At 37.3% G+C, this 144179-nt stretch overlaps 9 protein-coding genes across 16 annotated transcripts in view; 6 read left to right on the top strand and 3 right to left on the bottom strand.

Moving 5' to 3' along the window:
* Positions 1 to 710: 710 nt before the first annotated feature.
* LOC306883616 (protein Wnt-8-like) lies at positions 711 to 2433 on the top strand (the record flags this gene model as incomplete). Its single annotated transcript, XM_079438979.1, has 5 exons — positions 711 to 740; positions 842 to 980; positions 1070 to 1195; positions 1360 to 1502; positions 1879 to 2433. 5 exons carry the CDS (start codon positions 711 to 713, stop codon positions 2431 to 2433), a joined length of 993 nt encoding a protein of 330 aa, XP_079295105.1.
* A 3232-nt stretch (positions 2434 to 5665) lies between these two features.
* On the top strand, positions 5666 to 11837 carry LOC306883662 (lymphocyte cytosolic protein 2-like). The gene is made up of 15 exons (XM_079439037.1): positions 5666 to 5925; positions 6594 to 6656; positions 7178 to 7224; positions 7719 to 7784; positions 7871 to 7899; positions 8004 to 8038; positions 8134 to 8335; positions 8444 to 8517; positions 8600 to 8663; positions 8740 to 8820; positions 8914 to 8971; positions 9059 to 9116; positions 9378 to 9452; positions 9677 to 9832; positions 11306 to 11837. The coding sequence occupies exons 1-15, from the start codon at positions 5848 to 5850 to the stop codon at positions 11429 to 11431; spliced, it is 1212 nt and encodes a 403-aa protein (XP_079295163.1). The 5' UTR covers positions 5666 to 5847; the 3' UTR covers positions 11432 to 11837.
* syce3 (synaptonemal complex central element protein 3) lies at positions 8944 to 14271 on the bottom strand. The gene is made up of 6 exons (XM_079439038.1): positions 14005 to 14271; positions 13667 to 13775; positions 13394 to 13576; positions 12793 to 12904; positions 11861 to 11989; positions 8944 to 9851 (listed from the first exon to the last, which is right to left on the bottom strand). Exons 2-4 carry the CDS (start codon positions 13773 to 13775, stop codon positions 12894 to 12896), a joined length of 303 nt encoding a protein of 100 aa, XP_079295164.1. The 5' UTR covers positions 14005 to 14271; the 3' UTR covers positions 8944 to 9851; positions 11861 to 11989; positions 12793 to 12893.
* A 557-nt stretch (positions 14272 to 14828) lies between these two features.
* LOC306883661 (forkhead box protein I3-B) lies at positions 14829 to 18462 on the top strand. Of its 2 annotated transcripts, XM_079439036.1 has the most exons (3): positions 14838 to 14926; positions 15041 to 15613; positions 15818 to 18060. In XM_079439036.1, the coding sequence occupies exons 2-3, from the start codon at positions 15235 to 15237 to the stop codon at positions 16372 to 16374; spliced, it is 936 nt and encodes a 311-aa protein (XP_079295162.1). In that variant the 5' UTR covers positions 14838 to 14926; positions 15041 to 15234; the 3' UTR covers positions 16375 to 18060. The 2 variants fall into 2 exon arrangements, with proteins under 2 accessions (XP_079295161.1, XP_079295162.1); XM_079439035.1 differs by having other exon boundaries at positions 14829 to 15613; positions 15818 to 18462.
* A 7976-nt stretch (positions 18463 to 26438) lies between these two features.
* On the top strand, positions 26439 to 35443 carry gabrp (gamma-aminobutyric acid type A receptor subunit pi). The gene is made up of 10 exons (XM_079438375.1): positions 26439 to 26549; positions 31820 to 31903; positions 31988 to 32100; positions 32197 to 32264; positions 32355 to 32572; positions 32700 to 32782; positions 32898 to 33035; positions 34106 to 34258; positions 34360 to 34553; positions 34637 to 35443. The coding sequence occupies exons 2-10, from the start codon at positions 31851 to 31853 to the stop codon at positions 34952 to 34954; spliced, it is 1338 nt and encodes a 445-aa protein (XP_079294501.1). The 5' UTR covers positions 26439 to 26549; positions 31820 to 31850; the 3' UTR covers positions 34955 to 35443.
* Positions 35444 to 35793: 350 nt separating this feature from the next.
* On the top strand, positions 35794 to 37464 carry LOC306883036 (securin-like). Its single transcript, XM_079438093.1, has 6 exons — positions 35794 to 35891; positions 36373 to 36477; positions 36561 to 36712; positions 36785 to 36857; positions 36944 to 37093; positions 37195 to 37464. Exons 2-6 carry the CDS (start codon positions 36387 to 36389, stop codon positions 37278 to 37280), a joined length of 552 nt encoding a protein of 183 aa, XP_079294219.1. The 5' UTR covers positions 35794 to 35891; positions 36373 to 36386; the 3' UTR covers positions 37281 to 37464.
* Positions 37465 to 37527: 63 nt separating this feature from the next.
* Positions 37528 to 66339, bottom strand: LOC306883297 (actin filament-associated protein 1-like 1). 6 transcript variants are annotated; one of them, XM_079438458.1, is made up of 20 exons: positions 66146 to 66249; positions 65018 to 65511; positions 48601 to 48726; positions 48001 to 48084; positions 47819 to 47907; positions 47130 to 47241; positions 46016 to 46114; positions 45726 to 45934; positions 45453 to 45632; positions 45182 to 45265; positions 44029 to 44107; positions 42460 to 42609; positions 42052 to 42263; positions 41006 to 41151; positions 40856 to 40913; positions 39909 to 40020; positions 39403 to 39570; positions 38744 to 38919; positions 38539 to 38661; positions 37676 to 38325 (listed from the first exon to the last, which is right to left on the bottom strand). In XM_079438458.1, the coding sequence occupies exons 2-20, from the start codon at positions 65091 to 65093 to the stop codon at positions 38299 to 38301; spliced, it is 2310 nt and encodes a 769-aa protein (XP_079294584.1). In that variant the 5' UTR covers positions 65094 to 65511; positions 66146 to 66249; the 3' UTR covers positions 37676 to 38298. The 6 variants fall into 6 exon arrangements, with proteins under 6 accessions (XP_079294588.1, XP_079294584.1, XP_079294586.1 ...); XM_079438462.1 differs by lacking the exon at positions 65018 to 65511 and having other exon boundaries at positions 37528 to 38325; positions 66146 to 66274; XM_079438460.1 differs by lacking the exons at positions 65018 to 65511; positions 66146 to 66249 and adding an exon at positions 53937 to 54172.
* A 38-nt stretch (positions 66340 to 66377) lies between these two features.
* ablim3 (actin binding LIM protein family, member 3) lies at positions 66378 to 133586 on the bottom strand. Of its 2 annotated transcripts, XM_079439124.1 has the most exons (23): positions 133056 to 133416; positions 119587 to 119724; positions 99982 to 100165; positions 92588 to 92703; positions 91191 to 91317; positions 90483 to 90576; positions 88064 to 88151; positions 86385 to 86443; positions 86218 to 86289; positions 84270 to 84425; positions 83690 to 83719; positions 83085 to 83214; positions 80601 to 80699; positions 80219 to 80269; positions 76088 to 76207; positions 73177 to 73247; positions 72767 to 72920; positions 70136 to 70165; positions 69610 to 69665; positions 69216 to 69276; positions 69099 to 69106; positions 68419 to 68499; positions 66384 to 67921 (listed from the first exon to the last, which is right to left on the bottom strand). In XM_079439124.1, exons 1-23 carry the CDS (start codon positions 133066 to 133068, stop codon positions 67808 to 67810), a joined length of 2052 nt encoding a protein of 683 aa, XP_079295250.1. In that variant the 5' UTR covers positions 133069 to 133416; the 3' UTR covers positions 66384 to 67807. The 2 variants fall into 2 exon arrangements, 1 of the variants encoding a protein (XP_079295250.1); XR_013785377.1 differs by lacking the exon at positions 69099 to 69106 and having other exon boundaries at positions 66378 to 67921; positions 69212 to 69276; positions 133056 to 133586.
* Positions 133587 to 139235: 5649 nt separating this feature from the next.
* LOC306883331 (SH3 domain and tetratricopeptide repeat-containing protein 2-like) overlaps positions 139236 to 144179 on the top strand; it is a 13275-nt gene continuing 8331 nt past the window's right edge. The window contains exons 1-6 of the mRNA XM_079438513.1: positions 139236 to 139406; positions 142233 to 142331; positions 142926 to 143051; positions 143407 to 143534; positions 143657 to 143762; positions 143853 to 143996. Coding sequence (XP_079294639.1) covers positions 139367 to 139406; positions 142233 to 142331; positions 142926 to 143051; positions 143407 to 143534; positions 143657 to 143762; positions 143853 to 143996 — 643 coding nt within the window. The 5' untranslated portion in view covers positions 139236 to 139366. The remainder of the gene's footprint in view (positions 139407 to 142232; positions 142332 to 142925; positions 143052 to 143406; positions 143535 to 143656; positions 143763 to 143852; positions 143997 to 144179) is intronic.

Genomic DNA, 144179 nt, shown 5'->3' with positions numbered 1-144179 from the left:
CACCATATTTTTTTTTTCTCTCGAACAGATTATTTGACAGTGTGTAATGTTTCACATGGGGCTTGAAGTGTTGTGTTTTTATGGAACTTATTTAAGGCAAATGTTTTTTAACTATCACATTGTGTTTATATATTAAATTGACTTATTTTGTCGTGGGAAGCACATTAAATATTTAAAACTGAATCACAGTCTCCAAGTGGTAAATTTTTTTTTTTTGCGCATGTTTGACATCTGGTTCAAATGTTTATTGGTGAATAAACGGTGTAAAATCACTCCCAATCACACTTGAATTATGCATCAGTTCCAACAACTTTGGGACCCTGCTGGCGGAGAGAGAGTAAGCTGTTGTGTATTGATATTCTTTGAAGTGCTATGGAGGCGTTTCCTTGACTTGGCTGGTGACTGTAGACCAATAGCTTGACAGGAATCCTGTAACAAAAGGTATTCTGGCCCCCGTTGGGAGGAGTATAAAATACGTGAAGGCACATCACTTTTTCGAAACAGTACATTGCTTGCTTTATCGCTGTGGATCTAAGCTAATGGCTTATTTCTTCCTTTGGGGTTTTTTATTCTTTATTTGCGACAAGGCTCTCCCTGGGCACACATGGTGAGGCTGCATTAGCGAATTATTACCAGTTGTTGCAATGTAAACATAATTGCTCTCGTTAACATAACGCGTATTTTATTTTGCCTTTTGTTTCCATAGGAAAATGAACAATTTGCTGATGACTGGACCAAAGGTAATCTATTTTCTTAGCTTTGAAAAAAAAGACCACAATATCATCTGGATTTGTTTTTGTTTTTTTGGTATCCCGATCTTCTTTTTTTATCTTCTTCCTAGGCTTATCTTACCTATGCAAGTAGTGTGCAGGTGGGTGCGCAAAGCGGAGTACGTGAGTGCAAACATCAGTTTGCTTGGGACAGATGGAACTGCCCAGACAGCGTGCTGCAACTTTCTACTCACAAAGGCTTCAGAAGTGGTAAGATATGTTCATAAATGTGAGCTGTTTATCTCTAAAAATGTAAAACAAAAATAAAAACTACATATTAATTCTCTCAACTTCTCTAGCAACGAGGGAGACGTCATTTGTCCACGCAATAAGCACAGCTGGTGTAATGTACACTTTAACCAGAAATTGCAGTCTTGGAGATCTGGACGACTGCGGATGTGACAGTTCGAGAAACGGCAAACTCGGTAAGAACATTACTATATATTCACATGCTAAACTAATTTTAAACAGAAAATACTACAACCTTTTTTTTATGTATTAACAATGCAATAAAAGCTTTTCTTTTTTTTTTTTGCTGTTTAGCACAGTCACGACGCGTTTATCTAATGGGTTAAACTGTTAATTTCAGGGGGTCGTGGTTGGCTTTGGGGAGGATGTAGCGACAATGTGGATTTTGGCGAGAGAATTTCAAAACAATTCGTGGATGCGCTTGAGACTGGACAAGACTCTCGAGCTGCAGTTAATCTTCATAATAATGAAGCTGGACGTTTGGTAAGTTGAGTTGAGGAATATTTTTCATATCAAAGTTTTAATACTTTTTTTGACACATCTGACACATAAACAGTATTAAATTAATCTGAAATCCAGTATTAAAAAATAAACGAAATTTGCCTATCATACAGCTCCGCTAGGGGGCACCATTTTTATTTTAATATTTTATTTATTTATTTATTAGGCTATTTATATTACGCAAGTGATATGGCAAACCATATTACGCAACTAAGCATTTATGTTACCTCTTCACAAAAAAAGGCCAACTTACTACGTTGTTTGAAAATATGTTTGACATGTTTATATGTACCTAAAATGAATAGGCTTACATGCACATAAGACCTGTAAATTAACAATAGCCTACTTCGTGTTCTAGGCTGTAAAGGAAACTATGAAGAGGATCTGTAGGTGCCATGGCATGTCAGAAAGTTGCACAATGCAAACGTGTTGGATGCAGCTTTCTGATTTCCGTGAGATTGGCAATTACCTTAAAGTGAAGCACGACCAGGCAAAGAAACTCGAAATGGACAAGAGACGAATGCGCGCGGGCAACAGCGCAGACAACCGGGTGGCTATGGCAGACGCTTTCAGCTCCATAGCCCAGTCTGAGCTCATATATCTGGAGGATTCGCCGGATTATTGTGCCAAGAACCTGAGCCTCGGGCTTCCTGGCACGGAGGGTCGGGAGTGCCTGCAACATGGGGAAAGTCTCACTCAGTGGGAAAGGAGAAGCTGTCGGAGGCTGTGCCATGATTGCGGTCTGCGGGTGGAGGAGAGGCGCACAGAGATAGTGAGTAGCTGCAACTGCAAGTTCCACTGGTGCTGCACAGTAAAGTGCGAGAACTGCTCTCAGGTCACTGTCAAACACGTTTGCGCACTGAGACACGGAGGCCAAGGACACCAAAGACGCAGACATCGAGGACCAAAATAAAACACCTCCTTAACCAACCCTTTCTCACGAGAACACCTCCACCTGCACTTTTTGTTATTATTTGCTATTTCTGTATATAATTATATATGAAAGTATTTTAATAAAACTGAGAAACTGAAATTGCTTGTCTCGTTTATGCTTAATGTTTATCAACCTAAATAAGTCCAAATTATTCAATAACCTAATTATGGACATTGGCTATTTCTGTATGTTGAACATAAACAGGAAATGTATAAATATGAAAACGCAGTTTAAATCTATTGCAAAATATAGGTAACATAAATTATGAAGAAAGAAACATGAACATATGCTAAATGTAGTTCAGATATGAATGAAAATCCCCCCCCCCCCCCCCCCCCCCCCCCCTATTGTTGCTTCTGGTGGTTTTAAACATTTCTGTTCATTCAGGATTTCTATGAAAAAGACCAATAATTTTAAAATCCAAATTTAAGAACAGGCTTAAAGTTACTTGAGCGTTTTTTTTTTTTTTTTAAAAAACACTACTTCACATTAACTCACAACAGTTAAAGTCGACTTCTCTTTTTGCTTCCGTCTTCCTAAAGATTTAAAATGTTCAGCAACCATCAATTTTACTCACATTGCCTGCGTTCAACCAAAGTGATTCACTTAGATCAAAATGACGGGGAAAGATGGCAGAGGCTTTTTGCATTAAAACAAAGTTACATTACAAACAGATACAATTATTTTCTTTGCACTGTCTGTGATTAAGCAAAGTAAACTTCCTAAATGTAATTATAGCATAGAACGGACGAAATAAGTAGCCTAATTAAATAGCCCAAGTGATTATCAATTAAGATGGTTGCTATACGTTCCTATCTATAACATTTGAGCGCTGTATCCCAGACACGCGCCGTCAGAGAGAGAGAGAGAGAAGAAAAAAAAACAAAAAACTTTGAAAAGTAATGATAGGGGTCTCAATTAGTACTACAGCAAAGAGCGTTTATTTAATGAATACTCTTTAAGGGATTAACATTGTCACACTTGGTCCTAGGCGCCTCCCTTGCCTAGACTCTCACGCACTTTGATATGCGGCCAGTGTTGACAGAACGCCACCCCGGTGACAAAAGTGTAGACAAAGCCCGTAGGAAACATGCCACCGCTGGAAGGTGTTTGGCATGTTAATCCGCGTTACCGCTGTGTTGGTGTATAATCACAGCTGCGGAAGTCACCGCGATGCATGTAAATAAATCAAAGGGAAGGATCTAAATTCCATTATAGTCACGTTACGAGGTTGAAAATACATTTAAATTGTAAAACCAGGCCTATATTAGCCTTCGTGTGTCAACATAGAGTGATTATGTTTTACCAAATTCCATGTTATGGCCTAATCATGACATTTGTTTTCATATAGTTTATCAGCAGAGTTCTCAGTTGGTTTGCCTATTACTTGATGCATAGTCAATTTACTCAGTGGGACATGCCATAAATCTGCCAAATTGTCTGGCCTGATGAATGATGGGATATTGGCTCCAGTGGGGGTCTTGACTTAGAGGACAGGGGGTGGGACTCTCAGAATATAGCATGTTACAGTGAGTTCATTTACTTCCCTTGGCTACTTCCATGTTACAAGACAAAAATGATTTCACTTGATATTTAAAAAGTAGGCTACATGATTAAATAATAGCTTTCTTTCAATAAAAAATACAAAAATTAAAATAAAAAAATACAGGAAAAGTTTACTCAAAGTACTCCAATCAACAGAAACAAACAATTCACTCACCACAGAATGCCTATTTGCCTTTCAGGATGCTATGTTTTTTTCCCAGGCCACCCTGCTGAGCTGTGATGAATAAGGAACAAAGTGGCCATCCCCTCAAATACAGTACCATGTTGTTGTCATCTCAGCCATGACCCCCGTTCCCATCCCCTCCTTGTCTCTGATTTTACAGACCTTTCATATGGATAGAATCAGGTTGTAATCTAGTGCAGCCCTTTGGTTTAGCCACTTCAAAACCCCAGCACCATCAGTGATCCCAGTCTGTTCCACTCGACAAAAGACCTATTTCCTTTTAGCTTAAAGATTCCACTTGCGCATGACAAAGACAAGGAATGCGCTGTTTCTTCATCAGAAGAACTGCCACACTCTATATTAAGCTAAGTACTGACTCCCTGACTTATTTGTCATTCATTAGAGGTTTGTGGTACTTTACTGGTTTTCTTCTACAAGACAGGTTAAGTCCTTGTGCCTCCTACACTGGAAAAAAAATTGGTGTAGAATTACTGCCACTCAGAAATTGCTAGTAAATTTCACAAATTCTTACAGAGAATCAGTAGGTAACACTGAAACAAATGTGAAATTTTGAAGTAGAAAGATTGAAATTGTATTGTCTTATAAAATTTACTCCAATTAGGCTACCTTTTATTGTTTTATTTACAACTTTGAATAATCTTTTTTTTTTTTCAGGTTTCTTAAATATCCTAAAATATGTATAACCTCAAGTTTGGAAAAATTATAAAGCACATTCTGAAAAATTTACCAAGAACAAAAAAACACCATGGCAAACTATCAAGAATTAATTTAGCTCCAATTATACGGTTGACCATAAATGGTGACAAAATTAAGTGTGGTCATCTTTAGGATATCTTTAACACCTAAAACATTTGCAACGAAAGTTCCTTCTGCTTTTTATTGTCTACAAGCTGCCAGCGCTGGGGACGCAGCTACTTCACTTTATCAGGCCTGCTGGACTGATGAGTGCCTTCAACTCTCAACTTGGTGTTAGATTGCATGCTGTTCTGTTCCTAAAAGTGATATTTCCTTTTTTTGTTCGGAAAATGCAATGCATAACAGGTGAATAGGCACGGGGGATGTGCTGATCTACAATGATGGAACGCATTGCACTATCTGCATCTTATGTCCTCTGATTGTTTATTTGTGGTCATGGCCTAGTTATCTGCTTGTGCCAAGAACATGTGAGACCATTTTCTTTTGATGTGTCCGATCTATAATGAGTGTACTTTTGTAACCCTTGCAATGCTTTTAACATGCAATTTGCTCAAAACTAAACATGCACACTAGATTTATTATGGTATTTTTCTGATGCATTTATGTTATAGGGCCTCAAAAGTGCAGTTATGTACAAAGATATAATGTACTAGTCATGCTCTGAAAGGATTGACTTTCACATCTTTGGTGATGAGGCACTTCCTCTATACAAAGTTACAGGAAACAGAGAGAGCTGAGAGCCTGCTATTCTGTGTCAACAGTATCATCACACTCAGTCTTAGACCAACTAGCCACAAGCAAGAAAAGAGCCTTGCAACTTTCAGCAAAACTTTATACTTTAATAGCCATCATCATAGATTCCAAAAAAAAACTCAACAGCAAGAAGCATCTGCAAGTGTAGAAGAGTCCATTTCCACTGTATTGGGGAAACAACCAATCCAATCACAATGAGTTTTGAAAGTGTACCGTCCAAGTCAGAGGTGATGGGCTGGAACTCTGGAGACTTGGTTGATTATCTCAAAAAAGTGAGTATGTGAAATTTATCCTATTTTTTATTTTTTTTTGACAAAAAACAAGACACATTCCATGTAAATGTCTTAAAAGCAGCGGTCAACGTTACAAAGTTTATCATGTAAACCTCATTTTGTGTTCATTTCGAAATTAAGCATACTTCTAGACTAAAACATAGTTGACTGAATAAATTATTGAGGTTTTTGTAATGATGCCTTTTAGTGGTAAAATGTCAAATGTGACTTTGAATTCTCTTTGAGAGGGTAATCTTTAGAGCTCTTTTTTTTACAGTCACGCTTTTGTTCTTCAGTTGCAGCACTTCACGCAATGTGTTTTTTTTAACTGTATATTTGAGAGTTGTGTAAAGCTTCTAATGAACCCAGTTAATTTATTTCTTTGTTTTGCAGTCATTCAATCAAATGCTCTGTTATGTCAAATCTGTCCAAAACAGATGTGATTCATAAAAAGAGAGATAGAAATGATATATTATTAAAAAAAATAGTTGAGGGTTTATATATATCAAATCCTGAACTTTTTTCTTATCTCAGATTAAAACATGCTGCTGTGTCTGTCCCTTTAACACAATATAGAGTGTTCATCAAATGTCTATGACTGAGAATACTAAATGTAAAGTGTGACTGCAGATCAGCTTTCAGCCATCACACTTTTTTTCTATTTTCAGATGAAACTGTTGGGGTGTGACAGAGTGGTAAAGAAAAGCAATATGAATGGTGCAAGATTCTTGGTAAATTTGTTTTGTCTCTATGACAAATACACTAAAACTCAGACAAATCTTACTTCCAATATAAACTGTTCTGCATGCACTACATTGTACTGTATATAACCATCAATAAACGGTATACAGTATTGTGCAAAGGTTGTAGACACATTAGATTCTTCACCAAAAAAAAGAGACTCATATTGTTTGCTTTAGTGAGCCGAAAGAAATATGTTTACATTTAAATTAATATTCTGATATTTGTGTATCACTCTATGATGGACTCAAAGATGGTGAGTCCAGATCTGTGCGTGGGCCAAACTGTCTGTTGTTGGAATCCTTGTGCATACAAATATCAATATTACTACTAATGGCAAAAAGAATGTTTGGTAATGTAAACAGATGTTCTACTTCCACTCTAAAGAAAAAAACACAACCCTCTTGAAACATTTTTGGTGAAAAATCTAACAGAGTACTGTATAAAAGTATGCTCAGACAAGCCAAATCACAATATAGAACAAATAATTCCTGTTTCTATCTTATTCTAGAACATGACTGATAAAGACCTTAAGAAGTTCCCTGCAGCACATATACCGTGAGTTTTAAGTTCAACATCAAGAACAAAAATCTCCCACATATGGTAAAAAAAAAAAAAAAAAGTAGAAACTAAACATATTGGCTGGGATAAAGAGCATGTGCCTTCTGGTTCTGCTATGTCTGCATTGGCAGATGTCTATATCTGAAGCAACTTGTATTGGCTGGAAACTGCATTAGATCATTTCATTAGTTGGGATTCAAACCCATTGTCTTGGCATTGCTTGTGCCATGCTCTATACTGTTTGGGTTACATAAACACTAATATATAATAGCAACTGTCCAATACAACACAAAAAAGAGCCTGCAGACAGAATTCTAAGTGAGTCACCTAAAAGTCACCAGTAAGACTGTTTACACAATGTATCTGCAAATTAAACTTGCCTCCAAATACTGGTTTATAATACAAATTCAAAATAGTCTGTTGAGCCAGTGATAATCTTTCTCTTGTTAAATTGCTCTATATTTATTTACTTCTTTTTTTCTATTTGGAAGATTTATCACAAAGATCTGCAGAGATATTAATCAGAATAACAAACAAAAGAAGAGTCTGTTTCATAGGTAAGCAAGATCACGCTTCTTAAACAAAGCTGAACTGTCTCTACATGCATGAGAGTTTGTCATTTTTAATCATTTGCCTCGACTAGATCAGATCATCGGATGCCTCCAAACCAAGGTAACTCTTGTGCAGCTACACAAATTACGGTTACACTACTTAACCCATTATGTGCACTTCCTAAAATGTCTCTACATTATTTTCTTTGAACGATAAAAATGCAGAACCTAATCAAGGAGGTTGGGATTCTGATGAATTTGTAAGTCCCTATGTTACACTTAAAAAAAAAAAAATCCTCTCAACATAATTTTTGGAACTTAGTATTAAATGCAAAATGTGTATTTATATTTCCAGGACCAAGAAGGAAGTGACAACGACTATGAGGAGCCAGATAATAGCAATGAGTGTGAAGACAATTACATATGTGCAGCATCATGTGATATTGAGGATGATGAGAATGCTGATGATGACTATGAACCACCTCCTACTGAAATACCTTCTGAATTACCGACTCACTTTCGTGTTGCCAAGCCTCTTGGTGATGGCGATTATATAGGTAATTCACAATACTAACACAAATCACTAATATGTACATACATGAAAGAATCTATGTATCTCAATCAGTAAAATTCACTCACCCATTCTGTCGTGTGGCGGTGTGTAGACAGCGGCCCACGTGGTTCTGCAAGACCACATCAGGACTACAAGTCAGCATCTCTTGCCAGAGGGCTTTTGAATGTAAGTAAAGATATTTTTAGTATAAATATATCTTAATGACTCTTTTTACAGTAAATGCTGTAAGATGACTTTTTGCTTTCAGACATCTAAGCCTCCATCACGACCGGATCCCTCTCCACACAGGCCTTTCATTCCCCCCAATCAATGTAAATGAGTTCAACTTCAAATCCCAAAATAATATGAAAGCATGATCTCTGAACATTCTGCAAATCATATCCACAGGCAAACCTGGTGTGCCAATGGTAGATCGGAGTAAGAAACCTGGCTCATCTACTCCGTCAAAAAAAGATACTGGCAAATCAGGTACCATTCTTTTTGTATTTGTGTTACCTTTTGTATTGTACGATCATATCACTAAACATTTGTTTTACCTTAATTTAATTATGATCCTTACAGCAATAAACCAAAACACCTTACAAATGGCTTCGAAATCAGCAACTTTACCCACACAAAGGTGCATATCTTTATTAACAACTTGCATTCATTCTTTAAAAGTCACAGAGCAGTATAGTATCTAAATATTTTTTAATCTCCAACACAGATTTAATATCCAACAGAGGGATGAGCTTCCTCCTCCACCTGTAGAAGCGATGGGGCAGGTGAATACAATCACATTACCTCTAATAAACATGACAACAACAAGCATCTCACAATCCCACAAACCTTCCAGGAATTTAAAACAGGCAGTTAGACTGGACAACCACAAGATAGCACTGTTGTTACACACGGTCCTGTTGGTTGGTGGTTTGTATAACAAAAATTTAAGCCTAGTACTGCATGCCTATAAAAAGTGTTTCCTGCTGTAATAATAAAAGCGAACACATACAATGTAAAAGCTGAATGTTTTTTAATTCACTCAGGACATGGATCCACGGTGGTATGTCGGGCAAATGTCACGAGCAGAGGCCGAAGTCTCACTCAGACAAATGAATAGAGTGAGTTCCACCACTAAAATGTTTTAAAATGATCTAAAATGTAACCCAGCCTTCAAATTATTATAAGAAAATGTGAATAAAAACCTTTATGGGAGAACTAATTTCTAATTTAAAGACAATAAAAAATCCAGGCCTTTGTATATAAAGAGAAAGACAAAATAGAGAGAGCAAAAAATAGAGAACGTGTATGAAGACACATACACACACATTATGTCTTTTTTTAGGATGGCACTTTCTTGGTGAGAGACAGTTCAAAGGGCTGTACAGAGCAGCCATACACACTCATGGTGCTGCACCAGCAAAAAGTGTTCAACGTCCAGATCCGTGTCCTTGGAAACAGCGATGGATATTCCCTGGGCACAGGCCTAAATGGTGTTGAGGTAGTGGCATCTGTTGATTCTGAAAGAAACGTCAGTCATGAATGATGTCCTCTTTAACCCTGTAAAGGATTTTTACGAAATGGAACTGTCTATCAAACATAAAAAAAAGTGTTGCATATGTGTTTATTTTGTTGAGTATCACATTTGATACATCAGGCTTTTATGGCTAGTATAGTATATGATACAAGTGATATAGGAGAATATGAAGCTTATGGTGGGAAAATGCCTTAATTTTAATCAGAGGCCCAAACAGAGTGAAAATATGCAATTTGGTGCAGTTGCTGATATTTCAATGATCAAAAAGTAGGCTAAAATTCTGATAGCTTGTAATGTAATTAAATTAGATATTTGTTGCATAACTAATATTAAAAACATTTTCATGTAAGTATTATGCTGTTATACTCTATACTCTATAATGTCTTGGTAATGACATGTTGATTAATGTTTTATGAAAGCTCATTTATATTGTAGGGGCAAAACAAATACTGCAAAGCAATACAAAAATGATTAAGAGACATACAAATAAATGTTCCTCATCATATTTGATTTACATGTTTTTTCAAAAAAATAAAAAAAGATGAACAGATAATCAAATAAACCTAAGTTGCTTCAGTATAGTAAGTGTTCATCTTGAAATACTAACAGCATAAAAGTTGCTCTTACATTTTCTTGATCAAAATCAGTAAAGATTTCACAGCAAAAAGACATGTTTACCAAAACTCTGAAGGAGATGTTTTTAGAATTAGACATACACTTGTTTAGAAGGCCTTTTGCTTGTTGAAAAAACACAAATGTGACCCTGGATCACAAAATCAGCCATAAGGGTCAATTTTTCGAAATTGAGATTTATAAATCACATGAAAGCTGAATAAATAAGCTTTCCACTGATGTATGGTTTGTTATGATAGGACAATATTTGGCCGAGATACAACTATTTGATAAATCTGTAATCTGAGGTTGCAAAACAAATCTAAATATTGAGAAAATCACCTTTAAAGTTGTCCAAATTAAGTTCTTAGCAATGCATATTACTAATCAAAAATTCAGTTTTGATATATTTACAGTAGGGAATTTACAAAATATCTTCATGGAACGTGATCTTTACTTAATGTTCTAATGATTTTTGGCATAAAAGAAAAATCAATAATTTTGACCCATACAATGTATTTTTGACTATTGCTACAAATACATCCCAGCGACTTAAGACAGGTTTTGTGCTCCAGGGTCACAAATGATCAATTAGATGACAGAAGGCATGTAGCAGATTGTGTACAACAGTTTTGATCGTGTTGATAAATTGGAGGCCTTAGGAAATTGTGTATCAAATATGATACAGTAGGCTTTTTAGGTTTAACTAGAGTTAATTTGAGTGAACTAGAGTTAATTTGAGTGAATGTTTTAGATTATCAGCAGTGGTGATTTTTATTGGTTCTGTGAGATTCCCTCAATCAATCAACTGTATGTGTGTCCCAGAATTTCTCCAGTGTCATGGACATGGTCACGCACCATATGAAGACCCCACTGATTTTGATAGACGGAATGGAGCGTGGAGCCGGACTTCATCGGCAGTGCTGCCTCATGCACCCGGCAGGTTTCTGACCCACAAAGCAGAAGAGCAATCTATATAATGCTGACTGGATTCCAGCGTCAAACAGACTGATGGAATTCAGACACTTTGTGTGGTGAAATGGCGCAATTTGCAATGTTGGCAATCAACACCAGGATATCTAAGCACTGAAAAATGAAGTGCATGACTAAATGAATAAATCATATTCAGTTTAATTTGATCAGACATGACTGTCTACACTTTTTAAATTGAAGATTAATTTTTAAACACTTTCAATGTTAAAATCAAGAGGCATTTTTAGACTTAATATTAGCCAGAGGCAATTTTACTTACTATTATCAGCTCTTAAAATGTACATTTGTCTGTTCTAAATTAAATATTCCTAATGCTTTTAGTGTTTGAACTTAATGTTTTCTAATAAATTGTGATGTTTAAGTGAAAAAGCACTTCTCTTGAGTTACGTATTTAGCCTTCCATCGTCTGTTGATGGCTTAACCATGTTGGGGTTTCCACATCAGCCTGGAGACAAGCCATGTTATCAGGGTGTGTGAAGCACAAGGTCAGGTTACACTGCAGCAGCTGGATCTTCACTGAAAACAAAGGGTGTAGTGGGTGAACATACAGCAAGAAGAACGCAAGAAGAGACCCTCTCATTCCATTCTGAGTGACTGAAACATAACCAGCACCAACAGGTTATGTTTACTGTAATCAAAGTGCATAAATAGAAGCATTCTGTTTTGTATTATGCAAAAATTACTGTTAACGTACACCCAAAAGGAAAATCTATCAGTCATTATCATTTTTCAGTAATCAATCTAAAATATGGCTATAGCAGGTTTTGATACTATAGAAGGTCTAATCCACAAATAACTGTCGAAATATTCAACAATGTTTAGTCCTACTTAACTGGATACGCAGGGCTCAGAAATAGATGTTTTCGTGCCAAATCTAATGGCTTTATGACATAATAAAACTCATTATTGACAGCCCTGGAGGATTTGCGGGATGTTCTGAGTGCTGATATGTTTGTGTTAGCATTGACCGCGGGCAGATTAATGTCTTAGCGCTGACTCCTCGTTAACTGCCACCCTTGGCAAGGGTGCCACATTTTCTTCAAAATGTGTTCATGCAATACCCATTTCAAAGCCACCAGAATTTTTGCCAACACTCAAAAAAAGGAACTATTAAACTGCCAGCACATTTCAGAATTGTCAAAACATGAGTGTGCAGAGATTACTTTTCAAACTGTATATTATTATTCTTATTACATTTCATAAGATAATTTTACAATACTGTCGAAAAAACTAAGAAAATAAGGTTGGGATTAGGTCCGACAGTCGCTAACAGTCACTGAATTGTGCTAACAAAAAAAAACTTGTAACAGCAAATTTACCTTCCAATTGGTCAATCAATTCCGACATTAAATCCAACTGCTTCAATATATAATCCAGGCCATCTGAGATACCATGTTCACTGTTCTTGGTGGAAATTCCTTCAGACTCCATCTGTAAGTCCATTACACAAAGAAGTAAGGATAATTATGCATTACCGTTTATATGGTCTCTTTTTGTCTTAAATGGATGACAGCACAATAAGATCTAAAAATGGAACAGCGTTTTAGGTAGCATTAAACACATTTTTCAATCCTCACAAAGCTCAAATAATTGTAATAGATTTGTTCAAAGGTTTAGTAACTTTTTCCAAACGTGTAAACATAATAAATCACTAAACTTATTTGGAAGAAAACAGAAATCTGCATACAAAATGATGCAATGAGAAAAACATTCAGAAGCCCCTTTTTGCATTTTAATGGCATTGGATTAATCAGATTCACATTCAGCATGTTGATATCTTTATTCATTTGTATGAGGGAATAAAACCATGTTAAATTACAAATATATGGTGGCACCAAACGAGTCTGGCAGATCTCCTTTAGCTTCAACAACATTAACATCATCCTATCAGATGCCTCTGTTCTACATTGAAACTCTAACTTTTTTCTTGGGGAATATTAGGTTCTTCAGCAGCAAGATGAGAATTTTTATCTTGTCCATCTGTGGGACCACAAATGACAGCTTTGCACTTGAGGAACTCATTCTCCAGGCTCTTGAGGGATTCAGCCAGATCTGGACTGGTTCGGAGCACAACCATATCATAGGCCATCCAAGACAACTTCACTGAGGACAAAGAACATGATTATTGACACAGTCGATTTTTTATTCACAGCATTATTATTATATTCAATGCAGTGTGTGTTTGCTATCTACCTGAAACATTCTCCATTTGTTCAGTCATCTTCTCCAAATGTTGATTCAGTTGTAATCTCTCACGACTGAAGTCCTCACATGATTGCATGCTCGAAATATCGTCCGACATCTAAAAACCAGCAAACTCCGTAACTCCCGCTGGACTATTGTTTCTTAATCACAAACGTAGTTAAATTTCGCGATTAATTAAATAAGACCAAGTTTTACACATACATAATCAGTTTTACTCGTTTTCGTTCATCCGTTTTCTGTCATTCAAATATAACGTGCTTTAAATTACGCTAATAAAATTAATATACATGTAGTGTGAATAAAAACTTATAATTTAAGCAAATTACCTTTGTGATGTAGCGAACTGCAGACAATGTTTTAATATTTCGTGTTTTATTGCGACTGCTGACAGTTATTCGAGCAAGGCACGCGGGAAGTAGATTTAACGGCTCTCACGCGTGCGCGATCAAATACTGTACAGAATCTCCTTTGAATTTCGCTTTCTTTTAAAGTATCATCTTAATTGTGGTAATGGGATGTCTGGTTTATTTACACGAATCGATTATTTAAAAGTGTTTATTTAAAAGAAAATATTAATAAAACGATTTATCGATTATTTTACGTCATGACGTCATCGCTGACGTCCCGGCGTGGCCAGCTAAATGAATGAATGAAACAATGAACACATATAAATAAATATAAATAACTGTTATACAATAATAAATGCAATACAGTTTGCACTTAAAATAAACACTATCTCTTGGCTAAAAAATTTTTTTTGCATGCTTTAATTTATTACAACCAACATTTTCGATAAGGGAAATTAATTAATACACAGAACGGTCGAATGAGAAGAATGTAAACACCATTCTACTTACAAAGAAAAGATGCAATTGAAACTTTTCCATCAATAAGTACGTGCTTGTTGTTCATAAAATATTTTTTAGATGTTAAAGTTATGAAAAAAATAAGGTTTCAAAGAATATATATATTTTCAGGAGTGGTTGTAACAGAAAATTCCAGTGTGTCAGGCTAAACCCTGTGAATGCCTTCAGGTGATGGTGGTGCTGCTGGTTTGTGGATGGTGGGTGGGTGGTTATGGGGCTGTGTCAGGAATAAGGTGGGACTTAGGCGGTGCTACATATGCATAAATAAAACAGGTGCAACAGGTGATGATTTTGACACAGCAGAAGGAAGCACAATAGCACTAAGAGAGGACACACGCAGGACAACTCCAGCTGGACCATCTAAGAGTTCCTGAACCATAAGGTAAAAAAACAAACAAAAAAAACAGGTCATTAGAGAGTAAGAGAAGGAGAGAGAAAGACTTTCCAAGTGGAACACATCAGGATCTCTAAACAATGACATCCTATGAATCTCAAGGTCAGTCTCCGACGAGATGTGGCCCTCAGTTCCCAAGCTTGGGACAGGAACCTCCAGAATTGAGTCTGTACAGCGAAAGCTACTATCCACCACCATCACTGCCGAGTCCACAGCGAACAAATCCTTCCTCGTACGAACTCGGAGACTACGCCGCCTCATCGCCTAACCCCTACCTGTGGTTCAACAGCCCAGGGATGAACAGCACTCCTTATCTGGGTGGACCGCCTGGCCCTGCAGGACCTCCTTTTGTCCCCCAGCACTATGGCATGCAAAGGCCCTTTTTGGGACCTGGGGGACCAGGTGGTCCTGGTGGTGAACTGAGCTGGTTCTCCATGCCTTCTCAGGAGGATCTTATGAAGCTGGTCAGGCCACCGTATTCATACTCAGCTCTTATTGCGATGGCCATACATGGTGCACCAGATCGCCGCCTTACTCTAAGCCAGATTTATCAATACGTTGCAGACAACTTCCCTTTTTATAACAAGAGCAAAGCGGGATGGCAAAACTCTATTCGTCACAACCTCTCACTAAACGACTGCTTCAAAAAGGTTCCACGAGATGAAGATGATCCGGGTGAGTGTTTGTGTCTCTTTGATTCTTATAAAAAAAAATTCTAAAATGTAGTATTTCTCAGTTAAATATTATTTCTATTAATATTAATATATATAATTTTAATAAATAATTAATAACACTATATAATAACTTATATATATATATATATATTTTTTTTTTTTTTTTTTTTTTTTTTTAATGTGCTATTTATCTCTCACTTTAAAGGTAAGGGTAATTACTGGACCTTAGATCCGAATTGTGAAAAAATGTTTGACAACGGCAACTTCAGACGCAAGAGGAAGAGAAAGTCTGACAGTCTCCCAGAGAAGAGCAGTTCTGGAGGGAATCTGAGCTCTGAGTCAGGAGACAGTAATGGCAGGGGCAGCCCAAAAAATCAAGCTGTTGACATTTCCACTTCACCTGAAAAGGGCCCTTCACCCATATCCACGGGACCGTCACCATGCTTGAGCAATTTCCTGACTGAGATGTCTGGTGTAGCAGGTTCTCTTGACATGGAAGGAGATCCCCTGAGTCGTCCCTTTGCACTCAGTCTGCCGGTGGACGTAGCACAGAGAGCTTCGCAACCTGCAGGGTTTGGCACTTACTCCCCCAGCTCCACGGTGTCCGAGTGGGCGTCACCTCTGCCCCAACCCATTTCCCCATCACCCTCCCACTCTGCTTTAGGCTACAGCGGGCCTGCTCTCAGTCAGTTTAATGGGCATTTCTACCCTGGTTTGAGCTCGACAGGCATTCTTTACCCTCGGGAAGGCACAGAGGTGTAGAAAGGGAAGCAGGTGACAGCCAAAACAGAAAAAACGGAATGCTCAATTCATGCCACAAACTCTGGGGGCAAGAAAAAAAACTGTTGTTTTCCTGAAATATACACTGCTTTTGGCCTAACTGAACTCCTTTGAGTTCTGTGGGCACAAAATACAAATGAATTCCCACAGGAATGGCCCAGTCAGCATGAGATATAACAAGCTGACTCTAGCAAAGGTCCCTGTTACCAGCAGCTCTGACCTGGGGTCAGCTGCTGACACCAAGCCATTTTACGCACCTATCTAATTCTTACGTAGCTCATATTACTGACACTGAATTCAAGCACCTGTAATGAAACAGAACAGATGAATCACTTCTTATGTCGGCAGAGAATCTCCAGTGAAAATACACACGGTGAAGCAGATTTTCTTCTGCTGCATGCTGATATTGTCATGTGATACTGTCAGTCTTTGTATTTTATGTGTTTTATGTATAGTTGTAAAGTTGGGTGTGTGTGAATGTTGGAGTGTACTTTATTTTATTATTTAATTTTATTTTACAATGAGGTCTTTAAGGGTGTATATTTCTTTATTTAAAATAAAATTGACATGTTATTCAGTGGAATAATGTTATTAAAAAAAAAGAAGAAATTCTGTTTGTATTTTATTAAAAACAAATGCCTTTTAATTTGACAGAAATCACATTTTAACTCAGCTTAAGAGTGTCCATGAATAAAAAAAACAAAGAGATGACCTTGAAATAACTATAGAACTAGTTTCACCCGGTCACTCTAACTGTCATTCCTCCTCCCTTTTTTCTCTTGAGACTTTCACTTCATATTATGTAGGCTACTGCTGAGCCCACGTTTTCTGGCAGTGCTTCAATTATACTTCAAATTTGTCAGCATTTGTATTCATGTGATGATGACATGAGATATAATATGTTGTAAGACAGAGCAGTAGATGCTCGAGATAAGAGCTTGATATTTTTGTTTAGTTAACAGAAAATGTGATACAGCCAGATGGGGACTGATAGTAAACAGATTCCTTCATGTTCTGCAATATGATTTCCATTCCATTTATGTGTGGACACTGAGATGATAGAAATGTCATTATTCATAAATATAGTGTCTTCCAGAAGCATTTGGAAATATAAAACGATTCATAAATTTGTAGGTTTAAAATTCTAAAACAATAAATATACTGCTTATATGTAATATAAACGTTCTGGTTGTCAAATGTATCATACTGAGATTCACTACAGCTCTACAAAGGTCTTTCCCAGATTATAAAAAAAAAAATTCTGTATATATCCTATTCATGATTTGTATAAATGTTTTGTTTTCCATGCTGTTAAAAGGACCAGCAGCCAACTTACACACTGCCAAGTGTTGCATGACAACTGCATTTTAACACTGGAGTGAATCTGCTCTTTCCGTGAATCATGTAATTCACGAAATTGCGATGATTGTCATATAGTGATAACCATTATTGTAGAGATCGCAACGGATGGGACAAAAAAAATCGAAATAGATTTGTGCATTTTATTACTTCATTAATGACTTTTCACTTGACCTTTTTAAAACAATGTATGAAGTGTTGAGATACAAAAGGCTCTAAGTGCCATCTGAAATTTTAATCTAAAATTATCATTTTTATCATGCTCCTATGTTTGAGTTCAGTAAGTTTTTATAATAAATAAAAAGAGCGAAAAATATTAGAGATGTGTTAGAGGGTAATTTTTTTTATAAATAAAAAGAAAACAAGTCAAAATAATAGAAAAAGAATAAAGATTATTAGTGTTAGAGGGTCATTTTAAAAAATAAAGAAAGAAATAAAGAATAAATAAATAAGTAAAATAAAAAAATAGAATAGAGAGTGCTAGTGTTTGAGGATCAAGTGTAAATGGAAGAGATGTATTTTAGCTAGTTCTTGAATATATAATTAAAAAATGAAATTAGGCAAAGAAATTGAAAACCAAGGGTTTAATACAATTTAGGTGTTTTTTTAATGTTGCTTTTTTAAAGTGTACAAATAATCTCTTTGTAGGTGATTGCATTGCATATTTAACACAAGAAACCATGAAAGATATATATAAAATGATTAAAAAATAAAACTGAACAGTTTCCACAGCCCGGAGTAGTTTCTAGAGCAGCAGTGGTGTGTGTGTGCATGTGTGTGTTTGTACTGTCGAAGTTGTTTGGCAACTTTCACCAAGTTGTTAAGGTCACCAACAGCATGTTGTATCAGTAAATCAGTTATCCTGTCAGAAATGAATTCATTTGGTTGTTTCTGACAGTCTTTACTGACTTAAGGGAACCTTTAAGCAGGTAGAAGTTTACCATGAAGACCTCAGCTCAGATCATATAACAACTGTTTTGCATAACAGCTCATAACACACCCCAGGAGATCACGGAGTTCCATTTTTTAAGAATTAATCAAATCTGGGTTTCACAATTTTCGTTCCTACATTCTGTTTCATGTGTGCGAGCAGAAGCTTCAATTCACAGAGAATGAGCCCTCAAGCAAATTCTTGCCCAAGGGAATTTCCTCTTCAGATGGGGAAATTGATATTGTATGGAATCTGTAGATTTATTATAAGAAAATTCCTTAGTTAATGTAAACTGCAAAACACGTCATTATTCAGCACAACAAAGAATAATTTGCACTATTGCATTAATCTGTGAGATGAGTTATGATTGTTGGCCTGTTGGAAAATGATTGTTTTTCTAGGAAAAACGAGAAAGATAAACATTATTCACATGCATATAAACAGCAGAAATGGAAAGTTATTATAACAGAAAGGTATATTCTGCATTTGCATATGTCAAATATCTTTGCTTATTTGGCTACTGTTTTTATGCAGCAGTGCAGATTCCATGGCATATTGTATATATTTCCATGCCATTCGAGCACCAGTTGTGGCAGGTGAAAGTAGGGAAGCAGAACTTGTTCTACTTTGTACTGTCTGCTTCAAATGTGCCAAAAGAAACACAAGGAACACTCAGTCATACAGAACAGTAAAGCAAATTTAAGGAAAGCTGGCTTTTGATTGAAAACTCTACACCCTCTCACTGATGTAATGATGCAAATTACCAACTGCTTATTTTACCATTTGGAAATGCTCTGAGGTTTCTTTTCGGCCTATCTATATGGAGATTTTGTGACTGCTTTTCACCCAGACAGCAATTTACAATTACTGACCACTCCCTGGAAATTGAAATACACCTTAAAATATCCATTAATTCATCTGTATAATATCATTCTGTTTAAGCTTTTATATAAAAAAAAGCTCTTCTGAGGTTGCAATCACTATAGCTGTCTGCATTTATATTTGTTAGTTTAGCAGATGCAAATCAATTTATAATTGAAAAATATCTGTCCCGTGCATGCACCTCTGATATGAATATTATTTACAGCCATACATAAAAAAAGGATGTAGGCAAACAGATGAGACCACAATTAAGGGAAAAAAAATTCTGTTGACTTATTTTGCTAGATCTACACTCAATTTCCACTCATCAATCACACTCTTTCCTGTAGCCTTGGGGCAGAATTATTTCTCAACAGCATAATGTGATTAAAATCTATAAATCTTCTGTTACACCTGCTGCCTGTTGTGTGGCACACACCTGTCCTTCAAACGGAATCTGACAAAACAATGTGTTCGAGACGCTGCTGACTACCAGCCAATAACAGTCAGTCCCGGGGCCCTTTACTGACTTCCAAGAATATTACAAGTCATAGTACTAACTTGTCTTTTTACTTATCTTAGATAAATAATAATTAAAAAAAAAAAGAAAAGAAAAGGAAAGGAAAGAAAGAAAGAAACACACACAACAGTCCTGTTCATGTTCAGCATCACATTTTTTGAGGTCTGCAACTAGTCCAAAAGTGTTAGTGCAGAGGGTCCAACATTTATTAAAATGTAAAATATTGAACACATTTTTGTAAAGGTAAAAAGACAAAATTCTGAGTGTTCCTCCCACATTTAAATGTATAAAATATTTAAATTTTACAGTACATAATACAAGTATCACTCATCATATTTGTACATCAGTAGTGATTCTTATTTAAATACTGCTCAAAAGTTTGGGTTCAGTAAGAAATCCATACTTTTATTCAGAGACACTGAAACTTTAAAAAATAGATTTTTATTTCAAATGAATTAGGTTATTTTTAACTAAATATATCACAGTTTCCACAACAACATTAAGCAGAACAACTGTTTGATAATATTAAGAAATGTTCCTTTAACAGCAAATCAGCATATTAGAATGATTTCTGAAGGATTATGCGACAGTGAAGATATTAAAATTGAATTGAAAACAGTTATTTCAAATTGTAATAACAATCTACAATATTGTTATTTTACTGTATGCTTTGTATTTTTGATTTTTAAATGCAGTTTTATTAAAAAAAATAAAAAAAATAAAGGAAACGGGGGCCCTTGTTTTATCTCTCTTTCCAAATGTTGAAAATGTTGAAGACCCCTGCGGTGTCCATTCAGTTTTATGGTATAAACTAAAATACCATGTTTATTTATTCCATCTGTCACTATCAATTTATCATGCTATCACTCTTAGCCGTAGGATTTAGATCAACCCTGATATCAAATATGCTTATTCATTCTTAAAAGCCATCCTTAGAACAACCAAAAATAGGCTAAAATTCATAGTATTACTTTGCAGTGTTAGTGTGGGAGAGGGTTATGACAAGGATGAGATTAAGTCGGGTGCATTCCAGCTGGTTCTGTTCAGTGTTGATAGAGTAAACTCTAAACAGACATGAACAAATCCATCAAGACCCTGACATGTTTTTCGGGGGAAGGGGTAGATGAGCTGAAATTGAACTGTTAAAAGATGATGACAGAACCGATAAGCTTCAAGCTTTAAGGCTGTTGATTTTTCTGTGTTAATACATTGTATTTTAAACGGGGAACACTGGATGAGACTAACCCCCCACCCCCCTAAAGGGCAATGCACCCTGCTGCCAACTTCTACAACGCCAAAACCAAAACAGCAACCACGCGTTGCATTGTTATTAGCTAAACAGTATTGACTGATTAGCAATGTTTAGTAAACTAAATGCCAAGATGTCAGGCAGAGAGATGAAACTCTGATTCACTGAATTGGGCAGAAGAAAGACCATCCAGTTCTAGGTTATTGTTGTGTGTAAATAGTCTCACACACTTCAGACGCATGCTATGAGGAGGCAAAGGATAAAGAGACTGTCCTTCAATTATTGGCACACATAAGCACAACTAACCTTCTCCTACAAAGTCACATTAACGTACTTTTGACCTGATTCAATTTGAATGCCACTTAAATACTCATTTCTACTTCTCTCTCACACACATTCACACAACTCTATTTAAAATAGTACAGCATCTAAAGATTGGAACATGCAAAATCTTTTTAAAACACATAGGACAAGTATTTTAATCATGTATTTAATAAAAATAGAAGAGACTAAATTCGGAAACATTTACCATTATAGACAGTAGACATCAATATAATTATATAACAATTCAGTTTAATTTGTATATTCGATACAATTCAACTACTTTGATTCAAACTGAATCGTTGTTCCTTGAATTTACCAAGACAATCATTATAAGAAAGGAAATCAGGAAGGAACAATAGCCTTTTAAAACACACATGCCATGAAATGGTACCATTTTTATCTTCTTGGTCCTTAAAGGAAAAGAAGTCCATATTATGACAGGAGAAACAAGCCAACAAGATGTTCATCGAGAGGAGGAAAAATATAAACAGAAGATAACAATTATTCCATGTCCATCTATGGTCCAAAGTCCAATCCATCCCAACATGACAGCGTTCATCCTTTTGGATTGTTCCAGATGATACTAGCCCTCTGTATATCTGGGGAGCACAGCGCACTAAATGAACTGACATGTGCCACGGCTTATATAGAATATTTAGTGAAAATAGTGTTGAGAGACAACAAACACTTTAGTGTAATGGACTGTTCTGTGTTATTTCCCCCTAAAATATTTGACATGTCAACATGACAAAAACAAAACTTCTTGAGTGTTAAGAGGCATTTGGCCCCAACTCTGCTGGCTGCTGGTTTCAAACATCATGGCTGTTTATTAGTTTCAACAGCTAACAGCTGAGATGTTTCGTAAGCAAATACAATGTCCCACAGATGCCTTGACCACATCCTTGAGTATCAGGCTTATTGTTGATGTTGGGACTTCAAACCCTGATATTCATCTAATCATCTGATCTGATCAATGCAGCTGGTTTGAAGTGAGACATACAGCAGTCAGTGTGATATACTGGTTTTATGTCTATCACTCCCCCTAGTGGTTAAAAGACTGCAGTGTAATTCACCAATATTGCTCAAAGTGAAGTGAAGTGAAGTGACGTGACATACGGCCAAGTATGGTGACCCATACTCGGAATTCGTGCTCTGCATTTAACTCATCCATTTGCACACACACAGCAGTGAACACACACACACCGTGAACACACACCCGGAGCAGTGGGCAGCCATTTATGCTGCGGCGCCCGGGGAGCAGTTTGGGGTTCGGTGCCTTGCTCAAGGGCACCTCAGTCGTGGTATTGAGGGTGGAGAGAGCGCTGGACATTCACTCCCCCCACCTACAAACCTTTGGATTACGAGTCCGACTCTCTAACCATTAGGCCACTACTTCCCCTCAGAAGAGAATGGGGTCAAATAAAATGTGGGAAACAAGGGTTATAAGTATTCCCTGACTAAATTATTATTATTATTGTTATTATTTTGTCTCTGTGAATATCTGAATAAATGGTGCATAAACAATGTGTGTCAGCTAAATTCTCATTTGCATTCTCATACTGTTGGATGCCTCAGAGAAATCTTCCTAGCACTAGCTAAACAGTAATACACACTCATTATTGCGCTGCATTATGGGATTGAATAAGTGCACTCGATAATGTCCACCATGGTTTCAGACATCAAAACAAATGGCTGTTGCCTCAAACAATAGGTATGGAGGCGTTTTCGGACACAGTGCTTGATTCTTGGCTCTGACAAGCATAATAAAATCAAAATGCTAAAGAAATCACAGAATGATTTTTGTGGAATCAATAGGTCTATTCTCTGGTAAATAAAATCAATGATATTAGGATTCACTGGACCATAATGTGTTTGTAAATATGTGATTTAAACCCCTTTGCATGAATTTGAATTAAATTAACCCATCAAGCCAGCAGGAGACAGTCTAATGTATTGATTAAGAGAGATCAACTTAAGCCAGCTAAATTTTAGAAACACAACTCTTATTCTAATTTGCTATTTAACAAAGTATTGTGTGTGAAAACCATCTGAATGGGAAAATACTAACCATTTATTGCTTTTACTACATACAATAATAATAATAAAAAAGTAGAACATATTGATGTAAATATAATTTTTCACCTAATAAAGACACCTTCTTACACATTATGTCTTTACCCATGCCCGTTGACCTTTAAATTATCTAACAACGTAATGAGTCCAGAAGCATGTATGCACTGATGCATGCTGATCAGGCTGGTATCCTCACTCTAGTGCACTTATTTAGCCTAAGGTAAGATGTGGCCCCCATATAGCATTCATCAACATATACCAACATGCCTCCACAGTGGGGCTGAAAAGGACTTTCCTATGAAAATAAATGGTGTGCTTCTCAAACTGGAGATGTCAAACAAAGTCATACTGTTGGGCTGTCTCTGAGCCCTCTTCCCTCATTACACTCATGATGATGATTTACATTAGATATGCAACACAACTGACAATAAGATAAATTAACTTCCTGGAAAAAAAAGAAGAAGTGATTTTCATACACGGCAACTAAAATTATTGTTTATTATTTGCATTATTACTTTATAATTTTTCATAAAGTAGCTGATACAGATAAAACAAAAGTAAAAAATGCATCAGTATTTAAAGTTTTAGAATGATTAATGACAACAAATGTGAACATCTAATACAAATGTGAGTGTTATTGGTTTTTAACAAGAGCAAGGTTGCAAATTCCAGGTGTTAAATACACTGTATAATTGAATAACATAGCTAAGCCAAAAATAGGGGGTCTTAACAGACCCAAGACCACACTACTAGTGCTAGGGAAGCAGTACACTGCCTCATTATACTGCTATTGAGTTTTGCAGCATTAGTCATTAGTCATGGGTAATGCAACATAAACCATTACAAATGGAAAGGATTTGCTAGGAACTGAAACAGCGCAAGAGAGAGACCCAGAGAATTACAGTATTCCACCAGGGAGAAAATAATATGTTAAACTGTCAACAAAATGGACGAGATTATGTTCTTTTAACCTTGACTTGTGGTTGCCAGGCTACTGTCTTTTACTCCAGTGACCTGGCCTGTAGCTTACAGCTTAAGAGATAGAAAACAGCTATATGTGGAGAATACAGATGTGTAGTACAGGGCAGAAAAAAAAGTAAATGAAGCTGGTGTGCTTGATAGCGAGGGAAGGGGGGGAGGTGCATTAGTATGCAGGTGGTGCACTGCATTAAAAAAAAAAAACAGATTATAAACAAATTGAGTTGATGAGTAATTAATTAATAAGAAATTTAGAAAATGATTACAAGGAAAAACAAAGGACACCCATTATAAAGTATATAAATAAAATATATACAAAGGGCATCATTAATTTGTTTTATACATACACGTTTTGTTGTTATTTTGTGGTATATGTTTTTTATGTAATATATTTCTTTATAATGGGCTTCCTATGCATGTGTATATTTATCTCTTTCTATATTAAAATCATATTGCTAATTGAAGAAAAAATTGCAGTTCACTTGCATGTTCTGAAATTTAAGCTTTTTTCTGTCGGTCAATTAAATTGTTCACTGGAGAGAGAAAAAACGAGGCATACTGTGCATGCATCTCCTATACAGTACTAATGAATGTGTCAATAGTGTGCCCAAGGTAGAGCTCTGCTGCACTCATCCTGTTCCAGCTGCTTAACATCACACACTTCCAGCGCACTGGTACTGAATTCCCACAGTCCTCATTTCCTCACCTCTTTATTTACCGATGTTTTGTTAATTTCATTCTCTCCATAAGCAAATTCCTTTTCCTTTGGCATTACTTGCTGTCAAAGGAACTATAACATTGCCAGTCTTTCAGCACATGCCTCAGTCAACTGTCTGCTCTAAAGGCAAGTCATATGTCTGAAGAGGTTTTAAGTGTTTAGAGTGTGTGCATTTGCAATCTTCTGCATACTACGCTTAAATTGATTTGGTTTAAATTGTATCCTTTTAGGTTACATATTAAGGTACATGACAAAAAAAAAAAAAAATGATATGATATGAGTACAGAGAAGGAAAGGATAATGGAGAAAACCATCTCTGGGAAAATGAGTCAAATAAACATGTCCAGAGATTAATATTGAAAAAGAAACTAGGTTATTTGTGTACACCGATGCAAAATCCCACTTGCCTCTTGTCACTGAAGGTGGATGTGGGAGTGGTTTCTTCATCATCTTCCCTGATGAATCCTGATTGGCCAGTTCAGTTCTTTGGTCACCCTGAGAGCTGCTGATTCCGGTTTATTGTTTATTTATTCAGGATGTGTGTGTTTTCTTATAAAAGGAAAGAAAAGAGTCAGGTACATAATTGAAATTGACATCTAAATATAAAATATTTACTAAATAGCTCACCCTTTCCTCGCCATTTTAGCAGCCATCTCTCAGCAGTCTGTTTTTACAAAATTCCAGTGGATATAAGCGGATTACTAACCTCTAGATTATCATATTTTATTTATTTTTTTCCTTTGAAACACTGCAGATCATAAGATAAAATGGGCAAAAAGTCACAAAGCTGATGATCTGACTGTTTTTAATATGAGAAATATCCTATAAACCATTTTTGGTTCAGTGCCCACAAGGTCGAGTGTGGCATAGACCAAGCTGTGCTAATGCCATGTGCTCATCCACATCATCCCTACGGTTGGCATACAGACAAGAAATGCTCTCTTTCCTCACTGAAAACAGAACACTGGAGTACATCCTGCCCGTGAGAGGGTAAATGAGAGCGACAGAGTAATAAAAAATAGAGAAAGAGAGAGAGTGAGAACATAGAGAGAGGAAGACAGGCACAGAATCTGCACATCCTCACAACCAGCACACCTTTACCGTTCACAACCGGACTCAAGACTGAATTGAGAAACTAAAGAAGGTGAGTACAGCAAATTTTGCATGAGTGAGTGAGAATTTAAAGTCTGTTAAATGGAAAAGGACAGAAAGATACAATAATGGTTCTTAGGATTTTTAATAAGAACTATTTCACATGGTACGTGAGCTGGCTATAAGGTTTTTTGAAGATGTAATGTTTTTTTTACAGGTTATTAAGATCAGATTATTGATTTCTTGGTTCTTTAAAAAGCATCAGTACATATTGTACACGATTTTTCTAAAGAACTATAAAACGAAAATGTATTTGTCTCATCATTATATATCAAAAATATTCTCTTTTGTGTTTTGAAGAAGAAAGTAAGTAATGCAGATTTGGACAAAATAATGTCAGATTTTTGAGTGAACTGTCCCTTTAAAAAAATCTTCTATGACATCAGGCTGTAACCTTTTGAGTCTAAGATCAGTGTAGGGCAGTATAAAGTATGAATATAGAAAGAACTGTGCAAGTACTCAGACTGGCTGAGCTGATATATAACAGTAACCTGCATGTAATTGGCGAGCCGGTGCATTTATCTGAATGAAAGTCATGTGATGACAAATGAGGTCATGAGGCACATATGAAGTCATTTCAATGTAGGAGTTGCATTGCCACACAGATCTGTAATTATAAAACTGTCTGAGTGATCTACTACAGCGGATAGAGAGGAGACAAGTACAAGACCGGGCAGCATGTGAAGGTCTTTGAAAAAATGGAAAGAGGACAGATGAAGGTAACATGAATTAAAGACAACCTGAAATGAGTGGCGGAGGAGGGAAAAAAGGAAGCAGGAGTGTTGATAATCTATCAAGTGGATTGTGATGGGAACGAAGGATGGAGGAAATAACTATTCACATGCTGAGATGATTGGTGGAGGTCATCTGATTTTCTCCCATAAACCTCTCAGACTCTCGGTTCGATTCAGGCATAAGTCACTGGCTCAGACAACTAGCTGGTCTAAGCTTTTCTGCTGGCACTCAGTAGATCACCAGCCAGAACCTGATGTCTACGGGTCTAAAGGGGAGGATGACCGGCCATTCCTTTATCTAGGGCGCACCTGGTGACTCGGAGCTGACCGCTATTATCCTTGCAAATAAACTAGAAGAGGCTCGGAGCTTTGTAAACAGGCCTCACAAAAACAATGGCATCGGTGTAGGTTTTGAAGCTGTGGAGGCGTCATTTGAAAAAGTATTCCTTCTGATTTGCACCAGAAGATAAACATTAATCCAAGAAGGAAACAAGGCTTTCCTGGAGCCAGAGACTACCAGAGGTTATATAATTGAGCTTACTGAGGCGTCACCTGTGCGTCTCTGTGCTGTCAAACATTCATTTAGCAGTCGGTTTGAATCCAGAGCCTGTGTTTACAATGTTGTGTGGGCTTAGAGCCTGAGGACACTGAGAGGAGTCCGCTTCAATTATGGAGAGCCAGTCAATCCGCAGGGGTATGATTAAAGCAGGTCCACTGTCCCTCTCCGGCAGCTTTCCATCTGACAAAAATATAAATGGAAGCTTGCAGAACAAAAAGCGATAAGACATGGATGGACACAGAAAAAAAAGACTGCTGTCAAATTGATATGTTACTTGAGTTGTAAAGAAATGTAGCCTGGGAAGTAACCCAAGGTTTGTTTTTTACATACTGTAGGTCATAGCGCTAAATAATGAATCCATGACCAAGCCCAGATAGAATCTGTTGATTTCCTTGTTCTCTTTTTTTTTATATTCTTTTTTAAAGGTATAAAGCTGCATATGAATATGCATACTTCCCTACTATATAGTAGGTGAAAAACAGCATGTGAAAATATTGGTGTCTCTGAATTTATGGTTTTCATAAAACAGTACGCAAAACAATGTGATTATTTATTTCTGAAGTGTGCACCCAATGGCCAAGTTACTATTTCATGAGGCCGCAGAAGAGGATTTTTGAATGATATTGAAGCAACGCAACTCACAGCTCACATAGCAGTGACAATATGACGAATGCAATATGTCCAAATTAGGACTACAGTCATACTTAACATAATATCGTTCTATATACAAAGCAAATACCCATTCAAAGTCCACATGTTGCACAGGCCAATATAAAAACAGTTTTGGACTGATACAGACACCTAGTTTTGTGGATGTAGCATTACTGAAAAGCTCAAGTTTTTAGTTAACGATTCTACTGAATAACAATCAGCTTTGATTCATTTATGGCAGAAACTTACTCTGGGTGTAAATAGTGGCATAGTAGATACAGCCTACTGTTTGTACCAAGTATTAATAACAATAAATAACATTGTTTTCACTAAATGCAAACAGTGGTAGTTGCTATTCACACAGAGTATAATGTCCAAAATAAATTGCATTTACCCAAATTGTATTTTATGATTGTAAATGGACGTTCTTGCCCCCTGAAATACATTTTGTAATTTATTTTGGCATTTGAAATTTAAACAATTTGAAATTTGAAAGTAAGTTTATTGTCAATTTTTAAATTATATTTCATTAAGCAAACACTGTTTACAAAATAAATTTAGCATATATTTAAAATATTCTGGAGAGATAAAATATATATTTTGTGGTGTGGGCAATGAAAATCTAATTAGCCAATGCACAACCAAGGTTTAAAATCTGTGGAACTTTTTTCTATTGCACAAATTCCATGTGGTCCAGGCTTTGTCCTTTAGTAATGAGTTAGCCAGAGGAAGAGTTGGCAATCAAAAAAGCCCAGAAAATCCCTGCAGTGGAATGACAAACACTCTCCCCCGAGGAATCCTAAAAGAACGTAAGCAGGATGAAAAGGTGGGGAGAAAATAGCGTGACAAGAGACAGACATAGAAAGGAGAAACTGGGAAATAATGACATAGAACGTCTCACAGAAACTTCAAAAGTAACAGGTGTGACAAAAATGATCGGTATATGGGAAACAATAGAGAAGAAAGACACTGATGCAAAATGTGATGTGAATTTACAACAAGGAACAAAGCAGCATTGAGATTGAAACTGGAAGGGGGGGGGCAGTTGAGTGAAGAGAAGAGAGATTGGAAGAATGCAGCATGTCACAAGCCACATTGTTAATGACATTGATTTATAGGGAGCCGAGCAATGAGAGGGCTTCATCTATAAAACTACAGGTGCCATGAGAGGCAACTAACAAAGCTGTGCACATATACAAGAGAGAAAGAGGGAGAGGGAGACACTGGGGGAATGGGGACGCAGAGAGGGGCTATTCTCTGAGCCAGTCAAGTGATGAGTGTGAGGGAAGCCATGCTTGGACGGAGAAAACACACTGTGTGCTGAGAAACAATAACATATTTAAATAGGATATAGAAGAGCCAAGAAAAACAGGAGACAAAGAAAAGGATTGAGAACACCTGGATACATTTTGCTGGAACACTAAGAGAAAAAGAGACCAAGAAGAAGAGTGAAGGGTAAAGCCACAATGATCTGCATCTCAGATCTCCACAGGTAACTGCTTTCATTGTGATGTTCATGCGGCATGACAGAGATGAGGACAGCTGATGGATGGAGGGAGGAGGTGGAGGAGGAGAGGAATAATTAAAGAATGGGAAGATGGAAATGAGAAAGAAAATGTAGTAGGAATGATGAGATGAGTGGCATGCCTACAAGAAGATGGAACACTGTTTACATTCTGGAGAATATATGTGATAGATTTTGTATTGATAATTCAATATGTGATTTTAGATTACTGCAATAGTAATCTATATGTATTTTTAAAAAATATTTAAAAATACATATATTTTAAAAAATGTATGTGAAATTGCTGACACATAATAATCTCAAGGTTTTACTCTGTAACACCTAGGGTGCAAAAGGTCTATGTGACTAATTTAGAAATAGAAGTGCATTGGCATTTTGAAAGATTGCTCTAATCTACAAGAATCCATTGAGAAAAATAGAGGGGGAGAGAGAGACTTAGAATAAAGGGAAACAGAGTGAAACAGAGAGAGAAATGGTTGGTGGGGGCTGATCTGTGGTAAAATGGTCCAGCGCCTTTCATTACGGACTGCTTCTTGTTCAGGTCCCATGACAATAACTGCAGTGGTAATTGCTGGTGTGTCTTGAGGCAAAGCAATCAGCTTCATAAGCTTAAAGTAAAGAGAAAGAGTGACCAGGAAGTTGTGCATTAAATAAAATGGTACATTAATGAAAAGCTGTTGGTGGTGCAGTTGTGTGTGGGCAGAGAGGACTGCTGCCATCTAGTGGTAAAGTTCTGGGACATAACGTTTGCATGATTTATGGGTACTTAGGAGGGTCAAGAAGGACCACTGCCCCAAGAGCTTGAGCTGAGAGACACCTGGAAACAATGCAATTAATATCAGATAATTAACTAATTATAATGGCATTTAACAGTGTATTAATAGAATTAACAATGATATATTATTGTACTGATACTGCAAAAAGATATTGCAGGGTTTCCACGATCTCTGAAAATCTGGTAATATCAAGGAATTTTAAAATTGTGTTTACCAGGCCTAGAAAAGTCATGAAAATTCCATAATAGATTTTTTTTTTCATTGAAATATTTGTTTAATTAGCAAATTGTTCTGTTGAGTTATTTGAAAAATGTTATTTCATTAACTATTGCTGAATAATTAATTATCAATTTGCTAATTACTAAAATTTTTATATAATCAAAAATGACCAAAAAGGTAATAGAAAAGAGATTTAATCATCAAAAACAGCATGAACCCAGTATAGAACCCTGCATCAATTTGTGTTATCACTGTTTTATCATCAGCCATTTAAAGGGATAGTTCACCCAAAAATGATTATTCTGTCATTATTTACTCACCCTCAAATTGTTCCAAACCTGTTTGACTTTCCTTTCTTCTGCTGAACATAAAAGAAGATATTTTGAAGAATGTGGGAAACCAACCAACCAACAATCTTCTTTTATGTTCAATAGAAGAAAAAAAAATTATACAGGTTTGAGTAACATGAAACAACATTCTTTTTTGGGTGAACTATCACTGAAAATAAATGAGAATTAAAGCTACAGTTCTTAGTTTTACAAGCATAATTTTGATTAAAAATAAATAAATTAAAGAAATAAGTTCATAAGTCTAAGACATTTCAACAGGCAAATGTAGAGTACAAAGGTGAAATTACAAAAACGTATTCTCTAATTAGTATAATCCCTCTGAAAAAACAATGTGTGGGTGCCAAGATTGGACCATCAGACCAGCTGGTGCCCGGGGTGTCGTAGGACCGTAATCTGTCCTTGATGGGGACGATTTTAACTAAATGTTTTTCTTAAATCCTCTTCACAGCCACTGCTCATCTGTATCACATTATCACAGAATGCTGCTCTATCTTCTGTTCTGGATGAGTCTATTTCTGTTGATTACAAACGGGTGAGTAAAGAGATAAACATCTGATGCACTGAGGCTAAGAATCACCGGACATCCACATTGTTACCATTTCTCCCTGTCTCCCAGTGAAAGAGGGTTTTATGGGAATCATTACGCCGAGTGGAATGATTCGCAACTGCAGCCAACCATACAGAGGCTGATGAAAGGCTACAATCGATACCTAAGGCCAAACTTTAACCGTGAGGCTAATTAAATATAGATGGAGAATTAAAACACATACACTTATTTAAATAATTAAAACCTAATAAGAAAAACACATTTCTTTGTTTCCACAGATGGGCCTGTTGAAATTGGAATGAGTTTGGATATTGCCAGCATTGATGCCATCTCTGAGATTAACATGGTGCTATTTACGTTTATAAACATTCTTTGATAAGAGGCTTCAGGTAACAGATTAATAAGATTCTGATCAATTTTGTTCATGCACTTTCAGGACTACACAGCCACTATCTTCCTAAGACAACGATGGCGAGATTCCCGCCTGGTATTCCCTGGAAATGAAAGTCTGAGTCTGGATGGGCGTCTGGTTTCTTTGCTGTGGATCCCCGATACGTTCATCCCTGATTCTAAACGTTCTTTCCTCCATGATGTAACTGTGGAGAACCGTTTGATCCGCATCTTCAGCAACGGCACTGTGCTCTACGCTCTTCGGTAAACACGGACTCTGAATTTACAACTTCTTACCAAAGGCTGAACAGCTGCTCTAGGCAGATGTATGTGCATCTGAGGAACCTTCCCACTGAAATGGTTCAATCAATATTCCTCCTTTTCTTCACAGCATAACAGCAACCATCGCCTGCAACATGGACCTCACCAAGTATCCTATGGATAGACAAGAGTGTACTTTGCAATTAGAAAGCTGTAAGTGTTGTCACTCAAACAAAACAAATGCATATGGTTTTTACTTATTTTATTGATTATTAAATAGCAGGCTGTACAGACCCTTAAACCTGTATGTGTTTGCATGCATGTTCAGGGGGCTATAATTTACAGGATGTGGTGTTTTACTGGACCCGAGGGAATGACTCAGTGAAGGGGTTAGATACACTGCGTCTGGCCCAGTACAGTGTGGAGAGCTACTACACAACCGTATCTGAAGCTGTGTATGAAACAGGTAAAAACATTGAATTTTATTGTGAATATCTTGGTCACTTTTACATTTTATCTTAATAAAAAATACCAGTCGGTCTTCGTCCTTCAGCCACAATCTACATTGATATTTATGAATTTGTCAGACGTCTTCCTTCTAAGCGGCTTACAGCGCAATCGTGGTTTACAAAATCCCCAAAAAAAGAATTTGGACACTTAAGCCAGACTTAAAGATGTATGAATGTCATTGCATTAGATAACAAAAGATCATCCAAATGACATTTCAAAGAAAATAGCACAAGCACCACAAGCACAACTATTCCACAAAAAGAGATTTAAGGTTTAGAATTATAAAACAAACAATTGCATTGCATATTTTTTTTCTGCAGATGCCACTTGGTTTAATCAACTGTGTGTGTGTGTTTTCTTTTAACACACTGAAATTCATACATTAAAATTTTGGTCCCACTGTACATTTATTCATTGCATATATTTCCTAGTAATCAAATGTTTAACTTTTGTATTGCTAGTGCTGCTGTCTACAGTGTAAAAAAAAAAGAAAAAAGAAAATCAGTTAAATTAACAGTAAAAAACTAAAAACACAAAAGCAAAAAACATATGCTGACAATTTATCAGCTAATATAAGATGGCATGTTGGTGCCTGAATATTTGACAACTTATTATCACAAATATTTAAGTGATATAATGTTAATACTATAATTTACTACAATAACCAAAATTTGAATTTTACATTAAAATGTAGCTACCGAAAAACCACATGATAATACAGGAGTAAAACAGAAAGCAGACAAAACATAACAACAAATACCTTAATGTACATTACTGATAACAAAATGAGAAGAACTATTTAAAAAATATGTCATTCAGGGGCTATATATATATATATATATATATATATATATATATATATATATACACACACACACACACACTGTATATATTATATGATAAGATATCTTACACTTAATCAAACTATTTTTATTGTAGCATTCTTATAATACTTTTTTGTGAAAATTGCACACATTTTTTTTTTTTTTACATTGAATCACCTACAATATTTTGGATCTGTTGCAGGTTTTTACCCGAAGCTAGTTCTGCACTTCTCTTTACGTAGAAATGTACTGTTCTTCATTTTGGAGACGTATGTGCCCTCAACATTGCTGGTGGTTCTGTCATGGGTGTCTTTCTGGATCAGTCAATCCTCCGTTCCAGCTCGCACCTGCATCGGCCAGTGATTCTAAGAGCTTATTACTCTACAGACATATGCAACAAAACATTTCTAGATTAAACAAACTGAATATTCTCTGTCAAATCTATTTATTTGACAGGAGTGACCACTGTTCTTACCATGACCACACTGATGATGGGTGCCAGAACCTCACTTCCCAATGCCAACTGCTTCATTAAAGCTATCGACGTCTATCTCGGCATCTGTTTCACCTTCATATTTGGTGCTCTGCTGGAATATGCCTGCGCTCATTTCTGCACCATGCAGCACCAAACCATTGTAGATGTGCAAAGGGTGAGAAACCTCTGGAAAGTGGTTAAAATTACACATTTTTACAACCTATTATATTTTTTCATTTTTACATTAAATTTTCACAGGAACTACTCAAAGAATTCGAGGAGTCAAATGGTATGACTCACTTGGCAAATTCAACGTCCCCCAAAAAGATGCAGACAGAAGAATCCACTCAGCAGGAGACGCCTGAGCAATCTGTGACATGCGAAGGAAATGAAGCCCCAGACAAGAAGAAAGAGAAGGGGTGCGGTTTGTCCTCCGTAAAGCAAATGTCTCGCCGAGCAGCATCCATGATGAGTGTCGAGAATCCTAACAACATTGACAGACATGCACGTGTATTTTTCCCCATGGTTTTTCTCCTCGTCAATATTTTCTACTGGCTCTACTACCTTTTATTCTAATGGATGAACAACTCTACCTCCAATCTCCATTAATGAACAATGTATCGCAGAAATGACTGTAAAAGTGAAAAGACTGTTGGCTACCCATCAATTACAGTCCCCCTATAACAATAGCTGGACTTGATTCATTGTTGCATTGAAGCAAGTGTTTCTGAACAACAATGAAGGTAAAGATTATATGGACACACATAAATCACCATACAGACTCATTTGCAGCAGGACACAAAGAAGGACGCTGTTCGCAGTTGCCTTCACATTACTGATTTATTTAAGGGTTCAATGCTTTACCTGTTTTTCTTCTTGCTTTGTTTTGCTAGGTAAACGTAATGTGCTGTAGGGATGCTGTAAACTTCATAAGCACTGACCATAATAATTGGCATTAAAAAAGTGTATGCATGTATAACTGTATAGTGGGGTCCCCAGTCTGATTCCACATTGTCAAAATGAGAATCAAATGTAATTTTAACCTGTAAATAAAGTTTTAATATTAAAAAAAAAAAAAATGCATGAAAAACAACATCAAAGAAACGTATGCTATTATGCAATATTTCTAGGTCACTAACAATCAACTAAGCTGATTTGTGAAACATCTGACTACTTAATCACCCACTCATAATCACCCAACCTGTTCATCAATGGATCCATCCAGCCATATTAAAAGATACATTTGGAGATTTCACCTTCTTATTCGGGTTTACTATCAGACTGAACGCCATTCGTGCATCACTGCCAACATAAATCTATGATCCATTGCTTTACTCACTCTGGCCATAAGGTGGCACTGTCGCATTTACTCAATGAACATCGCCTGGTCAAAGAGGAAACTCCATCAGCCAATCAGGAAGCAGGATGCCTTTTAAAACTCAGCCGGGAAACGCGAAACCAAAACAAACGACATTGCTTGAGTAGAGAAGGAAAGATTAATCACAGATAAACGGTAAGATTTAACTTAAAAAGACTAAACCCCGGTTTCACAGACGAGGCTTAATCCTAGTCCTAGACTAAAATGTAAATCTTAGCTGTTTCAACTGAAAGAAACTTGCACTGATTGATCTTAAAATATATCAGTGGCTTTGTTTGTTTTGTCTCAAGATGCACCCCAGTAATGTTTTTTTTTGTAAGCATGTTTATTAAAATTACTTAAATTTCCTAATTGAACTATGGCCTAATGCTGGTTTAGTCTAAATCCTGCTTGTGAAACCGGGCCTAAATTACGTGTAAATTAACCAGACTGTATGTAAATTAATGGTAAAACTCACGTAAGTTAATATACCGCGAGTCACTTTTATTGTTTAGTGTAAAACTGGCAAACTGAATGAACTAAAGCGGGACGAATTTGCTTCATTTACAAATCACGAATGGCATTATTTGATACAAGCAAGTTAAATTTCACTGTTGCTTGTCAACGCTTCTCAAAGCTAACGTTACAGACATGGACGCCATGATTTACCTGGATCAGGAGAACGGCAGACTGACCACTCCAGCCATCAAATCTCGCCAGAACAGACTGCACTCTGCTCCAGGTCAGAGACCAACATAGGTTTTGTTTCATAACCAAAACGGGACTATTCACGAAGTCCTTAACTTCCGTCTGTCACATTTCCAGATCAGTGCTTGAGAACACCTCTGACAGGAAAGGCACGTCTTGGCGCTCCTCTGCAGTCCAGCCGAAAAGCTTTGGGTGTCATAAATAAGGTTGTTGCCACTCCAGCAGCATCTCATAAAGCAGAGGAGAAGACTAAACCTGCTGAAGCCAAGGTTTGTTCTTGATGTGTAGAGAGAACCGTATGAAAGTTGTTTGTAGGTTGATTAAATGTTTTGTTCCATCAGTGTAAGGCCCCTGCTCAGCCAGCTAGTGAGGAGTTGCCAGAGATTGAGAAGTGTTTCCCATACAATCCAAGCAGTAAGACCGACCTGCTGTTTTATGGTTTTAAAACTAAACTTTTGACTTCAGCTCTTGATAATGCTGTCCCTTGTTAAATTTTGTAGAGTTTGAGTCCTACGGTGTTCCAGATGAAGTCTACCTCAGTCGTTTCTCTCTGGCTGGTCTGAGAAAACCGATGTGGCCGACAGCTTCAGCTGTGGACGAGCTGCTTCTGGACCCATGTTTGCCACTCTCACCTTTAAAGATGCCCAGAGGTAATGGATGTATTTAGAAATGTAGCTTAAAGTTGTCAATGAAGTCTTTATGCCCCGTTAAGCTTTTTATTTATTTTTCCCCTTCCCTCTCTCTCATGCAGCAGTGGAATATGTTGATGAAATGGAGGAATTCCTGCAGACGATCAGTGAGCTGACTGTTGACTTGCCCCCTGAGTGTGAACTCTAAACTTTCATGTGGATTATGAACTCTGTACTTTTAAAATTGTTTTTTTTTTTATTAATTTAAACGTTTTATGAAACTTCTGTTTGAATGTTAATCTGACACCAAGCGGTCTTTGTTTGACCTTAACTGGGTCAGTTCCTAAGCAGTGTTATAACCAATGGTGTTGTATTTCATTAAACATTTAACTAACAATCTTCTAGTCCTCTTTCTGTAAATCCAGTTTCTTAGGAATTTTTTTTTTTTTTTTTTTGTGGCATAGGGTTATTTTTTTCTGTTCTGGAAAATGACTGTGATCACTTTGTTTGGGTTAGGGGCATTACGGAGATCTTATTAAAAACCAGACTCTGTTATGTTGCCCTATGCTAATGCAAGTCTATAACTTTTTTTTTTTTTTTTTTTAATAGAATATTCCCATCTCCAAGTCTAAAGACACTTTAAAGTGCAAATGTTACTCACATTAAAAGGTGGTAAAGAAAAGGTTACAAACAGAAGGATCCGTTAAAAACATTGAGGCTAGTTTAAAAAAAGGAATGTTAAAATTTACAATTGTCATATGTACACCGTTATTAGCACCACTTTGTTAAGAGCAGGAGTTACCCCAGAAGTACTGAATAAGCAATGTAAAAAAAAAAAAAGACTGAACAAATCAATCACCAAGTCTCTTAAAATACTATTCTAAAGTAGATTGTCTCAAACATGCGTTCCCATCTTTCTTTATAACCTGCCCACAACTTTCTTGCACTTTCAATGGACAAACTAATATTCCTCATACTGCCTAATTCCTTCAATATTTTGCACCAGTAATGTAGAACTTCACAAGATATAGGACGTCATCATTTGACTGCAAAGTATTAATAGAGATGCTTTGTCATTGTAGCCCCATTATAAAGTTACAAAAGTGTCAGCCGTCGTAGTCAAAAGATTTGCATATACAGCAGTCTGTCTTGGGGGAAGTTGGTAGAAAAGTCCTCATGTTATCCTTGACATGGCACAAAGTCTGTAGGTCTTCCTGATCAGCAGTTTAAGTCCCCTTCTTGGATTCCCATTCCTGGGTAAAAACAAAGCATTAAAGTTTAAGTTACACACACAAACAGGCCTATTCTGCAACATAAAATCTTAATAGCAGGGACCCAAACTGATCAATGAAACTCATTAGAGACTGAATGTTTTAATATGATCTCTATTGATGCAGCAAACTGTTCTGTTTGCATTATCTCTCTTTTGATGCATTGCATAATGTTGTGAACACGGATGTGTTTACCTTAGCTTTCTGCATAACATTTCCCTTAGTGGATGCATAGATGGAGGGGGGCCGCTTATGAATTTCAGAGGCGCAGTTGACAGGAAGAAACGACTCAATATACCGAGTCTCCGTCCTTTGAGTCTATCAGGAAAACAAGCAGCATATTTAACAATTTTAATCAAACTAATAATTCTAATATTTGCTTTTTAGGTCCAGTCAGTACCTTGTTTGTAGGTTTAGACTCTGTCGGTGCCCCCAGTTCTCCACCAGCCAAAGATTTCTTCAGGTTCTCCTTCACCTGCGTGAGCTTGAGCTCTAGGTCCACACGCTCTCCTTCTTTCACCCGACAGCTGTCCTCCAGCTGGGCTACACACTCCTCTAAAGCCAACTTCTGCTTATCTGCACAACATGTACATAGTTCAATTTACATATGAATTTCTGGCAGATCCATTATGACCACATAAACAAAGAAATTACATCAATATGAGTTTAAGAACAGTAGTTTTTTTTCAATGTAAAATAAAAAAAAAGTATTCAAGAAAACATTTAATCATTTTACAGTACTATAAAATACTGTTCTAATATTTATAGCTGTCTTAATTTTTTAAGCCATATTGCAATTTAAAAGTTTTCTGTGTTATGATAATATGGAAGGTACCCTCTCAAGAGAATAATTTTGAACACCATGTATCATAAACATGGATATAAAAGAGAAACGAGGACATACGTTTATGTGACAATTAAAATTTACAATATGCTAAAAGAAAAAAACGCAATAAAAAGCTATTTTGCTAGTAAAAGTGGGGGAAAGTCACTTTTTAAACTATTTTGAAAGAGTCCCCGAGTATCTCATTAAATAGGCAGGAAAGCTTGCTTTCTCACCCGTTGCACCCTTCATCTTCTTTTTTGCATCTCGTTTCTTATTCCGCAGTGAGACTAGTGCACTTCTGATACTCTCTATTTCTTTCTCCAGGTCTTCTTTTTCTTTCAAGTATCGGCGTGCGTCCTCTTGTGCCCGCGTTTTCCCATACCTCCCGTATTGATTTGCGTCTGCAATGTCAAGTAAAGGTCAAAGATCAGAACCTAGAAGTCTGTGGGAAGGTGGCAAAGCTCTTAGCACTTATCTGGTGGGAGAATGAGTGTGAAAATGCAGAAAGCTGTTGATCAAACCAAAAGGTCTTGTTAAGCTCAGGCTACATTATTCTGACTGCTTTTGATGTGACAATGCAAGAACTCTGCAGCCATTTTTAAAATTGCCAAAATAAGGCAAAGCAGTAAGCAGAAACCATCTTTAAACCATCATACTCTATATTAAAGTCTATGCTGAATCCAACAGCTGTGTTTGTTATAAGCACAACCAGCACAGTGCAGAGTGTGATGGGACTCACTGGAGCCGTGGCGCTTTAGGGTGATTTGTGGGCTGGGCTTTCCTGTGTCACTGCTGGAGAAAGATGAACGACGTTTCGTTTGTGCTCCTCCCTTAAACCTCTCATTTTTCTGCTGAAAGTAAAAAGTGTACCAGGTCAGATACTGTCTATATATATATATATATATATATATATATATATATATATATATATATATATATATATATATATATATATATATATAGGGCCTCAGCAAACTTCCAAGAATGCTGAGGATGTCCAAAAATGATTAAACATAATTATTAATACAATTCATGTTTATATTATTTAATAATAATTTAATTAAAAACTCAATCAATGACTATTGTGTGTGTTAGTTTTTTTTCACCAAAAAAGACAAACAAGCAGTTCTGTCATAAGGAATGCATTTAATATTTTGTGTGTGCATTATTCTAATATACAAGTTAACAAATCAAACTATTTTTCCACTACTTCAATTTGAAAAAAAAAAAAAAAAGATTTTTTTTGTGTATTGTGTAACCTGATCACATGATTTGAGGCACGCACAGATGTAGAACAGAAGCTTCTGTGCAGGTATCTGAAGGTTCAGCATGGGTTTAACAAGCCACTCAGAGGCCAGAGGCCACGACGACTGAACCTGCTCTAACCCCTGATTACTGCACTAGTCATCACACACTTCTCATCTTTCATTAAAGTCCAGTCCAGGCACATGCACAGAGGCACAAGGATACATCTGATCTCTTCTTAAAGGTTAACAGAATTGCCATGTTGTCTATGATGCATGTACATGTTGTGTATTTCTCTCTATATGCTTTGCATTTAAGTCTGTGCACATCAAATTTTCTTTTGGAGGGAGGGTTGTGAAGCATATGGCTTGTAAAAAGTGTCCTCTGAGAAAAAGACTGGAAACCACTGTCTTAGAGTGTAACCTGACCATGACCACAAACCTCTATGGCTTCGAAAGGGACCTCATCATACGTTCTCGAATCTGTGGAGGTTGCCCATCTAAATAAACAGGAATAGAAACAAGGTGGTCAAAATCAACAAGATGACCCAATGTAAAACTCCAGCCCTCTTCTCCTTCACCCTCAACTCACAGGAAAGAGTGACGGGCAGCTGTACGGATGTTGGCAATAGTTTCCACATCTACGTAGTCATAATGAAGGGACTCGGGGTCAGCAGAGGAACCGGTTTCTGCCAACAGGACTCCCAGCCAGCGGCCCATGTCCTCTGAGCAACTCGCCTAACACAACACACACAACACACACACACACACACACACACACACACAGAGGGACAAACATGAGCTACAAGCACAAACAGAGCCAGAGACAAAATATATATTACACACAGACATAAAGATTTGGACGGAATTTATTGTTTTAATTTCGTCACAGGATAAATGAGTATTAAAGAATTACAAAACATTTTTTTTTTTTTAGCTATTTTATTGATAATATGATAGGAATGCACAATACATCCGTTTTATTGTTAACAAACTATAAGTAACACTTAAAAATTTAAAATGTAAACTAAAATGTAATCTAAATAAAATAAAATGTATATAAAAATAGTTTAAAAAGTTATAAAAACAATTGACAATTACTAAATGACTAAAATGTAATCTAAAATAAAACTGAACACATAAATTCTAAAATTAAAAAATGTCAATGAATACTATAATAGTATATAAATAATCCTAAAATAACACTCAGTTATCAGCCAAAATTATGGATTTTTACATTTATCAGTATCAGTCAAAATTGGATATTTCATTATGCATATTTATTTCCTTTGTTTTTACATTTAGGTAACATTTGCTGTCATGTAACATTCACTTAAAGTTAATATTTAAAAACACTAATAACTAACAACGTTAACACTGTTCAATGTAATATTTAAGTAATTTCAGAATGAATATCCATTTTTCATAATGCATATTATAATGACGTGATGTAAATATTTTTAAATGCTGCAGGTGAATACATATGAGTGTTTCATTTTTATATATTTAGACAAAATATTAAATAATTTTAATATCCATAAAAACTTTTGGCTTGTCTTCATCAGCTAGAATTTTCATATTGCTAACTACTAGAATACATCTCTATGAAGCATTGCTGTGAAAAGTCACACAAGATACCTCTAAAGCTGCCAGCTCTGCACCTCCTTTCAGTATCCTCAGGGCGAAAGGGTGTTTGGGCCCGAGGCCTGGGACGACCTCGCATCCCTTCAGAGCCACAGTAGTGTGGGGGACCCGCTGCTCTCCTTTCTCATGGTAAAGGTAAAGAGATCCGGCCCGCACACGACCCCAGTGTTCCTTCCAGCACTGATTCAACAGCACTCCTACATAACCTGACACACACACACAAAGAATTACAGCAATTATTACAGTACTCCCACCTCTGTTTCATGGTGTAGATTTATTCTGCTTCACTGTCTGACATCAAAGGCTAAGAAAGAGAAGTTGAAAATAACAGGTGGAGAGAGTCATGGGTATTGTAATCTGAGAAAGAGAAAGGGAGACGAGAGAGAAAGATGCGTGTCCTACCACACCGAGGATCCTGGTCGAGTGACGTGCGGGCGTCTCCTGGCAGTGGAGGCTTTCTTTTGGAGAAACTGATAATTCTTGTGATCTTTCTTCCTGCAGCTCGGCTTACGGTGCCCGTTAGCTCTGACAGTGCACCTCGCTTGGGTTTACCTGTAAACACGCGTTTGATGGTTCAGTGAAACAATGTAAAGATATGCGTGGTCTACAGACACACAATCAGTAGGAGTTAGGCCAAAGCTAATAAAGATTTCACTGATCCAAACAATGATAATCACAAACAATCCACATCCTGTATAAAAAATGCCTGCTTGTTAATAGAGCACTTGTGACAATGCTCAGGGGAAAAAAGGATGAATAAAGTGTGTGTGTGAGAGAGAGAGAGCGAGAGAGAGGGAGGGAAAGAGAGAAACAAGATGTTTACTTTAAGAAATTTTGAGTGCTCCTTGCCATGATAATCTTTCCAAAGCAATGATATTGATGTTTTGAGTGGTTGCTGCTATGTAGTTTTTAAGGAGTTATGGGTGTTTTTTCTCTCACAGTGAGGGGAATTGCTGGGGTGTCTAAGGCTTTCTGAGTTGTTGTGTTGTTGATGAGATGTTCTGACTGGTTTTTAATATGTTGCCAGAGCTATATAGTAACTGATTACATGAAATCTGAATTACGTAATCAAATAAGTACTTGTAATTAGATTAAATTACATTTTAAAATACTCATAATCAGACTAGTTACTTTTTTATTGATTACTTAAATGCATATTCACACAATAGCAACAAATTATTCATCATTCATTGATTCATTTTTTTTTCTTTCTAAAATGCCTACATGACATGCAGGTAAACAAAATATTTCATTTTTATTAAGCGTTTTATTTTGATTTGAAGTTATTTTAAAATGATTTATTTTAATGTTTATGACATTTTTATGACTTAATTATTAGCTTTTCATTAAACTCACAAACTCCCTGCAGTTCCTTCACGAACCCCAGTTTGACACAATGTTTAATTCACTTTATGTTGTATAAACAACAGATGAAATGTATTTTCTTTGCATTTTTAATAGCAGTTTGGCACAATATTATCCTATTTAAATCAATCTGATAAATGGAGGTAACGTTAAAAGTAATCTAAAAGTAATCAGAAAGTACTCTGATTATATCACCTAAAATGTGTAATGTAATGGATTACGTTACTAAAATTTTTGTCATGTAATCTGGAATCAGTAACAGACTACAATTTATCAGTAATATACCCAGCTCTGTATGTTGCTATGTGGTCACTAGGGTGTTTTGGGTGGTTTTTCACATTGTTATGTGGTTGCTAGGGTGGTTTAGGTGGTATCCAGGGTCCTGCTAGGCAGTTCATATGCAAAACAAAAATTCTGCAGGTTTAATTACTTTCACTTTATTTTACATTATACTTTGGATTTTTAAAAAATCCCTTGAATATGAGCAATAGTAACGCTTGCCTTAGAAAACATCACAAATAAAGAGAAAGGCAGAAGAGTTGTAAATCAGATTATAAAAAGAAAAGTGAAAGGTGTAATCAGAGAAGAATAAACTGAAGATCTCACCATGTTCCCAACCATCGCGAGCACTTTCAACACTTGGCATACTGTCAGAATCTGAGGTTTGCTTCTCTGAAGAACAGCACTACAGGGACAACAGCACAGCCAAATTAATCTGAACATGCCAAATTTTGAAAAGTACACATCTATAACAATTATATGACTAATAATGTATGAATATGCAGATTATTGGTGCTGTTGTGGCCAGACAGAGTTCAGACAGGAAACACACTCCCAGCACAGTCTACCTTTCACAACTGACTGCTGAATTCAGATAAAATGTGTTTCCTGACATACAAACACACACACATCATAACATTCCCCATGATTTTGCCTCTTACAACAGGTCCCTGAAATTTAACACATTATTTACAGCTGCTCTGACAGAATTTACCACCCTGAGCTTGACACCTTTTAATTAAAACATATGGAGAGTGAGCCCTGAACATTTAAATGCTGTCAGTCTGTTTACACACACGCACACACACACACACACACACACACACACACACAGACTGGCATTCACAGCAGCACTGGGGATGTAATTACACTCAATGACAGAGGACAGACTCTCATCCATTTAGAACATGCACTACTGTTCAAAAGCTTGAGGTCGGTAAGATTTTTTAATGTTGTAAACAAAGTCTCTTGTGCGCATCAATGTTGCATTTTGCATTTATTTGATCAGAACAGCAGTAAAAACAGTAATATTGTGAAATAGTACTACAATTTAAAATAACTTTTATATTTGAATATATTTTAAAATGTAATTCATTCATGTGATGGCAAAGCTAAATTACTCTAGTCTTCAGTGTCACACGATCCTTCAGAAATCATTCTATGTTGATTTAGTGTTCAAGAAACATTTCTTATTATTATCAATAAGAAGTCGTGGGGAAGTTGTGGCCTAATGGTTAGAGAATTGGACTCGTAATCATAAGGTTGCGGGTTCGAGTCTCGGGCCGGCAGGGATTGTAGGTGGGGGGAGTGAATGTCCAGCGCTCTCTCCTCTCCTAACCAACTCACAGTGAGACCACCATTTACAGAAAGTGAATCCCCCAAAGTTCCTCCAATCCATCACTGGTAAGCTTTTTATGTCAGTAATGAAGATGAGATGCACAGGAATCATGAATGAGACAAATGTGTGCTGGAATCCTACCTTATCCAGTTCAATCTTCCTAGGAATCATAGGTGATGATGGGCAGTCCAACCCATTCCCCTGACCTGTAACGTCACGCACCACCTGTAATCACACCAAGATACAAACACATCAGTGGTTCCCAACAAGTGTAAACATAGTCCTTCACACAGGGGGTCCCTTTTACAAAAGCAATTTTCCTCTTGTGCAATATTATTTCTGGCAGCAGGATACATCTATTGTGTATATGTATAATGGACTGATATCCAAGCGTGCGAGCGAGTGTGTTTACTTGGAGCCATTTCTCGGCTTGCTCCTTGCTCTGCACAGCCAACACCAGCGCCTCTCCACCGGGAAGAGAGAATCGGAGCTCGTGCTTCTTCCTCCGGCCGTCTTTGGGCACGTAGATGACGTTGCACAGGCTGAGCGGTATGTCCGTGTAGGGTGACTGGTCTTTAGAGCTTTTATAGCACTATAAAACAAGATTCAGAGGTGTCCATGTATCATAATAGTACCAAGAAATATCAAGGCTCATTTCTATCCCTCAGGGCTGTTGGCAGCTCACCTGGAGTCTGTTCTCGCGGATGACAGTGAGCTGTTTGGCCCACTGGCCGAAGCGTTTCTTCCTCAGCAGGAAGGCACAGATATGGCAGTCTCTCACAGGGGCCATGGAGTTCTCCTCTGAGGGCCACTGGTGCGTCAAACGCTGGCCTTTCTCTTCCTCTTCCTCATCATATGACTCATAAGAACTGCTTAAGGCATCCGAGTCATTATCTGCAGGAGAAGTAATGCCATACTAATACTACTAATAAGAAATGACATTGCTATTTATAGCATCAGGGTTCCCCCCCTTACAGGAGTTTTTGCGTCGTCCGTTCACTTGCGTTGTTGGGTAGCTGTTCTCAGCATCTTCGTAATATCCGTCTTCAATAGAATTAGGAGGACTGGAGCTGCCTGTAGATATATAAGAGATGCATAATGGCACATATTTTGTGACATAAAATCTCATATTTGTCATATCTGATGAGCTCTTTTGACCTGCAGTGCAAAGAGAAAAATCTGGCTTTGTGGAAGGAGTAAATAAAAGTCTTTACCAAAAGGTTGCATGGCAATGTGCATGAAATAATTGGTAAACCTTTGTGAAGTGAAATTTAGATGTGTGATTTCACTGACATCTCTTATCATCTTCTCACTGAATTGCTTGAATGCACAACAGTTTTCTTTTAGCATCACTATTAAACTTCTATTGTTTTATTTGAAGCATAAAAACACTCAACTTTTAGTGAGGGCATTTTCTTTTTTTCAAAGAGCCAAAATTTGGATATTTCTATTATTTAAATTGAAATAAAGGGGTAACTATTAGTGTTGTAGTACCCGAGACCGGACTCTGTCTTAAAGACACACAAAACTAGCATTTCATGGAGTTGGTCTTGACTTGGACAAATTTATTATTTGAAACGATTCATTGTGCAGCTTATTCCAGATAGAAAAACTCTTTATCTATGCAATTTGTAATTAAAATATAGCCATTTGCTCTGAAACAGCCTTTTAAGATGATGCCACTTTGTAAGCTCTTGGATAATGTCAACCAATAGCTATTTAAACATTGTTTTTTTTGTTTTTTTTCACAATCAATACAGCTCCATTCTGGTATGTAACATTCACATTTTCAAAATCCAGTCAATTCTTAGGGAATAAAATCCAATAGGAATTGACTTCTTGATTAGGATATTTCCTTCTTGAATAGACTATTTCATATGAAAATGTGTCCCATTATGGAAGCAAATGGGTTTAAATCTGCTATCCACTTTGAATTCAAGTGGTTCACGAAGAAAGAACTGTCATCAATGCTCTGAATCTTGCAAGAACACAAAGTTGTAACATCACGCTCAAAGTTATTTTATCTGTAGGAATTTATAAAGACCATGCCATGTTTTCCAAGCAACGGAAATACAGCAACAAGACTCACTGCGGCTGGTGATATATTCTGGCATCTTTCCAGGGCTGAGTGGCACAGCCTCTTCATAGTAATCCTCTGGAGGTGGTGTGTTGGGCAGGGGGGGAGGCGAGTCCGCTGTACTCTGGTCCAAAAAAATGTGGCAAACAATGACTTATTCGATCTGTCTGCCCCATCACATTAATACACACCATCTTTAACATCTGCTTTTCAGCGAGTTCTCAAAATATCGTAAAGCTATGTGGCTCAATTCCACCACTCGGCAAGTTACCCTAATAACAAATGATATGTGACCGCTGCATCCAATCAAAAGCCAAACCCACACGCCACATGGATGACGGCTGAGAAATACATCAGATACTGGCCACCGAGAACTATTGTACTGCTAATGGCACACAAACACACTGACACACACAATGAAAAATCTGACTGCTGGAAGACTGCGGATAGAATCTATGGGGACCTTGTGAAAGGCTGATGGTGACGTGACTTTAAGATAACAATCTGGCTCTGAACGTGCAATGCAGTTGGAAAGAGAAGTGCAGGTCTCACTACAGCATGATTAATCTTCCTGGCGTATCTCACGTTGCAGAGCAAGCCCTTATTACACACTGACATCAGGGTTAATGATGCACTATATATTAGTGTTGGGTCTAAGGAGCAGAGCATTATGGGTAATCCTCTGAGAGAAGATTTCTTACTGGTTTGGGGACAGTGTGGTTGGTGTGTTTTGTCTCTGACTCCTTCTTCTGATCCTCCATTTCAACTTTCAGCTCCCCGAGGTCACAATCTGTAAAAATGTGAAAACACATTTATGAGTGTAATATTCCAAAACATTGGAGGATGTTGAGAGAAACAAGTCTCATAGATACTCTCCACTTACCGAATGTATCAAAAAGGGATTCCACAAAGCTGGTTCCATTTCTGTATGCTGAGGTGTTCATGTATTTATAGTCTTTTCCAGTGACTGCAAAGAACGAGTAAGAGAAGAGAAAGAACACATGTATGTAGGACAACTGCCAAAAGCTTTTTCAGTGTCATTTATGAGAACAAAAAGGCCTCATCAAGCTGATGTTTTCCCTTAGGTCTTGTCACTTTCTGGCCCAAAGGGGTTTTTCTGTCTAAATTGTCTCAAGCATATTTTTCTATTAGTTCTCTGTCAGACTGATGTTTAATTCGCCATTTTTGTGCAGTTCTCTCCTGGAACAGTTCATAGCTCAATGTCGTCAATCAGATGAGACCACAGGGCCTAATAGGCTTATCCATGGTGGTCTACCAAATCTAACTAAGCTGACCAAAATGTTTTACAATCCTTCTCTTGGAGGAAGGAAGGGGTGTTTGATTAGGTTTAGAGTTAAACTCTGCAAAAGGGTGACTTTCCAGGAACATGACTGGACATACACAATCTACCAAATGGTGGTCCAACCACTAAACCCAACTTGGACCAGAAAATAACCATCAGACACTGATATTAGGTATTTACCTGAGGGCTGAAATTGTCTGAGAAGGTTCTTCACGGCTGTTTTCTTCTCTTCTGTAGTACAACTCAGGGTCTCATGGTCCAACAGCTTCAACAGCACATTCAACTCCGTCACCAAGAGCTCCATCGCTGAAGGTCAAAGCTTAGGGTTAGAGGCTGATAGAGACCAGACTATACAACTGTCAGTGCTTGTCAAAACAGATTAATTAGACCAATCATCAACCCGTCAGCATGAAGGCGTGAAACTAGTGAAGTGAAGTGAAGTGACATTCAGCCAAGTATGGTGACCCATACTCGGAATTCGTGCTCTGCATTTAACCCATCCAACGTGCACACACACAGCAGTGAACACACACACACACACCGTGAACACACACCCGGAGCAGTGGGCAGCCATTTTATGCTGCAGCGCCCGGGGAGCAGTTGGGGGTTCGGTGCCTTGCTCAAGGGCACCTCAGTCATGGTATTGAGGGTGGAGAGAGCGCTGGACATTCACTCCCCCCACCTACAATTCCTGCCGGCCGGAGACTCGAACCCGCAACCTTCGGATTACAAGTCTGACTCTCTAACCATTAGACCACGACTTCCCATGAACGAGCAAATGAAAACAAGTGTCAGTTGTAGAGGTTTTTTGGTCAATGATTTATTATGTATTCATAAATATATAAAATGTCACACATACAATGACTTTACTACATATTGTTTAATATAACCATGTTTCGAGTTCATCGAGTTCAAATTCAAGCCATCAAGTTCAAATTCATTGCATATGCAACCCTAAGAACTATGAACTTTGCGACCCTAACCCTAGAATTTCAATAGATTTTTCTGTTTCTTGATCGTGGGCACTCATTGATACTTTTGAGGAGAGGGGATAGCGGGCTTGAGATCAACTCGGGTCTTCATCATTAATCAGCCGTCTCTGACTTTCAAAAGCTTGTAAACCTGGGATGACTAAATCAGAATGGATCTAGATGCATGGTTCTTTGTAACATTATATTCCACAGAGTGTCTTCAGTATGGACACACATGTCAGCAGACAATATGAGTTATGGGCAGGGGGGACGATGACGGGTCAGCAGAATTATAAATTGGAACAGGTTTGGAGCTCAAAACTTCATGCTGGGACTCTCAAGCTCTCTTCCAAGTCTCTGTGGGACGAAACCGCCCTGCTGAAGAAACCAAAAACCCCTGTGCAGAGTCAAAGACGTACCCTCTGATCTGTGGCGAATTTCCCCTCCCACCTAGCAAGCTCACAGAGAGCATCAGGGGAGGGTCCAAGCCCAATAAATACATTCAAAATCTGACATCTAAGCTCTCTCAAGACAAGTTAAGACAGTGGGTTAACCTCTGGTCTCTTATGTCTAGATTATGCAGAGAAGGACTTAATAACATTGCTGTGCAGGAGTTTTATTCTGAAGGAGGCGGGCTGAAATCCCTAGGAATATCTCAACAGATACTGCCTCCCACACACTGAAGCTCACACAGTGTTACACACCAGCTAAGCCACATTTTCTCTCCCAAACCCATTACTAATGACCCGTTACTACTAACGATGAGTGTTTGAGTTAGAGCAAATGCACTGTCAGCAAATTAGTAAAAACATGTAACCAAAAACCTGGACTGCAAGGATGAAAAGACAGCATGAAACAATAAAAAGCAGATTTGTCAGCGACCCTAGGCAGTGTGTGCCCTGGCAGAAGGTATGCTGATTTGGAAGGAATCTGACTGTTTTGTTCAAGGAGAGTAATCAAGCCATGTGAACACCTCCTGTCCCAGTGGATATGAGCTCATGGTCAACACTGCGACCACATTGATCACAAGCAGAAGGCTGGAGGGAGAGGGAGTGTGAAGAGGGCTGATCATCCATGTCCATCACACAGCTGGACAATCTGGCTTGGACAGAGGGTCAGCTGAGCCAAAGCATCCACCTCAGGGCCTCTGAGCTCAATACTGATATTAACAGGTGTGGTGGGTCAAGACTCAGATCAACCTCAGCTGTCAGATAATCCACGAGTAATGTATTCAAATATGGAATTCCTTCAAAAGCAGAGAGAGAAAATGCTGAAGTGACAAAAAAAGATATGATTGGATGGATGGAAATTAAACTAAAATGCAATCTTAACATGAGCTACTGATATTATGTATACTCTCGTTTAAAAGTTCAGGGTCTCAAGGTTGCATTCATTTGATCAGAAATACAGAAAAACAGTAACATTGTGAAATATTATAACAGTTAAAATACCTTTTTCTATCTTAATTTATTTTAAAATGTAATTTACTCCAGTGATGCAGAGCTGAATTTTCAGCAGCCATTACGTCAGTCTTGTGTCACATGATCCTTCAGAAATCATTCTAATATGTTCAATCGTTGCTGAGAAACATTCCACACATTGTATCATACCACAATCATTGTATCATAGTTTTGAATAATTATACACTAAATTAATGCAATATTACTGTATCGTGAGACAAAAATAGATCTTATATTGTATGGTCTGATTCTCACCCCTGTTCAAACCATCTGTTTTCCAGTAATAGATATATCTGTTTTCAGCACATTTATGCTGGTTTACCATGGCAACACTCCAATTTCAACAATTACCAGCATATTCCAGTAACAGACCTGCAATGGCCATCTTGGAAGCTGGTCCAAGTAAGATATCGTGACATAAACACATTCAGGATTTTTCAAGTATAGAAAAACGTCTCAGCTCTCTGTATTTTGCATGCTTCACTCAAGTTCTACATAAACGGCCACCACCCTCTTCCACATCCCCATGAGAAACCTAATGAATGATGTGCTTCTAGTCAGATTGTGCTGTGGTCCAGAAAATGTCAAGACGCTTCAGCATCACATCTCTCCATGGGGAAGGTGAGGAGTTTAAAAGCCACAAAGAAACACAAATACTCTAATTCACACAAACACATTCTTTCACCCACATGTACAGAAATTACTCATCTGAAATTTGGGTCAGCGTACTGCTGCTTTGACAAGAGTGTTTTTTCTTCTTCTTTGATTCACCACAGTTGCAGAACCTTTGTTAGTGACTAATGTACTGCAAAACATCTCACTTCCTTTCATCGTGTCCCCAGCTGCCTTACAGGCACTCCCACCGGTGTGTAAGTCTGAGTGTTTCTCTATTCAGACTTGTTAACACAAGGCCCTTGTGATCACAAAAAGCCTGAGTTTAACTTTGCGTGTTGCCCTCAACATGACCTTCTCCAGGAGACTCGGTTGGATAGCAACTCAAGTGGCACAATGTTTGCTAGTGCCAAATATACGCTACATGTGCCCACTTGGCAAATTATTTGAAGAATTTAGTGTTAAAACCAACAAGCCATTCAGTGTGAAGTGTCAGCATAGTAAATGTGTTAAGCATATGAAGCTCTTGTGTAAGCCAAGCCGATGATCTAATAGTAACTAAAGTGACACAACGATTTACAGAATATATTTCTTTAACCCGGAGAAAAACTTGTTTATGGGTAAAACTGCATGGTTTAGGCAGTTTGATGCTAGTTAGATGCTGGTTTACCTGAAGATGTTCATCAGTCGGTGAAGGCTTACTAGCATGATCTTTTGGTATCGTTCTCAGAAAAAAGGTACAAAAGCTGTCACTAGGGAGGTACCCTTTCAAAAGGTAAACCTTTGTACCTTACTTACCCCTAAAGGGTGCATTTTAAGTACTTTAAAGGTACATAGTTGTACCTTTTGAAAAGTTACTGTACTATCCCAGTACCAGCTTTTGTACCTTTTTTCTGACAGTGACACTATTTTACAATAAGATTCAATTTTTTTATATTAATTCAATAGCTTTGAACTAACAATGAATAATACTTTTACAGCATTTATTAATAATGCTAATTTATACTAATACATTTTCAAAAAATAAACAACTTTTACAGCACTTAATAATAAATTTTAATTTGTACATATACTAATACATATTAGTTATAAAATGAACAAACATGAATTAACAATGAACAATAGTATATTTATAAATTAACATTAAACAAGATGAACAAATGTTAACACATTTTTTTTACTGATATTTCTGATGAAGCTTGTTAAGCAATGTAGTTTTGCTAATTAAGTCAATTATAGACACGAGCACAATAGGATCACATGCAGTGGACCAGCTTCCAAAACATAATATATGCTGCTAGTCAAGTTAGGAAAAGTGGTAAACCAGGCTGAAAACCAAATTCAGTTTCATTCAGCAAAAATACCATCGTTAAAACGCAGCATTTACTTTGTTTTGGTGTATTTCCCATATAGATCACAAGAGTCAGGTGAATCATAATGAACAAAAAGTATTCTGAGGGCAGTTAGGACCAGCTTAAACCAACATGAGCTCAGTGAAGCATATATGATTCCTACAGAGATACGCTCTTACATGAGATCAAACACATTTGCTCTTCTTTATCTTGAGCTGCACCTGCGGCGGGTCATTTCCAAAGCAAAGCACAACACAGGGTTACGTGCCCACTCCCCTCCAGAGAGCCGCACATGTGGCCCTCTCTGATAATACCACATCAAAACAGCATAATGGGAACACAGAAATCTACACCGGCGCTCAAAGCCGGATCCAGTTAACCTGCAGGTTCTCCTGATGGCAGGGGTGTTTTTTGCTTTCTTTTGGATCGACCCCTTACAAGATGTTTTCATCTTTGTTGCAGGCAAATCAGAGTTGATGGTTCTCGCACACTTGAAAGCACTTTACTGACAGTCATATTGTTTCAGCATAAGCTAAAAGCCATGTTGAGGAATGTAAAGTTGGCGTTGAAAGCTGTGTTTTTAGAGGACAATGGGGCGTTTTCCCAGAACTGCACCAGTGCTTTAGCACTCAGCACCTCACACATTGCTGCAAAGCGAGGAAACATTCCTCACCTCATTAAAAGTGCAGCCAAAGAGCTGTAAGATGCCTACCAGAGATAGAAATGTATCCTCTGTTGTGAAAACCAAAGCACTCCTCAAGAAAGCTCTAAACACCTTGGTGAGATCTTATTTTACAAGCATATTTTGCTTAGACAACAAAAACAACACCTGTTTAAACTTGTATAGTTAGGATTTTATGAGTGTGATGCTACTATATAGATTTACTCATAAAGCAATGCACAACCTCAACAACTAAAACAACTGGCTAAATACAGCTACAAATACTAATACATTTTTTATGCTTAATTCAAGTTGGAACAACTAGATTTACTAAAACTAATCAATACGTTTCTCTTCAGCCTCTACGGAAACCATTCAGACAAATGCGAGAACTGTTCGATAACACAATTATCTAGTTCCCAAGGAAAAAAGCCAAATATGCGAGTAATAAAACACCTACCAGAAACAGCTGCTGAGGAGACAGCCAGACCCACCATCTCTTTCCTAGATGTAAGTCATGCAGTTGTTCCTGAACAAGTCACAGCAGTCCAGAATGGTGAAATCAGATGATGAACTGACAAATTCATAGGTGCATTTCCTTCAAATTTATCATTTTCTTTCCTTTGTCCAGATTAAAAGTGACTGAGGGATAGCAGGGGAATTTATCCTCCCTGTCTGGTCAGTTGGATTGTGTCTGGGGGTGGGGTGCTCACTGATGACTGTGTGTGTCAAGTAAGGGGAGGCACCCAGTCCTGATCTAATCCGGAGGGGTTCTATAGCACCTGGGACAGGCCCTGAGTAAATACACACAACCCTCCCCCACAGGGGAGAGTATGGAGATCAACAGCCCTCACTGGCTCTTATTTTTTTCCATGCCAGTTTATACATATGAATGTCAGCCCTGTAAAATGTCACCTAAACCAAAGAAGACTTTTTAGGGGACAGTTTTGAAAAATGTATGTGCAGTATACTGCCAAATCTGACCAATTAGAAACATGTAAATTAAGGTTCTTCCTTAGGATAAAAAAAAAACCGAAAAGCATTTGCCATTTAATTTCATAGCATTTTCTTTAGTAAACACAAAGTTGAAGGGTTACCTTTTGTATCACTAATTAACAGTAACAGTGACCATTTACGAAGCAGGTTTCCCATCTGAGACTGCTCAAAATTAGACTGGCCTAGTGCTGCACAAAACTCACATATACATACATATATATATATATATATATATGTGTGTGTGTGTGTGTGTGTGTGTGTGTGTGTGTGTGTGTGTGTGTGTTACTAAAATGATCATTTGATTTTTTTACAATAAGAAAAGTATTTAATGATGAGTTAATTATATATTATTTTCAAGATGAATTAAACACTTTTTAATGTCTAAATATTTACATGTCCATTTGTATTTTTAATCACATTAAACTGAGATAGAGAAAGGATTTTAACATAAAAAATGAACATGTCACCTTCTCATTTGTAATTTTTCTTTCCTATGGGCAAACCTGCCTTACGTAACCCCTGAGGCAATTTCGGATTTGTATCAGTTGATTTGCGCTGTCTGCCCGCAGTCTCTTCTAAGTGTACAGACTGTATCTACATCCTATGTTACAGTGCCCCTAGAGACTGTAGTTGCGCAAAAAAGAGCCATTCTGCCAGTGTGCTCAAGTGAAGAGGTGGGGGTCTAGTTCTCTTCATTGTGTTCACCCATCCAGAGAGCAGTCGGATGCCGACAAGCACAGACTCACATCAGCACATGTTCACAGTGACATTTTTCTAAGCTACAGGCAAACCTAGGACCATTCGGCAGGATCCGACATGCTGAATATCTCAAAATCCACTCTCCCTCTCTCACTCTCTCTCTCACACACACACACACACACACACACACACACACACACACACACACACACACACACACACACACACACACACACACGTATGTTTCAAACACACACACTTCTGTGCAGATAAGCTGCTCATATCAGCAGTTCCATCTCCTCACCACTGAAAGCGGACACTTTTTTGTCCATTTCCCAGTTGAAGGTTCCTGAGGGCATGTTACATCTTGCGAGACAGATGAGATGCTAAAGGTTTGTGTAGTTAAACTTTGCAGGCCTGTTGCTAGACAGCCTGGAACTGAAGATAAGAGACAGTCGAGACAAGAGAAGTCATTCATCTGCGCTTTAAGTGATCAGATACATTCAAAATGATCCTTCTCAGTATTATGCAAGACTTCAGATAATTTCTTCAGTATAACTTTAGTTAATATATTTACTGCACTAAAATAACTAGAATTTAGTTTGAAACATCACATTTGGCTGCTGAAAAATTAGCTCTGCCATCAAAGGAATAAATTACACTTTAAAGTATATATTTAAATATATTAAAATAGAAAAGAGCTATTTTAAATGTTAATAATATTTCACAATATTACTGTTTTTAATGTATTATTGATCAAATAAATGCAGCCTTGGTGAGCAAAAGCGACATCTTTTAAAAACATTAAAATCTTTCTGACCTCACACTTTTGTGTTTATTTGGAAAAACTAAATTTTTCCACTTTATCTTTTGGGTGTTTTATCAACATAACATAGTAACACAATCCCCTATATGGATCTCAATAGCAGGCATAAATACGATCACATTCTTTGAACAATTATTAATCAAACTTTTAATTTTTGTGCAAAACCTGTTACCAAAATGAATTATAACGAATGATACTGAATAAGCAAAACCTTAGCAGCCAGCCATCCTTTTTCAATTTTCTTCAGAAAATCTAGTTATGAATTTTACTTAACTGACATGAAGTCTTTAGCAGAGTAATGTGGGTTCATTGTGTTCTGTATATCACAAAAACATACAGTCAACATTTTTCACTTTTAAACTTTTTTTAAAGTGACTTTTCACTTTTGCTAAATCACTGCCAAAAACGATCAGATCATTGCTCACACCAAGTGACACGGTCTGACTGAACTCTGACACTCGTCTGGCTGAGATACAAGCGACAAAAATAGTGACGGAGCACTCTGACCTTTCCAAAGACACACACATGGAGCCCTTACGGTCAACACTGAAAACAAACCTGGTTGTAAATACATTAGCCAACATACACAGTACATGCAGGAATACAACAACAAAACTCCAAGAGCTACAATTCTTCCATAATAAATAACACAAGCTGGAGGGCAATACGAGAAGGCCTCACATTCACTCTCAAATAGAGCATAACCTCATATCAGTTTTGTGAGCAGACACAGAGGCAAAATGCTCCCAAAGTCAATAGCAAGAGAGGCCCTTCCAACATAAACCACCCAACTGTCATCAGATATGAATATCCCGTGGTGCAACAGATGTTTGCGCTGTTTCCGGATGTTTTATTTATCACACCAATCTTACGTGCCGCCCGGTGTGACTCAAAGGAGATATGTACTGTGATGTCTCAAATCTAAATCATCAAATCTATCAATTCTTGTTCATAATGTAAGAATTCATACCAGGAGACAGGTTGTCACTGGAATGTGAAGGACATCATGAACATCGCTGAGACTCATAAAGGTGAAGGAGTGAACAATCTTATCTTGATATGATTGAACTGATACTAACATGAGGGTGCCTGGATGGAGTGACGACTCAGCGATCCTCTTCCAGCAATGAAAATCTCCCTCAGAATTCCAGGCCTACTCAGATCATCAGCGTTCAAAGCTCCACAGGGGAAAGGAGCGAGTTTGTGCACACATACACTGATGATGTCACACTAGAATTCCCACAATGAGAGATAACAAACACAAAACCTCATTTATTTGGACACCTTGGAATATTGATGTTTGCACGAGATGCCGCTGGTCTGATGGGACGCCGTGGTGGGAAGTACATATTTGGGTGCATGCCACAAATTACAGAGTCTAATAACTACAGTTACAGTGCTTGTCAAATGTTACAGTCAAGCATATGTTAACACATTCTAACATGTTTCTGTCATATTCAGTCAAAAGAAAACAAATCATAAAGAATGAAAACAAATCATACGAATTAGAAGAATGTGGAAGGGGTTATACTGATGATAATCATTGTGGATTGGATGATTGGAGCAAATTCCAATAAGACTACAGAGTGAGATGTGATATTAAAACAAACACAGAGACAGTATTTTGCTCATCACTATTTGCATTTATATTAAAAATGGATAATTATACTGTACTCACACCCTCATGTTGTTCCAAATCAGTATGACTTTCTTTGCTCTGTGAAACACAAAACATGATATTCTGAAGACTGATCAAGCCGCCCTTTTCCAAGCAATTACAATAAATGGGGACTGAAGCTTTCAGAGCTCCAAAAACCATAAAACTATCATAAATAGTATATAACTTTAGCACTATATTCCATCTCTTCTGAAGCCACACACTCATGGATGAATAGTTTACAATAACATCAGTAACATAAGAAAACAGACAGGAATTTTCTACTTTTAATTTAGTGTAATCATGCTAGAAACATGCTAGCAACATGCTAATAATGCTTGATCAGTTCGATTAATCAAAACTCATTCAGATTGGTTCATTAATGTTTCATTAAAAAGACCTGACTCCAAAAATTATTTGTGGATGAATCAGTCATCATTTTTTCTTTTACAAACAAGCCATTGTTCACAAAATAGGAAGTCCAGCCCTAAGAGCAGTCTTGAGCAGATTGCTCAAACAAACAGATTCACATAGTTTACACTATGGGACATCAACCAAATGACTTACTTCTAGTTGTCTCTTCAAATTAAGTTGAGACAGGAAAAAGCGAGTTAACATGAAAAAAAAAAAAATATTGTTAAATCTCACAGGGATACTTAACCCTGACATAAAAACTCTGTCATCATTTACTCAACCTCCAAACCTGTGTGACTTTCTGTCTTCTATGTAACACAGGCAGAGATATTTTGAAGAATGTTGGTAACCAAACATTTTGTCGACCACTGACTACCAATATTTAGACAAAAAAAAAAAAACCCCCAGAGAGATTTCTCAAAATCTTCTTTTATGTTCTACCAAAGAAAGTAAGTCAAATAGGTTTGGAACTGAAAGAAAATTTAAAGAATTCTGCCAGAATTAACCCTTGAACTACCTATATCTGAAACTACTATATCTACAATATAGATCTAAATAAGAACATCCTGCACTACCCCTTATCACTGCATCTTAAACCACAAATACAGAGAGAGAGAGAGAGAGAGGCTGCAGAGAGGTAGCAGGTGAACATGTGGAACAGCTTAGCCTATAATTCTCTCAGAGATCTGACTCATATACAGTATTAAAGCCTGAGCACATTTGTGTGGAAAAAGGGAAATTACATGTCACTCCTGCTGCTTTATGATAGATGAGAACATGCTTTAGGTTATCATAAAATGCAGCAACACACACACACAGTCATAAAGCTTATTTCCAGTTGAAGGAAAAGCTGCGCTCACTTACTCGCAGTCTCTCGTTTTGAAAGCTTTCAGCAATTCTTTAATGCATTCTTCTATCTAGAAACCTCAAATATGAACTCTTCCGTTTTGTTCACAGACCAGCTGTCAAAATGCAATTATTGCTTATCATATACAGAAACTTTAACAGCAGACCCCCCTGGCCAGTTCACATTAAAGAACATCCAAACATGGATAAATAGCTTCAAGAAAAACAATCTTGCACACTCCAGAGCCTTCAGAACACTCACTGAGGACACCAAGTAAAACAAATAGAGAGAGGCAAAACACGAGAGCCCATCTTTAATGCTGCAGTGCTGTGTAGGGGGAGCCACTGTGGTTAATGACCCCTGCTCCAGTGATGGGGTTTGGCTGCTGCCTGAAGGAAGCAGGGGGGAGTTGGCCATTAGGCCGGGGCCTCCCTCTGGTCACAGTGCTCCTTGTGTCTACACACTGCGGCAGAGTTATGGACCCTGAAACTCCCACTCACCTGTTTAAGCATTAACTAGCTTTGAAGGCAAGATTTTGGCTCGGTGGGGAGCAGGATGCTTTTATGTCAACACTCCTCTTCCCTCCTCTTTATAAACCCCTTTGCCTGGGGGTCCTCAGTGCCAGGCGTCTGTTTGTGTACATTTTATACGGTGTAAGCATTTACAGGCTGTATATCATGGAAAATAGGAAGTGTCATTGTTTTATTGTAGCAAAAGTGTTTGATATACCATATAAACCTACTCTGATGTTCACTATGCCAGTTCACCCAAACCGTATACAGTATAAATGATTAAACAGCAAAAAGAGTCATTTAAAGCAGTGGTTTTTAACCAGAGCCTACTAGGAGCACTCATTTAAATGCCCAAGGGGGCGACGGATGACTTACAAATATTAAAATAAACACATTAATTCACATAAATTCAAGTCCTTTGAGTATTGTGTTGGACAGTGAGGGGCCTTTAAGTCAAAAGGTTGAGAACCACTGATCTTACATCAACAATAACTAAGGAAATTTCTTTTAATGAATAAATAAACAAATGAATGAAATAATAAAAAAACAACAACACCCATCTGACCTCATGATGTACAGTGAAAAATTATAATAGTTTAACATATGTTTTTAGCTAGAATAATACAAATGTAACCATAAATGGTCCTATAATTAATAATTGACAATGTAAATAATTTATGGTAAATAAATGCATCTGCTTTTTTTTTTTTTTTTTTTTAAACGGCAGAACGTATTGTATTATTTATTGCTGAATTGCATTATTAAAATTATGTATTAAGACTATAAGATTGTATAATTGAGAAATTTTATAATTTAAATGGTAATTCAATTAATCCATTATAATTTATTTAAAATGTATGTATATATTTATATAAATATATATGATATTAATATGTTTTTATTTAAAAAGGTCATGTAAAGATGAAGCCTTGACTAACATTATTACTGGACTTTGGGTGCAAAATTAAAAAAACAACAACATTCTGTTGAAAACAACCCCTTTGAAACTATGCTCTCTGATTCTAAACTGGAGGAGTGAAGGCAGGAGAGGTGAATCAAGTAGAGACTGATATCAAATCACTCACCACTTTCTAATATATGATTTGAGATTAAGTGAGGGCTGAAACAAGAGCAGATGTAAGGTCATGATGGAAAAGTGGAGTCAAGATAACAATCCTGAAGCCTCTGCATCTTCCATGTTTCCACATAAAGGCTTAACAGGCTCTGTTACACTGTCGCCAACAAGTAGCAGCAACCCTTGAGGTTTGAAATCTGGTCCCATTTGTGGTCACAGTGTCTAATTCTCTTTTATTATGGTCTGTGCCTCTGTTTAATATCAGCCAGAGAAAAAGAGCAGTGGGAATTCCCCCAACAGCCCATCATCTGAGGTCATCTGAGCCATGGAGACCTGGCACAAACAGTGGAAGCAGCAAGTAAATGGGTAAGGCAGGTGCTGGAACTCAGAGCACCCTAGAGCAGTGGGGTGAGCTGCAGGGGTCAAGAGTGGATAGGATGTGGAAATAAAAGCTGCTCACTTTAATACAGCCTGCTCGTGAAAGTCAGCGCAACAGAAAAAAAAAAAAAGAAAAAACCCGGACACCAAACCCCTGCCATATGGCACGAAGAGGGTGAGTCAGCCCATCTCCTATACAAAGAATGCCTTCAGTCTTGCCAGCTTAATTCATATTGCTTATCACCCGAAAACCCCCATGATTTCACTCTGCAGCTATGCCTTCCTTCAGCCCTCTTTTTTTTTTCCACGGTAAAGAGATGCAGTGTTTCACTGACACTATTAAGACTGTGCAGGCCTCTACACTATTGTGGCTGCTGAATAACTGGATGCTTTGTCTGGGAATCCTCATGGAAGGGATATTAACTGGAGTGTGTGTCTCTGGGTATGTAGAAAAATGGAAGACTTCCAAGAGCTAGGGCAAAACCCTGACCTCTGACCTCTGCCTATCCGTCAACAGGCAGACACAGAGTTGAGAAGCTTGGGTGGAGCACTGACACCACTGCTCTGCTTCAAAGTCTAATCTGCTAATAGAGGCAGCATTTTAATATGCAATTTTTATATTAAATGCACGCTCCTTGACTTGAAGAATGTTTCAAAAGGTAGATGACGGTAATAGTAATGTAATGTAAATGAGAAATGCACAACTAAATATCCAATATCGCTCAAGAAAGACCAATAAATAAATAAAATCTGTAATCTGTAAAAACTTAAAAAATTATTACTTTTATTCAGTAATTTCAAAAAGTTCTGCTCTTGTAAACTTTATATTAATTAAAAAACCCTTTAAAAATGTTCATGGTTTCCACAAAAATATTAATAAGCATAACCGTTTTGATTGATAATACAAATAAATATTTCTTGAGCATCAAATCAGCATATTAGAATGATTTCTGAAGGATCATGTGACACAAAGAATGTATAAAATTTCAGCTTCGCCCTCATAGGAATAAATTACATTATAAAACAGATAGTTCTGGTCCTTGATTTTGATTGGTTGAGCCAAGTTCGAAGCTGTTGTAAATTACTCTACAAACACACACCTTTGTTTACATTTGTGGGTTGCTTGGCATCCACTTTGTTGGAATCACATCCGTTTCTGAGGAACTACATTGTTTGGCGGAAGAATAATGTTTTTATTAATATCATTACACTTTATTTTCTGTTTTATTTTGTGAAACCTTACTACGTATATGGAAGAGCTGTTTTATAAAAGCAATAAGCCCCGTGAAGCTGTGGTTTACAGTGAATTTATAATGCAGCTTTAGTGAGCATAAGATATTTCTTTTAAAAACTTTTGAACAGTAGTGTAAGCTGATAACCAATATGATACCATCTGCATCTCTAATGATTATAGACTAATGTTATATTGCATTTGATTCTTAAAACTACCAATATACCATTAGCATAGCAACATGCTAAGATTTCTCTGTTACATTCAATTACATGCCAAGTCTCCATGTGCTTCAAGTGATGAGCATTATTTCTGTGGCAAGCGGATTTGTCGCCTATTTAGAGCATTCATAAATCACTTATGAGGTTCTGTGACTTAAAAGGCAGTTGCCTATGTAGGCAGTACAGAACTGCAGCTCACTTAGTTTTGGAACAGAGCTCATGTGTACCAAAGCGAATTCCTGAGTAAGCACAAAGCGAATCCATAAAACAGCGATAAATGTACTGTAACAGTCAGCAAGATTTAGCTTTAGATATACAACCTACAAATCAGGTTTTGTAGGTCGCTACCGTGTCAACGCTACAAACTCTGCTTTGATTAACAGTCATTCCATCAGAACCATGTAGATAAATCAAGCTTGTCACGCCAACACCATCTGCACCTGTAGGGTTAACAAATGCAGTCTGAGCTGATAACTTAAAGTGCATTGCCTACTTTCACAGTACATTTAGTACTTAAGTCAGTGGTCATTTGGCAGATGCTTTTATACAGAGTAACCTGCCCTACACACATTACATTGACAGACCACCCTAAACAACCTGAGGTTAGCCACTTTGCTCAAAGGCACAACTGTGTGCCTGGCAGAGCTCAAACCCACAACCTTTATAACCGCTATGCCCCACAAATCATATTTAAAGCTCATTTCACTCTACACATCTCTTCATTGCCAGAAGAACTTGTGCATATGGCACACAGAAGGTTTTCTAACGCTGCCAAATGGTGTCTCAGAACTCCACAAATTCATCAGTGAGCGCAGCCTGCACTATGATTCACCAGCGACTTGTTAAAGGCCTTAAATACCGACACACACCTTGTGAAACGCTTCCATTATCATGCATGAGAGTCTGGTGGGTGTGCACTGTCTAGTCCATTTCAGCTGGTTGAGTTGTCATTGGCAAGAAGGCAGATGATGCTCATAGAGATTGAATGGGTGGTCCAAGACGTAAAATGGTCAAAGCAAACGAAGATGTTTCTAAGCCAAGTCAACTCTAATCACAAAAGCATTCATGCCGTGCATTTCCCTTGTCAGGGCTCAAGTCGACGGCTGACGGGCGGTCGCATTATTGCACTAAATCCTGCTTACCCATATCCATGTATTTATACAAAAGTGGAATTCCCGTAAGCCGGAGGGAACAGGTTGCTTTGTACCGACTTGCAACCGTGACATACAACAATCAAGGCCAGACCAGGCTTGCAGATTCTGCACCAACAAGAAAACACTGTTGCAATTCATTTTGCTGATCTCAAGAACTCTGGATGAGAGCAGTAGTGCAAATTCATGTTTCATTATAAGATTTACAAGACAAATGATCTTTGTTCCTGACACTCCTAAGCTCTTCCACATGCTCACAGTCTGAAGGAAACAATAATCATGATTCAGTGCAGAGTCTTACATGAAGAGACAATCCCACATACTCAACGAGTCAGTGGGGAGAGGTAGAGTCCCCTTCACGCCTACCTGATTCTCTGGCTTCAAGCATCATTTCTCTGCCTGCTCTCAAATCCGTCCGAAGTTTAATGATTCACATTAGAGCAAATAGCTTAAGCCTTCAAAAATGCCCACAATCTAATCAGTAAACTACAAACCACATCAATACATTGTGAAAACTGGGAGCTTTCGAAAAGTCAACATTTGACCATGAAAGTGACCAGCTGATCACAAAAGATGATATACTGAATAATGTTTTGACTGTTTTTGTTCATACATTAAAGCCCAGTGTTGTTTTGGTCCACACTGACTTCCATTGTATGGTAGAAAAAGGTTTGGATCAACATGAGGACAGAATTATCTTTTGAACTGTCCCTAATCACTATACCCATATGTACCTAATAACTGATTGAAACAACAACAGCAACATGATAGTCTTCACATTCCCATACACCAAGGAGACATTAAGCAGCATGATAAAAATAGTGACAGAAACAACATGCTTGCTCCGAAGGGGATGTCTGCTGGATGTATTTTTTTCCGTCCTTCATCCCTTGTGTTTGTGTAAACACTCAGATCAGGAATTTGTCAGGGTGCGAGGAAGAACTTTGCTGTATCTTGTAAACAGTAACAGTAACTGATGACACGGCCTTCGCCTTCTGCAAACAGATGAGGCAGGTGGTTCAGAAATACACCTGTGGAAACCTAATAACAGAGTGTCAAACAGAAATACTGCTGGATTTAGTGATGGACTGAATGTCTTAGGAGAAAGTGGAAGAGAACATGTTGTTCGAACGTAAACTGAGATGCTCCGCTCTGTAATTACTTGCATGTGTCTACCTGGTTGTTGTCTCTGTTTTGTGAAGTTGTGCATTTTATGATGCTATACACAATCCTAGATGGCAAAGGAATTGTGTCATGAGTTAAGAGAGCTTTTCATTCATTGGCATGCCAATGAATGGAAACCACAGACAGTGGCATGCAAAAACTAAAGGTACACACAAAGTGTGTCATGCTCAGTTAAATATATTTGCTCATAGCTTCCCCTTATAAAGGTAATAGTAACACTTCTATTTCTCCAAAAAATAACTAATGATGTCTTACGGTTAATCTTTTTAGGAATCATTAGCTTTGGGTTTAGACTAGGCTAAAACCTACTAATCTTTCCTTTTATCTTTGATATGTTGTGTAAACTCACTCAGTCTTTTAGAGGTGAATGACCGGGGTTTAACTTTACTGGGAGCAGCATTTGGGGGAGGAACTGTACAAAACATGTACAGCAATCTGTGTTTCTGGACCAATGCCTGACCAGACACAGCTGGTTTGTTCTGAGAGAGCCAGCAGGATTCATCTCATTGTCTCTGAGGGAGAGAAAAATACAACAGCCAATACCACAAGCAAGAAGCAGCGCTCTCATTCCTGCACCATGCCAAAACAGCAACTATCAAAACAGTAGGACTTTCAGGAGATCAAGAGAAGTACTACCGCCTCACCATAGGGGTCCTGTTAGAACTCAGCTCCTTATAAAGAGAGACTTCACTTATTATAAACAAAGAAGCACAAGAGTAAGAAAGATCTGAGAGTCTAGGTCCAAGATAAATTGAAAACTAAACCTTGCTACAAGCCTCTGAATCACTATGCCACCCACAGCAGGCTTATGTTCCAGGTGTAGTTTCTCCTGAAGTTGAGGGTCTGTATGAAACAGATCAATATTAAGTTGAAAACAGAAAATTCTTGTTGAAAATGACGAAACATCACACGAGAGAAACAGTTGAGTCAGAGAAGGCTACAGCAGATCTCTGTGTAAAAGATAATTATAATTAAAGCACTGCAGGAGAGCTGATGGGAAGAGTAAAGGAAATCCGACTGATAAACACGAAACGGTTCTTTAGTACAATGCGTTGCAATGCATCGTTTGGAAACCGATTCAGTAATTCAGGTTTCTTGACAGTCCGTTGTTGAATCAAGAACCGTTCGAACCGATTCAGTTCGATTAACGAATGAATCGTTCAGTATGGTTTAGTGAACTGGTTCAATTGATTCAACAGATCCGACTCAAAAGAACGATTCGTTCATGATTCGAACATCGCTAATATGGAAACAGGGACGCGTTTAGTGCAGTGCACCTTCAATAACAAATAAAAAAGTGGACTTAACTATTTATCTGCTCTTTCAAATCCTTGTTACATAGAGCAGTCGGCTATGCATAAGATGTCAAGACGAGTAAACAAATGTATCGAAAACTAACAGTCAAGCTTATCTAGCGTCAGGTTTATGTTAGTTTAGATAAACTTTTCATGCAATTATTTGTTGTCATTTTACTCACGTTTGCTGTTTATTTCCATATCAGAAGAATCATGCAAAACTCCTCGGCTTGTTGGAAACACACATTGCAGCCCGTGCGCCCATCGATGTCATGCACTTAGTGACAGACACTATCTGCATTGAAAGATTCTAAATGAAGTTACAGAGACCGACTTCCCTCCATTATCCTGCTGGGTCCTAATGACAGACTGCCCCACATATCAACTGATACCATTCATCACACAAAAAGTTTTACAGAAGAAAACAAACTTTTATTGCAATATAAGATGTACATAGTCTGTTGAAACTGACAGATAAATAAAGTTAGGAAGGTAGCAGTAGTGATTAAAAAAGAGAGAATCAAAAATATGGTTATACTCTAGCTCTCTTCCTTCACTATGAAATTAATAGAACACTTCATAACAATCTATTGGGCAAACAGGTTGTAAACACTACACACAAAGGCAGAAAACATGATGGTTTCACCTGTTTGTCAGTGAGGTACAAAAACTACTGTCAGTATCCCTTGGCATGAAAGACCCCATGGTAACTGTTAGGTCCTAATCAAGGTTACAGCTTCTTATGTCACTTGCTTCAATGGTGTGATAATGTTTTTTTTTTTTGATCAAGTAGTATGTGAGTGTGTTATCCCTGTCATTGGGCTTACAATCCATGTTTACTTCCTCTGCATTCAATTTATTACCAAATCAGGTGACATAATCACCCTGGCAAAGACCCAAAAATTTAATTAACCTACTTAGGTATCGCATCATTTCCTGATCCATCCTAACAGGAGTGATGAAAGTAAATTGCACTAGCCTAACCAACAGATCTCTTTTTTAAAGAGCATAACATTTCAAAAAAGAGAAAAAAAGGGAAAAAAACAAACATTGCACCTTAATTCTTATCTGTTTTGTCTTCATCATCAGACACAAGCCATATGTATTTCTACCATCACAATATACAATGTATGTTTCATCAATATTAGTCTAATAATCCTAAAGTCTTCTTGTGAGAAATGTGTACATTCAGTATTCGTTACTCCTTGGAAATGTCCTGAACAAAGTACAGCACTGTAGTGCTCAATTTCATCTGCTAACTTCACAAATAACAGTCAGACTTTGGTATTCATTGTCAAGCAAATCATCGCTTATTTCAGCCCATCTAAGCTTATGTAGTCCTTGTGAAATAAAAGGACTGAAAAATATAATTTTATAACCTTTAAAGTTAAATATTACTTAATAATGTACTTGATGGATGACATCAGATGATTCATCCACTCTCATTAAAGTTGTATTAATCATATTTACATTCTGTTCACTTACTTTGCTGGTGCATAAATTAATAGAAAACAAGGCAAAATTCAAAATCCTTACAATTCCTGATTCCTTAGTTTTGTCATTCAGAAACAAAATAAAATGTGTTCTTTACACTCAAGTAAAAACTAAAATGTTCCCATCATTCTGTGTATTATATTATTTATTTATGTCTTTCTTTATCAGGTATTCTAGCCTGTCTGATCATTTATATGCCTCTGTCACAATGAATGGTTGCACAATTTCTAGGTACAGTCCAGGCATGACTGTGTCTGAGACACAGGATGTGTTTGTTTAGTTAGACTGGAACAGGTATTCAGGTCTCTCTCTGTGTGTGTGTGTGTGTGTGTGTGTGTGGGACAGGAACACTAGAACAGCCGGGCTTGTTTCTTCATCTCGTTCCTCTTCCACAGTGCCAGACGGTCAAACTCTACCATCGTCATCCCAAACACCTCATAGAACTCCTCAGGGGAAAGATGCCGCTAAAATGTCAACGAAACATACTACTCAGTATATCCATCAATTCATCTGTTTTCATTTTTTTGCAAGCAATTATTAAATATTGAGAGAGAGAGAGAGAGAGAGAGAGAGAGAGAGGGATAGATAGATAGATAGATAGATAGATAGATAGATAGATAGATAGATAGATAGATAGATAGATAGATAGATAGACTGTCTTATGCTCAACAAAGCTACAATTATTTAATAAAAAAAATAGTAAAACAGTAATACTGAGAAATATGATGATGTGAAATAATCGTTTTCTGTTTTAATATATATTTTAAAATGTAATTTATTTCTGTGAAAGATTTGTTTGAAATAGAAATCTTTTTGTAACATTGTCACTTTTGATCAAGTTAATGCACCCTTGCTGAATAGTATTAGTTTATTAGGTAGTAAGTATATTAAGTGTTATTTTCCTTCAAACTAAAATCTTACTGACCCCAAACATATTGTAATAATATCATAAACATCTTACCTCCAATCTAGCCCGGTCTACATCCTTTGGCAACCTGTTACGCCCCCTAGTGGTCACAATAAGTGCTTCATATGGGTAGATCTGTAACAAAAGTTAGAAGTGCATTTCATTGTAAACTTTAAACTACATAAACACTGAAACTCATATTTCTTGATTTACAAGTAATTGTCCTGACTGAAACTTTCCTTCATAGACTGGTAATGGAAAGCTAAGCATTGTTCTCAGAGCAGACTGTGCACTGGTGGACCTCCTTTTCCTCTCACTTACAGAAGTGAAAGGAAATCACAGAGCCTCTGGCACAGCAGTTTTAATCGAGACAGGAAGCGGCACCAAGCAGAACAATATAGTTCTTGACCAACCAGGAGCAAAGGGGTCAGACAAACCCCTACCCTCTCCATGGCCCCTGCAGTCTCCAACTCTCTAAGGGCCAGCTGGGGAAGGACAGAGTGGCCTTATGACCTGGAAGCACTAATTTCTCCATCCTCTAGTTTCCATAAGCTTTGACCAGCAGGACGTTGCTTTGACCCATCAGGGTTCATTAGACTGACATACTGTAAATCTGGGCTTTCCTCTGGAGAAGACAGAGGGCTAATGTTTCAGAGGTGCCTCTGTATCAGGATGTTTTAGTGTCTCTCTGGGCCCCCTTTAATCCTATGGTAATGCTAAACCTTCGTCCTTACCTTGTACTCTGTTGGGAAAGAAAAAAAAAAGCTTTTAAAGTCAGAACAAATTTTTGTACAAATAATTTAACTCCTAAACATGCTCCTTAAAAAAAAAAAAAAAAAAACTTTACGTACCTCTGATTCCCCAGTTGACTTCACTGCCACTGTCATACTGATAGTAGTCTGCACTTTGTGGCTGGAAAACAAATAAATAAGCAAATAAATAGTGGATAAAGTTTTAATTGACATTTCCAATTCATCTGCTTTTACTGTTCTGTCTGTCCAGTTACTGAACATTAAAGCAAATATAAAAAAACAAACAAGCAATAAACAAGATATTTAGGACATACTATTTGTAGTTACAAAAATGCAGGTGTGCTTTACAAAAATGGAAGTTGTAAATAAAACAGTTATTATTGGAGGTCATTTCATGTTTAATTCAGTGTGTTACTTGTCATTTCTTTGTAACGATTCATACATTTATTAGCAATTAATGAAAGAAAATTGTTTTACTTTCAGTGAAACTTACCCTGTGCAATCCATTCCTGCCATATCCGGGCAAAGAGGCTGACTTGGATATGTAGTCTTCAAGTAACAAGAAAGAACAATAAACATGAATGTCTGAAACAAACTCAGTATTTGAGAATACGTTTGTTAAATTTTGACTGTCGATGAATGCACAGAAGAGGGCGCTAATGACCAAGCTTGAATCTGTGTTGACAGCACTGCAAATATGTATCTGTTCTTTTATTTATGCAGAACATTTATCCAAAACAAATTAACTACAGACAACACACACAGTCTCCCTGGGGTTAAAAGCCTTGCCAAAAAATTATGAGAATTATATATCTTGCCAAAAACATATGAGCACCCAGAAGTTCTCAGGAGTTTATGGTTTTCTCTAGGATCTTCAGGTTCCAAAAAGCTTAGGAGCTTCCAAAAGTATATAATATAACTTAATACTACAACAGCTTTCAAATTTCAATTTCAAACTTCCGTCTATAAAACCTACATTTTTTTTTTTTTGACAAAGAAAGGTCTTAAGAGTCACTCACCATTCTCCGCTGCAAAGTTTGTCCGAGGAGCTGAAGGAAAGAAAAAGGAACATTATAATTTCTTCAGTAATCTTAAAATGAATTATTTGTAAATAATAAATAAATGCAAATCACAAATTTGGGTAAAATAAAGCAATAGCAATACACTATAAGAAACATTTCCCCTTAAACTAACTGTCATGCGCATAGTGAGGAATGAGCTAAATATGCAGTTACTGGTAAATGGTTTAGCTCCTGCGTACCTAACTTGTCTTCTACCACGCTACAATCCAATCCGCTCCCTAAGGTCGCAAAACTCTGGACTTTTGGTAGTACATAGGATAGCAAAGTCCACTAAAGGAGGTAGAGCTTTTTCGCATTTGGCTCCCAAACTCTGGAATAGCCTTCCTGATAAGGTTCGGGGTTCAGACACACACTCTCTCTGTTTAAATCTAGATTAAAGACACATCTCTTTAGCCAAGCATTCACATAATGCATCTTATAATCTTGTACTGCAGTTATATCTGATCAAATGTACATTATTATTATTCTTTAGCTTGGGTTGAACAAATAATTTTTGCTTAGATGGAACAGCAGCTACGCTAATTATGTCTCTATTTGTTTCTCTGTTTCTGCCACAGGATTAACATCCCGTGGTAACTAGGAATGATAGAAGCTTCAGTCTGGATCCAACCCTTAAATGATCTGAGATGACCGAACACCTGAGAAAAGATAATGCCAACCCCTCAGAGGATGCCAAAGCTCAGACAACATACAGAATTACCAAATTTTGCCACAAGTTAAATATATTAAGGTTCTGCAATATATAAATATATTGTGGAAACTGAATTTCCCGTAGAGCTGCTTTGCAACGATTTGTATCGTAAAAAGCGCTATACAAATAAACTTGAATTGAACTCGAATTGAATTAAATAACAAATTGCAGTTTACTGAGGCTTCTTACTGTATGTCTGTCTACAATGTCACTCCCAGACTTCCCCTTGATCTATTTCATGTGCTGTGCAGTAAATACCACCCATTTCTATTCATTAATAAAAGAAGACATGGGACACCAGCATGGGCTGCACCAAGCATTGTGAAGAGTAGCGATGAATATGGGGGCGGGCAAAGCAGGAATAGCGAAGCCAGATCCATGTAACGAAAGGGGAGGAAAACAGGGAACTAAAGAGAGGGAGGGGATGAAGGGAAAATGCCAGATGCTTCATGCACTTCCCCATGAGATACACAGAAATAGAATTAAGGAGAGCAGCCTGCTCACATGCACAGGAGGAGGGATGGAGAAAGAGGAAAAGGAAAAATGAGAGAAAAAAAAGAGTAGGAGTGTAAGGTGGGTTGTAAAGTAGGAAAGTTATTAAGTGAAGACAGAGACGGTTTATCAAATAAATATAGAAAATATTTCACTACGACGCAATGAAAATGTATACATTATTTACTAATATATATATAGTACATATTGAGTTAAATAATAGCTGCACTGATATAAAAATTTTGCCCAATACAGATAAATGAATGATATATATATTTATAAGTAGATGTGCTATACTTTTATTATTTAGAAAGAGACCAATAATTTATGACCAATATTTTATGTAGGTTGTTTTCTCAATTGCGTTCTCTCATCACCACTGCTGCTACGTGAATATGACGTATCACAACACTACAGAGACTGAGGCGTTAGAAGTCAGAAGGTTCATTTAAGTTAATTTATAATTTGCTGTCTGTCTGAACCAAAGAAATAAAAGCAAACTATTTGTACTATATTGAATTGCATAGCATCATATTTTTTTTCCATCGCATCATATTGCATTGAATCGCATTCTGCTGAATCGAACCAAAATCAGATCTCATTGCATCATAATAAGGGTGAATCATATAGCATTGCATTGGTAGCTGCTTCATATGTACCTTTAATGTATAGTAGGCTATGCATCGAGATGGGTATCGCATCGGCCTACATACATACACACACCATGCATATACTAAAATATTATGGTGTCAGATTTACAAAGGTCACAAGGTTACAAAGGTTTACAAAATTTACAAAGGTTGAGTGTTAATATAAGGAAAGCAGCAACAGAGAGAAGTCTGTGTGTTTGTGAAAAAAGAGCGAGAGAAAGAACAAGAACAGGTGCGTGGCACTGCATCGCTGTAGTGTTGTAATAGATTTTTTTTTTTTTTGCTGTGTCTGCACTATCCCTGAAAACCCTCAGAATTCCCTCTCTCAGCATGACAGTCCTGTATCAACATATGCTGGCTCTGCCACCGTTGACTCAAGCCTGCCTTCACTCTAAAGCGTTCTTAATCAGATGGCTCGGTGCCACATCTTCATTGACCACACCACCCTACACTGAATAATGACAGTCATACTGAAGGCAGGAAAAGCAACTCCCATACTGCATGCAGTCAAAACCACACCACACCTGTTGCCGTCATGCATTTCCCCCAGAGGAGATTGTGGGAAGGGAAAAGGTGGTCTTAGACAAACACAAACAGTAGGTTTGGCTTTGAAGGATCAAATGCAGTGACCAATGCGATATGCAACACTCTGTTTTTGATGACCCTACAGCAACCCCCTCCGAACACACATCTCTGTAATCTGCCATCATACAGCAGCTCTAGTGGAGCACTTACAGCCGTTAACTGTGTTGTTGTGGCCCATGCTGTGCAACATCTCCCTGCTCCCACTGCGGGAGTTCCGCGCGCTGCCCCAGGGGTCGTTGTCATAGGAACCGGAGCGGGCTTTCATCTCCTCCTTCAGGATCATCCTACCGATACCACCCTGAATCTGAGACACAGAGAAATGGGAGGACAGAAACAAAAGAAATAATGAGTGAGCATCCTGCCATAGAAATCACTTATTGGCTAGATTTAAAAAAATGGTTAAATGTGAATCTCTGAGCAGACAGATGGGCTGTAACTTGATGACTGATCGCTGATAATCAAAACCAGGCAAGTTTTATATCATTATCTAATTAACACAAGTTTAATTAATGGTTAGAGGTATTGTGGATATAAAGAGACAGGGTGCTTTATTGGCTTACTCTTTGAAGGCCGTGACTCCAGCCATCCTCTTCTCCACCTGATGAGTACCTTCTTCGAGGAGCACGTAAAGCTGAGAGGGAAATAAATTGAGAGAGAAAGCGAGAGTGAAAAAGAGGGAATAATGAGTCTTGATGAAACAAAAAACAGAATAGCATCTAAAAGGGATAAATGTTGATTGGGAGCAAAAATATGCTATGAAATATAGAGTCATGGCCAAAAATATCGGCACCCTTGGTAAATATGATCAAAGAAGTCTGTAAAAATTAATCTGCATTGTTAATCCTTTTGATCTTTTATTTAAAACATTCCCAAATATCTAACCTTTCATTGGATAATAAGAATTTAAAATAGGGGGAAATATCATAATGAAATAAATGTTTTTCTAAAATACACGTAGGACACAATTATTGGCACCCCTAGAAATTTTTATGAGTAAAATATCTCTGAAGTATATTCCCATTCATATTCACAATTTTGAGCACTCCAGGGTGATTATGAACATGAAATTATCCAGCCATGGCTTCTTGTTTAACAGAAATATAAATAGGAGGGAAAACAAAGCCCAAATTCCCTTAATCATCCATCACAATGAGAAAAACCAAAGAATATATTTCTGATGTGCAGCAAAAGATAATTGAGCTTCACAAATTAGTGAAGTGGCTTTAAGAAAAGAGCTAGAGCAGTGAAAATTCCCATTTTGTGTTTTGGGCAATAATTAAGAATTTCCAATCAACATAAAATGTTACAAAACTGCCTGGAAACTGCGTGTGTCTGTATCGTCCTAATGCACGGTGAGAAGGAGAGTTTGAGTGGCTAAAGACTCTCCAAGGACCACAGCTGGAGAATTGCAGAAAATAGTCGTGTTTCGGGGTCAGAAAACCTTAAGAAAAAATTGTCAAACAGTACCTACATCACCACATGTTGTTTGGGAGGGTTTCAAGAAGCTCATCCAAAAACAAACTCCAGCATATTCAGTTATCAGACACGACTGGAACTTCAAATGGGACTGGCTTCTATGGTCAGATGAAACTAAAAAAATTAGCTTTTTAGCAGCAAACATTCAAGATGGGTTTGGTGAACACAGGGATGAAAAGTTCCCCATGTGTACAATGAAATATACTGCTGTATTTTTTATGTTGTGGGCCTATATTTCTGCTGGAGGTCCTGGACATCTTGTTTAGACACATGGCATCATGGATTCTATCAAAGACCAATAGATAAAAAATCAATAAGTGACTAACTGTGTTAGAAATCTTATAATGGGCCATGTTTGGATCTTCCAACCGTACAATAATCCAAACACAAACCTCAAAAACAACACAAAAATGGGTCACTGGGCACAAAACCAAGCTTCTGCTATGGCCATTCCAGTCCTCTGTCCTGAACCCTGTAGAAAATGAGTGAGGTGAACTGAAGAGAAGCACCGCCATCATGGAGCTGGGAATCTAAAGGGTCTGGAGTGATTCTGGATGAAGGAATGGTCTCTGATCTCTTGTCAGGTGTTCTGTAACCTCATCAAGTATTATAGGAGAAAATTTAGAGCTGTTAAACTGGCAAATGGAGGTTTCAAAAAATATTGAATAAAAGGGTGCCGTTAATTGTGGCCAATGTGTATTAGAGAAAAACATATATTTCAGAATGATATCCCTCCCATTTTAAATTCTTATTATCCAATGAAAGGTTAGGATTTTTGTGAATTTTATAAATAAAAGATCAAAAGGATTAACAATGCAGATTAAATTTCACAGCCTTCTTTCATCATATTTACCAAGGGTGCCGATATTTTTGGCCATGACTGTATATATGCAGTCTCTTATTAAATTTTATCCTTGCACACTTCTAATCTGCAAATCATTTTTGGCTCAGATTTAGTCTGGGATTCCAAATAAACAAGAAAACAGAAAAAAAAGCCCAAAAACCTGAAGGAATTAAGGTGCCTTTTGATCTAAGAAACTGCACCCACCTGTCATCCTTTGGTTAAACACACTGATGGGATACAACACAGCTAATAAAAATACAGCTCCTGTCCCAATTGGAATATGTAATTGAATATTGATAATGTAATGTGTGCAAAAATTAAATATAAAAGAACTCTGGGACACAACAAAATCCAAAACCGCCTTCTTCCCTAGTTAATATTAATCACTTTAAGCATATTAGACTATCTCATACATTTCATGACAGCTTCTGTATTATTCTGCTTTTAGTAAATGAATGGTGTTTAGTTTGTCTTCAGATTTAGTACAGTAGATGTTCTTGTCAAATTTGATTCACTTGTTACCTAAATCAGATTAAAGTGGCTATTTCTATAAAGCAATTTATTAAGAAAAGAAAATTAGTTTGTTTGTTTAAATGTTCTTGACAATTATTGCAAATTATGGGTATTTATAAAGCATAATTACAACAAAATTAAGATATTTTGCATTAAATCACTACAATGCATTAGGGACCGCTCAATAGGAAAATGAACTGCACTGCAATATAATTCTCTTACTGTCCCTGTTTAGTTTCTTCGTTTTTTGGTTTTCCTTGTTCCCGTTTGGCTCTGTTACTTAGTTTTTTGTTTGTAGGTTGTTAATTAGTTCTCCACACCTGTTCTGTGTGTTGCATTTGCTCCTACGATCTCCAGAGCTTTCTTGTTGGAAAAATATATTAAAGACTGTGTGTTGGCATTCTCCTGTGTTGTGCGCTTGATTATCCGCAACATGTAACAAATACTTTATTTTTATGACATGCTAAATATATTCTAGTCACATTGACTGTTTCCACATTCAGAAACTATACGATCTTTACTGGCATCCCTGTATGTGGAAACGTTCGGAATGATTGTGGCTGGTGTGAAGGACAGGAAAGTGCTGTGATGCCAGTGAACTGAACGCACAGGACATTATGAATACATTCATCACTTACATTTAGGAGAGCTGGTGTAATGGTAGTAATCAGACTCTGAGTGCTGGTAGTGTTCAGGCGAGTAGGCTGATGGGAACTTGGAAGATTGGACAATGTCCTCACTGGTCTTGCTCTTAGTTGCTGGATTGCAGTGATTGTCTGTGGGGAAAGAATTTCAGGATCACATCTTTGGAAAAAGCACATAACAGCACATAACGGTACAATCAGGCCCCCTTTACATCTGACATTAGTATGCATTTTCAGTGATCGCACAATCCACATCAAAAACCAGCTGTAAGTGCTGTAAGTAAAAATGACTTTAACACAATCCACAACACTCAATATAAAGCATCTATATTCATGTAAATGAGATATTGAATAAGCACAGAAAACACTTTAAAACTCTTTGTATTAGAAACGACACAGATATTGATAAACTGCCTTCAATTCTAAAGCAAAACCAGTCAAAAACAGCACTGAACTCCCATTCATATAAAACTTACACACACACACACACACACACACGCACACACACACACAAGATACAACACAAATACAGAAGCGCAGGCCTCACAGAATATTAACAGACCCTAATGGAAAACACTTCACAGGGATGAAAGATGGAATGCAAGTGAGGAACTACAGATCAATCGAACAAACACACAACCAAAAACGCAGACAGACAGATGTGCACGGGGAGAGAAAATACTTACAGAGTGAATGGTGACCGAGGAAAGTAGAGGTGGAGGGAATTTTGTATTTAAGGTGGTGAGGGGGAAAAAACAGGGAAAAAAAGAATAAGGGAAGAAATATTTTCATCCCATAGAGTCTTCAGTGAGATTTTAAGTTTGGTACCCATATGGCAGAGAAGAAAATCATCTGCGTTACAATAGTACGAGTCTTTTGCACAAACACAGCTAGACATCTACAACAATATAACACTTTTTACTTACATATGCAGATCCACCATATGGGTAGCAAAATATTCATTGTAAAGTGCTCGTTACAGGCTTGTGACACGAGGATAAACACAAACACACACTTGACTACACACAAAATGTAAACTGAGCCAACAAGCTCACAGAGATGGTTCTGACCTTTCTTAGACAGAACTTGATGGACTGTGCAAGCATCTGAACTGGCCAGTAAGTAAATCTGCAGCATTAGTGCAGCTCTGTGCAAAACTCTAAAACTAATTAATCTCCCTTATGCACTCTAGATCTCTATTGTTGTGTACTGTCCATGCTAATTGGCAGGCCTACACAGAATCTCTGCCAGAAGCTTTGAAGGACTCAAACAGCCATCCTTCACAAAGTTCTATAATCCCCTGCACCAGGTGTGCTTGTCTTTTAAACATTTTAGCTAATTTAATGCTGTAAGCAACCAATAAATGTCTAGTGTGCTCCATTCCATTTAACAACATTTAGTATACTTAGATTCATTCCACAGATTCTATCCCTCAAACAAGGTCAGAACTGCACAGAAAATGTCTGAAGTATTGATTATTCACACAATTTCGCACATCCATACCATGTGTAAAGCCATTTCACAATTTCTCCTAAAGAAAATGTGGACAAATATTATATCTGGGCATATAGATATGTATTACAGGACTCAATAGAAGATGTTTCAAGCCAGCTGATTGCTATGAAAATTTGTCTTTTGATATTTGCCAACATAAAACATTTATTATAATTATTATTATCAGTGTTGGAGAAAATCACTTTTAAAAGTAATGCAACTTTAATTTTATGGAGAGTAATGCATTATGTTGCTTTTGCGTTACTTTTTGTCATATGGGCTAGGCATGCTTATTTGTTTTTTTAATAACAACAATAACAAAAAAAAGCCTAAAGTTATGTTTTTGGCAATTGTAAAGGCCATTTCACACCAAAAGTGAAATTAATAAGGTGTCAATAAATAAATGGGATGAATAACTTGCATTACTTTTTTGAAAAAGTAACTCAAACATTTCATTGTAAATTTAAAAGTAATGTGTTACTTTACTAGTTACATGATAAAAGTAATCTGATTATGTAACTTGTGTTATTTGTAATTCCTCCAAAACTGATTATTATTATCATTAATTTTTTGTTCCTGAAAAAAAGATATAAAATATATTTCCATATTACATTAAAATACATCACTTTTTTGGTGGGGTGAAAACACTGGCATGGCAAAAAATCCTTAATGTTGAGCCCAGATAAAATCCTTAATGTTGAGCCACTTAGTACCCAAAACCCCACTTTATTATGGTTATAATATATCAGATATAATTGTATTATTTATCACTTTGTTATAAAACAAGGATCATAATTCATCCTACGGAAAATGGCACAAGCCTGTAGTGCGCACACACACACACACACAAATACACGTATATATATATATATATATATATATATATATATATATATATATACTGTATATATATATACAGTATATACTAGGGATGCACGATATTATTGGATTGATATCGGAATCGGCCGATAATGGCTTTAAATGTAAATATCGGCATTGGCCCGATGTGAAAAATGATGCCGATAAGAGGAATACGTTAACTCACATATGCTCAGGGTGTGCCGTTCATTAGATAATGTCAGCAGTGTGACTCATTCTTGAAGCAAAGTTTTGTCTGAATGACGATTAGATTGAGTGTTTTGGATCCTGCATTTAATCTGTGAAAGCACGTACAGAATGACTCCTTGGTGTGTGATAGAGTCAACAGTAATAGCACGTGCAGCGGTAGCAGTGACAGCCTCCCCCGGGTCCTAACGCCCGTTCGGTAAGGAGTTTTAATCTGTAGGGGATACTGTTGGCCTACTTCTAATTAAATTAAAAGTAAAATAGCCTACACAAATAACATTTCAACAGTGTTTCTGATTAAATAAAGCAGTAATTGATGTCATAAAATTATGAGCATGTTTTGATTTAAAGGTTAGAAGCTATAGCTTACATGAACAAAATCACAAACATGACACTTGTAAATTAAATAATTTTATATATACTGATTTATTCATTAACGTGTAATATGTTTTATTTTTTAAACAAATCATAAGCTCTACAACTCCTTTGCTTTAGACCATCAACAAATGTTAAATCTTAAAATAAAATGTTAGGGTTAACACCATTTTTCTGGGGGGAAAATTGCAGCGATTGATATAGTTTATTTATAGTTATTTTCAAAGCTTCAATGTACTGTCAAAAAACCTTCATTATTGTTTATTTAATTCTAACAAAAAAGTTCTTGTTGACTTGGTGTTGTTTCCAAACAAAAGGAAATATATCGGTATCGGACAAAATGACTTGAAAAAATATCGGCATATCGGCAAAAATCCAATATCGTGCATCCCTAGTATATACACATATAAGTACACACACAGAGACATGCAGTTAAGGGAAAGATGTACTATTGTTATTGTTGAGTTAAAGGGGTTAGAGTTCATGGCATTTTGAAGACATTCTAACCAATGTACTTGATTTTATGAATGAACAGACAGAGATATCCACATAAACAACCATCTATCAATGATCCACCACCAATAACTAACAGAAGTAGTCTAGGGACTACCTACATACATAGACAGTACATAAAATGCAACATTTAATATATTATTAGCTGTCAGAGAAACAATATGGCTGTCATTTGAACCATGTGAACCGCTGTAGGATGTTGAGACTTTCACGCTTGCTCATTTCATGCTTAAACAAGTTTGCCTTCCTAACAGCGGTTTCTCAACAGGGTTGAGCTTAATTTAGTGTTCAGTGGAGCTTCTCTGTGGCATCGAATGTGGCCACTTCCCAGTCAATCTAAAGCAGAGGGGGGACATGACAAGCTTTAATCATGCCTCAGCAAGCTTCATCCTTTTTTTATCACCCTCCTGTAAGAAGCAAGGATGCGCTCGTGCCAGTTCTACATTCTTCTGTCATGCAAGGAACAGAAAGCAGGAGGCACTTTGTATTTTAATACGATGTGTTTTTCTTCCTCATTTGCTCACTAATTCTTCTAAAGGCTTTTAGACTAAAGGGTTTTTCTGGAGGACAGTTATGGAGGACACTAACACTAATCAGACACATCTTTCCCGTGAGCCCACACAGCCTCAGGACTGAGCGTGAGGAAAGACAGGCCAGGGCAGGCCGAGCACACTATACCATGTCTCTTATAGATGGGAGGCTTCCGGTAGATATTGGGCTCCCCTGTGGCTGAGAAGAAAAGGAGAGATTAGAAATAAAACATGGAGGAGATGTAAGTGACAGGCAGAAAAAAGCAAAGTAAACGGGGCAGGAAATGCTTTTTTGTTCTTCCTTTATAGGCTTCCAGGGACCTTTAGGGTAAGGTGGGGGAGAGTGGAACGATTGAAGAGAACACAAAAATGGAATAGAGCCATACTATAGATGTATAGTATAGACAGAGTCAACAGTTACTGAGACTTTGATTCATTAAAAATACTTTAATTTATAGTCAAATATACTGCTGGATGAACATGAAAGTGATGACAGCAGCCGATGAGGTGAATGACGAGGCCTGGCCTACCTGGCACATGGAAATGCTTGGGAGCTTGGTTTGTGGTGGGCGTGCTGGACCGGGCATCTAGCTGATTGTAATAGGGTGAACTTCTGCCACTCTCAGTGCCTGCAGCAAGCCCCAAGCCAATGACAGTAACAGAACCAGAGCATGAGTGCACACGTCCTGTGCGCCCTAACTACACACACTCAATCATCACACCGGCGATCATCAGATCAATGATCCAAGATTAGCCAGGCAGGGACAGTATGCATTTCAAAACAGAAGAAAAGACATACTGTGCCAGACAGAGGGGTGCATAGGATGTGGGTGGAATGGCAAGACATGCTCCCAAATAACATATCCCACATGAAAAGCCTACAGTGGTGTGAAAAAGTGTTGGCCCCTTCCTGATTTTTTATTTTTTGGCATGTTTGTCACACTTTAATGTTTCAGATCATCAAACAAATTTAAATATTAATCAAAGATAACAAGTAAACACAACATGTAGTTTTTTATTATGAAGGGAAAACAAAATCCAAACCCACTTGGCCCGTTGTGAAAAAGTGCTTGCCCCCTAAACCTAATAACTGGTTGGGCCACCCTTAGCAGCAACAACTGCAATCAAGCGTATGCGATAACTTGCAATGAGTCTCTTACAGCACTGTGGAGGAATTTTGGCCCACTCATCTTGACAGAATTGTTGTAATTCAGCCACATTGGAGGGTTTTCGAGCAAGAACCGCCTTTTTAAGGTCATGCCACAGCATCTCAATAGGATTCAGGTCAAGACTTTGACTAGGCCACTCCAAAGTCTTTATTTTGTTTTTCTTCAGCTATTCAGAGGTGGATTTGCTGGTGTGTTTTGGATCATTGTCCTGCTGCAGAACCCAAGGTCGCTTCAGCTTGAGGTCACGAACAGATGGCCGGACATTGTCCTTCAGGATTTTTTGGTAGACAGCTGAATTCATGGTTCCATTTATCACAGCAAGTCTTCCAGGTCCTGAAGCAGCAAAACAGCCCCAGACCATCACACTACCACCACCATATTTTACTGTTGGTATGATGTTCTTTTTCTGAAATGCTGTGTTACTTTTACGCCAGATGTAATGGGACACACACCTTCCAAAAAGTTCAACTTTTGTCTCGTCAGTCCACAGAGTATTTTCCCAAAAGTCTTGGGGATCATCAAGATGTTTCCTGGCAAAACTGAGACGGGTCTTTATGTTCTTTTTGCTCAGCAGCGGTTTTCGTCTTGGAACTCTGCCATGCAGGCCATTTTTGCCCAGTCTCTTTCTTATGGTGGAGTCATTGGATTTTGTTTTCCCTTCATAAAAAAACCCTTCATTTAAAAACTGCATGTTGTGTTTACTTGTGTTATCTTTGATTAATATTTAAATTTGTTTGATGATCTGAAACATTAAAGTGTGACAAACATGCAAAAAAATAAAAAATCAGGAAGGGGGCCAACACTTTTTCACACCACTGTATATAACTAATTTTGGTTAAAGTCAACATGAAATCTCTTATTATGGTCTTACTGTAAATAATTAATCACATTCTCATCATTTAAAAAATGTATTTAATAAAAATTTAATAAGTTTTGGTTGACATAACAACTTGAAGATCCAATCATTTCCAGATTGATAAAGTCCTGTCTTCCCCAGTGTTGGTGCTGTTAACTAAATCTATTAAAAACTGTTTCATTAATTTAAATAAAACAAAAATAAAGAAACAAATGAAAACTGAACATACTGAAATAAAATAAGTACAAAAAAGTACTCAAAATAACAATAATAATAAAATGAAAAGAAAAAAAACATGACAAATTTATTAAAACTAAAATAAAAATAAAAACTGAAAATATAAAAATAAAAGCTACTTCAAAAATATTAATTAATACTTTAATAGTATGCAAATAATACTAAAATAATACCTTGGGGTCCTTTCTCTTTTATTTACTGAATGTCCCATTTTACTTAAATGTCACACTTCATGTTGACTTTAAATTCATTATCAGTCACTACACTCTACAAAGGGTACAAAAGCTGTCACTGGGGTGTTACCGTTTCAAAATTCCTTTTTACCTTATTTACCCCTAAAGGCTGCATGGCAATACCTTAAATGTACATAATAGTATCTAAAATGTACAGTTTGCAAGAGTACTGTCCCCGTGAAAGCTTTTGTACCTTTTTTTCTGAGTGTTTGCTATGTAACTGCAAACCACACTTTATAAAAATGTATAAAGAATGCAAAGCAAGAAATATATAGTATATTTTCCAATATACTGCATATTCAGTATAATTCTGAAGCCATTTCTGCTGAAAAGACCAGCTTAGACCAGTATGCTGGTTTAAGCTGGCTAGTGCTGGTCCACTATCCATGTTGTTTACCAGCAACAAATGCTGGTCAACTTGCATAGTCTTCTGATGAAGCTGGTTATACCAGCATCCCATATCTCTGGGATAAGAGTGTATTTTTTGTTATTGTACTGCTTAGCAAAAGTACTACTTACCATATCTGTAGTAGTGCTGTGGAGAGCGGGGCATGATGGGAGACATGCCCTGTCTGCTGAAGGTGGGGGAGTCTATGTACCCCGGACTGGAGGATCTTCTCATCCTCATGTCCATATTGTCATACATGTCCTAATCACATAAAATGTCATTATTCATAAATATGAAAAAAAATTTATTTACTCATTTACTGACTAAAATGATTCACAGAGCAACAACTGTCAATTTAATCACACACCTATGAGCTACTTTAGGCAGATTGATAACTTGATTGAAAATATATTGCTGTTGACTGCTGACTTATCTTGGAGTTGACCGATATGTGTTTTTCAGAGCCGATGTTGATTATTACAGATCAAGTAGACCGATAACCGATATATTTTGAGCCGATGCTGTATGTATATATAAAATTCATGTCAACATTAAGAATAACAAGGGCTCTGACAAAAAATTTATTTAAATGCTTTTAAATTATTTTATCGGCAAACCATTTTGAAAATGACCGATACCGATAACCATAAAAATGCTTAATATTGGTGCTGATAATCGGCCAGATGATAATCATTCGACCCCTAGACTTAAAGTAAATTCAAGTCAAAACTTTTACCTGAGAATAAGGGGAGAGCGTGCCCAAGGACTGTGGAGACAAAAAAGGAGAAAGAGTCAGTACAACAGTAACACATTCAGTCTCTTCCTGCATGACATCTGAAGTGTAAGGGAAGTGAAAAGAACAAAGGGACGGAGGTGAAGGAGCCACTGTGATCAGACTAACCTACTTTGTATCTCCTGCAGAATTATAGAACTCAACATTATCTGCTCAGAAAGCATAAATTCAAGAGATCTCCTTTTGTGTTTAACAAACATCATACGGTTTTGGAACAACATTAGGGTAAGTAAATCATAGAATTGTCATTTTTTAGGTGATCTATTCCTTTAAGCAACATTACATAAATCGCTAACATCAGAGAGCTTTCCAAAAGGAAACTAAAGCAAGGTGGCTAAACCAAATTCACTATCAATAGTGGGAGAAAGGCACAAACAAAAGCATACAGCCAGCCAACGGATGCAACACAAATGAGAAACTCAAAGCTAAGCTCGGCTAGGACCAGGCCAGTAGATCCGGCGACAGGGGAGACATGCTAAAAGTAGACCCAGAGTGGCTCTAGTGGTCCTCTAGGGCAGTATACCTCCCCATAGCTGAGACGCTCTAGTCTGTCATCGGAGCAGTATCTGTGACTGGGCTCAAAGGACCAGAAGTCTGGCCTCTGCACTTCATAAATGGCTTTAACATTAGGCAGCGCTGCCAAGTCTTTGTAATCAAGGATCTCGTTCTCCATTTTTGCCTGAGGAGAGGGACACATGACAGATACACACACTCACACGTCAAACGCAATGAGCAGGCCTGCAAAAAACAGCAATGATGACAGGCGACGACAACATCAACAACACAATTAAGTGTGGGAATAAGCCTGCGGCACAGTTGGCACACTTTAAAGCAAGTGCTGTTAGAATACAATTGAGCTCATGATTGAAACTGTAATAGAGCATATAAATGCTACAAAAATGTCATATTGGATTTGATAAGACTGCTTATGACTTTTTGTTTGAGTGAGTATAAAGTCCTTTCTTATTTCAAGGGATAGTGCAACCAAAAAATGAAAATCATTATCATTTACCCACACTCATGTCATTTCAAACCAGTATGACTTGCTTTGTTCTGTAAAACTGAAGATATTTAGAAAAATGTTATTTCCCAAAGCTTCTTATTTTGTGTTCGGCAGGATAAAGAAAGTCATACTGATTTGTAACGACATGAGGGTGAGTAAATAATGACACTTTTCATATCTGGGTGAACAATCCCTTTAACATTGTTAGGTTAGTGCCTTGCTTTACAAGTAATCCCAGATAGTATTTTAAGGTTTTCGCTTCTATTTGAATCTCATACATGTAGAGTCTCACGCTTGACCTTCAGCAGAGTATGGACCTGCTGGGCTTGACAGCACATATGCTTACACTGCGTTACGCATACATCAATCACACACACAGCACAAAGGTTACACACTCGGGCTGGCCTTTACTTCCACATGTGATGTTAATGACTGCACCACTGCAGAATGCACACACACACATTATGAACAAGCCAATAAACTCAAGCACGAGAGTCATCTGTCTTGGGATGACCAATAATACTTACATTTATGCATTTGACAGATGCTTTTATCCAAAGAAACCTTCAGTGCATCAAGCTACACATTTAATCAGTTCATGCATTCTCAGGCAATCAAACCTGTATTTTTTGTGCCATGATGTACTAGCTGAGAAAATACAGAATTCTTCATGGCACTTTACACTATATTGCAGCATTTGGGTTCCATAATATTTTTAATGCCTTTAAAAGAGGCCTCTTACGCTCGCCAAGGCTGGAATTATTTAATCAAATATACAGAAAAAACTGTAATATTGTGAAATATTTTTATAATATAAAATAACTGTTTTCAATTTGAATATATTTTAAAATTGAATGTATTCCTGTGAAGACAAAGCTGAATTTTCAGCAGCCATTACTGTAGTCTTCAGCGTTACAGAATCCTTCAGAAATCATTCTAATATGCTGATTTGCTGCTCAAGAAACATTTCATATTATTATCAACTTTGAAAAGTTGTGCTGATCAGTATTTTTGCGGTTTTTAGAATTATCTGATGAATAAAAAGAATAGAAAGAAATAGAACAGCATTTATTTGAAATATAAATCTTTTGTAACATTATAAAAGCCTGTCACTTTTAATCTGTTTAACCTTACTGACCCCAAACTTTTAATGGTAGCGCAAGTCAAACATTGTAACAATAAAAGAACAGTTCATTCAAAAATGGATGTTGTATCACTATTTATATAATCAATTTTAGTAAATTGGTGTTTTTGTGTTCCTTGAAAGAAATTCAGTCATACAGGTTTGGATCAACATGACAGAATTTTCATTTTTGTGTGAACTGTCCCTTTAACTTGTACCTAACATTAACACATTATGTCAAAATAATGACTAAAATGATCATAATTTCAAAATCAAATGTTCTGATTTTGTATCATTTACAGCTCTGTTGTCTTCATTCAGGCTGGACAGCAATTGGTTACTTACACAGATGACTCTGCTGGGTGAACTAATGCTGGAGCCTGGCGGAGAGATGGAGGTTTCTGATGTGCGCCTGAGCTGTAAAATGAAAAAAAGGAGGAGAACAGAAGAGCTTCAGAGTGAGATATGAAGGCATTTTGAAATTCATATAACTGTTAAAAAAAGACATTTACTCTCAGTTTCCTCTCTGCTCGAGATGCTTGTTTACACACAGGATGCCACACCTCAGAACCTGAGAAAGAGGCAAACAAAGAAGAGGAGAATGTTAGATACAACGCACAAAACTTCTAATCCAGCCATGTGTTCATTCAAGACACTTTAAGATGACATGAATTAAGACATGAAAAGAATGAATTATAAAATTAAGCCACATGGATTTTTTAAAGAAATACTTTTATTTAGCAGACTTAGTGAGAATAAGAGACTTTTTTGAAAAATGTGAAAAGATCTGACTGAACCCAAACGTTTATTGGAACTAAATTTAAATCATATTTCTACATTCGTAATCTGATTTATATTATAAACTGAAATCATTTTTTTAGTAGGCACTGGCGCCATGGCTTTTTTGAAGAAAATGTGGACCTAATGGACTTGCACTGAGATATTTATTGTACAATTTATTCAGTTTGACATCTTAGACCTGCCTGCCAATCACATTCCTCCTGACCTCAGTGGTAAGTTTGAGATTTGGAAGCAGATGGATAACTCAAGCTAAGGCAAATACATTTAACGTAATCACTCTATGAGAAGAAAGGCCAGAGTGCATTCATTCAACTGTAGTATTTTCAATTTCAGATTGATGGGTTTTTTAATCCGATGCTCTGTCTCTGCCTGGCTCATTCTCTCCCTTTCTCGTTCCCAACATACCTCTCTTTTTTTTGCATGATAGTAATGTGCTGACAGCCGGCTCTGCTGACTTTTAAATGCATTTACCTCGAGGCGTGTTCGCTAGCCTGTAACACACTTACACATCTCAGCGCTGAATGTGAAACAGAACAGACAAACACAGAAAAAGACCTGCGGTGCATTCTAATGTCCACCAGCCGCTGGCACTGGAAGTCATATGAGCGATCACACAGTTTGACAGAGGAAATCTACTGAATGGGGCATTAAGATCAAAATGAGTCTCTGTGACTCTTTTGGGAATAACATCAGTTTCTTCAATAAAGTCTTCTCACTACAGCCTTTATCTCCCACATGAATCTTGCTCATGATGTTCTGGAAATTAAGCTAATGTTGAAAGATTGTAATATTGAGCTCTTTTATTAGCAAAGTGCTCATCTGCTCTGTCACAAGGATGAACTTGAATGAACTTGTGAATGAATATCTCAATTTTTTTTTTTTACACATATATATGATTAAATTAAGTGTAGTTTGAGAATTTTGTTAGAGTATCTTACTTCAGATTTTTAAAGAACCTTTTAATCACTTACATGTGAAAACAATGTTCACAAATAACATTAATGTCTTAGCTGTATTACTTCACTGTATGTCAGTGAATGTATAGTATATAATCTCAATTAATTTTGAAGTTCTCATTCCATAAAGTTTATTTGTTAATTTTATAAAAGCTGGTCTCATTTTATTTAATTTTTAAATATATAAAAAAAAGTTTTTAACAATAGTTAGACATGTTCCCACATTTTGGTAATTACAAAGCTCATAGAAAATGTATAGAAAATAAAACTCCTGAGGTTGACAATCACCATTTTCTGAAAGTTAAGCAACTTTCACTGACCAGTTGTTGTAAAAGAAAAACAAAATCACTTCCTTATTTGGAAGAGTTTTAGGCCCTGTTCTGCACCCTATTCATGGAAAGTGCCAGCTGTTGGCCTCTGTAACCTCTCCTCACCTGTGAGATACATCTCTTCTCCTTCTGTAAACATCATCTGACACCGGGCACAGCGAGCACAAGTGGGGTGGTGGTGCTTCCCTCCAGCCTGGACAGAGAAACACAGGGACAAACAGAATGATAAGAAAATGTTGTAGGTTGCTCTAAAAGATTCTAAAACAACACGTACAGCACATAAATGCTCCACCTGTTAAACCCATTATCATGAGTGCAGTAAAACACAGTCAACATATACTTGTCTCTAACAGTGCCCTCTATATTAAGCAACAGAGCACTTCGTCTTTATTGCTGTTTTAATACTGCTCAAGACTCATTTGAGCTCTACAGATGTTTAATGACTCTCTTGCTCACCGTACACACATTTAAAGCTTACACAGATTCTTCAGTGCCAAGAATCAGTAATTGAGAGAATTGTTCCCCTGGGACAGTTAAAAAAAATATGAGCTCGTTGATGGAATTGGAAAGAATGAACACCTTTTAAAAACATTTTCACTGTTTGTTTAGAGTTCTAGTTGAGGAAAGGGGACAAATTAGATTAGAGATGTCCCCCACATGAATGGTGTAAAAATGCATTTATGTATTGTAATTAAAATTATAAAACAGTTAATACTGGCCCTTCAATCTAGTGTAACAGTCCAACAGTACTGGCACTGTTCACAGTTTGTATTCATGTTGTTATACCAGTAGTTGGCAACAAGTGACTCTCTTTATAAGTGAGTCATTGGAATCGATCACTCAGTTGATTCGTTCAAAAATACAGATTCATTCTGGAACTAAACTAAATGTGTTGATGAATGATTTTTTTCAATTATTTAATCATTCATTCAACAGGTTTAACAAAACAAGTGACTGTCTTTATCAGTAAGTCATTTGAATCATTCACTCAAATGAATTGTTCAAAAACTTGTTGTACTATTTACATCAGAAGAACAAAGACAAACAAAATAACTGGCCATTATGTATCGAAAATGTAAGTTCTTAGACTAGTATGACAGTTGCTATTTATAGACAAACATCATGACACCAAATGTTGTCTCATTAGGAAGCCCTGAGAAGAAAAGGGCATATTGGAGAGCAGGTGGCAAAAGAAGGCCAGTTTATGAGCTAGAGACATAGTGTATGCTGTCATTGCTCCAGGAATCAGCGAGCTGTCAGTTTCTAAGTGCTCAGAGGCATGTGGTATTACTAGGTGTCTCCCAGGGGGAATGAGTGCAAATCAAACAGGCAGATAAAGATAAATCAGCCTGTGTCCCACTAGCTATAAATAACCTGACTTGATCTCTCGGTGGAACACGGAGCACTTCACACTAGCCACTCAGAATGATAAGAGCAAACAGAACAACAGGAATGAGTAAGTGTGTGAGTACACAATCTTACTCAAATGTTTTTTCAAATGTGTGTGTATTAGCATTAAGCTTCATCAGCTTTGGAACTCTCGCCTGGCAAATTATCTCCTTTCTTATTTGTATGTAAACTACCTCATCATGTTTCACTTCCCCTGCGACCGTCACATTACTCAAAGCCCCTCACGTCCTCTGTTTCTCTCTCCAACTCCATGACTCCACAACCCTACTCAGGAGTGTCAGAAAATAGCAAGTCAACAAAAGAAAGGGTGTCAGGGGTACCTGCTAAAATAACCATTCTTGCTTATGAAGCGTCAAAGGCCAGAATATTAGCCATTCCTATGAAGGACGAGCGTTATGCAATCTCATGAATAATTGTAACCACAGTAAATACATAATGACACTTATCAATTCATAGTTACACTATGCATTTTAAATTAATTTATAAATATATACGACAATATAATTTACATTTTACATTTATTCATTTAGCTGACGCTTTTATCCAAAGCGACTTACAATTGCTATATATGTCAGAGGTCGCACGCCTCTGGAGCAACTAGGGGGTTAAGTGTCTTGCTCAGGGACACATTGGTGTCTCACAGTGGATTCGAACCCGGGTCTCTCACACCAAAGGCATATGTCTTATCCACTGCGCCATCACCACCCCTGTGGTGTAATAATGTATAACAACGCACATTATGAATAATTATAATGCATTATACCCTCTATTAACCCTTTATAATGCATTATAAACAAAGGCTTTAAGTAAATTGTTACTGATTTTTTTAATGCTTTTGAAAGTCGTGCTGCTTAATATTTCTGTGAAAACCCTGATAGGTTTTTTTCAGTACTCTATTGAATAGAAGTTAAAAGGAACAGCAAGAATGACATTATAAAAGACTTTACTATCATTTTGATCAATTTAATGCATCCTTGCTAATTAAAAGTATTTATTTCTTAAATTGCATTGTAAGGTATAATATCTAACTTTTCTGTATTGGGAGTTCCTGGCTGAGAATCTGGGTTGGGGGGGGTCCATTGGACATTGGTCCTGTGGTGGAATGTAGACTCACCTCCAGCACACGTCCACTGATGTATCTGTTGCATGTTTCACACTTTATCCCAAACTGGGCATGGTAGTCTGACTCACAGTAAGGAATGCCATCTCTGTATGCAAATTAAGACTCACATGAATAAACACATTCTTATACTGTTACTAAAACTAAAATACAGGTGCATAGGTTTTGCAAAACCAGAAAAACCATGACCTTTGTGACTCTATTATTGTTATTATTGGCACAAAAGTTCACAACAGGAGCACCTGCTTATCAGTAAATCAAGTTTATATGCATATACAGTATATTACCGTTCAAAAACTTTTTAATGTCTTTGAAAGAAGTCTCTTATGGTCATCAAGCCTGCATTTATTTGATCAAAAACACAATTAAAAACAGTAATATTGTGAACTCTTATCACAATTTAAATAAACAATTTTAACTAGTTTAATATTTACATTTGTTTAGCACCACTACTCAAAGTCTTTAGTGCCACAACAATTTCAGAATTTTATATTTATCCACATATTTTATATCCACGTATACAAATGATAAAAAGGCCTATTACTGGAAGTGAATGTGTAAGATATTAGAGAAATTGTGATTAAATATTTATTAAATAAACAAAGTCAATCTGGTTTCAAACACAAGAAAGAGGCTGCTTTGTGCAACACAATGTGTGGCTGAAAGAAAGCCAGCAGGTCAACAGAAGGAGTGTTCACTCACTTGCTAATGTACTCTCCCGTCAGGACCAGGCCGCAGGTCTGACACCTGAAGCAGCTGACGTGCCACTGTTTCTCTAACGCCAGCAGAGATTGACCCTGTTTGATCTCCTCCTTACAACCTGCACATTCTAAAAAGAGCCATAAGGAAGAGAAGAGAGGTTATATAATGGACTTAAGGTTCAGAAGTCTTTCCTGTGTCCTGTCAGCCTTGACAGGTTAATAAAACAACACATGAAATACAATTCAATAAATCGGTTAGCAGAAATACACACACACTTTATTGAGCTGTGCAGGCAGGGTAGGCCAGCATATGATATATGGCTGTAACAGGATTTTGAGCACAGAAAGGTCAGTGCATCATTTGTTTTTATTTGGAGGATGGTCAGCTATGTTTAGAGTATTTGCACCGTGACATAGAGCTCGGCTTTCTTCAGTTCACCTTCACGATCAGTCAGGTCAATCTTTACACAGCGAAAGATGTTCATTCTTATATTCCAACAATTTCTTTCCTCCGTTTCCCTGTAGAAGCTGTGATTACAAGTAACTTGAAAAAAAAAGAATGTGATTTTGTTGTTATGTAAACAGGTTTTTCTATAAAAGGGTTTGCCAGACTTTCAGAAACCTAATCTGGTCAAACTCAGGCACTTAAATTTGATTATTAACACAATGGCAAGACTATTAAGAGGATTTCAAACAGGATGGTACTTAACAGGATGGAAATCAAAAGCTAAAGTTAGCTATTGCTCAGAGAGGGATTGCGCATTTCATATTAAATCAGTTTTTGAAATTATGAAATTATTTACTAGTCTATTATGTTGAATTAATTGTAATTAAAAGAAAACTAATATAATTTCCATCTTTAAAAAAACTTTCAAATATATATTTTATATATAATGGGAAAGACTGCATAGCAAAAATGACCCAGACATATTCAGACTCCCTACATTTGTTCAAACAAAGAGCAAACATAGACACAGAGCTCAGATGCTCTTCACCTCTGGCCTTTATAAAAACATCACAGCATTTTGCCTCTGTTTACCCATAAGCTACACACACTCTAATCTGTTGAACAGGGGTCTGTCCTCTCCCCTCAGAGACATGCAAGTCAATACAGCCATATGGAGGGTTTTAGCTCCCAAGCCTTTGAAAAAATATATACTGTATATATATATATATATATATACACAACAGACTACTGAAAACACCCAAGAGATGGAGAAATACGAATGAGAACACCCAAACACACACACACACAGAAAAAAAACACTTTTGAGTGGTAGATTTGGCGAAATACTTACATATGATTTACTATCTAGCCTCTACACAAAGACACACACATGTGGACCACATGTTATGCAAACGAATAGGAAAATGTTTAAATTGAAGAATGGGACTTACGACTGGGCCCGTGGATTTTGATTGGCTCATTGGAATTAACCAGCTTGAGGGAACACTGCTGACAGACACATTCTTTACCACTGAACGTCACTCTGTCCCCAATTGGAAAAGGTTTCCTAGAGAGGGAAAGACAGACAGACAGATAGACAACATGTTATTAAACTTAGCACACATGCATAAGTAAACCAAAGCCTGAAATTAGCCCAAATAAAAAATGATCTACTCAAATAAATAATAATGCTTAGAGAGAAGACTAAATTACATGGTAGAGAAAACTGTTGGCAGGTCCTCACAATGAAAGCAATCCTGACCTATACACAAACTCAACCAATTCTCTAATACTATTGAGGTTTCTGTATTTTAAATTGTATTATTACTGTTTTTACTGTATTTTGATCAAATTAATTCAGCTATGGTGAGCATAAAATATTTTTTGAAAAACGTTTACAAAATCTTACTGACCCCAAATGTTTGTACTGTAACATAAATGTCTTGTAGTGAAAAATCTGTATGTTCACTGACAAGTATGGTAATAGGAGCCAAACGTATAAGGATTTAACGCAAGGCACAACAGCAGGAGTTCTGTGAGAGGAGGCCCGACAGGGTTCAATTAACATTTAACTCCAAATAGAGTTGAGGAAGGCCGCATTGCCCACAATCATTAAACACAGACCAGAGCCATCCTATAATGATGTCCCAGCTCTATCTAAGCAGAGCTTCCTTTCAGACACACTGACAATAAAGACACAAACACCACTGAAATAACGGGACAAAGTGACTCACATCACAAAATAACTTGACATTTTTGATTGATGTGGATAATAAGGGCCAAGGTGGGATCTCTCCTCACATTAGCATAGTTGTGCTGGAACAACATAGCTTTTCAACCTGGACCTGCATGGACATTTATTGTAGCTGGTCTTTTGGCTGTTCCTCACCATTATTGTCAAATCCTGTACCAGAGGCCATGTTTTTTATGTAGATAAATGCATGTGTCTCTTTAGCACACATGCCTACATGTCTCATGACAGCGCGCATAATCCATTGTGTCCACAGCACTGCTTTATCTTCTAAGTAATCAGCATGACTGGAAGCTTCTACACCAGGAGACAAATCCTATTACAGTAGTCTATTCCTCTACTAATGCAGCAATTATAAAACAATCCATTTACACTGAACCATGACCTTAGAGGAGCACCAGCTCTGCTACTTTACAAGATTACAGAACAGGTCCTTTAAAAACAGATCATGCATTATTTCTGTCACTGTTAATATTGATCAGTTTTAACTTAGAAAGGACATTTATAGAGAAATTTCACACTTTTGCACATAAACACACACACACACCAACACACCATTCACTGGGCTATGTGAAGTATGGCATGACAAACTCCTCCACAATTGAGACCACACACAAAGATGTTTTTGAAATCGAGAGTGAAGGATGACAGGGTAAGTGGGCAGACAACAGAAGCACTTACAAAGCCTGTGTCAGACACATGGGTGGAATAATTCCTTTAGTTTCTCCAGTGTTTCAGTATAGCTGGTGCCAATGAGAGCAGGATCTCTGGATCTAATCTTTCTTTCTCATATCCTTTATTCTCTTTTTCTCTGTGGGTTTTATTCCTCCTCTTTCACACAACCTACTTTATACTATATTTATATGTGAAAACTGTGTGGGCTCCCTCATGAGGCTCTGTGCGTGTCTTTCCATGCAGTCTTTGCGTGACCTTGGCATTACCGCCACATCACACTCCCTCCAGACACACACAACATTGTCAGCTTTTCCTGCTCTTTAAACATTTACAGTTTTCTTGTTTTGCTGTGTTTATTTTGTCCACGAACACAATCTTGCAACTCTTTCAGGACATCAAAATTAGCCTGTGCCAACTACTTTAAGAAATTTCTTTAAAACAAAATTGCACAAAATAGTGTCTTAATATTTTTTGTACTGATAACAAGAAAAAAACTATAAAAAATAAATAACAAATAAGACACATTTACAAACCCGATTCCAAAAAAGTTGGTACACTGTACAAATTACGAATAAAAAAGGAATGCAATAATTTACAAATCTCATAAACTTATATTTTATTCACAATAGAATATAGATAACATATCAAATGTTGAAAGTGAGACATTTTGAAATGTCATGCCAAATATTGGCTCATTTTGGATTTCATGAGAGCTACACATTCCAAAAAAGTTGGGACAGGTAGCAATAAGAGGCCGGAAAAGTTAAATGTACATATAAGGAACAGCTGGAGGACCAATTTGCAACTTATTAGGTCAATTGGCAACATGATTGGGTATAAAAAGAGCCTCTCAGAGTGGCAGTGTCTCTCAGAAGTCAAGATGGCAAGAGGACCAATTCCCCCAATGCTGCGGCGAAAAATTGTGGAGCAATATCAGAAAGGAGTTTCTCAGAGAAAAATTGCAAAGAGTTTGAAGTTATCATCATCTACAGTGCATAATATCATCCAAAGATTCAGAGAATCTGGAACAATCTCTGTGCGTAAGGGTCAAGGCCGGAAAACCATACTGGATGCCCGTGATCTTCGGCACTGCATCACATACAGGAATGCTACTGTAATGGAAATCACAACATGGGCTCAGGAATACTTCCAGAAAACATTGTCGGTGAACACAATCCACCGTGCCATTCGCCATTGCCGGCTAAAACTCTATAGGTCAAAAAAGAAGCCATATCTAAACATGATCCAGAAGCGCAGGCGTTTTCTCTGGGCCAAGGCTTATTTAAAATGGACTGTGGCAAAGTGGAAAACTGTTCTGTGGTCAGACGAATCAAAATTTGAAGTTCTTTTTGGAAAATTGGGATGCCATGTCATCCGGACTAAAGAGGACAAGGACAACCCAAGTTGTTATCAGCGCTCAGTTCAGAAGCCTGCATCTCTGATGGTATGAGGTTGCATGAGTGCGTGTGGCATGGGCAGCTTACACATCTGGAAAGGCACCATCAATGCTGAAAGATATATCCAAGTTCTAGAACAACATATGCTCCCATCCAGACGTTGCCTCTTTCAGGGAAGACCTTGCATTTTTCAACATGACAATGCCAGACCACATACTGCATCAATTACAACATCATGGCTGCGTAGAAGGAGGATCCGGGTACTGAGATGGCCAGCCTGCAGTCCAGATCTTTCACCCATAGAAAACATTTGGTGCATCATAAAGAGGAAGATGCGACAAAGAAGACCCAAGACAGTTGAGCAACTAGAAGCCTGTATTAGACAAGAATGGGACAACATTCCTATTCGTAAACTTGAGCAACTTGTCTCCTCAGTCCCCAGACGTTTGCAGACTGTTATAAAAAAAAGAGGGGATGCCACACAGTGGTAAACATGGCCTTGTCCCAACTTTTTTGAGATGTGTTGATGCCATGAAATTTAAAATAAACATATTTTTCCCTTAAAATGATACATTTTCTCAGTTTAAACATTTGATATGTCATCTATGTTGTATTCTGAATAAAATATTGAAATTTGAAACTTCCACATCATTGCATTCTGTTTTTCACAATTTGTACAGTGTCCCAACTTTTTTGGAATCGGGTTTGTATATAAGGAAGACAATTGTTTAGGATAATATATATTTTTTTATTATCAGACAACATATATTGAATTGTCAGCTTACCATTTTATGTTTGTATATATATGTACACACACACACACACAGGCACACACACATTTAGACTGGTAATATACTACACTTATACATATTTAATACATATAACTTTATTTATACAACATATATATTTTTTACATTTTGACAATTAAATATATCATAATATAAAATAACTGCATCTTGAATTTTTTTGCAGCCTAAATAAATAAAGCTCTTTATCTCAGTGAATTGCAACAGTTCCTCAAAATATCAATTAAAGGTCCAGAATGCTGTATAAAAATATGAGTTTTACCATCATCAAAGTATACAATATATTCCTAAGAGCTGTAACGTGACTTATGAATAATCACTGACAGTGCTACTGGGATGATAGCCCACTAAAACTAGAGCTTGGTCTCCACACAGATGGTCTAAATATTAAATGTAACATAATCTAGCTCTCCTGTTGACTGTTTTCTTCTTGGTCAGGCCGATAAATGTTTATGTTACTCCTGCCAAGAGCATCCCATTGGGCCATTTAGTAGCCCAACTGGCAATGCAGTCCTACAAAGCAATCCCAGTCCTCCATGAAAATGCCTTTTCCTACCCACATAAATGCATCAAGCGCTAACTCTCTTTTGGAGTAGTAATGAACTAAAGGAGGAGGGGCAAGTTATTTAGTGGAACTAATTTCCTTTAGATCAGAGCAGAGCAACCACACTGTAATTACAAATGGGCTATAACAGAGACACATTTGCAGCTAAACTCCCAGCACCACACAAGCTTAACAAAAAGAGAGAAAAGCATATAAGAAAGAAGAGAGTGCAGAGGTAATGTAAAAAAAGAAAAAAAAGTAGCCTGCCAATATGAATACTAAAGTAGTAAATGTAGAAAATATCCAGTTGCATTAAACACATTTTTTACTACAAAATGAAATGGGATTCAAATACAGTTTTTCAGTGTTGGGCAGACAGATAATGTGTCCCTGCAGGGATGTCTTACAGTACCTCTCATTTTCTTGCTGAGAATAAGCCACATATAAAAGACAAGAGATGGTGTTTTCCACCTCTGCCTTTAACTTCTTCATTTGCTCCTTTCAGTCTGAGGCAGATATTCACCTCTAGCCTCAGCAGCTTCTCCATTTACACTTTTCTTCCCTTCTCTGCTTACTTTCTGGGTATTATTGCATATTTTGAGCTCCAAACCTCAGCTTTCTTCCGCCTTGACTCATGTTACAATATCCTGCTCAGTTCTGCATTGATTGCTCCTTCTCTACTTGTGGTCGGCAATTCAGTCAAGACAAGACAAGACAAGAGAAGAGAAGAGAAGAGAAGAGAAGAGAAGAGAAGAGAAGAGAAGAGAAGAGAAGAGAAGAGAAGAGAAGAGAAGAGAAGAGAAGAGAAGAGAAGAGAAGAAAAGAAAAGAAAAGAAAAGAAAAGAAAAGAAAAGAAAAGAGAAGAGAAGAGAAGAGAAGAGAAGAGAAGAGAAGAGAAGAGAAGAGAAGAAAAGAAAAGAAAAGAAAAGAAAAGAAAAGAAAAGAAAAGAGAAGAGAAGAGAAGAGAAGAGAAGAGAAGCCTACACACAGTGTCCAAAATAAACACCCGTCAAGCGGCAAATTCAAGTAAAAATTGGTTTTGACGAGTACATTAAAGTTATTAAATGAAACTGTGTGCACTAAATCACAAGAACTATAGTTTACACTTCTTGCTGTTTTAATATCTGAACTAAACAACACGAGGGAATCAAATTAAAGACATAAAAATGATCTGCTAAAGATAAAACATCAATAGAAATGCATCATATGCATAAAAGCATATCAATAAATTATATCTTTGTTGGACAACAGGGGCCGGATTCACGAAACATTCTTAAGAAGAAATTTCTTCTTAACTGCCATTTTCTTCTTATTTTTTTACTTAAGAAAAAAGTTAAGAATATTTTGTATTCCCAAACATTCTTCTTAAGAATATTCTTATATTGTTTCTTAAGATTGTTCTTAAGACAAAAATGAAGAAGAATTCAAATTCTTGAAAAGAAAAATCTTAAAAATCATCGTACATAACATCTTAAATTTAGGACAGCCCAAGACTTGTCTTAAATCCAAAACAGTAAGAATTATTTAATGAATTTATTGGGTTATTTCAAATTAATTGTTATATTTAAGCATTACAACAACGTTAGCTACATATAGCCTAATGCATAGTATGACTATTAATAGCGATGTGCGCGAGTTTTCTGAAGCGACAGCGATGACTGATAATATAAACAATGATCGGTCATGATTAGCCTGTGTGTGACACTACTTTTTGCTAACTTCAAAACTCAGTAGCAACTCTACAAAAACGAGTAAGATAAGTAACTTTAACTGGACGCTATTATTTTAGCTTATAAATACGACAATCTTTGGCAGTATGCAGCACATATGACTGTGTAACGCGGACACACATACCGGAAGCGTTCACTCCGATGAGAGCGCAAAAAACACAGCACTACAAAACTGAATCAAACAGATCGCTGCGGCTTGAGACAGGCTGTTCAAAAACATGCCGCATTAAAAATGTAAAAGCTGAGCGCCAGTCAAAATCGCGACAAAAAGAGTGTGCGTGCTTGCTATGATTATTAGGGTAATCTGCAGGAAGCGCAAAAAGACAATAAAGAGTTTAGACTGTCATTTTCTTCTTAAGAAAAAAATTAAGATGTTCTTAAGAATATATTTGAGAACTTATTAAGAATTTTTCAAGAATTGCACTTAAGAACATTCTTACGAACTTCGTATAATTTATCTTAAGAAATTTCTTAACTTATTTCTTAAGAAGATTTTCATGAATCCGGCCCCAGGTTTGTAAACAGGCTCATACGCATGCAAAACTGCATTACACATGTACTACTGTAGTACATTTATTGAAGGCTCAGACCGTTTTTGTCAGACCAGTTCCAGATTGTAAAAGGACCTCGAGCTCCTCATTTAGCGATAAACTCCTCCTCAATTCCACGTCATCCTTCCGCGATGTCGCTCCGCACTGTTGCACACTGAAATATGTCAACAACTAGACTTTATCGTTATTATCGCGGGAAGACTAATTCTTATCGTGGGGAGAAGTTTTACCGGTATATCACAAACGATAAGATATCGCCCATCCCTAGATGTAGCCTATACCAATTTAAGGCTGGTAAGACTTTATGGTAAGTCAATTTTCTCTCAATATTTTCTCTCAATAATTACTTTTTTATAAGTAATTTGTTTAAAAACAGAAGTTAATTTTAGGCATATGGGTGGACATCAACCCTAACAGTGTATGTCTGCAGAATATTTTATTTATAAAACACTGCCCTACTTGCCCTGCTTTAAGGTCAGGACTGATAAGAGAGAATATGGCACAAGAAGTCAGAGTTTACTTTTGTCTTCCCATTTTCTACATGTGGTCCATCAAATCCTTTAAATTCAGTTAAACTTAAGATATTCCTTAAGCCAAAACCTTTTCATATATCACAGACAGTGAATTTCTTTCAAAGAAAATGATATAAATATCAGCGATCTTGGAACGATCAAATTAGAAGACTGGAACTAATTGTAGCATAATTGCTTAGTATATAGATGAGTGGGGGAGCATATAACTGTCAGGAAGTGAATTAATGAGATTCAGTCATCAGCACGTTAGTAAATGAGCATCATTTACCAGCATCCCACCAGCACTCCCTCACGTTTAATCTGTCTGATGGGTTTATTTACATAATGACACTTTAGTAGTTTTGTATAGAGGGCTCACCTGCACACACTGCACACGAAACACTGTGGATGATATGTGCGGCCCAGTGCAGAGACCACCTCCCCAGAGATAAAGCTCCCACAGCTGTCACACTTTGTGCCATACAGGCGCTGGTAGTCTGCTGTGCAGATGTACTCGCCACTCTTCTGGAAGAATCCGGAATGTGCCAAATCACAGCCACACACTGGCAGAAATACACAGAGAGACAGGAAGAGAAATCAACATGAGATCATTTTGCCATTTTATTTATAGTACAGGAAATGACAGGGAGGAAGAAAAAGAAAGATCAAGAAATGTTGCAAGCCAGGATTGAACTAGTGATAGTCTATTTGAGCACCATGACTCAACATGTAGTAATAAGGCTTGCATTCAAGATGAGATTTCAAGATGACTACTTTCAAACAGATGCAACAATAAGCAGCTACAGACACTTTCAGTTTGAAATGTCTTTGTTATGCTGATCATAAACTTGGAATTACAAGTGACACATAAACAGACATTTTTAAATGGCAGTGTTTGTTGAGGGTAATACAGAGCAATGTTATGATAGTTAACTAAAACTAAAACCATAAAAGAGTTTTTGTTAATTTAAATAAAATAAACTTTAACTGAAATTAAATAAATGATTTGAATAAAAATAAGCTTATTTTATTTAAGCTACAGTAGTTACACACAATTTGACAAAACAAAATTGGTCATTTTTATTTAGTTTACCTTGATGTACTAAAATAACTAAATCTGAAACTGAAATAAAATGTTAACGAAATCTATATATATTTTAAAAAGTATTTCTAAAAACACTTAAAAAATTAAAAAACATTTTCAAAAGGAAAAGAATTGTTGAGTCTATAAAGCAAACAACCACTTAAAACACCCCACATAAATTAGATCCAGCAAGATGGTCAAGGTATGAGGATCTGCTTGACTTCCTGCAGTATTTACAAGTAATCTGAGGATGATTCTATTAGAACAAAAGAGGAAAAGCACTGCCTGAGCATTTTATTTCAGCTGGGCCTATAAAGTGTCACAGCAACAAACATCAAACACACCACAAAGCAATATGTGACCCTGGACCACAAAACCAGTCATAAGAATCAGAATGAGCTTTATTTATTAAGGGTACATGTAAAAAAAATATGGAGATTCATATATCATCTGAAAGCTGAATAAATAAGCTTTCCATTGATGTATGGTTAGGATTGGACAATATTTGGCTGAGATACAACTATTTGAAAATCTGAAATCTGAGGCTGCAAAAAAACAAATCTAAATATTGAGAAAATAGCCTTTAAAGTTGTCCAAATGAAGTTCTTAGAAATGCATTTAACTAATCAAAAATTAAGTTTTTATATATTTACAGTAGGAAATTTACAAAATATCTTCATGGAACATGATCTTTACTTAATGTCCTAATGATTTTTGGCAATATACCCCAGCGACTTAAGACTGGTTTTGTGGTCCAGGGTCACATATGTCAAAGCTTTCTCAGATTCATGGCCACACTGGAAATCTGGGATTTGAAAATCTAAGTAAATTTTAAAAAAGAACAAAAAAGCCATGATATAAAACAAACCAGAAAAAAATACAAGATTCTATTTTTAGCTTTCTAATCAAATAAGCAGATTTGTGATGCTGATCACGTGACCATTGTACAGATGGTCAGATGTTCTTACTTCCACTGAAGATCAAGACGCTGAGTTGAACATGATCATCAGGTTTTACACTAACTTCTGGAGTTCATGCAGCTCAAGTTAAGTGGTAAAGTCGTAACGTATTATCAAGTATGGTGACCCATACTCGAATGGTGCTCTGCGTTTAACCCATCCAAGTGCACACACACAGCAGTGAGTAGTGAACAAATGCACACACACACACACCGTGAACACACACCCGGAGCAGTGGGCAGCCATGCTGCAGCACCCGGGGAGCAGTTGGGGGTTCGGTGCCTTGCTCAAGGGCACCTCAGTCATGGTATTGAGGGTGGAGAGAGCGCTATACATTCACTCCCCCCACCTACAATCCCTGCCGGCCGGGGACTCGAACCCGCAACCATTCGATTACGAGTCCGACTCTCTAACCATTAGGCCACAACTTCCCCAAGTTGCTGTCATTAAGGCAAATGGAGGATAAAGTACTGCATTCTGAAATATATGTGCATTTTAGTTGAAGTTTCAATCCAATTGTTGTTTGATTGCTGATTATATCATTTGTAATGAAAAAAAAGGAAAAAAAACAAAAACAAAACAATTGGTCCCTCATTGTATATCAGGCACAAATGTGGAGATGACACAAAGCACAAAGTGAGAGAGAGGATCGATTGCATAATCTGAACTAAAGATGGCTTGGGTGCTTGCTGACGTACTCACTTACATGAAGTGCTTCATTAAGAGGAGCAGTGTTAAAATTATGAGACAACAGCCACACAGGTTCTCCAACCTAATTACCAACTATAGACTGCACATGTACTGTAATGTCTTCCATGGGGTAGCATGGACTAATTAACAGGCATCATGACAGTAAAAACACATGGATTATGTTATGCAGTAGGACAGTAAACGTTCTGCGGTAAACAAAAAAAGGTGCTGGCATCATTATTACAACAAATTTAACTCAAACTGAAGCTATACATTTTTTACAATGTAGGGATTTTCATGCCTCCCAGAGGCTTCCTTTTAGGTTTTCCTAACAATTAGACGGTAATGGGAAATGGATCGTACTTTGAAGAACATCTTCCTGAGAAAACATGCGTGAAAACACTTACACATACATGCAAACTAACAACATAAAAACATGCAACAGTAAGTGAACAGGCACAAAATGATGCTGGCTTGTGAGAAACTTGATAACTGATTTGTATTTAAAACAAATTTTTTAAAGCAAGTAAATATTGCTGATACTGTTATATTGGTGCATACAAAATAAAATGTTTAAATATTCTTGTATTTACTTAAAAATAATGTGAAATATAAGTGAAAAACTGCTGTTTTTGAGGTTTTTAAATGCTATAAGGGCTGTTAGAATGATGGTTTCTCCTACTGAAAATAAAAATAAAATCCAATATATAATAGAAATATTATGTGAGAAACTTGTTTAAAATGAAGACCACTTATTAAAAGTACCACAGTGGTAACATGGTACAGTGACAATATAAGATGACAATACTGAATGATTAAGTAAGATTAAGTAAGTGAAGTGACATTCAGCCAAGTATGGTGACCCATACTCGGAATTCGTGCTCTGCATTTAACCCATCCAACATGCACACACACAGCAGTGAACACACACACACCGTGAACACACACCCGGAGCAGTGGGCAGCCATTTATGCTGTAGCACCCGGGGAGCAGTTGGGGGTTCGGTGCCTTGCTCAAGGGCACCTCAGTCGTGGTATTGAGGGTGGAGAGAGCGCTGGACATTCACTCCCCCACCTACAATCCCTGCTGGCCTGAGACTCGAACTCACAACCTTTGGATTACGAGTCCGACTCTCTAACCATTAGGCCACGACTTCCCAATGCCATGATATATTATTCATATATCATGGCATTTACGTGATACTTCCAAAAAAAAAAAAAAGTATGAAATTATGGTACATGTTCAAAACACTATGACAATACAATTTTGTACTTACTGACACATATTAGGTGAGATTACCTTTGGTTTTAAGCCTCTTATATTGCGACAGATATATGTAACTCTTTAACAAACTGAACCTCGGGTAAGATGTGACACTGCTGCATGCAGCATGACCGTTTCAGCATGCATGCCGGAGATCTCCCTGTTCTCAGCAGGAATCATATGGCATACTGTTACTACATTATAAACACACGTGCGCACACACACACACACACACATGCACACAGTCTTCCCAGCCCTTAGCATCCATCATCCTTGCAATGACAGCTGTTATTGGCTCGTGGAATTGGCAATGATTGCCTTTTGCAAAATGCGTCACTGTATTGTAAATCATTAATTCAAAGTCAAGCATCCTCCTAAGTCATTCGCATGTCCTGAGTCACTAAGGAGAAAGGAAAGAAATAAGTGCTTCTGCAGAGAAACTCAGAAAGGCCATTAGGAGAAATTAGGGGATGCAATCTGATGCTCGCTGATTATGATAACATCTCTGTGATTCTCATTGGTTGGCTTCTGACTGATAGAAACCATAAGAATGCAGGACTGAAAAGACTTTCAGTGTCAGTGAAAAGCGCTCATCTGTCCTGATGCTATCACAATGTCATTGAACTGCTGCTGTGACTATGAATAGCTGCTCTGGGCATTACAAATAAAAAATTCACAATATTTTTGCACTGATTTTGCTGGTAATATACAATTTTAATGCATTTTCCACATGGACATTAATTTTCCTAAAAACCATGTCATTAAACCCTTCATGACCCTTCCTTTGTCATGTGAGTATGTCAGAATTAAGACATCTTAATGTCTCTGATTTAAACTTAAGTGACAAAAAGAGTTTTAGATTTGGTCATTGATTCAGTTCAAAGAATCAATTAAATGACTTTTTTTACCTAAAAATATTCACAGAAATCCATGAAAAACAGCTGGAAACACCTTTTCATAATTTATTAAACCTTTATTTTATTAATATGGTTGGCTATATATATATATATATATATATATATATATATATAATAGCAAATATTATTTCCCAAGATAGAACCAAGATCTTAAGAAATAGCAGAGATCACTCACATATTTCTGTTGGCAGAAATCTTTATGGTTAACCAATAGTGGTGCACTGGCAATGCAGGCAGCAAACTGAAGACAAGTCTGTCTAAACACTTGAAAAGTTCAATGGTTTAATGATCACAGATGAAAATATAATGCTATTATAATGTTAAATTATAGATTGCCATATACTGTGATTAGGTGTATATTTTAGGTCATAATATATACAGAAATGGAATGACAACCTTAACTCTATAAAGGAATATGGGAATCAAGGCCAAGAGACTTATCAGAAAAGTTGTATTGCCAGTAGGCACTAAGACTGCTGTGAAATCTTCACTGTGGGCCAGCAGCTTCAACAGAACTGGGATTTCTACAGAAATCTGGAGTCTTTGGCAGTGTAACCACATGTGCAGGGAAATTATAGCCCTGTTGTGATTGTCTCTCTCTGTGTGTGTGTGTGTGTGTGTGTGTGTGTGTGCGTGTAACATAGACACTATGCCAGGCAGCTGCATTTCAGACAACCACAAAACAATGGCATGTTGCTTCAAATGACCCAACTGGATTGAAACCCTGCAATAAAAGAGAAAACTCTAGAGCACATGACATTTGAAGCTTAATGGAAAAAAAAATCTCTCAAGGCCTTTTCAATTCAAATAACTTCCTGAGACAGACAACATTAACATTTCTGCGTCAAAAACACAAAAAAGCAGGAACTGTAATACCAAATCCATGACACATGAAACAAATACTAGGCCTATAAAGCAGTCAGAAACAAACAAATAAGAGACAGCAGAAACACAAAGTGCTTTCTCATTTGGCAAGTCGCTATGTCAAGCTATAGTTAAAGGTGCCATAGAATGCAATGATAAAATATTTTAAATTGTTCTCTGATATCTACATAGAAGGTATGTGGCTTAGGTAAGGGCAAAAATTCTCCAGAAACGGTTTTACATGTGCATTAACAACCCTAGGATTTCTCCCTAGAATGAAATGGTCTGTTATTGGCTGATTTGGAAGGGTCATGAATAATAATGTTGAGCTCTGCTCTAATTGGCTGTTTCACAGTGTGGCTCATTTCAGTAGCTCACACAGCAGGAAGGAAACACAGGGAGGAAAATATATATTTCAATACTTTCTCCCGCAGTTATATCATCAGGTAATTATACTGTATATAAAATGCGGGCATCAGGGAGCCGCTATTAATATGCGGGGCACTGAAACTGCTTTCAAATGTACTATCGCATTTTATTTTCACTTTCGCTTTCGAGATTCACAATCGCACAAACTCTGTTTATACTATGGAGCGGCAGTGCTTACCACACATTTTACAAGATCAGATGCTTGTCAGTGTTGCTCAGGATCTGTAAATCATTCACCATCATCCTCAGTCATCTCTCCTTACTCTGTTTATGTGGTAAGTGAAATCTTATGTACTGTAATGTAACAGGTTACCGCTAGCAAGGAGCTAACCATGTCCCTAGTGGCTCGCGTTATTTTATTAGAAAGCGTTATTTGCTAAACGTGCCTTTCTGAATGCAGACACCAACCCATCCCTGCACTTCACATCCCCTGCACAGTCTGGAACATAATATTTATTTCCATGATCTGCCATTTTCGCTGTTGTCCTTGCTTGTTTCTTCACAATACCTGCAGAACTTCTGATGGTTCGGCTGGCGGCTGGCCTAGAACATGGGCGGGTATATGAAAATGTTTGGGGAGTAACAATTAGTGATCTCGACTGTAACGTCACAGTCGGTGTTATGTTCCGATTCGCCCATTTTTCAGTGGTCTTTTTTTATTCACGAGATTCACATAAGGAAGGAAACAATGGTGTTTGATGCTCACTGTATGTCATTTCCACGTACAGAACTGTTATTATTCAACTATGCCAAGGTAAATACAGTTTTCCATTCCATGGCACCTTTAAATCTTTGAAATAGTTCACTACAAGCAACTCACAAAAAGTACCTAACTACACTGAAGCTACTAAGGACGATATGTCTTTAACCTTTGCGCTGTGCTGAAAATCCTTAACCTAAGTTGGTCAAAAATGACCAGCCTTTTAAAACTAGCTTGAAAGATTTTCTTTCAATTAGTACAGATTTTTTGGTGGAACTGATTCCTCACTGATCTGAGTTTATGCACCTCAGTTTTTAGTAAAAAAAAAAAAAACATTATTTATAAATAATTTTGGCAAAAACTGAGGTGCTTAAGCTCAGATCAACAAGGCCTACGATCAATCAATTCCAGGAACGCCACAAGAACTGCAACAAGGCCAAAAATTTGGGGGGAGGTTGTTATACCCTGTTACCCCTTTTCCACCTAAGCAGTTCCAGTGCTGGTTCGGAGCCAGAGCCTAGTTTCGAACCGGTTCTTTGTTTTTCGACATCCAAAGAACCAGCTCCGAACCAGTAAAAGCGGTTCGTAAGTAGCACCAAAACATTGCTGGGCTAGAAGGAAGAACCGCTTGCGTCAGGAGCTGGGGGCGGGGTTACCGTGACCAACAAGACGAACAGAAACTTGGACCGCCATATTTGAAATAGCAGCTAAACGCTAACACGTTTGATTCGCCGTGTTTGGATGCCGATGTAGGTTCGCAAAGCCATGAACATCAAATAGCACCGCAACTTCCGCCATTGCTGATAGTTTGTTTAGGCTTGTCCGGGATAGATCGGCGCTGCGCGGACCGTTCGGTGCGAGGCATATCGGGGTGCTGCGGGAGCGACTGGAAAGCAGACGGCTCTTTATGCTTTTGGATCGCTCTCACCGTGCTTTAGTGTGTTGTGTGCCGATCGATCGATCTGCGTGGCGCTGATGTACAACGAACAAGCCTGTTGTGCTGCGCTAGTGAACCGAAACATGAAACGTATTCAGTGACGTAAGAGCTGGCTCTGTATTGGCTCTCTAGCATGTGGAAAAGCAACCGGTTCTTAAAGGGTTCGCCAGTCGAACTAACTAAGAACCAGCTATAGCACTGGCTCTGAACTAGCACCTGGAACTGCTTAGGTGGAAAAGGGGTACCAGTGAACAAAGTAACTAACTTTAAATCCAATGGGATAACATTAACTAGCAAAAAGAGAATCCTCTCTGTATAAAAATGGCCAGAACACAATTTGATTTATATCACAATTCATTTATAAATTAAACTCCACTAAAACAAAAAAGATGTTTACAAGAATGAACATTGCTCTCACTTAGAACGACAGCCTCAAACTTGAACAGGTATTTTTTTTAAATATAAAAATATAAACACAGAATAAAACAGTTAAGTTAGAAGAGTACCAATGGTACTTTTCTCTAATTGTCTCCATTTCAAGCACAATATGTGCTACTTCTGACCTGAATGTCAGAGAATAGCTGCTATTTAGTGAAACGAGGACACATTATCCCATCTATGATGCTGTTGGCTCATGGAGTTCCCAAACTGACAGCTCTTCACTGAGATATAGCAAACAGACATGCATATGACGTGGGTAAGACAGCACGAATGGAGACCCAGAGGGCCCGTGCTTTGTTCTGGAGCCGTGCCTACTTCCTGTATCCCTGACCACAAGGCAATAATCCTGATCTCAACTGGAAGGATGAAGACGATGGAACTACTCAAGGCTCAGCATGAACAATATAACCAGAGGCCTTTTAGAAAGAGATGAACCGGTCACTGCTGATCCCTGCAGAGGCGCTGAAAGGCCAGATAGAGTAATGACGTTTTTGTCAATATTCGTATTGCACTATGATAGCACATTATAATATAATTATAATATGAGACCTTTATTAAATATATTTCTGTATCAATGGATTGATTCACTGGTGGAATGCAAGAACAAAGCATCTAAGCCAGTTATATAAAAAGGAGAAATTAAAAATACAGAAGTGAAGATTTTTTTATTATCTCACAATGAAAGAATGAGATAAAAAAAACACAAAACTATAATTAAGCTAATGCATTTATGATTGACTGAAATGGATTGATCAGATGAATCTAAATGCTTTTTAAATAGACTGGCCGAGCAATTAGTGAAGAACATTTCAGTTCGGATAAAAGGCACTCAGAACAGCAATTCATTGGCTGAGAGATTGTTGGGAGGGACGTCCTCTTTCACAGTTGCCATAGGAAACCTAAACCTTCCACGGTTGCCCTAGAGACAGCAGGGTCCCATACAAAATGCCCGAGGTGTGAGACTGCTTATTTGTGTGGCTGTCCGAGTCACTTTTTTTGACAACACGTAAAGAGCATCTTCCTGTCATGTGGAAGGCATGACTGATGTTGATTTTAATAGTAAAGTCTATATCAACTTGGTGTCGTGTGGTTTCCTTCAAGTTGTCTTCAGGATCCTGTTCTGAGGTAGGGTGTGTCTGTTCAGGCTGGTGGAAATTCACTAAGGGTTTTGATGGCTTGGAGGAACTTCTGTACATGTTTAAATTAGGAGCACATGGCCCTCCTAAATACCAGCTTTACTTAAAACTGTGTGTTACTGAATGTTCACTTATTCAGATGATATTTGAGAGTTAAAAATTAATATAAAGTAAAGTAGTTCAATTTCAAAAAATTTAAGATAGGGTCTGTGAAAAAAAAAAAATTTGAGTGCGAAAAAAAGTTTTATCTTTTTAGGGAGTTATGACAAACGCAATATAAATAAGTGTGAGTTTAATTGAAAGTAATTGATTATGTTTCCCTTCCATATTATATCTCTATCAGAACAGATCTTTTTCAAATAATATTTCAATAATTTTATAAGGCAAAATGTTTATCTTCACATAAAGTGTACTTCACATCAAAAACCCCAGCTTTAAATCACAATGTATTAAAATAAAAGGAAAATTCCTCAGCAGAACTGGCACATTTGCTTGTCATTCATATAGAAGCTGTTTCTGAGTCTCATCCTCTCTCTCTATCTTTTATTCTCTGTGTTGAGGCATTTGCCGCTCAGAACTGTGGTCATTAAAACAGAACTGATTAAGGACCAGCGGGAGGGATGGCTGATTATGTATTTATCAGCAGCCAACAGATGCAATTAAAATTCCCTTCTTCAGGACTTTCCAGTAGCCCGGAACCTTCAATACACTCCTATTGCCCCTTCTCCTTATGCTTCATCCCTCCACACTTTTGTTCCTAAGATTTTATTTTTATCGCATCAAGTGTTACAATTACATTTTTATCATCTTTGTTTCCTCAGCTAGAGAGACAGGTAGATGTCTCTTTCTCTGTCTCACTCTTACTGTCACTGTTGTCCTTCTCTTTTACAGAAAGAAAAAAATAAGTAAACTTTCTAAAAATATTGATACTCATAAAGTGGTGTTTAAAAGTCTGAGACTATCAGGAAATATCAATGGGAAAGTACATTCAAACCTGGCAATACACGCTAAAGAGAAAAATACAAATAATGTTTTGTATTAAAAAAACAAAAAAAAACAAAGGTGCATTAAGATATAAAATAAAAAAATAATCATGCAGCTATAAAAAATGCTGTTGTCATTAAATAGCATTTTTCTATTCAACTTGTTTTCTCAAATTGTTATGCTGATAAATAATTTTAAAATAAAAAATGATAAAATTAGATAAATGGTCTCAGACCGTTGGACCATGTGAGTATTTAAATTTACATATAAAACAGTGATCTATACTGTACTATTATACTACATTGTCATCAGCTATTTTAACATCAATTGTGCCAGTAATGGCTTTGGAGATGATGCTCTATGATTCACAGCACAGCATGTGGCTCTGTATGACAACGGTTCCCTTGTCTTCCTGCCCACACCTGTCTGTGCCTCTTTCTACCTACCGCGTCACTTCTCTTCTACCTTGCTGGTGCTAATAGGAAACTCATCAACTGTAATTAATGTGCTATTTTGACTGAATGAAAGATGAAGTGAGAGTTTAGTGAGAGAAGAGGAAGCGATTAGTCCCTACACGGCCCTCCACTGAGCAACCAGATGGTCTTTTGTGGAGTCAGTGAGTAACAGCAAGAAATCAAGGGAATGACAACAAAGAAATTATGCATATGTTGAGACAGATAAATAAATCTAAGGGACTGAGGTTTCTTAGGCATTTCCCCTTAAGTACTTATCCTCTGTAGTCTATCTAGGGCATTATTTTATATTCCCAAGCATAAGTAAAAATACAGTAACAAATGACAACACTGCACCCACAAAGACTCCAACTTTTTGTTATTTACATATTATCTAAATATTTTTTATTCTGCTCATAAAGAATCTGTCATACACACACAAAAAAATGATCACTGCTATTAAAATATGTATATTAAAATATATACATTTTAATATTTTTTTTATTCTAATTTAAATCATATTAAATATAAAAAAAAATTATATTTCATATAAATGTTAAAAAATACATAAGAAAAAATTATATTATGTTTATAGTATTATATACTGTATAGTATAGAACAGTATATAGTATAGTATTATACAGTCTTATATTATTCTACATAATTTCTAGTAATATATAAATATTATATAAAAAGGGCTTTGCTATTTTAACTTAAAAAGAAAATTTTACTCCACAAAAAACAAAGGCTATCGTATACTACCAAATGTTAAAAATCCACATCACTGCAATTAGTGTAGTATCTCTGCACTCACATTTTGTGATTTCCTGCTTCCTGTTAAATCTCTAAACTTGATTTAAACAGACAGATATAATGTTTTTAGCAGGTCTCGCTCTGTTTCTTTCTCGCTCCAAGGCTGTGCCTCTCCTTCAGCTGCTTTCATTAATCTACTAACCTCTCTGAAAAATGCCTAATGATGCAGGAATCCTTCAGGTATAAGACGGGCAATATTCATTCCTTCAATCAAAGATTAACCTCTCTGGTTTGAGCTCTTTTAATCTACACTGCTTTAGACTACATTTTTCTCTGACATGAGCAATTTACCAGTTACAAAGTCAAATCTATATTATTCACCGTTTGTAGAATAAATGCATTATCATTTATTCAAAATCAATATAGATGGCCAAATTTTCAGTCTGGTGTTTTCACACGCGGCTAATCCATGACACCTTATCTACATCCTCATAGGGAATTCGGTCTCTAATACTGCCACTGTCCTTTCATCTGTGGGAGAATGTCTCCCCAGCAACTATAGCATGGGCTTACTGATTGGACGGGCATATATGTTGCCATAGTTACGAGAAGCTCCCATCCTGCTCTGTCTTCCTCCTCTAGCAGCTGACAACTGCTTTACACAACACATACAGCAACTGACCCTTTTATTGACTCCATCACAGCCGCTTTATAAAGTAGTCTGATGTTCAGAGCACCTGACATTTGATTGTCAAATTGTTTGTTACAAAGAGTTCAAAAATTTCTAGTTTTATGGATCAACAGCCAAAGAATATGAATAAATCTATTTGCAAAACACCCATTGTTAGAGTTTGGTTTATTTTGCCAAACAATTAAAAGTTGTATTTATCTCTCTCTGTGTGTGTGTGTGTGTGTGTGTATATATATATATATACAAAATGTTTTTTTTTCTCATTTTAATAAACTGATGAGACTAGCATGTCATTATGAGAATCTGCATATGCCTGGAGAAAAAAAAAAAAAACATTTTACACAGCCAATTAACTCTCAGCTTTTAAAAGGGATCTGTTTTGTTAGACATCTTAATGACCTGCCAGTCCTGTTCAGAAGAAGCAGTGCTGAACAGCATTATTTGATTTGCACTGTAAACTAACTGCTCATGACTTACAGCTTTGAGAAGAATTTGTTGACTATGACAAAACTGTAAACGTCTATGTTTACTCAGTGGTAAAATGCCATTAATTTGACCCTGAAATTAAATTTGCAGATGGCGATTTGCTTAGGAATTTATTAGGCATACACCAATGCACCAATGAAAACTATTTTCATGTTTATAATATCCTGTAAACTATCAATATTAAAATTCTAATCTATTTTGTCTAAATAAATAAACAATTTCAAATCAATCATTTTAAATGCTAAAAATTAATTTAGCCATCCCAAAACTATATGAAAAATACAGATTTTTTTAAAAGATTTACTTTAAGGGAGCATATAATTTAAAAGGCACACACAATAAATATCCAATATTGAACAATACATATAAAAAAATAATAATACAATTGTAATGTAATAAACATTACCTCAATATATCAGGTTTGAAAATCTATACCGTAAGCTGGCAAATGCTTATTGCAATCATCACTAGTAACTGTCCATAAAAACATTGGCTGCTTCAGACAAACTTCCTCCCTCTTGGAATTCTAGGCACTACTTCACTAATTTGCTCAGAACAATGTCTTTATCACACTGTGATGGCCGACGAAGTGGCCACACAGTAAACCGGTATTTGACACGCACCTACACTCTTAAAAATAAAAGTGCTTCACGATGCCATAGTAGAACCTTTTTGTCTAAATGGTTCCATAAAGAACCTTTAACATCTGAAGAACCTTTCTGTTTCACAAAAGATTCTTTGTGGTGAAAGAAGGTTCTTCAGATTATAAATAGATAAGAAAGAGATGGTTCTTTAAAGAACCTTTGACTGAATGGTTCTTTGTGGAACCAAAAATGGTTCTTCTATAGCATCGCTTGAAGAACCTTTTGAAGCACCTTTATTTTTAAGAGTGTATGCACAAATATGTATAATACTTGTTCTCTTTGTAGGACTATTTGTTTATTTACCCATTTTCGTTTACTATAATAATTTGTGTATGTTACTTTGCTGTTTATGATCTAGTTTTTTAAGTTAACTATTTGATGGTGTTTAGTGATGTTGGTAATATCCTTTGTGTATGTATGAGTGTGTGTGTGTGTGTGTGTAATGGACTAGTCCTTTGTGTATAAAAGTTCCCTCCTTGTGTCGCTTGAGAGGTCACGTTTCTTTGGTTACCTTTTGATCATTAAGTTTGGTTTTGTTCAGTTGACCACTTTTATGGACCCAGACCTGTCTTTATTTTCTTGATTTCTATTTAGTTTCTAAGTGATTTAATTTGTGACTTTGTTTGTATTTAATAAATTATTTTTTTTTGGAAATCCTGCGTTTCTTGCCTTGGAATCCTTACACACACACAAAAGCAATGGTGAGAGAAAAGATGTCAAGTGGAACTGTAACTTAAAGGGAACTCATCATTTTATAAATTTTGAAAAATGCTGGTAACCAGACAGTTTTGGTAACAAGCACGTCCAATGTATGGATAAAAACACTCAAAATATTTACTTTTATGTTCCTCTGAAGAAGGAAAGCAATATGGGGGTGAGTAAATGATGACAAAATATTCGTTTTTCTGTGAACTAACCTGTCTGACAGTATATGGGTGGTGCTCATACCTGTGAATCACCCACTAGAGGCTGAAGTGTGAGCTGGTCTGGATATTTATTGTCCCATGACGTTTCACTCAGACATACTGTCAAGCTTACAGCTCAAATGCCACACACTTCTAGTGAAAAAGCAGCAGATTTGCTTAAAGAAAGGCCAGAAAATGTATTTCTGAGAGAAGATAAGATTATTCAAACATATTCTCTCTTAAAGTATTTATATTTGCAATTGTCATGCTGTCTACTCAATTAATTAGCTGTTTTAATGGATTTAAATAGAAAGTGGCCACTAACTGAAAATTATTCATTTAAACCAATGAAAATTCATTTATAGCCCTCAAATATATTTAAATCCCTCAGTCTGCTGCATATATGGATTTATGAACTGCTTTAAAGTATACTTGTGCTACCCATTTTTATAAGTATCACTTATTTTGATATTATGTTATGTAATGCACTGGCATTCATACGTTTATAAATCCTGTCCAAATACATTTTGGGGCCACTGTATGTCTCTAATATATCAATAGTTGCACAGCTGTGTTCATTATCTCTTTGCATTCATGTAAAAGAGAGAAGAGCCAACTAGAAAGCTAGAAAGGAGTCAGGAGGTCAGGACAAGTGAGTGACTTCCATTCCCCGCTGAGAGCTGTTAAGACTCCAATCTGACTTTTATTTGAATAGGGAAAATAAATGCACAACCAAATAGAGATTTAATGAGTTTTCTGTGCCTGCACATCTAACGAGATGCCCACAATAGTAGTGCAGAAACAAATAAAATTTGCCCTTGCATGAATGTGTGTGCATGCATAAATGTGCATGTGTGTGTTTGAGAGGGGGTGTGTACGCATTAGGATGAACTAAAGCAAAAGAATAAACCTCCAGAATTGTTGCAAAAGCTGCGTCACTGTCTACATAGGCAGAATAGGCAGTTTTAGGTGGCATCCTAACAAAACTTAATTTAAAACACTATATGGCAGCAACTCACCACAAACACTACTCCACGTAGGAGACTAAACACACAATCAAATCCAAGAGTTAGCATATTGCTAAGCTAATGGTGCAGCACTGTAGTATGAAAATGCAAAACATACATAAATAATTGGCAAAAATATCCATTCAATGACACTGACTTATTTTTATCAGTGTTTTTCTTTAATTTCTCCCACTCTGTCCACCATATTGGAATTATTTTTCACCGATTACCTTCTCTACCTGGGATTCTGCCTTAATATTAGGTCAAAAAGATTATAATATTTAAAGCAGTCTTTGCATCAGTAGCATGTCCAAAATAGCTTAAAATGCTCTCTATGCAGGCAGCTCACTAGGTTTGTTTGAATGGAGCTTATGACCGTTTATGTTTGACTGTGGACATGTGCATGCATACACAGGAAGTGAGTACTGCTAATACACCTGGCTGCCTCCCCTTTACACAAACTAACCATGAGTGTGTCCTTGGAAACAGCTGGTTCTCTCATACCTGTGTGTACAGCATCCGCCTCTTTTCATGGCCAAAGCCTGTGTAAACTCCCCCTGAAATTGTCTCCACTGCCTCAGCTTCAGCTGTATCTACATGACCTTGGCCCACATGTTTCTTCCTGTGTGCTCGAGTGCTTGCTGTTTCAATTAACTAGACTATAATTCCAAAGGCATATCCTATTCTTCATCTCCTCCTGTTTGTAAAGGCACGTCGTCAAGTAAAGCCAACCAATGTAATCTACTTGATCGTAGCCCAAACCAAACAGTTCCATTACAAACTATTGATTTTACATCGGTTTCCAAGTCAGTCATGGATTCCAACAGCCAAAGCATACATCTTGCATGCCTTCTGAAATGAAAGCACAACTCAGATCAATAAACCAAGAGTCCTTTTTTGTAAAACAACCAAACAAACAAAAAGTACCTGTAGCCTAAATACTGAAATGAACACTAGTGATACTAAAACACCAGCAACTTCTACTTCTTCCCACACAAAGTATGATTACAGAGGCCGATTATCGATTAATAAAGACATGTTTTGTGTAGTTTCTTGCACAATACTATTTTATGACCTCAAACCACTTTTAACATTGCAAGATTTGTAAACTAATACATTACATATATAGTGTAGGCTAGGCGGTACAGTATGTTTTCAAACACAATAGTGCATTAACCTGTTAGAGCCTGTCACCAGACATGGTGTTTTACCAATGTAAAACATTTTCAGATTCACTTTCATCTGTTTTGGATTAAACTAAACATGCTTTTAGTGCCACAGACACAGTGCTGATAAAATATCTTCTTGAAATATCTTTAAAAGGAGGTTAATATTTAATAATTTAACAACACATTTACATGTTTACAGTTCTCTGATGTCAATTAATGGTTACATTGACAAGTAAAATATGTATAATTTTAGTGTTCAAGTGTTTAAATTGTTTTTATTTTACATTTTTATGATTTAATTAATTAGTAGGTTTTTATCAACTCACTATTCAATCTCTGTCAACTCACTAATGTAATGTTTAATGCATTTTATGATGTTGATCTCAATATGGTACGTTTAATGGTAAATTTAAAACAAGTTTGATGAAAAAAGTAATCTAAAAAGTAGTCGGATCACATTACCTAAAATTAGCAACCTAGAATTCGTTACTAACAACAGTTTTTCTTATGTAATCTGTAATCAGTAATAGACCACAATTTGTAAGTAATCTACCCAGCTCTGCACACACTAGACATTTCACTTTGAAAGTGTCACGAAACAACTTTATAGGCTTGATCATTTTACAAAAATGTCACCATCAGCACATTTTTCCAATGAACCTATATTGAATAAAATGCAAACTCTGTAAAGAAACATTAACATTATTACGGCCACACAAATCAGCCACGTTTGATTTTTAGCTAGTTACGTGTTTACGAACACCGGCAACTGCGAATCCAATGTGGCCCCTCTGACCTGTGACAGCACATGCTGAGTGAGCTGGGATTCCTGTGAAACACCCCACAAATGTGGCCACTTTATCCAATTAACTGGGCCTCAAAGCCCCATTGCTCATCAGCACACTCGGTTCTCCCATCCAAACAAAACTCACAGCACGCACAGAAGCAGAGCCGTCAGTCACAGAACTGTAAACAAACCACCGCGCAACAATCAAGTCAAGTCAAGTCTGCTTTATTGTCATTTCTTCCACATACATACAGAGAATTGAAATTCCGTTACTCTCAGACCCTTGGTGCATACAGTTAACATTTAAGACACTGACAGTAGACGTTCAAATACGGATAAATACAGTATAAACATATGTACATACAACTGTACAGATATACAAATGAGGACATTTGTAGAAAAATAAAGAAAGAGATAGATAAAGTGGCATAAGGCACATGGCAGATAGAGTGCAAACCAGTTAAATAAAACAAAACTGTGCAGATATATGTGTAGTGCAAGAAGAGCTTATCAGTCTGTTAAAGTGACAAGAGAACAGTCTTTTATCAGACTATCCGAAGAGGTAGTTTGCAGTCAATGCTCGATGAGGTAGTGATCAGTCCAATGCTGCACAAGTGACAGGTGCTGGTCACAGTTTTTAAGTGTGTGTGTGTGGGGGGGGGGGGGGTCGCAGTATCAGTGTTCAGTGTTGCATGGGGTAAAAGAGGGGAGGGGGGGCAAGGACGGGAGGGAGTTCAGCTTCCTGACAGCCTGATGTATGAAGCTGTCCTTCAGTCTGCTGGTCCTCGCCTGGAGACTCCGCAGTCTCCTCCCTGATGGCAGCAGACTGAAGAAGCTGTGTGTCGGGTGGGTGGGATCGCCTGCAATGCGGAGGGCTTTGCGGGTGAGACGGGTGCTGTAGATGTCCTGGAGGGAGGTGAGAGAGACACCAACGATCTTCTCAGCTGCTCTCACTATGCGCTGAAGTGACTTGCGGCAGGATGCGTTGCAAGCGCCATACCACACAGTGATGCAGCTAGTCAGGATGCTCTCGATGGTGCCTCTGTAGAAGGTGCACATAATGGGGGTCGGGGCTCTGGCTCTTCTCAATTTGCGGAGGAAGTAGAGACGCTGCTGTGCTTTCTTGGCCAGTGCTACAGTGTTGTTAGTCCAGGAGAGGTCCTCTGTGATGTGCACACCCAGGAACTTGGTGCTGCTCACTCTCTCCACAGTCGCACCGTTGATGGTCAGAGGGGCATGCTGAGTGTGTACTCTCCTGAAGTCAACAACAATCTCCTTCGTCTTCTCCACATTCAGAGAGAGATTGTTGTCACTGCACCACCCGGCCAGGCGGCTCACCTCGCTCCTGTAGTTTGTCTCATCTCTGTTGCTAATGAGACCCACCACAGTCGTGTCATCCGCAAACTTAATGAAGAGGTTGGAGTTGTGTGACGGTGTGCAGTCATGGGTCAGCAGAGTGAAGAGGAGGGGGCTCAGCACACATCCTTGGGGGGACCCAGTGTTCAGTGTGATGGTGCTGGATGTGTTAATGCCGACCCGTACTGCCTGAAGTCTCCCGGTCAGGAAGTCCAACAGCCAGTTGCACAGAGAGGTGTTGAGCCACAGCTGGACCAGTTTGTGAGTTTGTGAGTGAGCTCATTATACACAATGAGACAGCTACGATGCTGGAGATACAAGCTGTCGAAGCACGTTTGGACTTCCTACACATATAGCGCACGGCTTACACACACACAATAATATATAGTGCAAATTGTGAGATAAGGCGTTGGGTTGAGTTAGAGGTGAAATACATTATTGCTCAAGGCAATTTTTATGGAAGATAAGGGCAGCACTAGCAGAGTGGGCGAATTTGATAGAGGGAGGAAGCAAAGGGGAAAAGGACTGTTATTGTTGAGTAACTTCATGTGCTCCAAGGCGACTAGCGATGTCATAACGGAGGGAGGGAAACTGCCATTCTCTTTCAATCGCTCCCGTCTCGTCTTTCCATCTATGGGCCCCCCTCATCCCCCCAACTATGCCCTAGGGTTTGCTAGCGGGGCTGCTATTGGCTGTCGGTTTGATAGTGAAGCTGAGAATAACCACCAACCAGACACAGGGTGCCCCTCCACACGGTTTCCACAGCAACCCCTTAAATGCAACGCAGGGACCATGTGGCAACACCAGTTTGAGTGTAAGCAGGGAAAAGTAGCACAAATGCAACCTTCATTAAACCGCAAATGAGCCCATCTCTCAAGGGGTTTACTTCCACATTTTTAATCTAACATAATCTAAAGGTGACTGTACCTGGTCACATCATGTTGAAATTCGTTTAACATTTGAATTGCTTGATGTCACTGATAATTGAGGGCAGTGCCATGGGGCATCACTGAACTACCATCTTGACAATGTGAGGCCAGAGGATCTCATTACGCAACAGGTCCCTACTGCAGACAGCCCCAGGAGCACAGCCAGCATCATTAAATCAGATATCCACTGCTTCTAACCACTCATGCCAAACTGCTATTAGGTCAGAGGCAGAGAGCTCTGCTTTAGTTCTTAATGAAGTGCCATTACTGAATGGAATCTATTGGAAATTGTATATCTGACACAAATCCAAGGCAGTATGCAAGCTTTTCCTATAATTAAAAGATGGTTCTGAGAGGTCCCAGAGTTTACAATGCATTGCATATGGGCAAAAGACGCTTACCTTGGCAGGTGAAGCATTTGATGTGGAAGTGGACGTGCTGCACTCGTACCACCTCTCCTTTGCACACCTCCCGGCAGCGAAAGCAGTGGATTGGTCCGGAGCTCCGTTCACTGCTGCATGAGCTTTGCTGATAGGGTACTAATAGGAAAAAGACAAAAAGACACTAAGTAACAAACATTACATGATATATCGGCAGTGTTGGTCTCATTACTCAACTGAATTTATTACTCATTACTAGTTAATCCTTTTAAATATTATTACTTTACTTATTACTACCAGTCAACAGTAATTAGTTACAGTACACTACTAGTTACCAGGGAAAGTAGTATTATTACTGTAATGCATTATTAGTAAATAGTTACTGCCAAACACTGTTTATTGGAACCTTATTGTTGGCAACTATTAGATTTTACTTTTATTTTTTTTATGAATCATTATTTATTAGTATCGGCACTGACACTGAATGAATGTTGTTATTGTTAACTAAAACTAAAGCTATTTTAAAAAATGATTTTCGTTAATTGAAATAAAGCTGAAATAAAATACAAATATTAGATTTAGAGAAAAAGAAAGACAAATTTAACTTAAAGCAATCAAATGTTACAAATGTTTCCCAACCAACTAACTGAAAATAAGTTTGGTGAAGTATTGAAAATTCCTAAAACTGAAATGAAAGTAGTGTAAAGCTAAATAATTAAAATTATAAAAGTGATAAAGCTCAAACTAAAATTAAACTGAATAAATAAAAACTGAAAATATAAACAAAATGCTGTTCAAATTATAATTAATAACAATTAATAATAGCAATAATTAATATTATTGTTATTAACATTATAATAATTAATAAAAGTACACAAATAATACTAATAATGAATATATACCTTATCTGCAGATATTCAGATATTTAATTGTCCATGTTCATTTCCATTTTTTAATTCTCCCCTGTATACTTACCTCTGAAATCATCTAATGTTCACTTTATCTTTAAAAAAACCTGAGTTTTAATTTAGAGAAAAATATGTATGTCTTATTTTTAAATCGTCTCTAAAAAAAAATTATAATTTCGCTAAAACAAAGTAGTCATCTTTTAATAACACATAACACAAAAATAATTATAGTCTTATCTGTATCAGCCAGAACTTCAATATTGGTCATGGGTTTGTCTAGAGTACAGTGTGTTAGGGCAAAAGTGATGTCTTTTGCTCTCTACACTGTATTTGTTGTCCCTGTACTACAGCTGTGAGTTCTGAGTTTGTCATTATAATGGGCCTGAGGGTTACCTAGTGTATTGATGGCTGGAGGTTTTGTGCTGATTGCCCTCCTATTAAAGATGCATAACAGGCGTTCAAACACTCAGCCAGTGAATAAATCAATTACTGTGCAATCACTGTAGCAAGTGTTGCTCTCGCTTTAGTCTAAACGGATTTAACTGGGGGAAAATGTTGAAAACAGCAAGGGCACATGCCCTACCCTGATCTCCGTTGTTTCAGCTACAATGCTGGCAGCAAGGCAGAACTGCCGGGCCTGCGATCAGATTCATCAGCACCATGTTCCCACAGCTCCCTGAGAAACAGAGCCCGGCGACAGCCAGGAGCACACATTAAAATATTGACAGGCCTGGTAGAGCATACTGGGAACTAGGTTTTAATGAGGGTTTTGTGTGCATGTTGGAAAAGACAAATGTAATCAGCGAGCACAGCGAGTCAAGTCAGGAAGTGATACTGATCAGTGCAGGAAATTTCCTTATTTTTCAACAATAAATCATTATTATCAAATGCGGTCACCTGAGCCTGAATTTTTAGGGATCCACCAATATTAAAATTCTGCCCAACACATATAATCCAGTGAATATTTTTCTGTTATAGCAGATAACCAATAAGTTGCTAAGCGTTTAAATAGTAAATAATACTGTAAAAAATATTATTGAAATATCTACACAATAAACACTTACATACTGATGTATCGGTCAAGTATCTGAGGGTGGAAAATAGATATTTTTTACTGCAACAAACAAACAATGTCTTGTACTAAAAGATAATGAATTTTGAACTGCATTTATTATTGTGTCAAAATAACTGAAAAACAAAACTATGCTGGGAGTGAAATTAGACATTAAAACATTATAATGAACAGAATACAATGTTACATTTATTTTGAGATTTCCTAAAGATTACATTTAACTGTTTCAATAAAAATAAAAAATATGGTACAAAAGGGATCTAAATATCTGTGCAATGAATACAAGCATATTGGTAAGCTGAAGAACAATGATCCATTAATGCTGTTAACCACAGTGAGAGCCATTATCCACAAATGGCAAAAACATGGAACAGTGGTGAACCTTCCCTGTAGCAGGACAATGATCCAAAACACACCAGCAAATCCACCTCTGAATAGCTGAAGAAAAACAAAATGAAGACTTTGGAGTGGCCTAGTCAAAGTCCTGACCTGAAACCTATTGAGATGCTGTGGCATGACCTTAAAAAGGCGGTTCATGCTCGAAAACCCTCCAATGTGGCTGAATTACAACAATTCTGCCAAGATGAGTGGGCCAAAATTCCTCCACAGCGCTGTAACAGACTCATTGCAAGTTATCGCAAACGCTTGATTGCAGTTGTTGCTCCTAAGGGTGGCCCAACCAGTTATTAGGTTTAGGGGGCAAGCACTTTTTCACACAGGGCTATGTGGGTTTGGATTTTGTTTTCCCTTCATAATAAAAAAACTTCATTCAAAAACTGCATGTTGTGTTTACTTGTGTTATCTTTGATTAATATTTAAATTTGTTTGATGATTTGAAACATTAAAGTGTGACAAGCATGCAAAAAAATTAAAAATCAGGAAGGGGGCCAACACTTTTTCACACCACTGTATGTCTTTCAGGTGTCACTCCTCTGTCATTTATGGGTGTCACTGTACTAAAGGAGGGTGGGTGTAAACAGGCTGTGTAATCCCTGCTATGCACAGAGATCCTGGGAGGACATGCACACAGGATTAAAGTTTTTAATGGCACCTACATTAGATACCTAATGAGATCACTCATGTTTTAGTGGAAAGTATTACTATAATGGATGCTAAAATCCAGATTTAAATTCATTTTAAAAAGAAAATGTCTATTATTAATGAAGAACTGACAGTCTTCACAGTTCAAATAAAAACAACAAGATCCCCAAACCCCAAAATAGGTCACTCTGAATTTTCTTACATTTTCAACAGTTTAAACATGTGTTGCCATAAATTCCTCTTGGTTTGCACACACACACACACACACACACACACACACAAACACATACACACACACAAAAACCTCAGTTGAACGGAAAAAATGAATTAAATTAAATGCTTGATATATAAAAAATGAGATTCAGAGAGGTCTAGTTCTTCTGGGAAACCCTTCAGAGCACTAACGTTAAGCAATATATAGCAAAGGACCGGTAACATCCAGCCCAAGGTGTAAGGTGATAACCACATGACCTAAGGGGCCGCTGCTATTTCTGTCCTCAGCGGAGGAGCCTCCTGCGGATTATAGTCACACAGGATTGTGGGAGAGTGGAGGTGACAAGGCTGCTCTCAATTCCTCCATAGCCAGGTAGAAGAGAGGTGTAAACAAGAGCTTGTGGCCAGACAGAGTCCACTTATCCTTCACAGTAGTGAAGACCTTTAAATCCAGTGCTAGAATTAATAACTAAGTAACACTCCTGCTTCCATAAGAGAGTCAGGACACTTACCTCCGACAAGAATAATACTGACCAGTACTAGAAAAATATGTTTTTGGTGGTTGTTAAGAGCATGGTACTTGAATGTTTAAATAATGTGTGTCATTACTTGCTCAGTACAATCAAATTTAGCATATCTAAAACCGTATATAAAATAGGATCATCTGTATTTACTTTAAACTTGTGGCTGAAATATCTCATCAGTATATTTAATCAATGTTTAAAACATGCTGTTTAATATTTTGGTGGAAACTATGATTATTATTATTTTTTTCAGTGTTATTTGTTGAACAGAAAGTTCAAAGGACTAATTTCTTCTTTTTTTTTGGATAAATGTAAAAATCTTTGATTTAATTAATAAAATAATTAAATTATTTTAAAAATATATAAACTTATGAATGGTAATAGACAAATATGTTAAGTTATTAATTGTTAGTGACTTTTGATTACTTTTAATTAGGGATGCACCGAAATAAAAATTCTGGGCTGAAACCCAAAACTAAAAACTGAAAACTAAACTGAAAATGCTTTTTAATAATTATTTATTATTTTAATTATTTTTAATAATATTTTTATATAAATGAACTTTTAATGATTTAATGATGCTGAATTAAAAAAACACAAGCCGGTAAAATAGTCAGACTTTTATGGAAAGTAAAACAATAAAATTGGAGAGAAAAAACATTAATATTAATATCAATCTATTATTTTTATTCAGTTTGAAACAACAATTAAATTTAAAGCTGCAGTCCAGCTGCAGAGGGGGGGTGGGTGCTCTGGAGGTCTCCGGGGATAGGGTGACCGGATGGAAGGCCTCCAGGGCGGTGCCCGTTCCGGGAGCCACGGAGGAGCAGGGAGCTCGGGGAGCCATGGCAGAGCAGGGAGCTCGGGAGGCCATGGCGGGTCAGGGGACTCGGGCGACTATGGCGGGTCAGGAGACTCGGGAGGCCATGGCGGATCCGGGGATTCAGGAGGCCATGGCCCCGGTCCCCAGCCCCCACCCCGGCCTCTACGGCTGGAGCCATACTACCCCCCAAAAAAAAAATCCTTGGAGAAAGTAGAGGACTCCAAGCACTGGGGCTGGAGCCGACACTGGAGCGCACTCTGGGGCTGGAGCCGACACTGGAGGGCTTGACTTCCCCGTGGACAGTGGGCTTGACTTCCCCGTGGACAGTGGGCTTGACTTCCCCGCGGACGGCATTTCTAGGCTGAGGACAGAGACGGTGCTGGGAGGAGATGGGTAGTCGGAACATTTGGCTGGGTATATGGAGGGTCCTGACGAAGGGTGAGCTGGCGAGGCCCGGTGGTTTTCGGGAGGGACTGGATGATGATCGCTCTGAATCTCTATTACTTCGAGACTGACACCATTTAAATAGAAGACATGATTAACCAACTCGATCAGGCCGGGCTTCGGGCCAATATTCACGTCATATTTCAGATGCGGGCAAGTCCTCTGGCCTGTTTTAGGCTTCTCCTTATCTTTATATTTTAGACATCCATCAATTATTGATGAAAAAAAATTGCCGCGCTGGTGGAAATAATATGAGTCAACTGTCAAGAGCGGCTCGATGGTGTTTAGTGTCCCGCAGCAGCAGCGAGCCGTCAGCGCAGCTGAAGAGTTCTGCGTTCAGATACACTAGGGGTGTGCGATATGACGATTTTTGATCGTGGACGATAAAAATGTCTCCACGATCTGCTTTTGAAGAAATATCGTAGTATCGCGCTACCGCGCACATTGTCAAATACAGTTCTGGCGCCGCCGTCTCTATATACTGTACAACACGACATACAGCAGTAGAGTTACTCTGACAGGACACTGCACTTATTCGCGATCGCAAAAGTACATTATTTGCATACAAGCCTTGCTGGTTAAATGTTTAATTCGCGCGCTGGTCTGACGTGCGCTTGTTCTGAGCGCATACACCTGAAGCACGCGCACTAAAACGCCTGTCTAACAGCGCCTGATTACTCAACTAACTTATCTTTTGCGCTAATACTGTCAAAACACACAAGGTTTACATACAGACTGAGTTGGTTATCTCTAAAATGAAAGTAAATAGTTAAGAGAGAAACGGATGCGTGCCTGTACTGTATATTAGATGCGTGCAGCTCTTAAAGAGACAGGACACTAAACATGCTGTCGACTGTCATTAAAGGGATAGTTCACCCTAAAATTTAATTTCTGTCATTATTTACTCAGTGGAAAACCAAACAGTTGCTGGTCCACATTGACTTTGATAGTAGGAAAGAAAAATCCTATGGAAGTCACTGAGGACCAGCAACTGTTTGCTTTTCCACCTTCTTCAAAATATCATTTATAAATGTTCAGCACAAGAAAGAAACTCATTCCGGTTTAAAACAACTTTTGAGTAAATGATGATATAAAAATACAACATTATGACAGAATTGACAGACAGATGACAGAATATTAATTTGTGGGGGAACTATTCATTTAACGTTAAAAAAAAAAAAAAACGCAAAAGAGAAAAATCACTCACTATTCTTGACTGAAAAACTTTAATACAGTTGCTTTAGGAATCAGTCTATCTAGTGTTTTATTTTTATATTTGTTCATTCAATTTCATTGAATGCTCTGCTAAATACACCTATTGTACCTGGAAATAAAGCACTGTTTGTTTTATTTGTATATTATGTGTATTTGTAATGTGTATCTTTGTTCTTATTTTTTAATAAGAAAAATAAAATTATGACAAAGATTTTTTATCTTCGCCCACTTTGGCCTAAATATCTGCCATGCATCTTTGTCTTTCTAGTTTGGCTGTAATGCTCAGACAACTTGTAAAACCAAAATAGTAAAACTAACAAAGAATCGTGATAAAAATCGTGAATCGTGATATTTCTATAAAAAATCGTGATATGATATTTTTCCCATATCGCCCACCCCTAAGATACACACAATAAAGTAAAAGCCAAAGCAAAAGTAATTACCATGAATGTGTCCGGGGGAAATAGTAAGATTCGCCATCTCCTCGTTAGACGCGCCTTTAGAGAGAAGTGCATCTTCACAGATAACGATTATATTAAATAGTTTTTGTTTTTATTTGTTTCGTTAAGTAGTAATTTAAAGCTTTCTATAGATATATTTATCATGTCTGTGAGACATGTATTCACTCCTGTTCAAGATAAAAGCACGTTTTGTTGACATTGTGAGTGCACACAAATAAAAGTAGACCCTTTACAGTTATGAATGATGTATTACTCTTACCTTTATGAGCAAAAATTATAGTGTAAGTTGTTTCCATTGAAAAAAAAAATGCAATTGATTGTGCTGGTGCCTCCATGTCCTGCGCTTTAGCTTCCACTCTCCGCACAAACTAGATGCAGCGCACATTTATCTAGGTTTAACGTTTACACATTGTTATATGCTTGAACTGTTTTAGTATATCTATAGATTTATTTTAGGCAAGTCGTGATGATTTGAGAAGGCTAAATTGATCAAACATAAGCTATGATCAGCCTGCCGGTCTGCCGCTGGCCGCTTCGTCGTTACTTTAAGAAAGAAAAAACTTATTTAATGAACAAAAAATGCTCCAAACCTTTTTTTCTAAATTAACTTAATAAAAAGCCAGAACGAAATATAAACACTTTCCCATTAGGGCAAGGCTCTAGTACATTTGGTCATTTTAGAATGTTAAGTTCTACTTCTGTAGATATTTTGGTGAAAATAACTCAAAATTAATGTAGGAGTCATGTAACGCATTACAATTCGGAGACAGTAATATTGTAAGGAAATGAATTACTTTTAAATAACAGTAACAAGTAATCTGTAATGTATTACAGTTTGGAAGTAACTTGCACAACACTGATGGTGACTATGGGGGTCATGTAAATTATTATTATTATTTTTTATTATTTTTGCAATTTACTAGATTTATCATTTGTCTTTTTATTTTCTTGATAAAATCGGTAATCGTCTTTTACCTGACTGTTGACTAGGGCTGTATACCTTGGAGAACCTGGCGATACGATACATACCTCGATACACAGGTCACGATTCGATACGTACCTCGATACAGAGCTGTCTCGATACGATTTGATACAATGTGACACGATTCGATACGATTCAATAAAAATACATGGGCCAGAGCCAATTAGTTAATGCTGAACACATTTACTCAACAAACAGAACTCTGCATTTTTCTTCAATTTATTGAAGACAAAAGTGCATTATAACAAAGTGCATTTTGCTTAAATATTTGCAACTTTAAGTGCTCTGATTAATTGTACACAAATTGTATTAATCTGGAAATTACCACAAGTCAACATTTAACTTTCCAAGGGTACAGGTTCCAAGGTACGTTTTTTTTTTTTTTTTTTTTTGAGGGGGCAGGAAATATAAGATATTATTCATCCTGCCTCCTTTTCATCATGGTTTTATAAATTATATGAATGAGGATGATGAAGTAAGTTTTGTGGGAAAAAAAAATATCCATGAATGAAATAAACATAAACATTACATTACATTACATTACAGTCTGAGCTCACACAAGCACAAAATCTTCTTCTTATTATTCTTAACGTCTTATTAAATCTTCTTATAATTCTTTTTTGTGACACCATGTACTGCCATAACATATTTCACTATGAAATCACTTAAATGCTACATCTTGCTTTAACATTTTCCATGAGTTTTTTGAAACTCGCGGGCGCCGCTGCGCCCCCTAATGGCTGGGCGGAGTATCGATACTAAGGGCTAGAATATCGATACTGTATCTTTTTTTATTATATCGGTATGTATCTAAGAATCGATATTTTGAGCACACCCCTACTGTTGACATCGACATCGCGATACCTACAATCGTCATATCGCCCAGCCCTAGTTCGAAGGGAGCATAATTTGCTTTTTGGGTTAAAAGAATTTCTTAATATGAAATTCGAATGGCATGACAATTAGATTAGACTGTACAGAAATTGAAATCTACATGCTAATACACACTTTAATCATAGTCACGCAATGCTCATGTTGTTAACATTAATAATTTGAGAATAAAGTATAACAATAATAACAATTTGCACGGTTTGATGTGATATGAGCTAACCGATCATTAGATTTAATCACCATTGGTAGCGCGATTTATTGTAATGCTTTTTTCCCCAGTTGGTCAGAACAGACATGGCAGACTTGTTACTTATTTGTTCAGATGACAATATCCGGTGAAAGTTCTTATTTGGGTCATATATTCCAAGACATAGGCTAGAATCTGTGATTGCGAAGTACAGTAAACATCCACACCGGTGCATGACTGCCACACATTCACCTCAAAACATTAGATCCATCCACGCAAGGAAGATAATTCCGCAAGCAGCTGCAATTTCAGGTTTTCAAACAGAGATGGCGACAAAGAGGCAAAACTTACAGACTGCAGCTTTAACTGTTTTTTTTTTTTGTTTGTTTTTTTGCTTTTCTGGTGAGCATGTTTTTTTTTTGGGCTGTTTTTCTGTTTCAGCCAAAAAACGAAAATGCTATTTTTGGCTTGATAGTGATCATTTCTCTTTTATACTTTTAAAAAGACAAAAATCTTTCCCCCTGAAACCTGCTTAAGAAAAGTGGGGGTGTTGGGTGTTCAAAGACCTGTTTGCAGTACATGGGCCTACGGAGAACCTGACAAAATATGATTTATGACTACTGTTACAATCAAGCCAACATTGCTGTAGTGACAGGAGCTAACTGACCCTGTCAGACAAATGATCACTCAAATAAGACAAACCCAAGGTCAGACAGAATGAGCTCTGAGGGCCTCAAGGACTTGCTCCGGGCTTCCATCTGCTCTCAGGGTTACTAATGATTTGGGATTTCAGCAAAGTTTAGAGAAATGTGTTGGGTCAGGGTCATCTGTTGAACATCCCTAGTGTCACTCTATGAATTATCTACCTTTATATCTTCAACAGGAGACGATTCCTTGGATTCTTTAATGGAAAGTATCCTTTGGAAGCTAGACTGCAAACATCTACAATAACTGAGAATCAGCTGGATTTTAGCATTGCTCATTGAGCTGGAAGACAGTACTAAGATGTTGTGCCAAAGAAATAAGCTTAGCCCACTAACAGAGTCTGCCAAAATCACTCTGATATATAGGAAACAGCAGACTATATAAAGAGATAAGTAACACAGAGGAGTACAAAAAATCTACTCAAGAAAATGCCATCCTTACCAGTTTAGAAAATAAAAATGCTTAGTAATGATCAAGAGATCATGCCGAAGTAGTTATTAAAACTATTCCCCTCTATGCAAATATGTTTGTCAAAGCTAACTTAATTAAGTAGCAGTTTCTTGTACGTTGTTCTAATAGCAAGGAGCCACAATCCAATTAGCACATCTAGACACTACAAGTAGTACTATTTCTTTGTAAAACATTTTCTATAGCACATGCCTTGCAGTTATAGTACTGGAATGAGAGTGGTCCTACAGAAAGAGCTTCATCAAAGATATTACCCGTATATGCAATCCAGGGGAAATGCATGGAGAATTAAATCTTTAGAAAGATCTGTAGGAAATTTAACACTGACAAGTGTTAGCATGCTGGTGCTTCTCTTTTGTTCCCAGTGCTGCTAAATCATACTGGTGGGTTACAGGAATGACAAATGGGTGCTGACACTGGGCCGGACTGTGCTCCAGATGGGATGAGAGTGTGTTTACGGTGCCATAGTGGGTCTACGTCTGCTGACACACTAGCTCAGATCAAATCAACTCCCAGGTAGAGCTTATGCAGATAGATGCTACAGAGTAACATCAAGGCAGATGTATAGTGCATAATATTTAATCCGGGAAGCCACCATTATAACTTGAGGGGGGCCGTTTTTACACTACTACTTTTTGGGAAATAATCATTAAATTATAAAAGTCTTGGCCACCATGCAAAACCAAAATTGAATCGAATGACCTCTATCAACCTATTATTATGTCTTTAACACCCAGTTGTGAAAATCAAGTTTTTAATGGTGTCTAACTGTCTATGTAATTGAAAAGTTCCATGGAGGGATAGTTCACACAAAAATGAAAATTCTGCCATTATTTACTCACCCTCATGTTGTTCCAAGCACGTACGACCTTCTTTGGAACACAAATTAAGATATTTATTGATGAAATCCGAGAGCTTTCTGACCCTGCAAGTACAGTAACACAACTACCACATTCGTGTTACTGTCGTGAACACACGTCAAATTCTGACATAGAAGAGAAGAAATTGTTGAATAAAGTCATTATTTTAGTTTGCTTTGCACACAAAAAGTATTCTCGTAGCTTCATAAAATGAAGGTTGAACAACTGATATCACATGGACTATTTTAACGATGTCCTTACAGCCTTTCTGGGCCTTGAACGTGGTAGTTCCCTTGCTGTCTATGCAGGGTCAGAAAGCTCTCGGATTTCATCAAAAATAACTTAATTTGTGATCAGAACAAAGGTCTTACAGGTTTGGAACGACATGAGGGTGAGTAATTATTGACAGAATTGTTATTTTTAGGTCAACTATCCCTTTAAAGATTCTTCATGGAACAATAGGTTCCAATAAAGAACTTTTGGTTTGAACTTTTTATTTTTAAGACTGAACCACTGAGCAAACTTTAAGTCACTCAATTAATATTCATGAGTCAAACTGAGTAATCATGTGCCCTCCCTACCCACTGTTCAAATCACTCCTGCATATAATTTACAAAGCAATTTTTGTGATTAATAATGGGATTTGTCATAATGACAGTAAATTAATCCAATGTTTTCTTTTGAGCACATACCACATAATAGTCTAATTCTATATGCTAATACAATGACAGTTTACTTCTGTAAATGTGTGTGCTAGCGTGTGATTGATGTGAGGGATGCTGAGCCATGAATGCTGACACAGGAAGAGCAGAATAGGACTTCAGGAACCTTAGGCTAGACTCACAGTCACATTCACTGGCCGATTGTTATGTCACTTAAATGAGTCAGGCTTATACAAAATGTACCACTGCTCTCCTTTTCAAATCCTTCCAACGCCCCTGATATAAACAATCACTATCTATCATTTACTAGGATCTCTAAGGCACAGAAACCCTTGATATTCACTCAGGAGGATCAAACGGGAGAACAAAGAGAGAAAGAAAGACAGAAAGAAAGCACAGGGAATGGAAAACAGATTGAAAGAGCATTCCGCTACTCAATTGTTTGTCTGTTCTCTCATTGGTGCAGAAAATAGAGGGCAGGTGATAATGGCAGTTGACCATAAGAAATGTAGGGAGCAGCAAATGAAGAGAGACCAAGTGACCTCAGTGTAATTGCTCGGCATTTTCACTGGCTCAAGGCAATCATGCTCAATGTAGTGTACAACACGCCATTGTGCACAGCTACCACTCCATTCAAATGCCATATGTCTGCATGAGTGGCTATCAGGTAAGTTTGAGGCTTGGCGTCATTCGTCCAATTGGGTTGGGACTTTCTACTAAAAAAAAGAGCATGTCTATTTACAAAGCAAAAATATCTGATTATGTACATGTTCTACAAAACACTCCAGGTCTCTTGTGGACCAAGCATGCCTGTTCATTTGTTGGTAGCTCTCCAGCTAGACCTTTTTTGCCATGAGACACAACCCGGCCACTGCACTCATTCCCTTGCCATCTGTCTGCAGCTGAAAACACTCGCTTTCCATACGGTAGCACGCTGGTAGCAACTCCAGCCCCAGCTGACAGGCAAAACGCTTTGAAAGAGTGAACAAGGCAAGCTCAATTGGCTGATGTGACATTGTTTTATCAGAGTGTGATAGTACTGCGAGCTGTGTGTCCTGAACTAAGGGGAGAATTGTGGGGGGATTAGTTCAGAGCGTTGGACACATGTGGGCAAAGCTTGTCCATCCACTCATCAGCTGAGAATGCAATTTAGCAGCTTGCTGCAAGAATGCAAACCATTTCTAATCACAGAACAGCACAGCATTTGTCAAGTAGGACGGAAAAACAGCTCTATTGCCCATCGGCTTTGTTCTTAAGGTTCTGCTGAACTTTTCCCATAAAAGGTTCATTATGAGAAGCAACGGTCATGCCCTTGCAACATCAGCTGACTGAAGCACAAGCCTCAAAAGAGAGCTGGTCACCAATATGAGCTTGTCCGTCTTTCATTCTCTGTTGGTGTTCATCTTTTCATCTGACAGATTTCTACAGCATGTAATCAGTAATGATGATTCAGTATTATGACTGGATGAGAGCTGAATGAATGCAACCAAGCGTATCTGACTGGCATTGAACTAGACACCAAGTTTTATAACATTTAACCACACATTTTTATCTCCAAATGGACATAAGTTTGTCAGAATCATTTTCTACTGCTTTTTGAATTGACAGTTTGTGCAATTCCTTTCAGTTTCTACAGAGATTAAAAGAATAAGTCCTCCTTATCAATCCTGAGCACATGAGGCTAATTTGTAACACTGAATAAAAAATTGTAGTAACAGTAATATTATCAATAATAATAAACCTGTTCTTATTATTATAAACGTCACATCAAATTAAATGATTCATATTATATTTATTATAAGAAAGCATTATTATTATTATCATCATCATATCCCAAATACCTGATTCAGTGAAAATGTATTTGGGACAGGTCAGAAGCAAGAGGTCAAACGCTTCACTAAGACAAATTGCTCTTATTTTACAAGGTCAATATAAAGTTTATTTAAGCTATTTTATCTGCTTCGATTATTTCACAATAGCATTTCATTCATCTTTGCAATTATACCAAGGTAACAACAGCAAGAATTCACTCACCACTCGTGCTCATGATGCGGAGACAATAATCCAAGAGTAAGATTTAATATCCAGACAGCAGCAGTCGCCTATTGTTCCACCGATAAAATCCAGTTATTGAGCTTGAAGTCAGAGTCGAGCCGTTAAAGTGGGATAGAAACTCGAGGAATAATTAACCAAAAATATTAAAGCTCTCAATGTGATTCCCGGATCACAGGAGGGCAGTGATCACTTAGTAATAATGGGAAGGGTGGTCTTAAAGTACTGCACCCCGTGAGTAGCGCTGATGACTGGCCTCAAATAAAGCGGAATGTTGTCTAGTCACATTCCATGATCTGCTGCCGTTTCTCGCGTGCAGCCTGAGATCAGTGTTGCATGCAGTGGACAAGGCGCTGTCACTGTACTCTCGCCGGGGTGACGTCAGCGAGCGCGGAGCAGCGTGTTTCCTCACAACATCTACTCTGCACGCGCGCACAGCGCTGGAGACAGATCCGTTGATTGCAATGGCAGCGCTGTGTTTTTGTCTTGTCGCCTGCGGCGGATTTGAGGTGTGAGGTCGTGCAGGGGGAAAGTTGCAGGGTAGGGTGGGTTTTCGCAGATTACGGCATTTACTGTATATAGATGTATAGCGCCCTCTTATGCAGAGTTAGAAAAAAACAGTGTAAATAAAGAAGACAAAATTGGCTTCATTTAGGAACCTGCCAACCAAAAAAAGCTTCTTACATTAAGAAACATTAACCCGTTTAGAGCTGAATTATATTCCAGAAATGATAATCAATATAAAATGCAGTTCAATAATATAATAATCATTATAAGCTAAATAAAAATATGGTGTAGCCAAAACAACTATATATATATATATATATATATATATATATATATATATATATATATATATATATATATATATATAAAATGTAGTTTAGATGCATATAATAGTCAGACTTATAATAGTCAGACAAAATGAACTAAAGTCTGACATGATGCTCATTGATTATTTAAGCAGCATCTATAATAATAATACATCATGAATTGGGTAGCACAATTCAGGCCTATAATTTGATACATTAACTGAACAATATTGACCTAATTCTTATAAACTGCTATGGACAATGTGTGTTCGGTGAACTGAAACTTTTCTATTGGCAAAAATGTTGGAAATGATTTTGCCTTTGCCTAAGCTTTTTTAAAAGAAATTATTTTGAAGTCATTCAAAAGCTTAAAAAACTAGGTCAAAAATGTTCACTAGAGAAATTTCAAAATGTTTTATACGCAGAAATAAAGATGACATGCTAATGTACTGATTCCAGAATTTTTTCTTACACTGAATAGTTTTTGAAATGATTTGTTACTGAAGTACTCTCAAATCAAGGTCAGTGGAGAAAACCTCTTACCTGGCAATTTCCCATTTATTTTACTCTTGACGTACACTAGTAGTCACTCTTTCATCACTTTACATCTCAGAGGTTTGTGCTTAGTTATTGCACAACCTCACAAATCAGCCCAGCATTCATTCCTCTGTGAAATAAAAATACTTTCAGTCTGAATACACTGTAACCTACAAAGAAATAAAAGACTTTACACCAGTGCCATTTAGAAAAGTAATAAATCACATTCACAAGTTCACTGTTTGTTCAGCTCAATACAGACTCATAGACTCATGAACTGCACCTTGGTTAATCAGTTTTTTTGTTGTTGTTTGTTTGTTTTTGTTTTTTTATTAAAAAAGCTCTGACCCATGGGGAGGCAGACAGGCAGTTGGATTTAACAGAAAGTCGCTTATTTGCCAGTTGTTCTCATTTGTATTTCCTAACCTAAAGGCTCTGTGTGTTACAAGTATTTTACTGTCATTTGTATACAGAAACAAAGGCCAAGAGGAAACGGCACAATGGAGGGATGTGACAGGCGCCTCACACTCTATGTTTCTTCCTCTCTCAGTCTGTCTATCTCACTCTCTTTGCCTCCATCCTCTCTTTGCCTGACCATGCAGTGCTCTCGTTCTGACAGTCAGATATTTTGACAGGGCCATAAGGTTAGTGTCTGAGACAGACAGTGTAAGCAGTCAGCATTGTTCTGCCTGTCAGCATCAGCACTTCTACATTCCCCTCCCATCTGTATGAGATGAGTACTTCCTAGATATGTAGTTATTAAATTTTAAACATCACATTTCATTTTTAAGCTGATTCTGATCACCTATTAGAAACCAGGTCAAATCCCTAGACAGATATCAGTTATTTGTTAGGCATTTGCTGTTTATCACATGAAATTAAGTAATTAAATGAGTATAATTAAACTGACTGACACACCCACCCTACATAGGGATCATTTATGAGGTGTATTATATTCGCAGATGTTTGTCACAGAATTTTATAACCTGCATAGCTTTGATTTTACAGCCCACATATCTTTACTGGAGATGGCACACAATGTAGTCTGTACCAGGAGTATGTATATTGTGTGATATTAGCTGATATTGTGGGCTGTACTGCTGGTCAGAGCTCTGGATTTACCATTGTACTGAAATATGACAGAGTCCACAACAACAGGAAGTTGCTCTTCCTTAGGGCACTGGTACAAAGGGGCAATGCAATGTCTCCCTGAACTACCCCCACTGTGAGCTGCCCTGAGGTAGCCAGAGCTTTATTAACCTGTTATGAGTTTTTACAACATGATGTTTCTATGAAAGGTCCTTTAAAGGATTAGCTCATCCAAAAATGCCATTATGTCATTCCAAACACACATGATTGTCTTTCACCTGTGAAACAAACCATTTAAAATTAAAAACAAAATCTTATTTTTTTTTTTTTTTTACATTTTTCATTTTATTTATTATATATTTGGCACGTACAGTGCACATTAATAAATGTCACTGTGAATGTGCCAGTATTATAGGAAAAGTAGTAGTAACTGGACAGAATATACAATGTCACTCTAAAAAGAGTTCATTTAAAATGTAAACCAAAAACCATCAACCAGTTTGATCCACAAGAAAAGAAAAACAAAAATTGATCATGGCTCCCGAGTTCAAATCACTTACTCTATTTTGATTTTTTGGCAAACGATTCCTTAAACTAAAACTATGAACACTGATTAACATGATGTAGCCTATATCCTAAACACAAACTGACAATATTTATGTATTATTTACTGATAGTGTCAGGTAAAAGTGAGCTGTTAACCCAAGTGAGCTGTTAACTAAATCTCAAACCAGTTAGTCAGTTGGGAACCTGATAAATCTGAGTCAGATCTGTGGATCAACCAGTTCACTGAAAAAAAAAAAAAAAAAAAAAAAAAAAGTTCATGGCTCCCAAGTTCACATCACTGACTCGATTTTGATTTTGGGTGAACTATGCTTTTAAAAACAAAGTATACACTGATTACTGAAGTATATATTGAGATTTATATACTGGATATCCCAATATTTAAGTAATTTATTCAAATAATTTTGATAATATTATCCCAAAGAGATGCACTGAGTAAGGAAGTTCAACTTGAGAACCCGATCAGTCCAATTCGGAAATGAATCATTTAGCCTGTTTTGTAGATGGAAATAAAATGACAGGTCATTCATGACTGACTGACTCAATGACTTTGGGTTAACTATTCATGTAATTTATAAATTAGATGTACACACTGTGATATGCTAACCACAAAAAGTAAAAGCATTCCAAAAAGCTGTGCTGCGGAGGCCATCAGCTGCTTGTCTTCTGTGCCATGTTATTGCCGTGACTATGGTTTGGGCACATGGCCTGATGGCTCCACCAGTGTGGGGGTTTTGATTCTCTATCATTGATGTGGTATGTAATCCATTTACCCAGACCATCTGAGACCTGTGGCAGGAATTAACCACACCATAGTGCACATACTGCCTTCTTTCACAGCCCAAGCAACCAGTCACATGTCCTACCCCACATATCAGGGTGACTTTTGTAATAGCTCAACAACAGTCTGTAGAACCTGGAGTCTGTTCCAGGGTTTATATTTAACCAAGAGAGAAAAGCAAGACATGAGCCAAGACCTGGTCTGTTATCTGACCTACTAACGAGATAAAACCCAAGGAGAAGCATCGGAAAAATAAATAATAATGATTTAAAGAAAAATGCAGAATTTTTTAAGATCCTTACATGCTATCTTCTCTAAAAGCATGATGGGAATGCGCGCGCGCGCGCACACACACACACACACACACACACAAGTAGGGCTTTTGCGATTCGTCGCGACTAGTCGATTATTAAAAATCGTCGACTCAATTTTGCTCGCGTCGACTAACCTGCAAAATACCGGAAGTAGCGCATTTCACGGACGAGAATCCATAAAACACATTATTAGACTATTTTCCAAGGCTGCATGATATATTAAACCCATTTAAAAATCATAATTAAGCATAATTGCGAATTCACAACCGCTATGATTTAATTAAATAATTATATGCGATGCAGTTGACACAGTATATGCTCTTTAATTATTTACATGCGTGTAGTTACGCACGTGCGTCTCACAGCGGCTCCATTCACAGTAGCGCCACAGAAACTGTTATCATTTACATCTGTGGAGTGTCTCAACTCATCTCTGCATGTTGTTGTGAGTTTGGGTTTATTATAACGTTCATCTGGGAATGCAACGTGCGCCATTTCATCAGATTTGTAAGGTAAATCATTTATAAATCTACACAAACACAGGAGAATACATCGATTTCAAAATAAAAGCTCAAACCCTCACTCTGAGTTTACACGGTTTGATGTACACATATTCATTTAATTACAGCGGCTGTAGCATTTCTGTCCTAAAGAAATTGACAAATATTAAAGATTAAGTGTACGTTTGAATTAAATGGTGTTTGGTCAATATTAAACAGTAGTGTGTAAAAATAATCATCAGTCCGTCGGCGCCCCTGCAGGCCTTTGTTGTAACGTGTAATCTACAATATTTCTATTGTTTATAATACATTATGTATTTTAACAGTTTTGTTCAATAAAACCACATGATTTCTTGCTTTATTTGAACTAATTATTATTGCATCATTGCTATTATATATATATACTTTAAGTCACTTTAAATGCTATTGTTCACTTAAATCCATTTTATTATATATAATAAAAAATATATAATTATAGAGCCCTATGAAATCCGTTTTATTTCCAAATTCAGTTTTGTTAAATTTTATTAATCAAAAAGCCTGCCTAATTAATTGAGTTTTACAGTTCTATCTGTACCAAATTCTGTTTTCCATTAGTTTCTGGATTCCATTTTAATTGTTGCATTCAATTTTAATAATAAAAAGCATCAATTAATTGATTTTATAGTAAAAAAAAAAAAAAAAAAAAGATTTTTTTTCAGAAATACTGCACATTTACATTTTTCACCTAAACAATTTCTGGTAAATACTTCTTTAAAAAGTGTTTTTTTAATTATAATTGTATTATTAGTAGACTAGAACATGTGGATATGTTGTCATTTTCACTATAATAGTGAACTTTGATTTCATTGATTTGGACTGTGAGATGGACACTTGCTTCTTGCACTCTATGCTGCACTTCACTTTTGCTTTAAAAAAGGATTTCATAGAAATTTAGATTTCATTTGGTTTAATAAAATATTTTTAAGTAAAATTGTTGATTGCGGGAAATTAGTCGTTTAGATTAATCGATTAATCGGAAAATTTGTCGTTAGATTAATAAAAATAAAAATAGTCGTTAGTGGCAGCCCTACACACAAGTGTCTGGATATGCTGTAGAAAGCACCTTTAGAATGTGAGCAAGAGGGTGTATTTTACTGTAATGAAGTTGATTGGGACTCTAGAGGCATTTTGTTGTGTTCTATGAAAAACAAGCCAGACCAGATGGATTACTCTTTTTTTTTTTCGTCAAAGAAAAAAAACGTGTGAAATTCCTTTCCTTTTTGTTGATTTTCAAAGAAATGACAACTGGTTGGATTCATGAGTCTGATTAGATGAGAACTGGAAAGATATTCTGTATTTGCTGAGTCATTAATTTAAGAATGTTTGTTTGATGGTTATCTACCATCTTATGAACCACCTGAAGAACTTCTGGCCTGCCCTAGAGTCCAACAGACGAGGGGAGTGAGAGGGCCGGGCTCAAAGAGAGAGAGAAAAAGAGAAACTGAGGGAATGAAAAAGCAGCATATCATTTAGGGGAGGAGTTTACATACTTCCTTCAGCCAAAGCTCTAAACTCATGCCACAAGGACATACACGCATACACACACACATACACACTCCTTGCCCTACAGGAGAATTACAAACTATTATGGTTAGTTGTAGTCAGTTTCAACGGAGCTTTTCACCAACACCACAGAGCACATATTGACCGATCTATGAGGAACAAACACACTGCCGGGAGTCAGCAGGACAGAGGTACGCTCTCTCTCTCTCTCTTTCAGTGTGTGAGTGAGTGTGTACTCTCACTCACATATATCAAGAGTGTGTACTCTTGATATATAAACACAGCTGAAATTGCTGTGTTTATATATCAAGGTTTGAATGGAAGTAGGACAAGTGATTGAGTTGTAGTATATTTACTTTTTAACTAGTTGTTGAGACTCCTGGTTGTCTCTACATATGTTTCATGTTGTATACTTGTAGTCGTTCTGTCTACTTTAATGTAGAACATTTGTTTTCTCTAACAATATACCAGGTTTTTCACTACAACTATAGATTCTTGATTTTTGTTCAGTTTAATAGTACCAGCATGTGCTGCTTGGGCATAGGCGACATTCTAAACTTAGAGTCTAAACCCTTTACTCAGGTTACAAATCTACCCCGTTCTTTTCACTGACATCCACACACTGAGCCAGTAACCCAGAGAGACACTAACTCCACAGTCTCAGGCGCATGGGACAGTTTAACTTCTTTGTATCACATTCAATAGACAATGTGCTGCCAAGCTACAACAGTCCAAGCTACTTTCAAAACATTGGTTGTATAGTTGTCAGCACTGACATCTGCACAAATATATGCTTGTGTTGTTTTTATAAGTTAGCCCAAACACAAATTTTCACCTGCCAATAAACAAACATTTGCAAAAAGAAATTGCATTCAAATATATTTAATCCTTTATTTTCAGAGATTATAATAATGAGTATACCAAAAAAAAAAAAAATAGAAATTATAAAAAGAAATGTCCTCAACAAGTAAAGTCAATGTATAATTCACACACTGGGTATTCCCACAGCAAAACACTTTATTATGGTGTTGAAGGCTCAGAGAGATGCTGTATGAGAGTTATGCTGAGAAATGCCTCCTGGCTGTTTACAGCTGCTCAGACTCACAAGATCTGCACAGATTCAATTAGAATCTGACTGGGTTCTTTCTTTACAAAACACTAAGATGAGCAAGATTATTTTGTATAGATAAATACCCTCTTTGTTAAGCCCTGAGACAGAGACAGTAGTGGTGACAGGGAAACACAATGTAGTTCAAACAATCAGACAGTACATTAAAAAAGACTGAGAAAGATTCATCAATATGATTTGAGTATGCTAGACATTTTTGACATTGTCCTAAAAACATACAATGCTAAAACAACAGGATGACAGAACTGTGAAGTATATACTGACAGTTGCATCCTAAGAAACTCATTCTTGGCATTATTACCAAAAACTGAAAACAAACAGCTGGAGTATTGCTTAGTCAACACATTTCCCCTAAAAAAATCATTGGTTCTCAACTGGGAGACCAGTAAACGTATAAGAAAGCAGTGAAAGAGGCATACAAACGTAAAACAGGCATAAATGGTAAATTGATTATTCTTCCTCTCAACATCAGATGCTAAACATTTGTACTGCCAAATTCAGATTTTTTTTGTAGTCTTCAGAGATAGTGTTTTATTCTTCCTTTAAAAAGCTTACAGTTGAACAGGCCAGGTAGCAAGTTCGTCATGAAGAATATCCTCATTTTCTCAGTAAGTGATCAAAAAAAGCTTTGGTACATATTTATTTATTTGACTTTATTAAATTAACAATACCTTCAAATCATTATGATTGAGTAGTATTGACTCGTTACATCCAGTCTATCTTTGCACTGATAGAAACCTAAACCTAAAGAGGACTGCACTTTTCTGAGAGCCAGCCATGTTAGAATTGCCAACCTGGAGCTGTCACCCCTAATATTACAACATCTAGTACAAAAGTCAAATTTATTACCAGTAAATAAATAAATAAAAATCCATGTTTACTTGCTATGAGCAATGGCTATTAATTCAGTGGGCCTTTTGTCCCCGTATGCCAGCGATGTGAGAATGCTGCCGCTCTCACTTTCCACAAGAACCCCTGGCACAGAGAGGCACTGACCAACCCACACAAACATGCCAGCAGTGCTTCAGAGTGCTTCACTCATCTGCCGAGTGGACGTAGAGAGGAAAGGGGAGAGTACGGAATAAATGGAAGTTAGAAATGAGCAATAGAGAGAGTGTGGTTTATGCAGGAGAGGAAAATGGAAAGGAAGAGAGAGAGGGAGAGGAGTGACTCCATCGAAAAGTGGATCTATTGTCGGACGGGCACTATTGAACCTGAGTTTGAAGCTGGCTGTGTACATCATGGCATGCTGCTGCTGCTGTCCAATTCCGTGCCTCAGAAACTGCTTCTTGTTTTCAGGTTGGTCCCACCCTGGCTTTCATAGATTTTTGCCATGAGAAGAAAGAGTAACTTTCACAGGGAGACATCACAGTGTTTCTGTCAGTCATGGGTAATAGATTTACCCATGAAGGTAATGCGGGATGTGTACTCCCTAGGTCGCAGTTTGTATGCCTTGTTGTTGTGGTTAACGCTGTGATTGCCTATTGTGACTAATTACGTACTGTTTTCGCTGTGCAAGTTACTGGTATATTGTTTTTCTGCTTGTATGATTTCAGATCGTTTACTATCAGCTATTGACTAATAACTAGTAAATACTGTCCTTTCATGATAGATGATTGTATCAATTTGAATGTACATGAGGATTTGTAATACAAGTTTCAGGCCAATTCAGTATGAGGGTTAATGGTATTTTACCATGTTCGTTACTGTTTGCATGCGCACACTCCCTCTTTTAGATTTTGGTCTTGTTTGCACATGCTTTTATTATTTGAAGGCTGTGATTCTGTATTGCTTTGCATTCAGTCCCAGTTTGATTACCCTAAAAGCTTCAGCTTGTAATAAGCTAATTTAATAACACTCCCATAAACATCACCCTCCCTTTCAATAGCGATATCACCTGCTGAGTTTGATGTCTTATGGAATGACCCTCCATACGCTTTAGCAGCCGTCAGTGAGCTCTTTTCGCCCAATGACACCATGACAGCTGGTAAGAGGATTTCTTGAGTCAAGCATGAGAAAATAAAGTCTATTGTACAGAGTTTTACATGATTCTATTATAAATGTATGTTGTGTTTAATAAATTACACTAAAAAACTGTTTGAAACATCCTCTCTTTTCAATGCAAATCTGGGAAGGTCATACCCACCCGGAGACGAGGAAGAAGCTATTATTTAAGCCATCTGGCTGATATTTATAGAGCCATTATGATATGGCTTGCACTTTCTGTTTATGTCCACAACTTTATGAGCTTGTAAACACAGCTCTGATATTTTTATCTACAAACATGCTAATTAGTACCAACTGTATCATGTTTTTGAATAAGGAACGATTGTATATGGTAATGACCATACATATTCAAACATGGGAAGTGCATACCTGCAAAGGGAACCTTATACTTGTCCTTAATTATTCAGTAATTCATCAGTCTTATCCCTCCTCAATCATTCAGTGTTGCTTTTCTATAAGTTTACAGATTGATCATAAACTTGATCATAGTTACAATTCACTTAACTTCATACCAAATGCAGTCGTGTTCTGTAAAGCTGTGTTGACCCCAGTTTCCTTTGTTTTGCCATTGGAGATGAGGAAGCGGAGGCTGAGGCCGAGGTGGAGTCAGAAGGCATAAGCAGAGAGATTTACTGGAGGAGGAAGGAAACATTCAGCGGAAGCAGCACAGTATCTTCAGCAGGAGAACGCTTCTCTCCAGGTATCTGCAGCATGAATCTCTGTGTCCCGTAGAACTGCATGGAAATAATAGCCTTGATCTCCATAATGGCCTTTAATGGCTACACTTCTTAAGCACACTCTCACAACTAATACCAGACTTCCTTAATGTGTACACTCACCCTAATGGTATGCCTTTAGTGATGTGGTCACTCATAGTGCTGTTCCTGCAACAAAAAAAAATCATATTGGCTAAGCTTACTACAACTGTGATGTTGGACAGCAATAAATCACACCCTACATTACTAGAGCATTCCTGTTACTGCTAATGCAATTGATCGTAAATCTTGGTTTCTTTGTAGTGGATACTTAACTTCATTCCCTTTTGCTTTTTGGAGATGTTGTTTTGTTGTTTAGTGGGAGGCGACGATCTGGTGTAGCACCTGATGGTGAGCTTCAGGAGGCTTTACGTACTAGACTCAGAGTAGTAGAGAGCAACAGCCAGGATGTTGTCCAGCTCTTCAAGGTCAGATACAGAAGTATTCATGCAAAACATGTACTGGCACCACTGATGAACTTATTACTATTGATTGCATTGAGTATTTCAATCTTTTTTACATTAAGTGACTGCTGATACTATCCACACAGGATCTGTCTGCAAGACTAGTGTCTGTTCATGCTGAGAAGGACAGCTTTGTAATCACCTTTAAGACTGTCGAGGAAATTTGGAAGTTCTCTACTTACCTGGCACTTGGTTAGTGTCAATGGAACAAACTTTCTGGCACCCCTACAGTAAAAATCCTTATACTGTTCAAGCTTATCAAGTACTGCTCTTGCGTTCTAGGATATGTAGCAAGATGTCTTGAGAACTTTCTCTGTGACCAGTCGTTCTGGCTGGACCCTGCATTGCTAAGTGATGTGGAGATCTGTGTAACAGTGGATGAAGACCACTTAGCTACTATTTACTTAGGACTTCTGCTACAGGAAGGTAATGAGCCTGCACAACTTGCTGATTTCTCAGCAGTTAACACAATTACCAGTAAACACACACTGATTGGACAAATTGACAGAACAATCTCTACACATCTCAATGATCTGCTCTAAAGTCCACTATTGAAACATTGCTATTTAAACAATTGAGATGTCACATAATTTGAAAAACAAGATTGGG

This window comes from Barbus barbus, assembly GCF_936440315.1.
Source record: "Barbus barbus genome assembly, chromosome: 17".
NCBI lineage: Eukaryota > Metazoa > Chordata > Actinopteri > Cypriniformes > Cyprinidae > Barbus > Barbus barbus.
This window is presented reverse-complemented; position numbering and strand designations above follow the sequence as displayed.

What these genes read in the sequence shown, in the direction of transcription:
- LOC306883036 (XM_079438093.1), top strand. Translation starts at nt 36,387, where the DNA reads ATGGACGCCATGATTTACCTGGATCAGGAGAACGGCAGACTGACCACT. An exon ending in TTTCCCATACAATCCAAGCA is followed by an intron (nt 36,858 to 36,943) that starts GTAAGACCGACC and finishes TAAATTTTGTAG; the next exon opens with AGTTTGAGTCCTACGGTGTT. An exon ending in ACCTTTAAAGATGCCCAGAG is followed by an intron (nt 37,094 to 37,194) that starts GTAATGGATGTA and finishes TCTCTCATGCAG; the next exon opens with CAGTGGAATATGTTGATGAA.
- LOC306883661 (XM_079439035.1), top strand. Translation starts at nt 15,019, where the DNA reads ATGACATCCTATGAATCTCAAGGTCAGTCTCCGACGAGATGTGGCCCT. An exon ending in ACGAGATGAAGATGATCCGG is followed by an intron (nt 15,614 to 15,817) that starts GTGAGTGTTTGT and finishes CTCACTTTAAAG; the next exon opens with GTAAGGGTAATTACTGGACC.
- gabrp (XM_079438375.1), top strand. Translation starts at nt 31,851, where the DNA reads ATGCTGCTCTATCTTCTGTTCTGGATGAGTCTATTTCTGTTGATTACA. An exon ending in TTTCTGTTGATTACAAACGG is followed by an intron (nt 31,904 to 31,987) that starts GTGAGTAAAGAG and finishes CCTGTCTCCCAG; the next exon opens with TGAAAGAGGGTTTTATGGGA. An exon ending in TCCAGCTCGCACCTGCATCG is followed by an intron (nt 34,259 to 34,359) that starts GCCAGTGATTCT and finishes TTTATTTGACAG; the next exon opens with GAGTGACCACTGTTCTTACC.
- LOC306883297 (XM_079438458.1), bottom strand. Translation starts at nt 65,093, where the DNA reads ATGTTTTGTACAGTTCCTCCCCCAAATGCTGCTCCCAGTAAAGTTAAA. An exon ending in TCCGCGAGAACAGACTCCAG is followed by an intron (nt 45,633 to 45,725) that starts GTGAGCTGCCAA and finishes CTTGTTTTATAG; the next exon opens with TGCTATAAAAGCTCTAAAGA. An exon ending in AAGCCGAGAAATGGCTCCAA is followed by an intron (nt 45,266 to 45,452) that starts GTAAACACACTC and finishes GTGTGATTACAG; the next exon opens with GTGGTGCGTGACGTTACAGG.
- ablim3 (XM_079439124.1), bottom strand. An exon ending in CAAATGCTTCACCTGCCAAG is followed by an intron (nt 100,166 to 119,586) that starts GTAAGCGTCTTT and finishes TATTTCTGCCAG; the next exon opens with TGTGTGGCTGTGATTTGGCA. An exon ending in TAGACCGGGCTAGATTGGAG is followed by an intron (nt 67,922 to 68,418) that starts GTAAGATGTTTA and finishes TTGACATTTTAG; the next exon opens with CGGCATCTTTCCCCTGAGGA.
- LOC306883662 (XM_079439037.1), top strand. Translation starts at nt 5,848, where the DNA reads ATGAGTTTTGAAAGTGTACCGTCCAAGTCAGAGGTGATGGGCTGGAAC. An exon ending in TCGGATGCCTCCAAACCAAG is followed by an intron (nt 7,900 to 8,003) that starts GTAACTCTTGTG and finishes ATAAAAATGCAG; the next exon opens with AACCTAATCAAGGAGGTTGG. An exon ending in CACTCAGACAAATGAATAGA is followed by an intron (nt 9,453 to 9,676) that starts GTGAGTTCCACC and finishes GTCTTTTTTTAG; the next exon opens with GATGGCACTTTCTTGGTGAG.
- syce3 (XM_079439038.1), bottom strand. Translation starts at nt 13,775, where the DNA reads ATGTCGGACGATATTTCGAGCATGCAATCATGTGAGGACTTCAGTCGT. An exon ending in ACAAATGGAGAATGTTTCAG is followed by an intron (nt 13,577 to 13,666) that starts GTAGATAGCAAA and finishes CTTTGTCCTCAG; the next exon opens with TGAAGTTGTCTTGGATGGCC.